At 34.5% G+C, this 144,179-nt stretch overlaps 2 protein-coding genes across 2 annotated transcripts; both read right to left on the bottom strand.

Annotated features, from left to right (window-relative positions):
* Positions 1-73,519: 73,519 nt before the first annotated feature.
* GABRA1 (gamma-aminobutyric acid type A receptor subunit alpha1) lies at positions 73,520-130,559 on the bottom strand. Its single transcript, XM_035284358.3, has 10 exons — positions 130,325-130,559; positions 127,835-127,923; positions 124,375-124,487; positions 109,149-109,216; positions 101,730-101,950; positions 99,443-99,525; positions 92,493-92,636; positions 82,227-82,379; positions 77,726-77,928; positions 73,520-76,359 (listed from the first exon to the last, which is right to left on the bottom strand). The coding sequence occupies exons 2-10, from the start codon at positions 127,906-127,908 to the stop codon at positions 76,048-76,050; spliced, it is 1,371 nt and encodes a 456-aa protein (XP_035140249.1). The 5' UTR covers positions 127,909-127,923; positions 130,325-130,559; the 3' UTR covers positions 73,520-76,047.
* On the bottom strand, positions 130,321-142,803 carry LOC144581638 (uncharacterized). Its single transcript, XM_078365961.1, has 2 exons — positions 142,686-142,803; positions 130,321-130,550 (listed from the first exon to the last, which is right to left on the bottom strand). The coding sequence occupies exons 1-2, from the start codon at positions 142,786-142,788 to the stop codon at positions 130,321-130,323; spliced, it is 333 nt and encodes a 110-aa protein (XP_078222087.1). The 5' UTR covers positions 142,789-142,803.
* Between the last annotated feature and the right edge of the window lie 1,376 nt (positions 142,804-144,179).

Below are 144,179 nucleotides of genomic sequence, written 5' to 3'. Positions count from 1 at the left end.
ATAGAAGTTTAAACCCAGTAAAGTTTATTCTGAAATATTGTAAGAGTTAAATCTTATTTTCCATCAACTTTTTAAAAGAACAGTTGGCTTCTGAAGCCGAGAAATAAAAAGCTGCCCTAAGACCCCTATGAATATTAAAAGGCAAAACTTGATTGTATGAAGTTATTTTTAGCCATGGTTTGAAATATCTTTAGCAATCAAGAAGATAGGAGATTTATGCTTCTACTTTTAGCTCAGATGATACAAAAACCAAAACCTGGCATTAAATTTTTATTATTAATTATAGTTGTAATGTGTATTTGTAAAGTTACTTCTCTAAGAATTATCCATAATGAAAATAATTTCCAGCACCCAATAAAAAAGCAAAGTGAAAAATTATAAAAGAAAAGGATATATAATCTGTTTAGCTTGTTATCATAAATTGACTTTCCTGTTTTAATATCAAAGCAGAGAATTTCTTTAAAAACTTTAGGCAGATTATGGATTCCTTATCTGTGTAATTAAACCAATTTCATAGTCTAAAGTTTGAATGACCAAGCTAGACTCTAGTACAATGCAAAGTGGCCAACATTTTTGTAAGGATAAAGGCCATAGAAAATCTGATTAAAGGAGGTTTTTAAATATTGATTTTAAAAGTTTATAGGGCATGAAGCAAATGCCAAAAGAAAATGAGCCCTGTGAGTGTAAGCCTTGGACGAAAGGATTAGGACTTATATGTCATCTGTATTTTTGATTTGGGTGGATGTTTATGAACATGAAAGAACAATATTATTTCTTTACAGGAATATGCATTACAAAGAGAGTCATGTTCTTTCAAAAGGCCTGGTGAATATTTTCATGAGATGACTAGGCCCCAGATTCATTATCTCCTTTGTAAATATAAGAAAACCTAATTCAAAGCAGGACCAAAAAAACAGGAGGGTGTCGGAGATCCGTGCTGAGAATATGTATGAGAGCAGGTATAGAAATTGTCCAGAGGCAAACAAGAAAAATCAGTGACTCCAACCAGTGGATCGTATGAATCCTGCAGGATTTAAATTATGAAATTTTAGGTGCACATTTATTTTATTTAAAATGGATATTTGAAACCTAATATATTTGAAACAAAGAGAGATAAAGAAATAGATGCAAAACACTTGCTTTATAGATTTAATAGTTAAATTTCCTAATATCACAACATAGTGTAATTAACACATAAACATGTACACAATTTTCAAAACCAAGTCTATTGAATTAGCTAATCAAAACTGCTAGTACTGAGCAATTCATATGCAAAATGCACTGTTTTAAGCAAGCAACATGCATTAAGTTATATAATCATCATCTTCTGAAGTGGGCACTATTATTTCCCCAATTTATAGATGTAGATGCTAAGATTAATTGTACCAAGTATTCAGTTCATAAGTGGCAGGAATGAGCTTTGAATTCAGGCATGTTCCAGAGCCTGTGTTCTTAACAATGATACTTCACTGCTTTGCTCATAAATGGGAAATACTTTTTTAAAAACAATATCTCACAGGATTGCTTCTACCTATCTGGTGTTTGCTAGGAACCAAAATGTCACAGTGACACTTAAATAATTTATATAAATTTAGTATATTTGTAAGATGACTATGAAAAGATCTACCATTGGGATATTTACTTTAAAATCAAAATTGAGGTGAGAAATAACAGACAGAATATAGACATATACTAAAAATTTTCTGAATATATGTACAGACATATATATATATATATTCTATACATGCATATGTTTTTATGTGAACATTTATTTAAAATGGATATTTGAAATCCTAATATATTTGAAACAAAAAAAGATTAAAAAATAGATAAAAAGCACTTGCTTTACAGAATTAATTAATGGTTAAATTCCATGTATATATGGAATAGACATGGATGTATCTCAAAAGCATCATATTAAGTGAAAGAAGCCACATGCAAAAGACTACATGCTATATGACTCCATTTATATGAAGGAATAGAAAACTCAAGGCTATAGTAACAAATATGGTCCATGACTGCCAGGGGACTGACATAGGCGTGAGGACTGACTGAAAATGAACAGGTGGAGAACTTTCAGGGTGATGGCAGTGCTGTCTATGTTGAGTGTGATTCTCTCTCTTTCTGTATGTAATATATATACACACACACACACATACATTCATTGAAATATTTATGGGCCAGGCACACTGGCTCATGCCTGTAATCCTGGCACTCTGGGAGGCCGAGGTGGGCAGATCCACTGAGCCCAGGAATTCATTTTCTGCAACTTTTATATTCTAGTTCCTTTGGATCACTTATTATATTCTATTCCTTTATTTTCTGAAATGTAGAAAATAAAAGAACATTTTGCATGAAAATCACCTTTTATATAATGATGTAGCTTGTCAAATCATTATAAACTAAGAAATAAAAGTGTGTGAGTTTTCTTAAAAAGTAAATTGCAATGCTTTTCCTAGAGCTTCTGGGTACTACTTCAGGTTTGGAGCAATTTTGTAACCCTAATCTGACATTACACTTATTTTGCCTATTCCCTCACTTCACATCAGTTGATCTTAAGGTCACTATGGCATAATTAAGGCTTATAAAATCTTTATCAAAAGGAAGATTATAAACAGCAAATTTCAGAGTACTTTGAGCCAGGTTTTAATGTTAGTTAATAGTATTGTGTATTAGGTTACAGATCTCCTCATTTGTAGTCTAGTCCAGGGAAGCTTTTTATTATCTCCTATAGAGTTATAATTTTCCTGAAACTAAAGTAAGGAAATATTATTAAAACTTTGTCAAGAAGACAGAAAGACCAATTTCTTTGGTAAAAATAATATATTTAGCTAACCAAAAGCTTATACTCACCATAGTTTGAAAGCTTACTCTGATGTATAATTTAATTTCTGCTGTCAATGGCTTTTTGTTAATGCAATGAGCATTTCACTTATTAACACCTAACAATTCATATATTTACAGGGGTTTAGTTCATTTCTATTCTTTTTTATTATTATTATTGTCCTTTAGGTTCTGCGGTACATGTGCTGATCGTGCAGGATTGTTGGATAGGTACATACCTGGCCAGGTGGTTTGTTTCTATGTAACAGTTGGGTGGCCTGGAAAATTAAAGGGTGCCCTAAACCTTAAAAGGTCAAACTTGATGGTCAGAAGTTATTTTTATTAATAAAAACAAAACAAAATGGGGAAAAATTATGTATCTTAACATGAGATAAATTAATATTTAAAATAAAAAATGTAACATATGATAAAGCTAATATAAAAATATTGAGCAGTTTCAAGTGAAACCATGATTCCATTGACTACTAAATGTTCAAGTAATTTTATTAAAATGACCTATTAAAGCATAATTAAAAGACTTAAATTTGTATAGTTATACATTATAGATAGGTATTATATGTATACATATCTTATACATATAATAAATGATTTTATAAACATAATTTAGAATGTTGGGCCATTCAAATTAGAGGTTTTAAATGTCTACATCAATAAAATGGAATATTTTACTGATATTTTTAAGTTTCTAAATAGATGCACTCATTCACCATAAAGTATTACTATGACATGTGGAAGTCACTGAAAGAGTTAAGTGTACCTATCATTTTCATCACCATTGAAATAAGATGTTGGTCATTTATTATTGAGGAAAATTTAGAAGATGTAAATATTGTGGATTTTTCCAGTCATTTTTTTTCTCAGATTTTGTTCCTCCTTTTTAAGACTATATCAATTTTATTTAAGGTAGATAGAGATTTTTTTAAAATTGATATTTAATATAATTGAATGCAAATAATATGCCTTAATTATAAAAGGTTAGATTTTTATTAATGAGTTCATCTAGAAAATCCTATCCAGATCAAAACAAAGACTATTTCTAGCACGATGAAAGCCTTCCTGATGCTCTATCAAAATTAATATACCTCATCCATTGCTCCCAAAAGGCAACGCAATTCTGAATTTTTAAATAAAATATTAACATTTCTTGATGAAAAATTTACATTAATGATATCATATAAATCTTTCCTACCTGGCTAGTAATAGTCAATATTTTATCAATTTCCAAAAAGAAAATCTATTTGCCTAATTATTATGATGTTATTGAATTATATATGAATGTGGTGTATCTCTCCCCTTAGTTTGATTTCTTTAAAGAATAAAATTCAACATTTTAGATTAAATTTATTTATTTCTACATATTTACTGTTTTGATATTACAATAACTAAAGCATTTTAATATTTGCTAATGTATGGAAATATATATTATTATCCAGGTAACTATTTGATATTTACTTAGCTCTAAAAGTTTTTCATTAGATGCCTTAGAACTTTTTTCAGACCCAATATGATCTGTGAATAAATGACAATTTTATTTCTTCTTTTCAAATCCTTTACATAGGTATTTTTTTCTTACATTATTGCTTTGGCTAGGACTTCATCATGTATTCAGTAGGGACTGAGTACCGAACTCAGTAAAAATGTTCTCAACAATGTGCCATTGCCTATGATGTTTACAATAAGCATTTTATAAATATTTTTTATTAGATCATTTTTGTTTCCTTTATTCCTAGTTTTCTGAGTTGTGAGATATTATTTTTTCTATATGGATGGATTCAATTAGCAAATATTTAATTTTGCACTCTTAGGTCGATATTTATAAGAGAGATTAACATGTAATTATCTTTTCTTATAATGCTCTGGCCTCATGAAATAAGAAAACATATATACTTACTGTGTCCATTCTGTGAAATAATTTTTTTAAAGATGGTTTTATTTTTCTCTTAAACATTTGGAACAATTCAACAGTGAAACTATTTGTGCCTGGAGATTCCTTTCTAAAAATACTTTTGATTAAAGGTTTACTTTTGTTAATATTTATGGGACTGACAGAATTTTGTTTCTTCCAACTTTAGTAAATTTTCTTCTTCAAAAAAAAAGTATGCATTTTAGTTAATAGTCAAATTTTGGGGATTTAAGGTGCTCATTATATGCTTTTATTATTTTTGTATTATGGATAAGATTTATAGTGACACCACTCTTTTCATTCTACATATTGGCATTTGTATTTTCTCTCTTTTTTCTTGATGAGCCTTTCTAAATATGTAAAGGTTTAATCTCTTCAAAGAAATTAAGATTGATTTTCTTTAATGTGTTTTTGCTATTTCATTAGTGTTTTTATTCACATGTACACTGTTTATAAATTTCTTTCTAATTCTCTTAAATTGATATTTAAATAATTAATCTTCAGACTTAAATTTGACAGATATAAGGCTATATGTTTTCATTAAATATGGTTTTCATTCTATTTTAATATTTTTAATACATTAAATTTACATTACAATTTAGTTTAAAATATTTTGTAATTTATTATGTGACTTCCTTAATGCTTGGCTGACATAATTTGGTTTGTCTATTTCCCAATACTTTAAGGGAATTTTTTGGTTATCTTTGTTGCATATGTTTGCCTACATGTCTATATGGATAGAGAATATACTTTGTACAATTACCAGTCATAATTATTTGGGGATTTTGGGAATTATTTATTGTCTAGCACATTGTATATTTTATCAAGTATTTTATAGGCACTAAAATTGTATTTATTCTGCATTGGGCTGGTATAGTACTCTATATTTGTCATATAAATAAAGTTTTTAAATCGTGTTGTTTAGATAATCTATTCTTGCTGCTTTTATATGCCACTTGATTTTTGTTTGCTTACTTTTTAGTTGCAGAGAGAAGGGAGATGCCATCTCCAACTGTGATTGTACATTGATCTATTATTTTAGTTCTAATAAATTTTACCTTATATATTTTGAAACTACAATGTAAGGTGCATAAACATTTTGCATTTTTACATTTCTCTGTTGAATTATCTCCCTTTTTAGTATGAAAAATTCCTTATGATTTTAATATTAACTTCTCAATCTATTTTTAATAATATTATAATAGATAAGCAACTTTCCAGTTTTCATACATTGAGAATGATATGCCACCATCCTCTGTCCTCTGCCTTCCATCCTTTCAGAGTGCTACCACGGTAGTCCTTTTGAAGGTCGTATGTCCTTTTTTTCCCCACTATCTACTTTAAAAATTGTCTCTCCTTTTATATCTCAAGAATTTTAACATAACATAGCACAGGTGCTTTTTTATTATTCTTTCTTGTTTTGTTTTTTCTTTTCACTTGAGATATTTAGAGACAAATTATATGAGTTATATCTCACCAGTTTTAGAAAATATTTTGCCAGTAACTCTTCAAATATTCTCTGGACTCATACTCTCTTTTCTCACTTTATGGGATTCCAACATAAACCATGAAATCTTATGCAGCCATAAAAAAGAACAAGATCATGTCTTTGACAGGGACATGCATGGAGCTGGAGGCCATAATCCTTAACGACTAACACAAGAACAGAAAACAAAATACCACATATTCTCACTTAGAAGTGGGAGCTAAATGATGAGAACATATTGATATACACAGGGGAACAACATGCACAGGGACCTTACTGAGGGTGGAAGGTGAGAGGAGGGAGAGGATCAGGAAAAAGAATAATGGGTACTAGGCTTAATACCTGGGTGATGAAATAATCTGTACAACAAACCCTGATGCCACAAGTTTACCTATGTAACAAACCTCCACTTGTATTCCTGAACTTAAAATTTAAAAAAAAATTAAAGTATATGGGATCCATAATTATTTCAAAGTTAAAAAGTACGTGAGATATTTTCACCACATTGCAAAACACATTTAATATATTTCCTGTATTTCCCATTTTTATATTTTTCTCTGGGCCTCAGTTTGGATACTTTCTTTTTCTTTTTCTTTTTTATTTGAGACAGAGTTTCCCTCGTGCCATTGGACTCCAGCCTGGGTAACAAGAGGGAAACTCTGTCTCAAATTAAAAAAAAAAAAAAAGTTACCCAGGCTGGAGTGCAATGGCACGATCTTGGCTCACCGCAACCTCCGCCTCTTGGGTTCAGGCAATTCTCCTGCCTCAGCCTCCTGAGTAGCTGGGATTACAGGCACATGCCACCATGCCCAGCTAAGTTTTTGTATTTTTAGTAGAGACAGGGTTTCCACCATGTTGACCAGGATGGTCTCAATCTGTTGACCTCGTGATCCACCCGCCTTGGCCTCCCAAAGTGCTGGGATTACAGGCTTGAGCCACTGTGCCCAACCCAGTTTGGATACTTTCTAGACAAACTTTCTAGTTTAACTTCCAGACAATTTGCTCTCTTCAACCATGTCCAAATAACTGTTTAATTTCATGATAACTATTCTTTCTTTTCAGAATTTTCTTCTAACTCTTTAATAATAGTGGGTATTTATCTATAAATTTAACAGTCTTGGCTTCAAAAGCTGCTCACTCTTATGAAATAAAAAGTAAAAGATGTTTTATTTTATGCTATCAGTTCTAAAAACCTAGTTATTCAGAAAATACTGAATACATTTTCTTCACCTTCTAGCTAGAAATTTACATAATTCTATGTATACATTTTCTTTACATTCTGGCTAGAAATTTACATAATTTTATGTATACATGGATAAAAGTAAGCTTCTCTTACTGAATGAATGTAAGCTCCAGGGGACAGGAATATCTGTTTTGCTTCTTATGGCTGTATTTTCAACACCAAGAACAGAGACTGACACAGACTATGTCTCTTTTATTGAAAGAATTTAATAAATAAATTAGTGAATCAAGGTGGAGTTGAAGAAGCAAGTCATTTTTCTGTATCCTCTCACAACATAATGTCTCACAATATATTAATTTATGGGAGACACTAATCTTATAGAAATAGCAACATCTAAAAAATAGTGTAACATATGATTGGTCTTCATTATGAAGTAATATTAAGAAAATAATGTTTTCAAGATACATTTTATGATAAAGAACATTACTGGAAATTAAAATATCATTTAATAAGATTAAAAGAATCAATTTCTCTAGAAGACATATAAGGTTGGAGATATATTAGAAGACATGAAAAATACATGATTTAAAAACTGAAAAAACTAAAGAAAAATAGAGAATCACAGCTAGAGATTTTAATAGAATTTCTTAGTATTTGATAAAATAAATGTACAAAATTTCAAAAGAATTGAAGCTTTGAAAAGCTTCAATCAGTGACTTGTTCTAGTCCACATTTCAGAACATGGCACCCAACAACTGCTTGATAGTTGTTCTTTTCATAAGCATGGGGTAATATTTATGAATGTAGACTACATAGTGGGCAATAAAAAAGTCTAAATATATTTCAAAGGGTTAAAGTATATTCTTTTCCCAAAATAATATTAAATTAGAAATCAATAACAATTAGACATCTTTCTTCATATATTTAAATAACTTCTGAATAATCTATGGTCATGTGAAAAAATCACAAAGACCGTTAATAATTGTTATTTATTTATTGAAGCTTCAGATGTTACAGAGCCCTAGTACTGAACTGCTATCAGTGTGGAGCTATCTGTGTATGTTTTTATGTTTTTACTATTAAGTAAATACAGCAACCTCATTGGGTACATATTAAAAAAAAAAGAAAAGAAGAAATATAGGAAGAAAGATGTAAAAAAAAAAAAAAAAGAGCATTGCAAAGTTCTTCTTCTTTTTTTTTTTTTTTTTCCAAAGATCCAGGGTGTAACATGAATAAGGGAAGTTGCCGTTTGACTATCACACATCCCAGCCGAAAGGGGTCATGACTACTCAATTCCAGCCAAAGGACGTTTACCTTGTAGAAAACATTTCTTCTTCTTCTTTTTTTTTTTTTTTTTTTGAGATGGAGTCTCTGTCCAGGCTGGAGTGCAGTGGCGCGATCTCAGGCTCATTACAACTCCTTCAACTCCTGGGTTCAAGCGATTCTCCTGCCTTAGCCTCCCGAGTAGCTGGGACTATAGGAATGTGCCAACGTGTCTGGCTAATTTTTGATAGAGATGGGGTTTCAGCATGTTAGCCAGGCTGGTCTTCAAGGAACTCCTGACCTCAGGCAATCCACCTGCCTTGGCCTCACTAAGTGCTGGGATTATGGACGTGAGCCGCTGAGCCCAGCCTTTTTAGGAAACTTTGATACAAACTTTTCAATTGCACACCTTAGACAGAGTACTGTGGAGAGTAAACCATACATACAGGTGGCTTTTCAGACTGTAATCTGTAATAAGCACTTCATCATCATTCATCAACATAAACATGTTCACAAATTGCATTGATATTAAATACCTTTTTTTTTAACTTTAATCTATATTATTGGAAACTTACAAGAGTGCCTTATGGGCTAAAGTTACATGTCACTGAGGTTAATATGTAATTATTTTTAAGATGAATAGTTTTTTCCCCCTTTGACAAAATCAGTGGATTTCACTTCTGTCCCGACTGCTTCATTAACCTGGCCATTGTTTCTGATAGTCCAAGTTTCTTTAAAGTACTACCTTTTTACAAGCCCCTTCCTGATTTCACTGAAAGTATTGGTGGTTTCTTATCATATGTTTAATAAATGCTTTTCTCTCATGTACTTCATTTCACCAATTACTAAATACATGTCTTTGTAACAAACATTAGATGAATTTTCACTTAATCCTCCCAATAATCTACATGATAGGTAGTATTGTAGTATTAGCACTCTCATTCTCTCAAGAAGAAAGAGTGAATCACATAGAGATTAAATTATGTCTGAATTTCCAATGAACGATAAATACCACAGGGAGGATTTCAAACCAGACAGACTTAGTTCAAAGCTGATGTTCTGGCTCACCCTATAAGTAACATCTATTCATCTATAGTTAGAAGAAATATAAAAAGAGTTAGTGTAATTATAAAATACAATGAATACTTCCTCCTATCACACACGCCGATACACACTATCTCCAAATTCTCTGTGTATTTACCATCCAGTCCTCTAAACCTCTAATCTTGTATGTGTAGTTCAAAATACCTTCGTGGCTCACCAAGAGAATCTCTAGCAATATTTCCCTAAATGATGCCCTTGCTTTCAGTCTTGCTCACAGATAATCCACATAGCATCAAGAAAGGATCCTTTAAAATGTAAATTATATTATGTCATTCCAAGTTTAAGAATTTCAATGAGTTTTCCACCACACTTCCTGTAAGAGCTGACCTGGGTTTCCCTTCCAACGTCATTCTATACTGTTTTATCCCTCATTTATTATTGTCTTGGAATACCAGCCTCCTTTCTTTTCCTCAATTTCCAAGATCCACCCCATCCCTTAACTTATTGCTGTTCTTTCCGCCTGAAACATTCTCAAATCCAAACTGACGTACTCCTCTAATTCACAATCATATCCAAACTCACACACAATTTTCTGTCTCAGGTTTCAGATCTCAAATCAAATGTCTCTTCTAAGAAGACGTAATTGTTTTTCCCTATCACACTTCTCTTCTCCTTTCCTCTCTACAACTTTCTTATTTTATAAATTTACGTTTATGTCTGCCTTCTACATTCATCCATACTTTTATTAAAACAAGTATCTGTGTAGTAACATATTGGTAAATGTTTGTAAGTACTGGTAAATGTTTTACAATGGACCTTAAAATAAATTTTTTGTGGTGTGTATTACTTCCTTCTTTCATTGCTGTAAAGACATGCCTGAGACTGGGTAATTTATAAATACAAGAGATTTAATTGATTAAGGGTTCTGTAGGCTGTACAGGAAGCATGATGCTGACATCTGTGCAGCTTCTGGGGAGGCCTTAGGAAACTTAGAATCATGACAGAAGACCATGATGGAGAAGCTATGTGAATGTATTACATGGCAGGAGCTGGAGCAAGGGAGAGATGAGGGGGGTGCCGCATACTTTTAAACAACCAGATCTCACAATAACTCACTAGAACAGTACCAAGGGGACCAAACCATTCATGAAGGTCCACCCCCAAGATCCAGTCACCTCTCACCAGGCTCCATATCCAACACTGGGAATTACAATTGGCCATGTGATTTGGGTAGGGACACAGATCCAAATTATATCATGGTGCTTTCCAATTTACATGCTATTAATACTGTCATCTTGGCTAAAATGAAGCTACTAACATGATGTCAGCTGCCTCACAAAATGTTTGAAAAGGTAGTAATCAATTCTCACAAGCGATATTAGCTGGCTTACCACTTGGCCCATGTCTATTCTATTCACCACAGTATTAGCGGTACTTAGCATGAAGTATATTACCTTATACTTACTTAATGGTGAAAGGCTGAATGCTTCTGTCCTCAGATTGGGAACATTTAGGGATGCTCACTTTCACCACTGCTATTCATCATAGTACTAGAAGTACTAGTCCATGTATTCAGACCATAAAATCAAAAGAAAACAGTCCCTATTTCCCAATGGCATAGAATAACCCCAAGAATCTTAAAACAACAACAGAAAATCCTCTTAAAATTATAAACTCAGTTCAGCAAGGTGGGAGGATGCACAATTACTATAGAAAATGTTGTACTAGCAATGAATATGAGGACATATAGATTATACATATAATACCATTTAAATTACTCAAAATGAAATATTAGGACATGTAAAGGATTACATGTTGAAGACTATGAAATTCTGATCAAAAGATTCACAGAAGATAAAATAAAAAGAAAGATATTTCACGTGCATTATTTCAAAGATACAACATAGGAAAGAAGCAAATACTCCTTAAATTGATATATAGATTTATCACAATTCCTTTCAACATCTCACTAAAATTTGTGTAGATACAGACAAGATTCTTCTAAAACCTATATGAAATAAAAAATGAACTGACATCACTGAAACATTTCCAAAATAAAAGAAAATCAGATGAATCAGTCTATCCCATTTCCAGACTTATTATATAGCTGGAGTAATCAGGACTATGTAATATTGTCAGAGATGAACACATTGAATAAAATAACAAAAAATAGAACTCAGAAGTAGTTTCACACAAGTACAACCAACTGAATGTTTTACAAAATTGCAAAAGCAATTCAGTGAAACAATTTGTTTTCAACAAATGGGGCCAAGCTAACTGTATATCCATAGGCAAGAAAGAGAAAGTGAGGGTTGGGTAAGGTGGCTCACGCCTGTAATCCCAGCTCTTTGGAAGGCCAAGGCAGGTGGATTGCCTAAGGTCAGAAGTTCAAGACCAGCCTGGCCAATATGGCAAAACCCCATCTCTACTAAAAATAGAAAAATTAGCTGGGCCTGATGGTGTATACCTATAATCCCAGCTACTCTGGGGCCTGAGGCAGGAAAATTGCTTGAACCCAGGAGGAGGAGGTTGCAGTGAGCTGAATCCCACCACTGAACTCTAGCCTGGGAGACAAAAGCAAGACTCTATCTCAAAAAAATAAAAATAAAAATTTAAAAGATTGCACTGTAGAAAAACTTTCAGACATAAGGCTTAATTAGGTGTATTTACACATGACACTGAAAACATGATTTCTAAAAGAAGAAATCAATAAGTTGGAATGTATCAAAATTAAAACCTTTTGTTGTGCAAAAAAATTCTGATCACAGGACAGGATAAAAAGACAAATTACAGATTGAGAGAAGATATTTGCAAACCAGATGTCTGGCAAAGGATTAGGAACCAGAGTATATAAAGTACTCTTAAGACTCAATAATTTAAAAAATAAAAAATCCAATTACAAAATGAGCAAAAAGACTTGAAAAGGCATTTGACTGAAGAAGATATATAGATGTCAAAAATGCACATAAGATATTCAACATCAAGAGCCATTAAGATAATACAAATTAAGACTACAAAGAGATATTACTGAAACTTACAGAACAGCAAAAACTAAAGCATAGTGGAAATAGCAAATACTGGATAGGTTACAAAGAAAATAGATATGACATATATTGCTGTGGGAATATAAAATAGTACAGTTACTCTAGAAAATAATTTGGGAGTTTCTTATAAGAATAAACATACTTACCACAAAATCCAGCAATAGCACTCTTGGGCATTTACCCTAGAAAAATTAAAACTAGGATAAATGCCCTAGAAGATACAAATATTAAAAAAAAAAACAACGAAGAAACAAAAACCTACATACACTCAAAATTCTGTAGAAGCCTATCATAGTAGCTTTATTTCTAATAGCAAAAACCTAGAAATAACCAAAATGCCTCTCAATGGGTGAATATTTAAGCAAAGTGATGAATAATAAATTATTTAAAAATTTATAACTTTGAATACTGTTGCACAAGAACAAGAACAAACTTGACTTACACAAGTTGTTGGATCTCAAGGGCATCGTGCTGATGAAAAAAATAACTCTCAAAAGGTGAAATACTGTACAATTTCATTTACATAACATTCTCAGAATAATAAAATCATATAGAGGGAAATTGATGAGCAATTGCCATAGTTCCGGGATGGGACAGGAGGAGGGCTTGAGTGTGTATAAAATGGTAGTGCCAGGGACATCTTTGTGGTAATGAAATATCTTTGTGTCTTGATTGTAGTCGTGGCTACACAAATTAAAAATGATAAAATAATAAAGAACTGTATATACAAATTGTACCAATGTGAACTTCCTTATTTTTATACAATATGAGATGTATCATCCATTGGGTGAAACTGCGTGAAAGGTACGCAAGAATTTTCTGTGCTTCATCCTAATATTTTATGAATCTTAGTTATTTCAAAATAAAACGAGTTTAGAAATAATTTGAGTACATATAGTAAATGAAAAATGCTGAAACATTTAAAATGCAAGAGGATGTGGAGGAATAGGAACACTTTTACACTGCTGGTGGGAGTGTAAATTAGTTTAACCATGGTGGAAGACAGTGTGGCGATTCCTCAAGGACCTAGAAATAGAAATTCCATTTGACCCAGCAATCCCATTACTGGGTATATATCCAAAGAATTATAAATCGTTCTACCATAAGGACACATGTACATGAATTTTGCAGCACTGTTTACAATAGCAAAGACCTGGAATCAACCCAAATGCCCATCAATGATAGACTGGACAGGGAAAATGTGGCACATATACACCATGGAATATTATGCAGCAATCAAAAATGATGAGTTCGTGTCCTTTGTAGGGACATGGATGAACCTGGAGAACATCATTCTCAGCAAACTGACACAAGAACAGAAAATGAAATACCGCATGTTCTCACTCATAGGCGGGTGTTGAACAATGAGAACACATGGACACAGGGAGGGGAGAACTATACACTGGGGTCTGTTGGGGGGAATGGGGGGACAGTGGGGGGTGGGGATTTGGGGAGAGATAGCATAGGGAGAAATGCCAGATATAGGTGAAGGGGAGAAAGCCAGCAAATCACACTGCCACATGTGTACCTATGCAACTATCTTGCATGTTCTTCACATGTACCCCAAAACCTAAAATGCAATAAAAAAAAGAAAATATTTGGAGGTACAGAGTCATAGTATTATGACTAATATGATTTTCATAACTAAGAAATACTATGCTGTGTTTTAGCAAGGACTTTTTACCAAAAGCAAAACTGTGGCCTAAATTTGTCATATATTTTAATCAAACATTTCCTGGGAATTTGAAACATGGGATTCTTTGTATTTGATAGCCATTCATCAATCTTTATACATTACTAATTTAGGACATCATTAATTTATTCAAACAATAGTGTTACTAAAAGAAGCAAACTAGAGTTACTTTTTTCAAAATCATGGTGGTTGCATTATATTTACATGTGTAAGCAGTATTGTTGGGATTTGAATGCCATTTTCTCTGCAAATATACTTCAATTTAATAAATTCAAAAGGCCTACATTTTTGTCCCACATTTGATTTTTTAATGAAACCTAGAGGCTCATGTCCATTGAACCTTTTAAGTCAATGATACAGTAATTCTCTTTCATTCATGGTTTCACCTTCCACAGTTTCATATTCCCACAGTCACCTGTGGTCCAATAATAAGTGAGAATGGGGCAATAAGATCTTTCCAGAGAGAGAAAAAGACCACATTTGTATTACTTTTATCACATTATGTTATAATTGTTCTATTTAGTTGCTATTGTTGTTAATCTCTTGCTGTACCTAATATATAGTTTTAACTTTATCATAGATATGTATGTATAAGACAAAAACATCGTATATATAGAGTTTGACATCATTTGTCCTTTCAGGCACCCACTGGGGGCCTTAGGCTGTATCCTCCATAAATTAGGGGACTATTGTACTTAAAGATCTTCAGTAACACAAACTTGTTTAATTTGAAATTAACACCACAAGATGCGTTTTAAGCTATTGTGCTATGGTTAATAGGTAGCATGAAATTTTGGTGAAAAAAGATGAAAGAAAAAGACAAATTAGGTTATTATCAGACAAGGAAAACAAAACCCAATTAAAGTTAAAATCTATTGTACCAGAAAGTAGTTTAATTAACACTCACTTATCTCCTGTCTTGTTTTTAACTCCAAGTAAATTTCCAACGATATGGAGCAAATTTTTTAATGCACCATTTTTCTAGCTCAGTCATTCTCCCATGTGTGCTTACATTTATCATATACTTTGATCAAACCTTCTCTGGGAATTTGAAACATGGGATTCTTTGTACTTGGTAGTCATTGAAGAATCTTTACACTTTACTAACTTAGTACATTTTTAGTTTTTTAAAACAATATTTAGTTTGCCTACCAGGCGCTGGGGCCAAAATTAGTAAATAAGAAAGATGTGGCTCCTGCACTCAAGGGGCTTACAGTCTAAAGGGGAAAGAGGGAGAGATAAAAAGACAGTTGCGATTCAGGGTGGCAGGATGAGGATGGGAAAATATAGCGTACCACTATAGGATTTCTATAGGATCACATAGAAAGCCACATAAAAGTTGGCAACAGAGAAAGAAATGAAGTGATACTTGGGCCAATATAAAAAGATGAGTACATTTTTCCATCTGGAAACAATTGCAGAAAGTGTTTCATGCTGATAGACCACACATGATAGTCCAGAGTAAAAAGACAATCCATGGCGATTGGTTGTAGTGTTTTAAAGAGAGCAAAGGGTAATTCATTCAGTTCCCAATTTCATAATTGCCTTGATCAGCTATACAGTGATGCGTAGTATCTTTAATAGGCAGTGTTTATTTTAGTAGAGGCTATTAGATATGTTGCTTGATATTCTGATTTTTTTTTCTCTTTTGTTCTGTGGCAACTTTAATTTCTTTTTAATAGAGATGGGGTTTTGCCATGTTGGCCATGCTGGTCTGGAATTCCTGGACTCAAGCAATCCACCGGCCTCAGCCTCCCAAACTCTGTGATTTCCGGTGTTAGCCACTGTGCCCAGCCCTAGGAAACTTTAATTTCTACCATCTGTTTTATTCATTTCCTTTACCTCCTAGTTTCCAAGATATGCCTGGTCCTCCTTCAGAAGTAGTCCTCCTTCAAGACTGTCACTTCTTGTTCTGAATAATTTCAAATCTCTGTCAATTTCCCTGCAGCCAGTGTTCTGAACTCCCAGGTTGTGGACGAGCTATTATGTCTTCACTTAGGTGAGACTTTTTCTTAGAGGTGTTGCTTTCACTTGTGTTCACTGTCGCTGGGTTCCTATTCAGTGTGGGCTTCCGAATGAGTTGGGTATGGCTTGGGCATTTAACTTCATACATAAATGAAGAGCAGTAGCACCCAGTGTTCTTTAATTATCCTGTATGCATGGATTTGTGAGTTTTGTTTGAATGCTCTTCTTATGAAACTGTATGGTTATTAGAAAACAGACTTTAAATGAAGTAGTTGCCATTATTCCAGGAACCTAGAAACCAACATTTATAAATTTTGAAACTTCACTTAAAAAATCTAAAAATCTGCTCATAGCCAACCTGGGATATCAACAAAGGCAGTATCACTGGACAAAATAGAATTAGATATCCCTTAGTACCAAAAATGAAAGCAGTAGAAACTAGGTACTTTTCTCCAATTTCTTCTTTTGTTTTCTTATTTTATTATTAGAGTAGGAAAGAATGACACGGTGTGAGAAGTGGATGTGAATAATAAATATTGCTATTTGATAGAGGACAGATTTCTCCCTTTCCCAGCTTTGTGACCTGGGAAAGTTACTTAACTTTCCGAGTTTTAGATACCTCTCAAATTACTTAGAAATAAGTAAGTTATGGTAAAGTCTTAGAAAAATTCCAGTATATGATGAGTTTAAAATGTGGTATTAATTATGGCATTTTATAAAAGTCAGAACTAAATGTGAAAATGTATTTGCATACGATTATTGTAAGTTGTTCCCTGCTTAGCTTCCTTCATAGATTTCTCCTGCTTCTTTTTAAACTGATTTTCCAACACCATCTCTAAGTGCTCTTGAAAAGTAGACTTAGTTAGTACTTTGTTGATCCGAATGTGCTTGAAGAAGCCCTCTTAGCATGTTTCAGTGGAACCAAAGAAGTGTGTAGCTTCTGAGATACACACACACACACACACACACACACAATTTGCTGTTACGTGGAGAGACAAATGACAGAAAATGCGTGTGTTCTGGGTTTTAAAATTCAGTATGTTTTGCAGCACTGTGAAAATGAATAGCTTCTAATGCTTGCCAAGTTAAACCCAGCTAGGCCAAATATTGTTAGAGCTCCTCCTAATGGAGGTAACTGATGAAGAAGGGACACATTTGCTAGCATATTCTTCCTATCTGAGTAGTATATAGTAGAAATTTACTCTACCTATTTGCAGTTAGTGCAATGGTTCAGAGCAAGATAAACATTTCTTTTGTAACATTGCAGAAAACAGTTCCAGTTCTCATGATGAGGAAAATTGCCCTGTCATTTCTCTGGATGTAAGAACACAAATGCTTTCTGTAGAAAGAGAGCTGACACAATTGAATACCGTGTAAGATAATCATTGACATTTTTCTCAACTGTCTGAATCATCACTTAGCAATTGATGCATAAATTTCGTTTGCAAAGTCAAAAAAGAAAATGAAAATATGCCTGAATTCAAAAAGCATTCAAATCTCATTTACGCCATGTATAACAGTCCTGTTAAATTCAACATGGGGCTTATAATAAAATTTTGGGGTTTCTTGTCCTATTTCATCTCTAATGTAGTGTAGGACATGTATCTCTACTTTTTTCTATAAGACGGGCAAACATAAGCTTAAATTGATGATCTATTTCCTTTCCAGACAAATAACAGAGACATTATTTACAGTGAATGAAATAGCATATCTAGATTTCCATCTTTGTAGATAATGATTATTTAGCCCTCTAATTCATTCAGACACTTTTGAGTTTCTCTTTTTGAAAAGAAGAGCCATCTTGAAATACTTTCTAAAATAAATTTATTTAAGGAAATAAAAAGAAGGGTTAATTACAATTCTCTAAAATATTCCTAAATGGCTACTTCTGTCAAACGAGTGCAAAATGACACTTTAGAAAGGTGACAATCACTTATAAATGATGACAAAAGGAGTATTTTACCCAGCATATCATGTTAACTGCTGTTTTCTTTTTTATATATAAGGGGAAAGTGTCGGCTTCAGTGTAGAAGCCAAAAGAACACTATAGGAGCAAGGACTTTATCTAGAAAATTCTATTGAGTAGTGTGTAATGCTAATGCATGCATTTAGCCATACTTCACCTTGGAAAGGACTTATCTGATAGCTTCTAATTGAGAATAAGGTTTTCTTCTAAAGGGGAAAACAACTACCCACACAAAAGTGGAGACACTCAATTCATTCTCCCATTAGCCAAGAATTATATCATTAACTGGTAATAACTCCTGATTCTGGACATAAGAAAGGTCAAACTACTGATACCAAGTTCTTAAATGTCTATTTCTTAAGCTGAAAGAGGGATAATTTTATTTTTAAAAAGTCAATGGATTTAGCTCTATATTATCTATTTTTTAAAGAAGAATAAATATTGTTTAAAGATTAACTGATAACAACCAATAAAATGTATGACTATTGCTAACTGAATTAAGTACATTAAATATTAGGCAAAATAATCATTTGAATTTTAGATTCATAAAACAGTGGAAATATAGCTGTTCCTTCAGGGCAGGTGCTATATTTTTATTATTCTGTGTATTGCTAGTGTCCAACACACACCTGACACATAATCAATGTTACATAAAGACATTTAGTGGGCGGATATATGGATGAGTAGATTCAAGTTAAATGTGCTCTATTTCTTTTCTTTTTTTTTTTTTTTTCTTTTTTGAGTCATAGTCTCACTCTGTCGCCCAGACTGGGGTGCAGTGGTGTGATCTCAGCTCACTGCAACTTCTGACTCCTGGGTTCAAGCCACCACACCTGGCTAACTTTTGTATTTTTTAGTAGAGATGGGGTTTCATCCTATTGGACAGGCTGGTCTTGAACTCCTGACCTGTAAGAAAGGCTATCATTGTATCTTCTCTCATTATTAAAAACATGTTAACTGTTATTGTACTTCTTGAATTATTTTTATTTCTTGCCAGCAAACTGGGGATACATCTTTTGCCAATTGCGTATGATACTCACATCCACCACCAGGCACTTGGTAAGACAGCATTGACAATATTTCATAAAATTTAGTTACATTTGAAATTTATGTGGCTTGATAGTTCTTAGAGTTTTAAGCAATACATAAAATAATCCATCTAGTTTCTCTGATACTTAATAAACCCCAGGCTTTATCTGCCTTCTAAATTAAACTTTAGGGAAAAAAATAGAGGCAATTAATTCATAAATCTTTGGATACTGATGTAATGTGTGAAAGACAGGTTTATGAGGTTATAATTTATAGAAAATAAATTATAACTGATATAATGTTGATGTAAAATGTAGCGAAGTTTAAGATTTTATTTGTCTGGTAATTTATTTTATTTTTCTCACCGAATTTCAGCTGACTTTTTTGTTGCATTTAATTCATCAAGGAGTCTTAAAATAAGGGACAAAAGAAAAAGTGACAACAAAATCATTTGAGAATATCTTATTGCTGAAATCAGCAAATGGTTCATTCGTCTGACAGATCATATTGTTGCAATTGGAGACTCGTTTCTTCTTGAAAAGCCACATCACTGAAAGCTATAAGCAGCAGAGATAGGGCACCTCTTAAAATTCCCCTTTAGCTAAAACTGAATAGCTAAATGTGAATATCTTAAATCTAAACAACAAAACACAGAAAGAAAAAAATAAAACACATAAATTAATAATTTAATTTTAAAACTTAATATTCCAATTGATCTACAGCCAGTTACATGATCAATTTGCTCATTTAATGTATTCTGGAGTGTTTTTATATTTAAAAAAAAAGATGGTTTTGGCCTGATGTGGTGGCTCATGCCCGTAATTTCAGCACTTTGGGAGGCTGAGGTGGGTGGATCACCTAAGCTTGGGAGTTTGAGACCAGCCTGACTAACATGGATAAACTCCATCTCTACTAAAAACACAAAATTAGCCAGGTGTGGTGACACATGCCTGGAATCCCAGCTACTTGGGAGGCTGAGGCTGGAGAACCACTTGAACCCGGGAGGCAGAGGTGTGGTGAGCCGACATAGCCCCATTGCAATCCAGGCTGGGTAACAAGATCGAGATTCTGTCTCAAAAATAGAATAGATAGATAGATAAATTAAAAAATGGTTTATTTGATCATACGTCAGTGAAAGTGCACATAAACACAATGAATGATTGCAGAGCTTGCTTTTCCTCAGGAAGCAGTGTAAAACAATTTTGTAATAGATACTCTCACTGAGCATTATCAATCATTCTAGGAATTCTTCTAGAGTATTTAAAAATAGTAACTTATTTATGCATAAAACAACCCTACACAGTAAATATTTTTCTATTGGTTTTTTGTAAATGAGGAAACTGATTCTTAGGAAGGCTGAGAAGTTTCACAGGTTAACGCAGTTTGTTAGTAAGTGGTAGAGTTGAGATGTAAACACTGTCAGTCTGGGTTCACAGTGTTCAGGGCTACTTTCTCATAGTTGTAGAACACAGAAGTTGAGGTCCGTTACACTTAATGGACCTATTTATTGTGGGCTTTTAACTGAGTTCCTAAATCTTAGAATGAAGACACTATGTATTTCTTATGGCCTGTATTTCAATGTAGTGTTTGAGAGCATAGATTCTAGAACATGACTGGATTTCAACCCAAGTTCTACCATTTACCATCTGCATCATGTGAATGAGTTAATAGCATCTTTCTATCTTTGTGCCTGGGTTTTGCCATAGTAACACACATACTTTATAGATATTCTGAAGATTAAATGAGTTTGATCTCTCTCTCACAAGATAGAGAGCTAACTGTGTTTTACAAGTTCTTAACTATAATAAAAGTGTAAGAATATAATTAATTTAAATAAAAAATGGCTCTAGTGCCATGTATAAATTAAATAGAAAGTACACATTGTTATCTTCAGCAAATTCAGTAATATCTCTATTCTTACATCTCATCAATCCTATTCTTGGAATCTGTGCTTTATAATAAACTAAGTTACTTAAAATTCCAGTGTATTTCTCAGTGCTTGGTCTCACTACTTGTTACCAATATCTGAATAATCTTTTCTCTTCTGGATCTTTTCCCTCTTTCCTGATTGCTACTGTCATCATAATCATAGTCATTATTATCATCATGACTTAGCTTTTAACTTGGCATTCACTTTATCGGGGAAACCTTCTCTCCATTCTTTAATCAAGTGGTAGTCCTTACTCCGTGCTCTTATAGCACCCTATACTGACACCGACAAGGACTTCACATTATTCCGTATTGCAACTGATTTTCAGTTTTCCTATCTGTTGCTTCTCCTCAGCTAAGCATATCTTTTCAAATTCTCCATCACTTTAGCACCTATCACAATTCCTGACATAGCATTTTTTCAGGATGTGTTTTGAGCAAATGGAATGAGTCTTTTTCAGTCGACTGACAAGAAAGTCTAGATCAGTAATTTCCAAGAGATGGTTTATGGAAATATTTTCTTGAGTCAGTGAAAAATAAATAAATAAATGTGATTAGTTTTCATAAATGTAAATTTGTGTATGATTTTACATTCTGAAATTATTTTCCTACTTTTAATTAAAAAATTCTTTCATTAAATGAAAGCCATCATAATCAGGTTGATTTACTTTTATCCTCTTCACTTAAAAATACAAAGTTGGCAACTTATTATTGAAACATCTATTGTTTTTAAATTTAATTCATGTATGAGATCCAAAATTCTGGTGGAAAGTAAATAAGGCATAAAAATTTGAACATAAGTAGATTATGCAAAAAAAGTAAGTAGGTAAAGAGGCCTTACAAGCTATGTGGTTTAGAATTAGCTTTGCTTAGAATTAGTGAAAATGTTATTATGACAAAATAATGGGTGTTAAGCTATTTATTGTAATCCAAATGTTAATTACAATAACACATTGATTATTATTAGTTACAATAATCTATTTATTTACTGTACCTATCCCCAAGCAGATTTCATAGATTAGAAGCCATACTGCTTCTGTATGTCAAGAAGGCATTTGACAGAGTGCCTAGAAATGTTATTGCACCAGATATAGAAATATTTCCTGGTAGAGATGGATGCAATCACAGCTTACAAGTGTTGGATATATGTTAATGTTAACTTTGGAATATGATGGCTTTTTCCTTGGCTCTCGCACATCAAAAATTTTACTAATGACTCAGATGAGGACACTGATAGCTTGTCTATCTAATTTCAAGGTGATGAATATTGTATATAAATAATGATGATGGAAACAATATCAAATGCAAAAACGTTTTTGAATTGTTAAAACAATTTTCCATTTAATAACATAAAATATCAGGTAATAATACAAAGTCTTATGCTGACTTGACAAAAGGAAACAACAAAAACCAATAAGTTAATTGTACATTTAAATAAAGATAGGGAAGATATAGGAATTTTCGTTCAACACAAGCTAATTGTAGAAAATGCCAAAAAAATCGTTGTGATCTCCTTTTGTATGAATGAATAAAAGGCTAGAGTCAGCACAAATGAGAATAATGCTTTACTACTTAGTAACATATACCAGATTCCAAGATGGTTTGATGAGAGCAACACAAGTGTAAATGAGTTACTTCACTGAAAGGAGAGAAGATTATGATTTTTGTCTATATTTCAAATATTTATGTGTTGACTGTTTTATTTGAGGGAGTGTGTGCGTGTGCATGTGTGTGTAACTGTGTGTGGGTATATTGTCCAAACTTAGAGTTTTTAGAATGATATCCATGAAGGAAAAAATGTTTTTATTTCTTTGTACAAATGTTTCAGATTATGTATTTTCAAAGCAAATGATTGTAGAGACAGTCTATTACAAACAAAGGAATGTAGTCATGAAGTCATTTTTTTCTTGTAGTTTGAGGTCAGAAGAAAACAATATTTTATTTTCTCCCAAGGAACTGTTGAAATGTGCAATTACTGTTCAAACATATTTAAACATTGGGAGCTGCAAAATATATGTCTCCCCTAACAAGCTTGCATTTGATTTTTGCATATAAGCAATGTCATAAGTGAAGGTTTGAATCATAATCAGAGTACAAGAATTCAGACTTGAAGACCTTTTATATATTTCTGCTTTTCAAATGCACTTTATTCATCATAAGTAAGTAAAACAAATAATAGGGAGTTGAGAAAATGTCTTTATAATGCATGTTTGCGTTTTGTTAACGTTGATCAGAAGTTTAGTCTGGAGAGTGAAGGGGGCAGAGTTGGAGTTGCAAATTCATTTGAACTCCAGATGCTTTCTTTAATCCAAATATTGCTCTTACATCTTGCTCCCACTCATTGTATCAGGCCCATGGGATGATACAGGTATACTGGTAAATTTTGAGTTATTGGAAAAGAGGTGTACTCTTTAACTTGAATAAATAAATTTTCCTATTTTCGTTTTCTTTTACTACTTCTCTTTTATTATGAACGCCAAACTACAATGGTCTAGCCTAAGAGTCATGTGTCACCATGATGGATGCTACTCACTTCTATCAGACAATGTAGTTTAGTAAAATGAGGGCTCCGTTATGAGCTGTAGTTCATTTCTGATTTTAATACAGATTGGCTGAGTGACCTTGAATAAATTGGGTTGTCTCAGCATATTGAAGCTTTTTGGCTGCACATCCTTGTCTGTCTCATGTATAATGAATGTACTGCACATGTTAACTTTTCAATATAAATATTCAAAATTATCAATAAGATGGCCCCAATATTGCACTATACCTAGCATTGCTAATTTCCTGTCTTCATCTCAAGACCTAGTTTCTTTAGCAGATTATAGAAATGCTTCTCTTTCTGTCTGTGTATTATTTATCTTTTCTGTTGTTTTGGTAGAAGTTTTTTGAGATGTTCAGTGTAGGAAGTTCTAAATATGATTTCCAAAAATAACTTCTGCTGTTTGGATAGTATAGTTCCCCAAAGGGCTTACATACCAATGTTTTTCTTTTAGCTAGATATTCTTTCTCTAAAAAAATAGCATGTTTACTCTGTGTACAGATAAAAAATTAAAACTTACAAAAGTATAAAAGTAAAAGTTTCCTGCACTCCTGCCACCAACTTCTCTTCTTAGAGAAATACTTTTACCATCTATTAATATCCAATGTCTCTACAAATGTGTATGTATATCCTTTATTAATTTCAATGGTATTTTGCTCTACTGCTGATGTACAGCTTGGTTACTATTTCTTTTTTTTATTGTACTTTAGGTTATGTGGTACATGTACAGAACATGCAGCATTGTTGCATAGATACATACATGACAATGTGGTTTGCTGCCTCCATCCCCCCATTATCTAAATCTGGCATTTCTCCCCACATTATCCCTCCCCACTCTAGACCCCCCGCTGTCCCTCCCCAACCCCCCTTCAACTGACCCCAGTGTGTGATTCTCCCCTCCCTATGTCCACATGTTCTCATTGTTCAACACCCACCTAGGAGTAGGTGAGATTTTGGGCTGAGACGATAGGGTCTTCTAAATATACCATCATGTCATCTCCAAATAGAGACAATTTGGCTACATCCTTTCCTAATTGAATACACTTGATTTCTTCTCTAGCCTGATTGCTCTGGCTAGAACTTCTAATACCATATTGAATAGGAGTGATGAGAGAGGGTATCCTTGTCTAGTGCCAGATTTCAAAGGGAATGCTTCCAGGTTTGCCCATTAAGTATGATATTGGCTGTAGGTTTGTCGTAAATAACTTTTATTATTTTGTGACACGTTCCATCAATACCTAGTTTATTGAGGGTTTTAGCATAAAGGGCTGTTGAATTTTGTCGAAGGCCTTCTCTGCATCTTTTGAGATAATCATGTGGTTTTTGCCTTTTGTTCTGTTTATGTGATGGATTACATTTATAGTCTTGTGTATGTTGAAACAGGCTTGCATCCCTGGGATGAAGTCTACTTGATCATGAAGGGTAAACTTTTTGATGTGCTGTTGCATTCAGTTTGTCAGTATTTTATTGAAGATTTTTGCATCGATGTTCAGCATGGAGATTGGCCTGAAGTTTTCTTTTTTATTTGAGTCTCTGCCAGGTTTTGGTATCAGGATGATGTTGGTCTTATAAAATGAGTTAAGGAGGATTCCCCCTTTTTGTATTGTTTGGAATCCTTTCAGAAGGAATGGTATCAGCTCCTCTTTGTATATCTGGTAGAATTTGGCTGTAAACCCCTCTGGACATGGACTTATTTTTGGTTGGTAGGCTATTAATTGCTGCCTCAACTTCAGCCCTTGTTATTCGTCTGTTCAGGGTTTCAACTGCATCATGGTTTAGTGTTGGGAGAGTGCAAGTGTCTAGGAATTTATTCATTTCTTCCAGATTTACTGGTTTATGTGCATAGAGTTGTTTGTAATAATCTCTGATGGTAGTTTGTAGTTCTGTGGAATCAGTGGTAATATCCCTTTTATCATTTTTTATTGTAACTATTTGATTTTTTTCTCTTTTCTTTTTTATTAATCTGGCTAGTGGTCAGTATATTTTGTTGATCTTTTCAAAAAACCAGGTCCTGGATTTATTGATTATTTGAAGGGTTTTTTGTGTCTCTATCTCCTTCAGTTCTGCTCTGATCTTAGTTATTTCTTGTCTTCTGCTAGCTTTTGAAATTTTTTTGATCTTGCTCCTCTAGCTCTTTTAATTTTGATGATAGGGTGTCAATTTTATATCTTTCCTTGTTTCACGTGTGGGCATTTATTGCTAAAAATTTCCCTCTAGACACTGCTTTAAATGTGTTCCAGAGATTCTGGTACATTATGTCTTCATTCTCATTGGTTTCAAAATTCCTAGAAAGTGGGATTCTTCAATCAATATGTTCTCTGTCCATATTAATATTCTAGAGCAATATTATATTATAAAAAATATTGCAAATTGTTTTCCAAAGAGATAAATAAATTTGTCTCCTATCAACACCTTTGAAAAATGCCTATTTCTCTTATTCTCACTAACAGATATTAAAGATGCAAATTCAAAACATATGATTTTTCAAAAAATCTTACTGAGCAATTTTCTCTTCATTTTACTGTAAAAAATTTTATTTGAAAAGCAGATAATATCAAGAACTGTAGAAATTCTTTATAACTTTGTTTTAATTATTTTACATAATATCAAAATAATGAAAAGAGAATAAGGAAATAAATATTGCATTAGGGTCTTTAGCATTTAATGCTGAATACCCTGCATCAAAAGGAAATTTTAACAGGAATAGTGGTTACTTCAGTATTTTGCAAAGCGAAGCAACCACTATTCTGATGTTGTGATTCTAAATGTAGCTACAGAATAATTAACTAAAATAATTCACTTTTAGATTTTCAAGACCCTCATTGCATTTAGAGAAAAATGTGCAGGGAGAAAAGGTGTTTTATCTGAGTCTAGCTACCTTGGAGGAAAACGATAAATGATACTTCGGGGGGGTTTATGTAGTCGGGTGATAATCTCTTGCCTTTGAGCAGTTGGTAGCACTGCCATTATGCCCTGTTGAAGATTAGAAAAGGGGAAATGTATATTGCCCCGTTCATGTCATCACCAATCTCTTATTTATTTATTTATTTATTCTTTTTTTCTTTCTAATTGTTTGCTTCTTTCTCATTTTGTATCAACATCCAGGACTAATGCCACCAAGTATATTTTTGAAGTCGCCTCTAAATATATTTCAGAAATACTGAATTAAAAAATTTGTATATGTGCATGCAAAAATGATTGAGAGTTAGGCAATTATAGTTTAAATTTAATATCAGACTCTGACCTCTTATGTAATCTTTACAAAATCATTTAACCCTCAGAATCTCTACCTTCTCTTTTATAAAAATTGATAGGAGAAACAAATGTGTTAACAAACATAAAGTAATCAGTATATTCCGACTAATCACTGACCCATTTTATGAATGAAGTGAAGTCCTGGAGATATAAAATCAAACTCATTGATGGTAGGGAAGATAGTTTAACTAACATTGACAGGGAAATCTGGTTATAAAATGGAAGAAAATGACTGGAAATAATATCTGAAAGTAATGGGAAAAATAATTTTAACATTGGGTTTTTTTCTAAAATAATTGTGTCTATTTTGTTTTAATTTTTTGGTATCTATTTTGTTGCCTAAAAGGAACTTAGATTCAGGTTTACTGACTCCAGATTTCATGTTTTTTTTTTTCATTATCCTGCCTACTATATATTCTGGAAAACAATCATAAATCAATTGCCATTCAAAAAGTAGGCTAAGGATATGAACAGACACTTTTCAGAAGAGGACATATATGAGGCCAACGAACATTTGAAAAAATGCTCATCATCACTGGTCATTAGAGAAATGCCATTCAAAAAGTAGGCTAAGGATATGAACAGACACTTTTCAGAAGAGGACATATATGAGGCCAACGAACATTTAAAAAAATGCTCATCATCACTGGTCATTAGAGAAATGCAAATCCAAACCACATTGAGATACCATCTCATGCCAGTTAGAATGGTGATCATTAAAAAATCTGGAGACAACAGATGCTGGAGAGGATGTGGAGAAATAGGAACACTTTTACACTGCTGGTGGGAGTGTAACTTAGTTCAACCATTGTGGAAGACAGTGTACAAGTTTGCTTTGGTGAAACAACATTCTGAGATCTATGTATAGTTTTTTCATAATGCATATTTTCCACAAACTTTAAGAATTATCCTCAAGCTTGTACACATTTTATTTCCCACAGGGTCTACATGCATTACTTTTACTTACAAGATGCCTAGAAAATACTGGTTGACTAATATTAATTTCTCAAAATTTAAAAAAATACAAAAATGGCCAGCGAGTTTGGTTTCACTGTTATCTTTTGTGTTCTCAAAATTCTTAATATTTTTATGCGAGAGACTATGTTCTGATATTAAAGCTAATTTGATTAGAAGAAATGAGAAAGTGTCTTTAGAAATGCCAAATGTGATGTCTACAGAGATAGAGAGAAAATCCTCTGAGCAAATGCATAGGTTCACCTGCCAAATATCACAAGAAAATACTCTTCAAAACGTATCTGGGGGCAGCGAGAAAACTTAGGGGCAGAAACCCTCTTTTGAATAGTGCTACAATAGTGAATACAAAAGCAACTATATTACATTTATCTTTAATACTTTAATACTTTGAATCATTAAGTGATTTTTAGACTGAGACTTTCAGAATCAATAAACCTGCAAAAGGAAGGACTACAGAATGCGGTGTCAACATTTGTTTCAAACAATATATGTGTTGAGATTCTGTGAAAATCAAGTTAATAATAAAAATATCATCAATTCTAAAGATAGGCTTAAATGTGCTATGACTACCAGCTATTTTCAATGATAGTAGCTAGGAAAAAAGTATTTTACTATCTGTTACTTTTATTTCCCACATCTTTTTTACCTTCCACCAAGTAAGAGACAAGCATCAATCAGTAAGGTTGATTATAGCTGTACCTTGATGTTAAGAATGTTTTGATGAGATATATGCATATCGCTGATGTCTTCAGCAACTGCACAATTTTAGAGGTTGCATCTGAAGATAACCCTGAACATTCATCATGATTTCTAAGTGTTACTCTGCTGTTTTTTATATGTGATCAATATTAAAAACAAAGAGATTGAAAATTAAACACTGTTTTCTATGATGTCAAATTTTTTAATAAAAAGTATGTGTATTTTAACATAAATTCCTGATAAAATACATTTTAACATTATATATTCCCAAGTCTAATTACTTCAGAAAATAATAGTATTCTTGCTGCATTTATTTAACTCTATTTGGGTTCTAACACTGCTTTTCACTTGATTTTGAGCAGTTTGTTTTAGATTATATAACAGTAATTCCTGAATGTTTTAAATTTTCTGCATTTGGAAACCTTGAAAATGTAATTTTTCAATGTTTCTAATTCAGTCTCAAAAATACAGTGATACTTTTTTGATTAAGTTTATTTTTAATGTGAATCTGAGTAAACATAGCCCTGGTTAAGTACAATTAGACTTAGTTATCTTGGAAAACCAGAAAATGACACACAAGAGTAAAGAGATCACTTTAAATAGAATGGGTATTCTGCTCATACATCTTTATAATATGTCATCTATTTTTGCACATTGGTCATAATACCAACACAGAAAAATAAATCATTTATCATCTACTGTCTTGTATTAGTATAAAGACAATGCTGATATTGGAGGTTATTTGATAACTATTTCTTCTTGAAAACTACTTGTTTTTTTCTAAGCTGCCCTAAATTGAGTTAATTACTTACACCTTTGGAGAATGTTTCAAAATATATCCAAATAGCATTTAATCATTATACAAATACTTTAGCATTTGCATGGCAATTTTATGCTCCTTTTACGTAAGTGTGACTTTTAAATTGTTTTATATTTACTCCCAGTGCTTCAGCTGTTTGGTTCTTAACTTCCTAGCTGAAAGCCACCACAAGGGAAGGGCCTTGTATAGGTTTAGGCATTAATCTTAATTTTATTAAAAATAATGACAATAATAATAACTCAAAACTTCTTACACATGTAGCAGGTTTTAAATTCTAAACTGGTGCTGAGTAGTTTAAGGACTATCTCTTGGGTCCACACAGCACCACAAAAGATATGGTGATGTCACTCCCTAAATTTTACATTGAGGAAACGACGAGATATTAGAATTAAGTAACTTAAAAAAGAGTTTACAACTAAAAAATGGCAGAACCAGGCTTGAGTTCAGGTCTGTCTGGATTCTTGAATGCCTGTAAATTGAAGAAGTATATCAGAAGTATGGTGTATGTTTGGTTTATAACAAGTTATGAGAATTGATCAGAGAAGGGAACATAGAGTTTCAACAGGATTAGTTGTGGTTTCTTCCTTAAACTATAACTTATTTTTTAAGATGTAAAATATGTCAAAATTTTACCTAAAAACTTTCAGTCTAGAATAAATATAATTAGTAGTACAATATATCAGCTGTGTAATTATATGTAACAACATTTAGCTATTTATAATTTTTAAATAAAGAAAAGAAAATTGGAGACCAAATGGATTACATGCATTTGCAACATATGGATTACCAAATGATACTTTCAATTCAATGTGAGGGGGAAATAGTTTCTGTATAAAATTCTGACCCTACTATTTAGTTTCTGATTTTTTGAACCAGAACATTTTAACTTCTGCTTTATTGGTGAAGATTTTAACTGAATTATGGCAATATTGATGAATTTCCCTCAAAAGGTATTTTCCTATACTAACCCAATGAAGCAAATGTAGTAGTTCTTTGATCATTATTATAATTAAGACAGTTTAAGCATTGTCAGCAGGAAGAGTTATTTTCTGACACATTTAACAATAAAGATTTGCTCAATCGACCACATTTATTAATTTATTTATTTTCAGTTTTGCTGATTGTACTTTCTGTTATTTTTCTTTCAACTCAATTGTGTCATAAATTTCAAAAGTAAAATTGATGACAATAGTCTCATAAACCATAGAAAATAACTTTTGAAATATGATTCATCAATAAGAATATATTTTTGTTTCAGTTTTAGTCCATACATTTTTACAAATTTTTCTAGTTTCAGATACTCTGTTGATTATTTCCACAATCTATTTTACTGTTTCAATTAATGTAATGGTGAAATGGTATTGAGATTAGTTTTCTCACTTACTGTTTTCAGTGATAGCTACTCTCTATTTTATTTTAGGGTAATGCTCTTAACTAGTGATATGTTCTACATATTTTATAAAATATTTATAGCTGGGCATGGTGGGTCATGCCTGTAATCCCAGCACTTTGGGAGGACAAGGCAGGCGGATCACAATGTTCAAAGTTTGAGACCAGCCTGGCCAATATGGTGAAACCCTGTCTTTACTAAAAACAGACAAATTAGCTAGGTATGGTGGCACATGCCTGTAATCCCAGCTACCTGGGAGGCTGAGGCAGGAGAATTGCTTGAACCTGGAAGGTGGAGGTTGTAGTGAGCCGAGATCCTGTCATTGCACTCCAGCTCTGTATGACTGAGCAAGGCTTAGCCTCAGGAAAAAAATAAAATAAAATAAACACACACACGCACACACACACACACACACACATAATTTGTATTTTATTTCCTAGAAAATTTATAGTGTTTTAAAGCAAATTACCTCACAGATTGCGGCATTGAATTGTGACTGAAGAAGGGTATATGATTTCACTAATCTAGTTTTTCTATATATTTCTGAACATTAAGAATTCTATACTTGAAACTTCCATGCTATCTTCAAAACAAAAAGCAAATTAATAATGAGAGCAATATGTCTTCATGACAAATAGACCCTTTTGACCAAATCAGTGTAGGTAGCAGAAAAGCAAATTCAGAACTTGACTTTACTGGAAAAAAATGCTTGCCAAATTGTTTAAAGTGATTCACCTCCATCTGAGGGGTGTTAGTATAGGTAATTTTATTTTCTTCTTTTTGGGCACCCATCTTTCTAGATTTTTCTGTAATTAACACATATTACTTTTGAAATAAGCAAAAGAAGCAAGCAAGCAGAGACAAATGAAAAATGGACTCTAGAAAGGCCCTCTGGGTGATTTGCAAATGGTAGTCAATATCTGACAGTTGCAGACACAGATTCAGGTTTTGAATGAATCAATAGCTACAGTATACAAAGTCTTCAGAAATGGGAATTCTAGTGGCAGAAAGCCTAGGTAAGGAAGCTATCATAACGTTGTAAGCAAGGAATGATGACTGCCTGTACTAAGCAGGGTTTGGGGATGGGGAAAAGGTAGCAAGCCAACCAACACCTACAACAGGAGAAAGACTTCAACCAGACTAAGAAATGGCACCACATGTTTAAAACGAAGGGCTCTCAATGTCAAGAAACAAATAAATAACACCAAAAACAAACAAAAAAATGAGAAATAAATATCCACGTTTAAAGAATGTTATAAAATGGTGTCGCTAGAGTTTTCACTGAAGTCATTGAATTTCTCTAAAATAAAGTTTCCAATCCACTATCTTGGGTGTCCTGGAAGTAGGAGTTTAGGGTGATACTCCATGCTGGATGCCAACCTGGTGAGAAATGAACTGCAGAAAGAGGCTAAGGGTGTCTTGTGGTTCAGTACATTTCCTTCTACACAATCTGCCTTATTGTTGGGTGGATTTCCCCGGAAAGGAGCATTGTATGACTTCCCACCCCACTGCTAACTAATGAATGAATAAATCAAATAGAACTGGGTATGTTCAGCTCCACTCCTTCTTGCCATCCTTTTAGGAACCAGCAAGATCACATGCAACCTAAGGTTCTCTGTGCCATACTTTACCAGAGGAGAAGTCTACAGAGGAAGCCTAAAGTTTCAGTTCTGACTAGGGGAGTAGGTAAGTCAATGTAATTCTTTGGAGAATTAGAAAGCCTATTTGTGTTTCAAATCTAAAGGTACATCTTATGAATTACAGTTGACCCTTGAACAAGATGGGTTAAAACTCATCAGGCTCACTTATATATGGATATTTTATCAATAAATCTATATATGTATATTTTCAGCTTTTAAAGAAAAGATTCATTTATTTATTTTTAAACAGTAAAATGTTATGGAGTCAAGAATATACCTGCATATCTTAGGTATTTAAAGAAATGATCAATTTCATTGTAAGGTAACTGGCTTCCAACTTTTGAAAATCTAAACTAAACTAAAAACAGGAGAAATGGAGAATTAGGGGGGAAAGGAATAAGGGCCAAATAAATGCCTTTCCTTCTTCTGTTTATATAATAAATGCACTTACTGTTGCCATGGCTAAAGAGCTAGGCTATTTTTTCCATTCCTCTGTATCTATCCATTATTATATACAACACCAGAAAATGTCATATTTTCCCATTGTCATTCTTGTGTCATTATGTTTTTTTTAATTGTACTTTAGGTTCTGGGGTACATGTGCAGCAGATCATGCAGGATTGTTTAAACATTTTAGAGACTTGAGAAAAACTTTTATATGAACCCAGTACCCTAAAAACATTGAAAGAATTAAGGAAAAAAATAGTAATGTCACAAATGCAAAAAATATATGCAGATACTAGCTAGTTTACCATTTACTACTATAAAATATATACATCTATTATAAACAGTTAAAATGTATCAGAACTTACACAAACACAGACCATATATGGCACCATTCACACTCAAGAGAAAGATAAACAAACATAAGATGCAATGTTAAATTATAACTGCATATTTATTGTAGTTTATAATGTACTATTGTAATAATTTTATAGCTACCTACTGTTGTTATTGCAATGAGCATAAGTGTTACAAGTGTCCACTTAAAATGATGTAGATTGCTAATCATCTCTGTGTGAACAGTTCACTTCTCCAGTAAATTGCATATGACAACAGGAAGTGATCTGTTGTGGTGTGTATTTTGCATCATATTTTGTGCAATATCATAAACCTTGAATAACACCATGGTACACATGTGAAGTGCCACTAGTGTTACTAGGAGTGTTCCCAAGATGCAGAGAAAAGTCATGATATTACAAGAAAAATGTTGAATTGCTTCCTATGTTTCTTAGATTGAGATCTGCAGCTGTGATTGTTCACCATTTCAGATAGGATTCATTTTGTAAACAGATGACATAAACTTATGGTATTGATCAATACAGTACAGTACTGTTAATGTGTTTTGTTTTCCTTACAATTTCCTTAATGGTATTTTCTTTTCCTAGCGTACTTTATTGTAACATAAGTTATATATATATATATATCATACAAAATATATTTTAGTTGACTGTATATTGTCATCAAGCCCTCAAGACATCAATAGGTTATTAATCGTTAAGTTTTCAGGGAGTAAAAGGTTACACATGAATTTACAACTGTGTGGAGGGTCACCCCAACTATTAGGTTGTTCAAGGATCACCTGCATCTATACTCATTTATGCTCATGATAAAGCTTGCATTTTAATTTCCATTTGTCTGTATCACAGATGGTTCTAAAACCAGATATGGAAGTTGTTTTTTATTAGGACTTCTCATAGCCCGAAAACACTGTTGTTGGAATGTAGCCACACCTCTTCCTTGGTGCCCTATCCTGAAGCTTATCAGGTTCAGTTTATCCAGAGAATAAAATTGCTATATTCCATTTGGAGAGCTGACTTCCAACTTTCCAACTGCATATGTATGTATGTATGAGAATATGTCTTATTAATTAGATTTTCAAGAATTTCTAATTTTCATGCTTCTTCCCCAAGTCCTACTTTCGTAAGTGTATGTATCTCCAATTCATGGAACTTTTGTTCCTTGTGCATACTTGATTGCTTCTTGTAAGAAGTCATAGCATACAGACTCAGCTTTCTCTGCTCCATTGTGTTAGTTATTATCTGTCCTCTATCTTCCAAACTTCTGTTGGCATGGGTAATCAATAGTTGTCTTCTCTCCCATTCATTTGTCATTGTGAATATGTGCCTATATTATTTGCTGATTGACATTTTGGTGAGAGTGTGGAGAGGGTGTAGTGTGGCTAAACCAGTGTTGACTCAGCCATATTTTCCGGGCAGTCCCAAAGTGTCATCACCAAGTGTTTAGCTAACTAGAAATTCTTCTATAAATTATTAATAATAAATAATACCAATCAATTGAAGCATTTTATATTTATACAATCGATGCTCATATGAATTATTGGTTCTTATTTACTGCTCTAAAAAACATTCTTAGAAGGGCGTTGTGATCTATGACACATTAAAAAAGGAATCTAAAGACAAATAAGAGAAGTTCTGTGGAAAGAATGCTAATCCTGGGATAAGAATATTAGATTCCATCCTTTCTTATTCACTGACATTTGTGTAGCTGTGAAATGTTGGACCATAACTGTGTTGTAATTATAAAATGAAGGTAGTGATGTGGTGAAAATAAACTGTTTACACGTTTTCAGTTTTACATTTTTTAGTTTCCCTCCCCTTTTAACATTTTAGTAAATGTGCTTAAATAAAACTTCTGAATGCAAGTTACATGCTTATCAATGAAAAATCTGAATAAAATAAACTAATACTTACTTAGAAATTATTAACTTTGTATTAGGTTACTATGCTTATTGCATTGGTTAATTTATTAGTTCTTATATCAAACTCATGGGGGTAAATAAATTTTTTTTTAAATCTCCCATTATAAAATAAAGAAATTGAGGAACAGAAAGGTATAGTAATTTGCATTAATCACTTAGCTAGCACAGTTGGTACCCAGAAATGCAAATTATAAAACCAATATTCTTAACCACTGCCTTGTACCATTGTGATTTAATATATTTGGTTCAATCATTTTCATTTTTGCCAATTTGATTATGGTACACTGAATACTTTGCGTTAAATCTGTATGTTTCACATGAAAGTTGCCAATGATGTATTCTTTATAGAATATAGAACAACTCTTACTATTTTCTTCCCTTCAACAACAGGCAAGTTTTAGGAGCGAGAAAGATCCTAGCTGTTGAGTACATTATAAAAATAGAATCTAATCTTGGTTCTCAACTTTGTGTTCTTTTAAGGTATTAAATTCATTTTTAACAATGAAATTTTCCAAGAATAATATATGCTATTGTTAAATCCAAAACTCAAAAATTATTAACCTCACCTATAATGCTACCATGTAGAAAATTAAAATGCTATATATATGGGTGAAAAAAGTACTTTAAAGAAAATATCTTGTGATAGCTTAACAGCATTCCACCTGAGTTTAAGATGTAGGAAAGGTGGTAGACGTATTTTCTTTTTTTTTCTTTTATTTATTTATTTATTTGTTTTTAATGCATTTTAGGTCTTGGGGTACATGTGCAGAACATGCAAAATAGTTGCATAGGTACACACATGACAGTGTGTTTTGCTGCCTTCCTCCCCTTCACCCACATTTGGCATTTCTCCCCAGGCTATCACTCCCCAGCTCCCACCCACGCTGTCCCTCCTCTATTCCCCCCAATAGACCCCAGTGTGTAGTACTCCCTTCCCTGTGTCCATGTGTTCTCATTTTTCATCACCTGCCTATGAGTGAGAATATGCAGTATTTCATTTTCTGTTCCTGTGTCAGTTTCCTGAGAAATGTTCGCCAGATTCATCCATGTCCCTACAAAGGACACGAACTCATGATTTTTGATTGCAGCATAATATTCCATGGTGTATATGTGCCATATTTTCCCAGTCCAGTCTATCATCGATGGGCATTTGGGTTGGTTCCAGGTCTTTGCTATTATGAACAGTGCTGCAATGAACATTTGTGTGCATGTGTCCTTATAGTAGAACGATTTATAGTCCTTTGGATATATACCCAGTAATGGGATTGCTGGGTCAAATGGAATTTCTATTTCTAGGTCCTTGAGGGATCGCCACACTGTCTTCCACAATGGTTGAACTAATTTACACTCCCACCAACAGTGTAAAAGTGTTCCTTTTTCTCCACATCCTCTCCAGCATCTGTTGTCTCCAGATTTTTTAATGATCACCATTCTAACTGGCCTGAGATGGTATCTCAATGTGGTTTTGATTTGCATCTCTCTAATGACCAGTGATGATGAGCATTTTTTCTTATGTTTGTTAGCCTCATGTATGTCTTCTTTTGTAAAGTGTCTGTTCATATCCTTTGCCCGTTTTTGAATGGGCTTGTTTGCTTTTTTCCTGTAAATCTGTTTGAGTTCTTTGTAAATTCTGGGTATCAGCCCTTTGTCAGATGGGTAAACTGCAAAAATTTTTTCCCATTCCATTGGTTGCCGATTCACTCTAGTGACTGTTTCTTTTGCCATGCAGAAGCTGTGGAGTTTCATTAGGTCCCATTTGTCAATTTTGGCTTTTGTTGCCAATGCTTTTGGTGTTTTGGTCATGAAGTCCTTGCCTACTCCTATGTCCTGAATGGTTTTGCCTAGATTTTCTTCTAGGGTTTTTATGGTGCCAGGTCTTATGTTTAAGTCTTTAATCCATCTGGAGTTAATTTTAGTGTAGGGTGTCAGGAAGGGGTCCAGTTTCTGCTTTCTGCACCTGGCTAGCCAGTTTTCCCAATACCATTTATTAAACAGGGAATCCTTTCCCCATTGCCTGCTTTTGTCAGGTTCATCAAAGATTGTATGTAAAAATGTTGTGTTGCCTCCGATGTCTCTGTTCTGTTCCATTGGTCTATATCTCTGTTTTGGTACCAGTACCGTGCTGTTTTGATTACTGTAGCCTTGTAGTATAGTTTGAAGTCTGTTAGTGTGATGCCTCCTGCTGTGTTCTTTTTGCTTAGAATTGACTTGGCTATGCGGGCTCTCTTTTGGTTCCATATGAAGTTCATGGTGTTTTTTTCCAGTTCTGTGAAGAAAGTCAATGGTAGCTTGATGGGGATAGCATGGATTCTGTAGATTAGTTTAAGCAGTATAGCCATTTTCATGATATTGATTCTTCCTAACCATGAACTTTTAAATCTGCTCAGTAACTATTTGTTCTTATTTCCTGCTGCCTCCATTCTCATCCCCCTAATAGATTTAAATGCTCTATAGCTCAACTACATTAAAGAATTTACACTAGAAAAATCTCTCTCTTTTTTGGTCAACTAATATTTTATTAGTTCCAATCTATTCTCTTTCTCTCTCTCTCATGACAACTTTCAGTTTTGAATTCCCACATCATTTAGTCTGACAACTCAATTTAACTTTAAGAAAAAATGTTGAAATTACATGATTTTGTCCATTGATTTTTGGAAAATGTTTCAGAAATGATTTATGATATAACAATAAAATGCTTTTTCAAAACATTATAACAATTGATGGAATCCGAGACACAACAATAAGAAGGAAAGTATATGGAAATTTGATGAGAATATTAATAATGAGCATAATCAATATTTAAACTCTTAGAAAAGAAGCAACTTATTTCCAGATGCTTGAGCCTGGGTTATTCGTTATTAAACCTGTTTAAAATACGGGGTAATTAAGCAAAATAAATATGTCTACAAAAAATAAAGAAGGCAAACCACTAGTAAAATAAATTAATGCTAGATACTATCAAAGAAGTAAACATTTTTTATTAACATTTAAGTAATGTGAATTCGATTTTAATATCCACAGCTGATAAAATAGGAATAAGATATACACATGTATGTAATCTAAGTCTGTTCTTATGAAATATGCTTTAAACCTCTGCTGAAAATGTTTTATATTTTTAGAGGTCGAATAATAAATATAAGTAATACCAGGGTCAGAATATAAAACAAGTAAACAAATTAGGACCAGTATAGAAAAACGCACAGTTTATATATTAAACCATTCAAATAGAATAATGAGCACTTGTGATGCAACACATGCTGGATAAAATTTAACATGATCCTGTTTAATTCAGATATTGTTAAAAGAAACAAAACAAAAATAAATGTTTTATAAAAAGAGGAATCTCCTGTGTAACCTTCCCTCATTAAACCAGGCATTGTTCTAAACACTTTACACATATTACATGTATTAGCTAACCTAATGCCCATAACATTGTTATGTAGTAGCTTTAATGATTATCCTCGGATTGCAAATAAAGAAATTGGTCAAGCGCTTATATTAAGTAAATGAGCAGGGTTTGAACCCAGGCAGTTTGACTGCATGTGACTTTGTGCATGTGGCTTGTCCAAATCCTACCATCTATTCCTCCTTGCTGTTGAACCAATTAACTTCCCCACGAGGCACGTATGTGAGTTTATTCTTCTTCACATTCATGTGCACAATTGCTATTTTCAGACATTTTCATTTCTGCCAATTTGATTATGGTACACTATTGTGTTTCCCTAAATACTAGTAATAGAGTGTGGATATTTGTCCTCTCCATATCCCATATTGAAAAATGATTACAGTGTTGAAGATGGAGCCCAGTGGGAGGAGTTTAGGTCATGGGCTGAATCCCTCATGAATGGCTTGGTGCCCGCTCTGCAGTAGTGAGTTCACAGGAGACCTGGTTGTTTAAAAGACTGGGACCTCTCTCCTCTCTCTTAGCTCCCTCTCATCATATGCCTGGTTAGCTACTATTCCCTTCCTCCATGACTAAAAGTTTCCTGAGGACTTTTCACAGGCAGATGCTGGTGCCATTCTTCTTGTATAGTCTGCAGAACCAAAAACCAAAACAAACTTTATTTCCTTATATTACCCACTCTCTGATATTTCTTTACAGCAATGCAAAACAGACTAACACACCTAGTAAAGTGGAGTATCTTTTCATATGCCTAATATCCATGTAATGTTTCTTTCGATTTTTCATTATTACATTTTGTAATAACATTTTTACATTTCATTATTATATTATTACATTTTGTGGTTTTGTAATAACATTATTACATTTCATTATTACATTATTACATTTTGTGGTTGTAAATTATACCATGATATAGTTAAACTATACCACAAAATGCCCAAAATTTGAGTATATGGTTTCAATGAATTGTGAGAGATTACTCTCTCACAATTCATGTATAGTTAAACTATACATGTATAGTTAACATGTATAGTTAAACTATACCACAAAATGCTCAAAATTTGAGTATGTGGTTTCAATGAATTGTGAGAGATTACTCTCTTGTATAACCTCATTAAAGCACCTTTTCTATCAATCCCTTGATTGCACAAACCCAGGCAAACATTGCTCTTTTTTCTGGTTCTAGTAGTTAGAATCTCATACAAACGAATTCATACAGTAGGTGGTCTATTTTGTCTGTCTTCTTTCACTTAGGGTGTTTTTAAGTTTCATTCATGATTTTACATATATATTAAGAGTAAACTTTATCAATAGGTAAAGAATAGATTTCTCTTACATTGAGGGAATAAAACTTAAAAGACATTATCAGACAGCTAGCTTTGAAATAAGATTCATCTAATTCAAACTCTATCTGTGTTATCTGTGACCTGTGAGACCTTAGTTAAGTAACGTAAACTCTGTATGGCTTTTTCCTCCCAGCTGAAAATTAAGGATGCTATTAACATCTTCCAGAAATCATGTGGACTTAGGTGCTGAATGCAAAGTTCTTATTGCAAGCAGACACATAGAAACAAATTCATTAATATTCTCTAATTGTCATTTTTAATATTTATATAACTGCACTTTCTACTCTTAATCGGAGCTTGAGAAATGATGATGAAAGTCAATAAGGGTTGGCTAAGTCAGAATATTTCCCCTTTTATTAAAAGAAACTCTGAACTGTAGGAGAAATTATGGAATTTAATTTAGGCCATCCAAACTGCTTCCTTTATTTAGATTTCCCTTAAAATGAGTAATTATTGTCTGTCAAAATTTGTAGATTCCTGGATTTTACAGGGCTTCAAAGTCATCACTCCCATGTTACAACAAGAAAAAAATCTGAACACATTGAAAAGGAACAATTATTCTTAGATTCATCAGAGAATGGTAGTGTCAGTGCAAACTGGGAACCTGAAAAATTGAAAAGAAGCAGAAATAGAGAATCACAGCTTACCAGGAGCGGAAGCCCCATGGCAGAACCAATACAAGCATGAATACTTAAACCCCAATTGATGAGTTCTGGAGGCTCACTATGAGCTAACTTGAGAGTTAAAAACTATGGAGGGTACAGTTTTAGGTAATTCTCATAGTACATGAGTTTTACTATCAGGAGCCCCATCAGGTTCTCACTGTAAGTGTCTGAGAAAAATCTGATCACACTTTTTGTAAGAAGATGGGAAAATGTAACCATTGTAATATATGCAAAGAAGAAAATTCATCATTTTAAAATACATCCAAAACATCTGTTCTTTGTACGTTTTTTCTTTCTTTTTTTAAATAAAGACCAACTCTCAAAGAAACGCTTTTAGAATGCCACATTTAACCTGGAAAATATTAGTGAACTTTTATCTCTTCTGTTTTACACAGGAGAGAAAAATACAAAAAACTAAGAAATTATTTTGAAAGTCACAGCACAAGAACTGTGACTCACCAGCAGTAAATAAATAGCATAGCTCATAGAATGTTTTCCTTGCCTGGTACCTTACCACCAAATCAACACGGCTTCATATACTGCATAACAGTAAATTACAACTTACAGAGCTGCTAGACACCCACTCCATTTAAGAAGTTTCTAGGAAAGCCCAGAATCAATTAAAAAAAAGAAAATTGACATATATCAACAAAGCATATCAATATAGGCCCCGTATCACTTGTCCTTAGGAAACTACAATTTAAAGCAACAGTGAGATACCACCACCCACCTATCAGAATGATTAAAATCCAAACCACTGACCACACCCATGGCTGGAAAGGATGTGGAGTAACAGAAACTCTCATTTCTTGCTGGCGGGAATGCAAAATAGCACAGCCGTTTTTCTATTTGACATAACACAGATGAACCTGGAGGACACTGTGCTAAGTGAAATAACTCAGACACAAAAAGAAAAATATTTTATGATCTCATGTATATTTGGAATAAAAAATAGCAAATATACTGAGATACAGAACAAAACAATGATTACCAGGGTTGGGAGCAGAAAATAGTGAGATATAGAGGCCACAAAATGGCAGATACATAGGATAAACAAGGTTCAAGTGGTGCTCCTGCCTCAGCCTCCCAAGTAGCTGGGATTATAGCCATGCGCCACCGTGCCTGGTTAATTTTGTATTTTTCATAGAGATGGGGTTTCTCCATGTTTGTCAGGCTGGTCTTGAACTCCTGACCTTAGGTGATGTGCCCACCTGATCTCAAACTCCCGACCTCAGGTGATCCGCCCACCGTGGCCTCCCAATGTGCTGGAATTACAGGCAGTGGTAACACATGTAACTGGCATGTGACACTGTTTGATAGTATTTTACCCACAATTGAGCATCTTTCAAAATGGGAGTCTATTCTCTCAAACTCCTGCTACTGTTTTATCAACTAAGTTTATGCAATTCTAATACTTATTGGTGCCATTTCAACAATGTTTACAACATCTTCAGCAGGAGTAGATTCCACCTCAAGAAATCTCTTTATTTTTTAATCCCTAAGAAGCAACTCCTCATTCATGCAAGTGTTATCATGACATTGCAGCAATTCAGTTATATGTTCACGCTCCACTTCTAATTCTAGTTTTCTTGCTATTTTCACCACATATGTAATGACTTTCTCCACTGAAGTCTTGCACCCCTCTAAGTCATACATTAGGGTTGAAATCAACTTTTTGCAACCTCCTGTCAATATTGCTGTCATGACCTCCTCCTAGGAATCACAAATGATCTTAATGGCCTCTAAAATGATGGATCCTTTCCAGAAAGTTTTCATTTTACTTTTCCCAGATCCATCAGACAATTTACTATCTATGGCAGCTGTAGACTTATGAAATGTCTTCCTTGAATAATAAGACTTGAAAGTCAAAATTACTCCTTGATCTATGGGCTGTAGAATGGATAGTGTGTTAGTAGATATGTAAACATTAATCTCCTTTTCCATCTCCATCAGAGTTCTTGGGTGACCAGGTGCATTGTCAATGAGCAGTAATTTTTTAAAGGATTCTTGCTTTTCTGAGCAGTAGTTCTCAACAGTGGACTTAAAGTACTCCTGTAAACAGATGTGCTTTCATTCAAGCTTTGTCACTGAATTTGTACCACACAGGCAGAGTAGATTCAGCATAAATCTTTAGGGCTGTACGACTTTCAGAATGGTAAATAAGCATTGGATTTAATTTAAAGTTACCAGGTGCACTAGCCCCTAATGAAATTGAGTCATTCTGTCCTTTGAAGCTTGTCAGGAATTAAAGTTTCTCTAGCTTCAAAAGTCCTCATGGCATCTTCTTCCAATGGAAGGCGCTTGTGTCTATTGAATCTGCATCATATTGTAATCACTTTCATCTATTAATTTACCTAGATCTTTAGATAACTTGTTGCACTTTTCCATCAACACTTGCTGCTCCACCTTGCACTTTTATGTTACGGAGATGGCTTATTTCTGTAAACCACATGGAGAAACCTCTGCTACCTTTAAGTTTTTCTTCTGCAACTCCCTTCTCTCAGCCTTCATAGAATTCAAGAAAGTTAGGGTCTTGATCTGGATTAGGCTTTGCCTTATGGGAAGGTGGTGGTTGGTTTGACCTATCCAGACCATTGCAAGTTTCTCCATATCAGCAGCAAAGCTGTTTCACTTTCTTACCATTTGTGCTTTCACTGGAGTAACACTTTTAATTTTCTTTAAGAACTATTTTTTTTTAACATTCACAACCTAATAACTGCTTGGTGCATAAGGCCCAACTTTTGGTCTATCTTAGCTTTCAACGTGCCTTCTTCACTAAGCTTAATCATTACTAGTTTATATTTAAAGTGAAAAATATTCAACTGTCTTTCACTTGAACACTTGGAGGCCATCATAGAATTACGAATTGCCTTAATGTCAGTATATTTATGTCTCAGGGAATATGGAAGCCCAAGGGGGAAGAGAGAGCGACTAGTTAGTGGAGCAATCAGGACACATACCACATTTATTAATTTTGTCATTTTATGTGGGTGTGTTTGGTGGTGTTTCAAAACAATTAAAATAGTAACATCAGAGATCATAGATCACTATAACAGATATAATAATAAAGAAAAAGTCTGAGATATTCTGAGAATTACCCTAACGTGTCACAGAGATATGATGTGAGTTCATGTTGTTGGATAAATGATGCCAAAAGACTTGCTGGATATAGGGTTGCCACAGTCCTTCAATTTATATACAACACAGTAACTGCAGAGCACAATAAAGCAAAGCACAAAAAACAGGGTATGTCTGTATATACATGAATAAGTTATATGTGTGTATTTTATTTATTATGTAGATTCTTTCAAATAACTTAAATATTTATGTACTAACAACAGGTAAACTTGGGCACTGAACAAGTTCTCAAATTTTGTAGTTAGATTGGACATTCCTACTCTCATTTTCTGTTCCACATAGATTTTGCATAGTATCTACTTTTATCACAGTCACTACTGAAAACCAAGCTTTGCAAAGAAATGACATCATTGAAGGAATGTAGCAACCTAATATTGAAAGTATGTTCTTCATCAGGCTGATAGTTCGCACACTAACAGTTGTCCAAAATTGTATCATATCTGTGTCTACCTAAAAATTGTATAATAACCCACAGCACCCATGTAAATTTTCTGTGACACCCCAGTGTGCTTCAGCATGCTGTTCGGGAATAGAAGGAGTAAACTTGTCATATATTAAATACTATGAAATATTTTATGGAAATGTTGTGTAACAAAAATTGCATACTATGCTATTGTTCAGTTCAAAGGATAAAAGTAAAATGAATTCCTGTGTGCTCACTACACAGCATAATAATGGGAAATTACTTGTACTTTGAAGTCCTCTATATGGTTCTTTCTGAATATATTCTCCCTTCTCTTTCTCACAGAAGAAACTTGTCTAGTATGCTGCAGGAACAAACACCACAATCACAGGCAGCGAATGTTTAAATTAGACATGCAAAAGATTAGGATGCATAAGAGTCTCCAGAGTTTCACAATCCCAGGGAAATGTAACTGGATGCATATGTTTTGTTGGCAGGAAGGATTTTTCTTCTAGATATGGAACCCTCTTTGGGCAGGTACATATGTGGCAATGCGATCAGCTTGTTGCTACATATTTGCATCTGTTCCCATAGTTAGTCAACACATATGGTCATTTCTTAAACAATACATATCTGGGTAGTCCAGGAGACTGTACACCCATCTGAGCTTTTAACAATAAATCCCATTTATATAAATGTAGGTACAGCATCTTCTGTGGCTGTGCTGTACTTCAGCCTATTTTGATGAGTGGTCAATACAGCAGGTTGTCAGTAACTGTCAGTCAGTATGATGATGGCAGTAGTACCTCACTAGATTTATCTATCTTAAAGTCAGACAATTCCATGCCTTCTCAAGGCCATTAAAACAGGAGATTCATTATATAGGACCTGCAGAAGCTTTATATCTGACATATAAGAATGATTGTTTTTACCATTTATTTTTTTGAGATGGAGTCTTGCTCTATCACCAGGCTGGAGTGCAGTGGGACCATCCCGGCTCATGGCAACTTCCGTTTTTCAGTTTCAAGCAATTCTCCTGCCTCAGCCTCCCAAGTAGCTGGGACTACAGGCATGCACCACCACGCCTGGCTAATTTTTTTGTATTTTTGGTAGAGACAGGGTTTCACCATATTGGCCAGGATGGTCTCGATCTCTTGACCTCGTGATCCAGCCATCTCGGCCTCCCAAAGTGTTGGGGATTACAGGCATGAGCCATTGTTCCTGGCCTTATTTTTACCATTTTAGTGGGTGGTAACACTTCAACTGCAGGCTGTTGGGCTGTTAGCAGGCTTTAGGAATGCAGGTAGCTTGCATCAATGTACTTGAACCCACCAATGTGGAGAACACTTCCAGGGATGAGAGTGAATGAGGTCAGCCAACCATAGGCATTTTGGTGTTTGAGAAAAATAAACGAAAATATTTGGACTGATTAGGAGTCTGAATAATTACTAGCAATTACAGTTTAGCCTTAGAAGTCAAAACCTGAGTGTATTGGCCATCAGTGACCATGCTCTATTAGAACCCAAGTTACAGTCCACGAGGGAGAAACTCTCAAGACAAATGGAGGTTTGTGTTCACTTACCTCTCCCACGAACTGATTTCCAAGCCTTTCCTGATAACTCAGTTAATACATGTAAAACAAAATTCCATATTTTTATGTTATCTGTAAAAGGGCTGTTTCTCCAGACAATGAGGATGTTACATTTCTGACAAAGAAGTCTTCAAATCAATAAAATCATGTTCAAATGAATGAATGACCTATGTATGCTACATACTGAATGGAAATATTTTATATCACAGACATATCAAGAATATGAGAAATATAAAAAACTTGCTGAAAAAGGCCAATGAATACTAATAATCATATTTATTTTTATTTTAATAAAAAAAGTAAGAGCAATGCCTTTAATGATGGTACTTTACCTCACCAATGCAATATTGTACTTGTTTAAATGTTGCTACTAATTAGTACATGTCCTAATCTAACTGCCTATATACTAGTAGAAAATGGTTATTGTATTAGTCAGGGTTCTCTTAGAGGGACAGAACTAATAGGAGGATATATATGGGAAGTTTATTTAGTATTAACTTACATGATCACAAGGTCCCACAGTAGGCTGTCTGTAAGCTGAGGAGCATGGAGAGCCAGTCCGAGTCCCAAAACTGAAGAACTTGGAGTCCAGTGTTCGAAGGCAAGAAGCATCCAGCATGGGAGAATGATGCAGGCTGTGAGGCTAGGCCTGTCTCTCTCCTTTTCAGGTTTTTCTGCCTGCTTTATATTTGCTGAAAGCTGATTAGATTGTGCCAACCAGATTATGAGTGGATCTGCCTTCCTCAACCCACTGACTCATCTCTTTTGGCAACACCCACACAAACACCCAGGATTAATATTTCCTGTCCCTCAATCCAATCAATTTGACACTCAGTATTAAAAATCACAGTTATATATTAAAATATTTTTTTCACTCTCTTATTAAGCATAATGTATTTTGGTTTGTTTTTAGCTAGAATATTTATAAAGTAGTTGTATAAGATGTATGCAATTATTTACTATATTATAAATACAAATATAAATTATTTATTATTGACTCATGTATTTTTGAATATAATATATTATAATACTAAATTTAGTCCTCTTGCTGCACATTGCATCTCCAGATAGATTCATCCTACATAATTGCAATTTGTACCTCTTGACCTACACCTTCTCATTTTCTCCTCCTCCCACTGATAACTACTTTTCTACTCTCTCCACTTCTATGTATTTGTCATTTTTTAGATTCCACATGTAAATGAAGTCATACAGTATTTTTCTTTCTGTGTTTGGCTTCTTTCACTTTGCTTAATGTTCACCAGGTTCATTTATATTGTCATAAATGGAACTATCCTCTTATTTTTTAAGTCTGAATAATATTCCTTTGCACCACAATTTCTTTTCTTCTTCTACTTTTTTTTTGTGTGTGTGATGGAATTTTGCTCTGTTGCCCAGGCTGGAATGCAATGGCATGATCTTGGCTCACTACAACCTCCACCTCCCTGGTTCAAGTGATTCTCCTGTATCAGCCTCGCAAGTAGCTGGGATTACAGGCACCCACCACCACACCCCACTAATTTTTGTATTTTTAATAGAGACAAGGTTTCACCATGTTGGTCAGGCTGGCATTGAATGCCTGACCTCAGGTGATCCATCTGCCTTGGCCTCCCAAAGTGCTGGGATTACAGGCGTGAGTCACCCTTCCCGGTCTGCAATTTCTTTTTCATTGTATATATCTAGCATGTATGTGACTATACACACACACACACACACACACACACACACAAATGTATATATATATATATATATATATATATATATATATATATATATATGTATAAAATAAGTTTTAGGAACCTCAAACTTCTCTGGGAGAGTGGAAGGAATCATTATTCTCTAGTGTTTGATGCTCACCAGTTGTTAACTCCATGTATACCCAAGTCACGTGAGTCCGTGTTAAAATCTCTTTAGGTGTTGTAATTGGAGAAGAGTGATTTTTTTTTTTGGCCAGAATAATTGCAATTGTACTTTGGAGCATAGGACATGATTACATACACTGTTCTTAAAATCATCACGGGAAAACTTGCTTTCAATCAATTGTGAATGATTTCTTTTTTAATATTTTATTTTCCAAATTTAAATTTTGCATCTTATATTTCCAGTGTTTTTACAAGGGGATTAGGAGAGGAAGAAAAAAAAGGAGAAGATTGATCAAGGATATTCTTTAAAACTTGAACAGTTCATTTGAATTGCAACACTGTGCCAACTATGCCCTTAAAATCACATTTCTTTACTCAAGAGTCAGCTTCAATTGTGAAAACAGATCATATTATTTTCCCTTTTGAGGTCAGCTTGTTACAGATGGAACAGCCGGTTGCTATGTTTATGCTGAAATGGGTTTTTGAACTCTGCAGGTGCCTAGGTGATAATACACTGCATGATTACATTTAATTTATATTTCAATTCTAACTCTCCTGAGCCCTGACTCTACTTTCTCATTTTCTTCTTTTGTGACAGCGGTGCATAGAAAAATGAGTATAGATTTTCATTGTAACTCCCGAATCTCTACGCAGGTCGGTGTGCTAAAGCAACCTTTTTTTCTACAATGTTTTCCTTTTGGTTTTGTTTTACACATTTTGGTGATCATTTCTTTCCTTGCTCATCTTACCTTGTTCCAGAAACATAGAGTTATCTAAAATTTGGGTCTCAATTACACAAGCCTAACAATAAAATGATTTAATTCACATAAATCAGATTATATCAAATCTTATTAACATCCATATCTTCCAGTAAATTACTGTGAAATTACATTTTATTTTCACAAAATGGGTGAAAAATACTTCTGCATTTGTCACAGTTTTAGAAGAGAGAAAAGCTGAAATCTGAGCTGTGTAAAGGCTATTATCATTAACAAACCTAAACTTTTAGAAGATTTATTAGACTTACCCTTACATGTCCACCTACCAAGGTTTTCTATCTTCTTGCATTTTAAGCAACATGTGCATTTTTGAAACAATTTCTTCCAAATGTTTAATTATCTTCTCAGATATATATTCTACTTCAAATGAAATAATTGCATTTTCCCTAAAAATGCATGTGTACTTACTTTTAATTAGGCAATACAACTATAAAGATTGTGGGATTAAAGAAATTATTACAGATGATGTAAAGAAAATGAAGAGCAACTTGAAAAAATTCACATGTTGTAATGCAATGGATGTCTATAAATGCCAAAATTTACAAAGCACCTTCTAAGCCATAGGGTTCTTTGTTTATGCCATATCAATAGATGTTTGCTGAGTTATGGCTTTATCCATGAAAATATGCTAGCTGCTCTAATACATGTGGCTTCTCCTTGACCTTTTTCTTCCACAGGTTAATGTCTCTTCAACCAGCTTTCTTCTCTCTGTTCCTCCTACTACTATCTTGCTCATATCTCCATCCACTACCTCTCACATTTATACCCACGGGCCTTCAGGATGATCCACCTGTACATACCTCACTGTGTTTATCTTTAGTGCAGACCTGCTCATGTCATCCTTCTGTATGAAGTCCCCAGTGTCACTCTATTGTCTTCAGTTTAGCATCCACATTTCTCATGATGATGTGGTATGCATGTCTTGAGTCTGTTGCTCTTTGTCCTTTGCAGATCCTTTTGCCTACATAGCATACTTATGCACATTTGTTTGAAAAGAAATTGCCTCTCCCATTTCATAGTGTTCTGTTAAGACTGTCACCAACAGTGTTGCTCTGGAGAGTGAGGCCATGAAGCAAACTAGACCAATCAATCCTTTCCAAGAACTGAATACATAGTAGAGTGCCAAAAAAGACCAAAGTTGGTCAGAAATGAGTCAATGCAATGCAATGGCTATGCCCTAATGAAGATGCCATGAATCTCTGCTACTCAGATCTCTGGGAACTTCTTTGTTCCCACATTTCTTGTGAACTGACTACACAGCTTCTATTTCAATTATGTGGTTTATCCTGTGTATTAGTCTGTTCCCATGTTGCTAATAAAGATGTGCCTGAAATTGGGTAATTTATAAAGAAAGGAGGTTTAATTGACTCACATTTCCACCTGGCTTGAGAGGCCACACAATCATGGCAGAGGTTGAAGAGGAAGCAAGAAAAGTCTTACATGTCAGCAGGCAATAGAACATGTGCAGGAGAACTCCCCTTTATAAAACCATCAGATCTCATGAGACTTATTCACCACTGCAAGAACAGCATGGGAAAGACCCACTCCATGATTCAATTACCTCCCACTGGATCCCTCCCACAACACATGGGAATTATGGGAGCTACAATTCAAGAGGAGACTTGGATGGGGACGCTGCCAAACCATATGATTCCAACCCTGGCCCCTTTCAAATTTCATGTTCTCAAATTTGAAAACCAATTATGCCTTCCCAACAGTCCTCCAAAGTCTTAACTCACTCATTTCAGCATTAACTTAAGAGTCCACAGTCCAAAGTCTCATCGAGACAAGGCAGGTCTCTTCTCCCTATGTGCCAGTAAAACCAAAAGCAAGTTAGTTACTTTCTGGTTAAAATTGATGTACTGGCAGCGGGTAAATATACTCATTCCAAATGGAAGAAATTGGCCAAAACAGAGAAGCTGCATGCCCCATGAAAGTCCAAAATCCAGCAGGGCAGTCAAATCTTAAAGCTCCAAAATGATCTCATTTAACTCCATGTCTCACATCCAGGTCACACCGATGCAAGATGTGGGTTCCCATGGTCTTCAGCAGCTCTGTCCATGTAGCTTTACAGGGTACAGCCTCTCTCCTGGCTCCTTTCACAGGCTGGTGTTGAGTGTCTGTGGCTTTTCCAGGTGCATGGTGCAAGCTGTCAGTGAATCAATACTATTCTAGGGTCTAGAGGATGGTGGCCCTCTTCTCATGGCTCTACTAGGGGGTGCCCCAGTAGGGACTCTATGTGGGGACTCAACTCCGCATTTTCCTTCTGCACTGTCCTAACAGAGGTTCTCCCTGAGGCCCTGCCCCTGCAGAAAACTTCTGCCTGGACATGCAGGCATTTCCCTACCTCCTCTGAAATCCAGGTGGAGGTTCCCAAACTTCAATTCTTGACTCCTATGCACCCGTAGGCTCAACGCCATGTGGAAGATGTCATGGATTGGGGCTTGCACCCTCTGAAGCCATGGCCTGTGCTGTACCTTGGCCCCTTTTAGCCACTGCTAGAGCAGCTGGAATGCAGGGCACCAAGTCCCTAGACTGCACACAACAACGGGGCCCTGGGTCCAGCCCAATGCCACACCATATCAACCAGTTTAAATTATTTTTTATTTTTAAAAAGTTATACATGGTTGAATTTGCTTGTTTCCAAGAACATTTATTAATAGATCCCCTTATCGTCCTTCAACTTTATCTCTTACCATTTTTCACCTTGCACCTATGAATTACTGAATTCTCCCTCCTTCACTAATTTATCATCCTTTCATTTGGCTCTAGACATTTGTTTCTCGTGTCCTCTTACCACAGACACCTCATTGCTTTGATCTGTATTTCTCTAATTCCTACTCATCCTCTAGAACCCAACTTTATTTTTTCCAGGAAGACTTCCTTCATGCCTTGGATACTCCTACTCTGTGTTCCTACAACCCATTAATCACATTTTACAGTTTTTGCCTTTCTGCTGTGAAAAAAGGAAATTGAGTTGTAGAGTCCATGTCTATCTTTTCATATTTTATTTATACTGCCTAGATCACTGCCTCATCTATAAAAACACATTATCTAGTACTTCTTGAATAAGGAATGAATAAATGTAAGACAGACTAATTTAACTCTATAAGACATTATATAATCATGCTCCAAACTGAATATAATCAAGGCCTAGGAAGCCAGTTCTCTGACTACTAAACAAAATGAGAGGGATTCGTGTTGGGTTAGATTACTGAAAAAGCTGTAGGAAGGAGGACGTGGTGCTTGATTTTGTCCATGACAGGTAGAATTGAAGGCATTGAAAAGAAAAAAAAAAAGAGGATATTTTGGTCCCAGCATGGCAAACTTTGTATTCAAAATGGTTCTTATGAAATCTAGAGCTTTTCTGTAAAGCTAGTATTTTATCACTATGCAGACATCTTGACAAATAAGTTTTATCTCATCAGTCATATCTGATTTCAGTGCGATAACGAGGCCTCATCCAGTCTTGGCATGAATGAGTGTGGTGATTGATTTGCAATGTCTGCCTGGGAAAAGAAGTAAGGAAGTGTGAATAAGAATGATAGGAGTTTTTCATTCTATGATGGGATAATGCATTAACTTCTAGTGGCTTGTTGAATTAAATTGTTTCAGAAATTTCCCAGGAATATGTTAAAAAGACCAGCGTGACTGATAAATCTATAGAAAGCTAATGTAAAATTATAGAAACATAAAATTTTTAGGATGCCTCAAATATATGTATTCACTTTACAGATTCAGAAATCAAGAGCTGTAGAGGGTAAAAGAGCTTGCCCAGGATTGCCACCAATCTATCAACACTAAAATGTACATTTTTTTTTTCTATTTTCTAGGCTAGAGTTTTCAGCTTACATAATCCAATTTAAACTTTCCTTAAAAATCAAAGACTGAGTCAATAAAAGACTTATTATCTATGATGACTTGCTAATTTACTTTATTCCGTCTCTTTTTTTAAATTTGTAAAGTATGTAGATAAATGGATGCCATAGTAACTATACACCTGACACCTAGTGAGAAACTAATAAGTGTTATCTAATATTTTCATTGTGACATCTTAGTTTAAGCATAACATTTAAGTAACTCAACTTTCAAATTACTTGAAAGAATTTTGCGTCAGTTTTGAGGCCTTGGTAAAATCAGTTATGTTGATGGGAATAGGGCTGCATATTATAAAGGGCTACCCCTTTCATTATGGCTTCTCCAACATAGCCTTTTTCATGAATAAAATAATCAATGGTAAGTGGGGCTGGCAAATATAGAATCTGTGTTCTAGGCAAGGCTGATATTGGCCTAGAACACAGATTCTAGGCCAATTGTTTTGTTAATATTGCCTTATTTAATTACTATTGTAAATCCGTGAAAAAAAAAGTCTCCATTTTATGGATAAGGAAGTTGAGGTTTGCACCAGTTAACTTACTTGAAGCTATGAAGGTAACAACCATGTTTAAAAATGCAAAGCCTCCCTGTCTCCACAGCTAATGCCTTTAATCATTATAACAGTCTGTATGAAGTCACTCACTTTCCTTCTTTTTTTCTTGTGATTTTCACACAGAAGGTAAAAACCTCCACCGTCACCACTTGAATCAGTCTTGAATAAATGTCTGGTCCTTGGGAAACTCTCCATCCCCATCTCCTGTACGGGTGGGTGTGCTCCAGGTGCATGATTTGGCTAAGTCACTTTGAACTGTTTGTGAGAACTTTGTACTTTCTCTTCCTTCTGCTTGAAAGATCCATTCTGTTTTGTCAACTCTTGTTATGGAAAACTGATCTGACCTTCTAGTCCTGAATCAGGTATTGCTCCTCAGCATGGCAACCCTTTGGCCTCAGGTGTTACTCCACTGAGTCAGGGTGAGGCCTTCTGTTTTTACCTTCACCATATTACGTATGATGTGGTATTAAAAACTATTGGTTAACTTCTCTCTTTCTTCACAGATGATGAGATGAGTCCAGGAACTCAGTGTTATTCATCCTTCTAGTTCTTGTGTCAAGCACAGCAAATATGACCAAATAGATGATTCAAAAATATCAAATGACTGAATAATGATATAATTATTGAATAATTCTCTGTGCAAGACATTTTATTTATTTTTACATGCATTACCTATTCAATTTTGTCTAGAAACTAAATAATAATAGTCCTACTCTAAAAAGTAGGAAAAAAAAGGCATCGAGAGGATAGAGGATTTAACCTTTTTCACACAGATAGCTAATGCCAGTGGACATTTTAAATTTGGTCTCTTTAAAGTAGAATTCATACTCCTAAGCACTGCATATTAGTAGATCTTTCTACTAACGGGAATAATACATACATTAAGGTGTGATTTTAGAACATACTCTTAGCTTCCACAACTGCTCTCCTGTTAGAAGCAAAATGGCTTGAATAGACCATTTCCTCATTGTTCTCACAATGAGCTCCAGCAGATTCTAAACTGACACCTTTGTCTTTTTCTTCTCCATCCCAGGATACTCACTACTTCTGGTATGCTTAATTAAACTTTACCTGTCCAATTGGTTTAGATGGAGGAGTACTTTTCCTTGATTTTCAAGCTCATGAGGGTGAATTCACCTCTGAATTTACCAGTGCATTCTCTCTCTTCCATTTATTCCTTTGCTTGTGGTTTTAGTAAAACTTTTTTTGCTATTATGAGTACAGTTCCTGGAGTCGATCAGAGCTAGGTTTGTAAGTGACTCAACACCACATTAACTTTGCCTCTAACACGATGTTAATTTTATGTTTGATACATGTCTCTGTGGTGAAGCACTTAACCAGTGAGAGTCTTGAGACCCAGTGACAGATGTAGGGAGGAGCAGATGGGACCTGAGACTGTGGGTACCAGGCAAGGCAAGTGAAGGCCTGGTTGCCAGTGAAGAGAATAATGGGAACAAGGAAAGATAAACCTTCAATTTAATGGAGGTACTAAGAAAGAAATCAACCTAAAATGGGAATTCTAGAGTTTGCAGGAGACATTGGGGTGAATGAAGTTTACCCCTAAGGCAGACATTTAGAGGGAGCCCAGTCTTAGTCCAGGGACTTGACCTAGTCCTTGCAGGAGACAATCATCTGAAGTACAATAAGAGGTTAAAATCAGGCCAGGCACAGTAGCTCATGCCTGTAATTCCAGCACTTTAGGAAGCTGAGACGGGTGAATCACAAGGTCAGGAGATCGAGACCATTCTGGCCAACAAGGTGAAACCATGTCTCTACTGAAAAAGTATAAAAATTAGCTGGGCATGGTGGCACATGCCTGTAGTTCCAGCTACTCAGGAGGCTGAGGCAGGAGAATGGCTTGAACCCAGGAGGTGGATGTAGAGGCTGCAGTGAGCCGAGACTGTGCCACTGCACTCCAGCCTGGGTGACAGAGCAAGACTCTGTCTCAAAAAAATAAAAATAAAAAGTAAAAACAGGTTAAAATCATACATTCTCTTTGAGATGCCTTTAGAAATCTTTGTCCTTGTGGCTATTTCTGCTCTTTTCTGTGTCTGATAATCAGGTTCTTTTTGTGTTGTTGTTTTGTTTTTCTTTGCTTTGCTTTTCTTAGATTTGTAATTATTTTATATTCTTTTAGATCAACAGAGGATTTTGACCTCTCCTTAAAATCAGGTCCACTTTGCCCCCAAGGACATTTGTATTGAGTGAAGTAGAGCCAAATGGAACAGTTGGGAAGAGAATATTCACTTGTTTTTTCTGCATTATTCTAAGGTGCCCGAACTCCATGCCACCTGGATCATTTAGCAGTCCTGATTAAAGAGCACAGGGCCTAGCAGTCTGTGGAAGTTTGCTCCCTGGTGTTGCCTGGACTGCCTTGGGCTGCTGGCAGCCTTACGGTCTCCAGACAATCTGTCATTTCTGCTGTGTCCCAATAACCTTTGGCAACAAAAGCAAACAGGTACCTGAAAGCTGAGAGATTCCAAGATAGAGAAATTGTCCTTTATTTTAAAGAATTGTAAGTGTCATTGCTACAATAAGAAGTTATTGAGAAGTTTCATTTAGAATTAAGATCACCTATAGGCTAGTTATTTTTCCAAACCAAAAAATGTGTGCTTGCTCTCTTTGTTATGCTTTATCTCTGTCTTCGCCAGGTTCTGAGAGTAGAAGTGAATATTTAAATATTTAAGGAGATAACTACATAAGTTCATGTGAATGTATGTATCCTTTTCTCACTCTTTCCAGCTGTATATATTGAAAGGAAAAGACAGAGAGAAATACACGTACATATATATATACATACATACATACACACGTGTAGTTATTTCCTCAAGTATAAGAAAGATAGAGTCAAATATCCAGATATATGAAGAAGGCACTACATAAGAATTCCTAATTGTTTAGTTTCCACTGAGATCTGCCCAATGTCATAGACTCAGGGCCTCCAAATGCCTGCAAGATTCAGAAAGATTATATCAATGAATGAAGCCAGACCTGGGTGCTGGGTGTTGGGGCCCTTGAGGGGTGTTGGGAAAAACCCATGAAGAGAAGAGACATTCATGTCCAATCTGGAAGTGGAAGTAGCCACGATTTTCTTGTAGAATGTAGGTCTAATGTTGCCAGCTTTTCTTTTGATTCCAAAGAAGCCCACAAACCAGAGTGTATACAAGTTCTCCTGAGTTAGAAATAGTGATTCTATTTTGTTTTTAACAAAAACACAGCAGAAGGCTGAAGCTTGCCAGTGGGTCTTATTATAGCCTATGGCTTCATGGCCAAATTATTCAAATGACTCTAACTCTTTTCCATATCTCTTCTACAGTAGGTATCTCTAAAATTTTAAAACAATAGTTATTTTTAATATGTCTTCAGTTATTACTTTAGTATAGAGATAGATTAAAACAAGCATGACATTAAAGATATGGGTGTTTATATATTTTCACTCAATTTGAGTCAATACATTTAGAAAATATATTTTAGAGTGACCATTACTCTCTGTGCTAAAATAACATTTTTATTCATTTCTCTTTTAAGTGTATATAATAGTGTTCATGTATTCATCAACTGTGAATCTGGGTTTTCTCCCATAATTCCAAAACCTATTTATTGATGTTTAACTATCTTCTTCATCTGTTATAAACAAAATTTTCCCTTTTTTTGGGATTCAGCTAAAGCTCCTCGGTAGAAAAAATTGGTATGCCAACTCTGAAATTCCCTTTACAAAGCTCATTTCATCTTTTATCCAATCTCTGTTTTAGGACATTGGAATTTATAGTTTTCAGCCTATTTTGGGGAGTGGGAGAATCCTGATACTATTTCTTTAAACTTAAAAAAAAAGTTGTCTAATTTTCCCAGCCCAACATCAGCTTTATCTATTTCTCATTCAATTGGCCCTTTCTAATATTCTGGTTGTAGTTTCTCTTTATATATCTGTTTCAAGTTTACAACCAATTCCAAATTTGTATTTGCAATTTTCCAAATCTCCATTTCTCCCCAGTATTAGTCAATCAATAGGAAATGAATAAAACTCACGTGAATGCATACCTTAATAGAAGATACACTGTTTTGTTTCCCAGAAATGAGAGTTTACTTGTTTGAGTCACTAAGCTCATTGTAGGGTTTTCCAACTTCTCCTACCATTTCAGGAAATAGGTTTGATTTTTTCTTCTTCTCAAAACTTTCTTGAATGTACAAATATTTTTTCTTACAAAGCAATTCTTATGTACTTTAAAAAAAGTCTATTTTTTTTCTGGCTCTCTTTTGAAACATTTATGATGTTATAGTTATTGGCAGAGTTGAAAGAACATGAATTTTTAATTCATGTAAAAAAAAAACAGAAGGGCAGCCTGGTCACTAGCATTTTATTAACTCTAAGAGCTTCTATTAACACTTAGCATTAAATCCAGTCTTTCAACTATGGTCTCAAACACCCTCCAGGATATAGCCCCTGCATACCTAGCCGGCATCTCCTGCAACTATCTATCTCAGCCACAACATGTCAGCTATGCGTACTTTATTTCTCTTGTAGGATTTTAACAAATGTATCCCAGTCACAGGTCCTTTGCTTTCACTTTTCTCTCTGGCTCACATAAGTTATCAGTTGCTGGCTTCATCTTGTCTTATCACAGAACTTTGTGTTGATTTCCCACAGAGATCATCCTTGACCATCACAGATGCTATTTATATATAGGTTTATACGTTTCGTCGTACTTATCTTAATGTTTTAACTACATTTCTATCATTTGTTTCAACAACTGGAATGTAAAGTCTATGAGATCAGGAACCTGTATTGCCTTGTTCACTTTGACATTTCCAGTGCTTACGACAGTGTCTGGCACTTAGAGAAAAATATTATCTTTCTCTCTCTCTCTCTCATTTAAGATATATGAAGACTGACAAAATAATTCTACCTGAGTTTCTTTTTCAAAAAATTCCTAACAAGCATAAAATAATACTAAATTCATGACGTTTTAAGAGTTAGTGAAGTCATGCAGGTGAAGTACTTACCAGAGTGTCTGGCAGTGCATTAGGTAAATAAGTAATAGCTGCTGTTGTTATTTTCAAAATCCTGCCAAAGACATGAATAAAAGATCTCCAGAAAATTTCTGGTCAATGTCCTTAAAAGCTATAGGAACATGCAGCAAACTCTAAGGTAAAAAAAAAAAAAAATACAGTTTCTCTTTCTCAGATTTTGAAGATAGTATTCAGCATTTTTATTTTTCAGCTTTTTCTAAGTCCTTTTAGAATTTTGTTTTAGATTCAACGAGGTATATGTGTTTGTTTGTTACATGGGCATTACATGCATAATTGTTGGAGTTGAGCTTCTAGTGTATCCATCACTCAAATATTAGATGTTATACCCAGTGGGTAATTTTTCAATTCTCACCCCCTTTCCACCCTTCCCCTTCAGGGGTCCCTATAGTCTATTTTTACATTGGGTATGGCTCTAATGTAACATATAATCGAAGTAACTGGTATCTGTTGCCTTATACCACTAGTTTCCAAATATTTTATTTTCATGACCCTTTTGTACTATAATGAAGTATTGAGGACTCCAAAGATCTTTGTATATATTTTTTGTGCCTATCAGTATTTGCTGTTTGAAAAATTAGAAGATAAATTTGAGAGGCCAAGGTGGGCAGATCATCTGAGGTCAGGAGTTGGGGAGATCAGCCTGGCCAATATGGTGAAACCCCATTTCTGCTAAAAATACAAAAATTAGCCAGGCAGGATGGCTCATGCCTTTAATCCCAGCTACGTAGGAAACAGAGGCGGGAGAATGACTTGAACTTGGACAGCAGAAGTTGCAGTGAGCTGAGATCACACTATTGCACTTCATCCAGCCGGGGCAACAGAGTGAGACTCCGTCACAAAAAATAAATAAATTTAAAAATAAAAGCAAATTAAAAGATAAACATTTATTTTATTTGGACATAAACTCTTTAAATACAAAAATAAATAACATCATGAAAATTAATAATTACAAAAACTAGTAAGAAGACTGACATTGATTTATATTTTTGCAAATTTTCTTAATGTCTAGCTCAATAGAAGACAGATCGATTTTTATATCTAATTCTTATTCATTCTGCGGCACTGCATTGTTTTGGTTTGAATATATTAAGAAAAGCTGGTCTCAAATAAATGTGGAGTTGAAAGCAGAGAAATATTTAAATATTCTTTTAAGATAATCATGAATATTATCTGATATTACACAAAAATTTGACAAAAGATTGTTTCTTAAAGGATAATGTTAATATAGAAGCTGAAATTCTATTTATAAAATTTTTTTACCGTGTTATAATAAAATTCAATAAGTCCATCTGGGACATGAATGGGTATTTTACCCATACACATTTTGAAAAATTACTCATTAGTTTATTTAGAAAATGTTGGTTCTGTCACTGAGTTATACAAATCTTTACTTGAAAACTCAAATCCTATTACTGGCAAAAATTATTATTCATTGTTTTTCTCAAAGTAATAAGATGACTTCATTCATTTTGAGAAAATGTCTGGCCAATGTCCACATTTGATTAGTGCCAATAGTTTTTAAGTAAGGATGATATTCCATGAAACAAAGCTTCAAAGAGGTGAAGGATATGAACAGACACTTTACAAAAGAAGACATACATGAGGCAAAAAAACATATGAAAAAATGCTCATCGTCATTGGTTATTAGAGAAATGCAAATCAAAACTATATTGAGATACCATCTCACATCAGTTAGAATGGCGATCATTTAAAAATCTGGAGACAACAGATGCTGGAGAGGATGTGGAGAAACAGGAACACTTTTACACTGTTGGTGGTAGTGTAAATTAGTTCAACCATTGTGGAAGACAGTGTGGCGATTCCTCAAGGACCTAGGAATAGAAATTCCATTTGACCCCACGATCCCATTACTGGGTATATACCCAAAGGATTATAAATTGTTCTATTATAAGGATGCATGCACACGTATGTTCATTGTAACAGTGTTTTCAATAGCAAAGACTTGGAACCAACCCAAATGCCCATCAATAATAGACTGGACGGGAAAAATGTGGCACATAAACACCAGGAATACTACGCAGCCATAAAAAATGATGAGTTAGTGTCCTTTGTAGGGACATGGATGAATCTGGAAGGCATCATTCTCAGCAAACTGACACAAGGAGAGAAAAACAAACACTGCATGTTCTCACTCACAGGCAGGTGTGGAACAATGAGAACATATGGACACAGAGAGGGGGGCATCACACACTGGGGTCTGTGGGGGGCAACTAGGGGAGGGACAGTAGGAGGTGGGGTTTGGGGAGGGATAACATGGGGAGAAATGCCAGATATAGGTGATGGGGAGGAAGGCAGCAAACCACATTGCCATGTATGTACCTATGCAACAATCTTGCATGTTTTTCACATGTACCCCAAAACCTAAAATGCAATAATATATATATATATATATATGTGTTTAAAGAATTAATGCAATCAGTTAAGAATGTTTTCTTAAGATATCCTAACAATTCAGCATTCAGCAAAGGTGTTTTATCAATACTTTCCAATTCATCACACAGAATATCAAGGAGTTGTAGACTTAGTGGTTGCGATTTAATAAAATCAATAGTTTTACTTCTTTATTGAGACACTGTTAAGTGAAACTGGCTGTGGTTTTGTTTGTTTGTTTGTTTTTTCATGTGATGACTGACTGGTAAACAACAAAATGACTACTATAATTTTGGGTTTGACTGTCTTGATTTATTCTGAAGTTCAAGAAGGCTTACCCACAATGCTACTGTCCCATCAATCCAAATGTCAGTTGAGTGAAACAAAACAAAAGGTTTTAGTATCATTAGGAAAAAATAGTCTTGACCACATGGATCCTCTAAAAAGATCACAAGGATACAAGAGCTCTACATAGCACATTATATTATTTCCAAACGTTTTAATGCATATCCAGACAGACAGCTTAATCCTCAGTTCATTTATACTCTTTCAAACAAAGCTCGATTTTCCACTGGAATAGATAAAACTACAATATAAAAGAAGCAAGAATAATCATATACTAATTCAGCTTACCTTTCTAATAAAATGTCACTTTGTTAATTCAGTTGGGCCACATTGAAAAAAGTGAACCAAGCAGTTCTTAAACACTATCTACCATATTAACTACCTAAACTTTTGAGGTAATAAAGTGTCTTGATTCTGGAATGCTGGCTATGAATGTTTAATATTTTATGGGTAAACCTACACTTACAGCTATTCTAAGAGGTATTCATGCCACCCATCTCTGCAAAAGGGAACATTACCTTCTCCATAATTCACATAAAAAACAATGTTCTTGAAACAATTTTTAATCATGTTATAAAACTTCATAATAGTTTCTTGTCTCTATTTCTCATCTTACAATCAAACTAGTGACACAAGACCCTTTAGATAAAGGTAAATGTGAGTCAAGGTTGAGTCATTGAATTCATATAAGCTACAAAAGAAATCTAGGTCACTTGCTCATTGCAGAAATGTGTGTAAGTTACAAATATAAGTTCTACTGTATGTCAAGATAAATATTCACATATATAAAAATTATTTAAAAATGATGGAGGTATATATTAATTGGAAAAAACAGTTTGACACAAAAAAGCAGAGTGCTTGATTTTGAGAATCTAAACTACTTAGACAATAAACTGTCTCCTGAATATTGCTATGCAAGTAGCACTACTAGGCGACATTCTCTCATTGGCTGATTGGATTGGAAGAACTTGCTTCTGCATGAATTTTTTTTTGCAGGAGTCATTTACATTTAATACTTTTTATGTCTGTATTTTCAGCTATAAACACACTCTGCCCTGATCAAACAAAAGCAAATAATCTTCAATGAACGACTCTAAATTAATGTAAAATCATGAGGGAGACTTGAAGGCTAGAGAATGAGAGACACCTGGAATAGCTTAGGCATAAGAAAAGGGAGTTAAAAGCATTCATCTATGTTAGGCAAGGTTGCCTTTCTGCCTGATTGCCCCAATAATCTGCTTCTAGACATCTTTTAGAATGCTTTTGGCTTAAACACAAAACTTCTGTATCAAAATGGCTTAAATAATAAGGGCATATGTTATCTCACACAACAAGAAACCCAGAAGTAGCAGAGCTATGAAGTTTAATTCAGCAGATCTTCTATGTTATTAAGTTCTTAGGGTTCTTTCCATCACACCCTTTTTTCCATCTGCATTGTCAGTTTTCTCCTGAAGTTAGTTTCTTATCAGGATCCCAAGATAGCTGCTGAAATTCAAGAAAACACAGTATTACCCAACCATATCCAGAGAGAAAAGAGCCTGCCTTTTTCTCTGTGCCTCTTCAAAGGAATAAGAAATCATTTTCCATAGCCCAGTAGCAAATTTCACCTTCACCTCATGTTCAAAATTATGTCACAAGCTCATGTCTAATGACTCACTGGCAAAGATAATGGGAGAAGAAAATAAGGTAGCTATTAATTACATGAGACTTAACTATTTGCACAGTCTGTTTCAAATTATTACCAGAAATCATCCTTTTACCCAAAAGAATAAAAAAGGCATTTATTCTGTTTTAGTTTTATTAAAGTACAATTGATACACAAAAACTGTACACATTTGGCCAGGCACGGTGGCTCAGGCCTGTAATCGCAGCACTTTTGGAGGCTGAAGCAGGCAGATCACTTGAGGTCAGGAGTTTGAGACCAGCCTGGCAAACATGGTGAAACCCCATCTCTACTAAAAATAGAAAAATACATGGTGGGTGCCTATAATCCCAGCTACTCGGGAGGCTGAGGCAGGAGAATTGCTTGAACGGGAAGGCAAAGGTTGCAGTAAGCCAAGATTGAGTCATTGCACTCCAGCCTGGGAAACAAGAGCAAAACTCCATTCCCCAACTCTCTCCCACACCAAAATTGTACACATTTAACATGCACATCTTGATGAATTTGGTCATTTGCATATAATAGTGATACCATCACCACTACCAAGATACTAAATATATTTATCACCTCCAATGTAAGAATACTTAACATGAGATCTATCCTTTTAAGACACATTACAATATTGTGTACAATATTGTGTTGTTATCTACAGGTACTATGTTGTACAGTAGGTCTTTAAAATGAATGCATCTTGCAAAACAGAGGCTTTATACCCATTGAAGAGCAATCCTCCATTTTCATCTGCCCTCATCCCAAGACTTGGGCAACCATCATTCTATTCTCTGCTTCTATGAGTTTGACTGTTTTCAATACCACACATAAGTGGAATAAGAAACAGCAATTTATTTGTCTTAATTGTGTCTGTCTACCCTAACATCTGCTCTAGTAAATTGACCCTACATGATGAAAATAGCCAAATTGTGTCTATGGATGAATATAATATTTATATTCTAACAAGTGTAGTTTAAGTGTATTTTGGTTAATTGTTAAGGTTATTGTTAGAATTGCAACTTTCACTTTTGTCAGAGTGCATAAAAGAGTTATAAACCTCTGTTTGACTTGAAAAGGCTGTTTGGTTTAAATAAATAATCTTAGAAAATAGTGCTTTTATTTCTGTTGCATCCTTGTTAAATGTTTAAATTTGTGATAAAAAATGCTTGCTTATGTTTTCAAACTTATGAGAATTAATTATTTTGTTCCAAATGTGGAAAAGGTGTTGAATACCATTAAATAGATTATTAAACCATTATATATTATAGTGGCAAAATCTTACAATATACCGTGTTTTATAGTCACAGACTAGTACTCCAAGACTAGAGCTTATTTAATAAATAATTAATTAATTTCTTAAATTCAAAGTGGTTTTATTTTATTTTACTTTTATTTATTTATTTATTATATTTTTGAGATAGAATCTCACTCTGCTGCCCAGGCTGGAGTGCAGTGGCATGATCCCAGCTCACTGCAATCTCCACCTCCCAGGTTCAAGCGATACTCATGCCTCAACCTCCCAAGTAGCTGGGATTACAGGTGCCTGCCACAACACCTGGCTAATTTTTGTATTTTAGTAGAGATGGGGTTTTACCCTGTTGGCCAGGCTGGTCTCTAACTCCTGACCTCAAGTGATTCACCCTCCTTGGCCTCCCAAAGGGCTGGGATTACAGGTGTGAGCCACCAAGTCCAACCCAAAGTTAAAACTTAATTGATTATTTTAGGAAACTTCCTTGATACAGACATTTAACAAAAGTATCTGTTGCTATTTCGATCACTGCCACATTAGGGGAAGCTTAATGGCAAATCTATCTTAAAAATTGTTGCTTAGAACACCTCTTCTTCCAGTGCTAGGAAAATCCATATATGTTCCTATATTTGTTTCTTAGGATGATTGTACCAAATTGTCACAACTCCCTGGCTTAAAACAACAGTAATTTATTTTCTCAAATTTCCAGGGGTCAGTGGTCAAAAGTTAAGGTGTTGGCGGGGCCACCCACCTCTGAAGGCTTCAGCAGGAGGACGCTTTCTTGTCTCTTCCATCTTCTAGTAGCATCAGGAGTCTCCTGTGGCTGCATCACTCCACTCTTCAGGGCCTTCTCCTCTGTGCATGTTGTCTCCTGTCTGTGTCATATCTCTATTCCTTCTTATAATGACTTTTAAAGGTTGGCATTTAATTTAGGGCCTGATAATCCAGGATGATTTCATCTCAAAATCCTTAATTACATCTGCAAACAGCCTTATTTCAAATAAGGTCACATTCACAGGTTATGGGATTAGAACATGGACATATATTTTGAGGGTCTACCATTCAACCCACTGTGGTTCTGTTCATATGTATCCCAAAGAACCTTCTTTAGCCTATTATGCTACCCGTGTTTTCTTAAAGAGAAAGGTATTCTGAGAGACAGAGGCCAAATTATAATCATATTTGTATTCCTAGTGTCTAGAACGTTTTCTGACACATAAGCAATTCATAACACATATGTACTCAATGAATTAATTTCTTATAGTACCCATAGCCTGAAAGTTACAGCTTGCCTGGATTAAACCTCCTTTTGGTATCACTTGGGTTTAATATCGCTCCCCTTCTCTCTTTTTCCCTCTCTCTCTGTAAAGTGTGATAGTTAAGAGTTAAGACATCAGAGTGAAAATGTAATATAAAAGAACCAGTTCATATTTTTATTTCTTGTTAGAATTTGAGAAATGTGTATTATAATTCTGAATCTACCTTTAGCTGGGGGCTTATCCATTGTGGTTCCTTTAACCTTTTATTTATAAAATAAAGGAATTAATTTAGATAACCTTTTCAATCCATTTAAGCTCATAAAAAAAGTGATCTAGTTTCAATTTTGTTTTAAGCCTGGTTTGGCACTTTATATCTACATTACAATGGGCAATTTTTATGACTTTTTAAGCCTCAGTTTTCTCATCCATAAAATGAAGGATGTCGTCCCTACTTCATAAGGATGTTAGAATTAACTAATATATATAAAATATATAGCATACTTCCTGACACTGAGAAAGCAACACATTATTGTGAGCTTCTAATAGTGATTGTTATCACTGTTATACAATAGCTTATTTTGCGATAGAAAGTTATATTTAGGATCCATGGAGTTCAGAGATATGATTATACATCAATATTAAACTTCTTTCCGGTCATTAGCTAAAATTTGTTAAGCAGATAGAGTCCCCTTTTTGGGCCATGTATTGAAGTTTTATTTAAATTAATTTTGAAATATTTAATTGACAAAATAAAGATTGTATAGGTTTAAGGTATGTAGTGTGATGACTTAATATACTTTGAGTAATTATGCATATCAAATTAATTACCACATCACTGCCAGTGCTGTTCATTAGATCCCCTGAACTTGTTCATGTTATGCTTAAAGATTGTACTCTTTGACCAACACCTCCCCATTTTCCTCACCCCAAATTTTACCCTTTGATTAGTGCCTCTTCAAGAAAGGAGTTTTTGAATCAAAGCATGTTTCTGATTCTTTAATGAGTATTATTTAAGGTTTGATAAAATAAAAACTTCAGCTGAATTAAATTTAAAGGGGTTTAAATGAGGAATCAATGATTTGTGAATCAAGCAGCCCCAGAATCATAGCAAGATTCACAGAAACTCCACCACAGCCACGTGATGGAAGATTTATAGACAAAAAGAAACGAAGACAGAAATCAGCAGAGAGGTACAAAAACAGCTGGATTGGCTACAGATTGGGGTTTACCTTATTTAAACACAGTTTGAACACCTAAGCGTCTATGAATGGTTGAAGCATGGCTGCTGGATTGCCCACAACTCAGCTATTGTTACAGGTATTTCAATCTTGTCTATTATGCTAGGTTTCAGTACATCCGTAAGGATTCAAATATAGAACAGAATACTTCTTAGACCATATTTAGCTTGCTTTAACAGTTTGAATTGGAAAACAGTTCTGGTATATTATGTTTCATTATTTCTATTTTTGCAGGGGCCATAAAGGGAATAGACTGAATTGGTGAGGACAACTGGCCTCCAAATATGTTCATTCAGTTTCCATATGTCAATTTATCAACTCTCACTGGTAGTCTGTGAAGAGATGGCTACTGGAAAACAAAAAATCACCGGTATTAATAAAAGCAATTTTAAGTGTTTACCTTTTAGTACTTGAATAGCTTTGCTAAAGAGATGTACTCAAGAATACTATGGAGAGATTCTTATTGTACTCCTTACCTGGAGATAATTATGATGCCGGAAATTCAAAGTTATATTCAACAATATGGTTTTTCAACCTTCAATATTACAAACATCTAGGCAGTGTTTATTGTATGCACATTTGCCATTCTCTAAAATGAGATCATTCTAAGCATAAATTATACTCCATCATTCAAGATTATAAAAATTTTAATAATCATAATATTCATGAACATTTCCCTGCTCTCAAATCAGTTGAGAACTAGAGCTAACAGGCGAAGTAGATACAGCTACAAACAGCGGGAGCAAATGTTTCTGGCTGACCTACAAATAGCTGTGCTATAACTTAGGGAAATATAGTCTCACTTACGGTGTCTGAAATTGAGTTTCCTCTTTAAAGGACAAAATAATTTTCAAAAATATCTGAGTATTATTCTGTGTAAAAAAAGGTCTCTGTTTCAACTGGCTGGTTGAATTGTATTTCTTTATTGTGCTTGTATTCACTTTTCCATTTGTGGGTGGAATTTATTATATTTACCAGTTTTATACTGAATGAGACAAAAATCTAATAGATTTGTTTTAATAAAATAAATTTAATAAAACTTTAAATTCCCCATCATTAATAATCAAATCTATTATTTAAATCCTGTTTTCCTTCTTTCCTCACCCACGTGGATTGTTAATTTAAATTCTGAAATGAAGCCAGTTAATCCATAAACATGGACTGTGGGTAATGTTGATATTATGTGTAAATTTCTTAATGTGTGTTTCATGGACCCAGCAGCATCAGCATTAGCTAGGGACTTGCAAGGTGGTGTGTACCTGTAGTCCCAGCTACTTGGGAGGCTGAGGAAGGAGAATCACTTGAACATGTGAGGTAGAAGTTGTAGTGAGCCAAGATGGTGCCACTGCACTCCAGCTTGAGCAACAGAGTGAGAATCCATCTAAAAACAAATTGCAAATTTAAGGGAACCATCCCAGACCTATTGAAACAAAAAGTCTGTAGGTACAGTTTAGCAATCTGTCTTTCAACAAGCCCTTCAGGGCAACTGTAAGGGACACCAAGTTTGAGAGCCTGGTCTGTTGCATGCCAGGATACTCAGGTGCTGTATTATCTTATTCCACACAGGGAATATATTTGTTCAAGTGTGGAAATATGCCCGAGGTGTTTAAGGAGGTAGGTTGCATCTTTCTGCAAATGTTTTAAGTAAGTTACCTACCTCATATATGTGAACTAGATTATTTAGATATATGAATCCATACTGACCCTTAATCCTATCTCCGATTTACAGATAAGAAATCCCTACCCTATTTTACTATGTGTGTGTTTGGCCCATTGGTAATTTTTCTCTCTCCTTAGACTCAATTTTAACTATTTGTTGCAATCTAAACATAGTGGCCTTTTCTTAATAGATAATTTAATTTTGCAAGATATACTATAGGATGAGAAGTATGCCTGATTCTTTTACAACAATTTGTTATCAGTGATGCCTCAAAACAGTTCTTCGCATAAACTATCATTATTCTTGTAGCTTTAATGCATTATAACTTACAAAGTATAAAAGCCACCTACTTAAAATGTACAACTCAAAACTTTTCAGTAAATTAATAAAGTTGTGAAGCCATGACCACAGTGCAATTTTAACACATTTCTATTGTGCCAAAAAGATCCCTCATGCTCATTTCCAACCAGTTCCCACTCCCACCCCCAGTATCAGACACCACAATCTGCTGTCTCTACATTTTAGGACATTTAGTGTAAATACAATTATATAATATGTGGTCTTTGTGCCTGGGTCCTTTCACTTACTATGTTTTTGAAGTTTATCCATGTACCTTATATCAAGTTTTGTTCCTTCTATTTTTGTTGAATAACATTTTGTTGATCCGTTAATGTATGGACATTTGGGATATTTCAAATTTTAGGTTCTTATGAATAATGTGTCTATGGATATTTACATACAATTCTGTAAGGATACATAATTTTTCATTTTTTTAAATACTAGAACTGTGGAGATACATGGTAAGTTTATGTTTAACTTTATAGGAAACTGCCAAACCATTTTCCAAATTGACTGTACATTCTCACCAGCAATGTATATGTTTCAATTTCTTCACACAGTCTCCAACACTTTTTATAGTCTATCATTTGATTACAGCCTTTCCTTGGGCATAAAGTTATCATGGTGTCTTTAATTTCCATTTTCCTAGTGACTATTGGTAAGAAACATTTCATAGGCTCATTGGTCATTTGTGTATACCTACTTAAATATATCACCATTTTTAGAACAAGTTGTTATCATATTGTATAATTCTACAAGTTATTTATATGTTGTGGATAAATGTTCAGTATCAGATATAATTTTTACAAAGATTTTTCTCAAATCGTGTTATTTTTAATTTTCCATTGTGGCTTTTAAAAGCACAAAAGTTTCTAATTTTGATGAAGTCGAATTTACCACGACCATTCCTATATAGATTTTGATTTTAGTGTGTCCAAAAACTGTTGGCTAACCCCAAATCATAAAGATTTCCCCTCATGTTTTCTTCTGGAAAGTTTATAGTTTGGGTGCTTACGTTTGGACTTAATGATTTAATTTGACTAATTTTTGTATATGCTGTGAGGTGACAGTCTACTTGCTTTCTGTGTGTCTAATTTTTTTGTATTCTTCAAGTCTTGTTTTATTATTTCTTTTGGGTTAAGTAGAATTTTTCTAGTGTACTACTTTAATTCCTTTGATGTTTTCTTTGTTTTGTGTAGTGTTTCATATTTTAAGTTATATTCTTTCAAAAAATTATTTTAACAAAAATTAAACTGTGCATACTTATCATGTATGGTATGTCATTTTTTGAAATACATATATATTGTGAATATGTATACAATGGCTAAATTGAGCTAATTAACATATGTGTTACCTCACATGTCATTTTTGTGGTAAGAACACTTAAAACTCCTCTCAGCAGTTTTTCAAGAATACAATATATTGCTGTTAACTGTTGTCACCACATTGTATAATAAATCTCTTGAACTTATTTTTTCTATCTAATTGAAATTTTATATTAACTTGGCAACATCCCCCCAACCACACCCACTCTCCACCTCCTGGTAACCATCATTCACCTAGTACTTCGATGAGTTCAAACTTGGTATGTTCCAAATATAAGTGAGATCATGTGGTGTCTGCCTTTCTACACCTGGCTTATTTTATGGAATGCAGTGTTCTCCAGGATCATTGATGTTTTCATAAAGGAAACAATTGGCCTTTAAAAAAAGTAAAATACTATTCTATTTTTGTATTTATGTCACATTTTCTCTATTGATTAATCCTTTGGTGTACACCTAGGTTGATTAACATTATTTTTGAATAAAATATCTATTCCTTATTACCAGCTGCTGTCTCCATCACCAAAGTGTACGATAAATGTGTAATCATTTTTCAAAACCTAACTTGAAGCATGGTAAGGCGGACTTTATTCGGCACTATCACAACAGCTGTAGGGATCATTGCCGTGGGGTCTTGCAGTGAAGGAGAGAGGCTGGTTCAACTCTAAACATAGCATGAGTCAACTGGGGTTTGCAAGCCAAGGAGTTGGTTGGGGTCAGAGGATGGAAATCACTAAGAAGAAGTATCAGGGAAAAGGGAAAGTCTTGCTAAAACATCGGGACTGGATTCTTGCTGAAGACCGGCCAGGGTGATCAGAACTGGGAGATGGTGGAGGATGAGAAACCTAGTCAGATATGTCAAGGGTTGAGGTTCTTTAAACTGACTTAGCAGTGCTCTTTGTTAAACCTAGTTCTTACAAGGCGGTGTACTAATGGGTCTATGAGAAGGCTTACGAACCTGACCACAATTTAGTCCATCAAAGAATCTTTGTCAGCCCTCATCCTTGCTCAAGGAAAGAAAATACATTCTTGTTTACTTTGAAAAACATATGCCTATGTTCCTGTTGGGTTGTCTTTTGTTTATAAAGAACCAGTTGTGTTATCTGTCGGAACTTGGTAGTAGAGGATACTTTGATGGAAAAAAATAAAATTTAAATTAAAAAAATTGAAAACTTCATGCTGAAGGAAACAGGACACATCAGTGACAAACATCATAAAGTATTACCGAAAATAAGACTGATTTTGGGAAAATTAAGCAAAGTGTTCCAGTTTTTAAAACCTGGACCTGAAATCTATGTTGAAAATTCTGTTTCTGGATCTAGTTTGAGGCACCATGAAGGATGACATCAATTGTGCTAAAACTGAAGCAAAAACAAACATCAAATTTTTGGTGAAGCTTGCATGGAAGTATGGTGAAATTGCTGATACTTTACAAAAATTTTACCATGTCCAAAAAAATCAGTAGCACTTTAAATGGGATAACTATTTTTAAGAATGGCCAAGGTAATGCCAAAGATGAAGAACACAAGAGCAGACCATCTACATCAATATGTAAATATAAAATTATTAATCTTGTTTTTGTTCTAACTGAAGATGCAATTAACAGCAGAAAACAGCCAACACCATAGATATTTCAACTGGTTCAGCTTACACAATTTTACCAAAAACTAAAGTTGAGCAAATTTCACTCAATAGGTGTCAAAACTGCTATGCCTAGATCAGTTGCAGATGAGAGCAAACCTTCCAGTAGAAATTTAAATAAATGTAACCAAGATACTGAAGCATTTCTTCTAAGAATTATAATGGGAGATGGAATGTGGCTCTACCAGTACAATACTGAAGGTAAGGCTACCAAGTTATCAAAGTGGTCCAGTTAAAGAAAAAGTGGACTGGTCAAAAGCAAAGGCCACAATAGTTTCTTGGGATACTCAAAGCACTTTGCTTGTTGATCTGGAAGGCCAAAGAATGGTAACATCTGCTTTTATGGGAGTCTTTGGAAAAAGCCAAAGCTTTAGCAGAAAAATGCCCAAGAAGGCTTCACCAGAGAGTCTTTCTTTACCCCAACAATGCAGCTCATGCCTCTCATCAAACTAGAGCAGTTTTGCAAGAGTTTTGATTAAAGATCATTAGGCATCCATCTTACAGTCTTGATTTAGCTCTTTCTGACATTTTTTGTTTCCTGATCTTAACAATTTTTAAAGAACACTCATTTTCTCTTCACTTTATGTAAAAAAAATATTGCATTTACATGGTTATATTCCCAGGACCCTCAGTTCTGCAGGGATGGAGCGAATGGCTGGTATCATTGTTTACAGAAGTGTCTTGAATTGATGGAACTAGTATTGAGAAATAAAGCTTATATTTCTAAAACAAAACAAAACAGAACCTAGCTTGGCTAATGCTTTCATTTAAAGACTTCCCTCATACCACTCTCTGGGTAAGTCTCCTATACCTGCACATTTTTTCAGTAATTATACTTATTACAGGAAGTATTCTAATTTTAGATTCATTCTGAATCTCTATGAACTTATGAGCTTTCCAAGATTATATTGCCATCTTCATCTCTGCAATCTCCATATCTACCCCAGGAGCTAAAGGGTCTTAGAGGTTACAAATGTTTCGTTTCTAGTTTAATGGCTAAAAACTCACAAAACTGGAATTAGATCTGAAGTCCATTCATTCATAGTCCAGGTCTAGGATAGTTTCAATTCCTCTTATACCTCAAGTTTCAATCTGAACCAGTTTGCGAACCTTATGAAGAGTACAAGGCCCTTCTTTTAAGCACAGGTTAGCATCTTCTACTTTATCATAATAGTTATTTTATTATATTTGTCTTGATTGTTTTCCTTCCCCAGCATAATCATTATTTTTGTAAGAAAAATGGCCATATTTACCTCTACATCCCAATCATCAAGTACAGTGTTTAGTACAGGGAAAAGACTCAGCAAATGTTAGTAGAATTTAGTTTAATTAAATCAAATCAACATTTTAAGTTAAACTATTTTGCTGAATTGTGGGTATAATATACTCAAGTTAGATGTTTATTATTGTTGGTCATAAGAGCTGGATAGATTTCAGAAAACTCCAACAGAAGGTTATAACTAACTGGTACAATGAATTTCAAACAGATGGTCAGCAACGATGCCAAGCCCTTTCTTATTGTGATTTCTTTGATAATTATGTGTTGAGCCTTGACATGAATTTGGTTTGATAGCCAAAATAGTCATCATTCACTGCATTCTTTTTTATGAGAACCCAGAAATCAACAAATGTGATGGTTCAGCTAGTTTATATTGGCAGTTTTATTTAAATAAATCATTTTATTGGAGAATTTTTAATTGTGTGTTTTTAATCAGTTGTCAGTCATTATTAGGGAATATGTAGGTTTTATTTGTTAAGATATAATTTACGTTGTTCTGGCAAGACCATCATCTAAAACAGAAATTTTGTCTCAAGTGGTCTGGTGTGTAGAAGCCAATTATGGTTTTATGCCTATCATTGAAATGATTTTCATGTGATTATAATTTTTTTACCTTGATCTGACTGTTTGGTTATAGAAACATTAAGGAATTTAAGTTAAAATGAAAAGTACTAATAATGCAACAACGTTGGCTACATAGTGAAAGTTACCAGGATAGCTTATAAAACTACAGTGGTCAGATGCCGCCTCAAAACAATTAAATCAGAATCTCATGATAGAAAAGAAAATAAATTTCCTATACTGTCAATAAATATAAACAAATTCCACTACCATTATTTCAGCATGTTCATTCTGTATGTTTATATTTCATAAATTTCAAAGTACTACCAGTAATACAGAAAACCAGGTGTTTAATGCATGCTTATATTATAAATAATTTTTTGAAATCATAGTTTAGGATCATACTATTGACATATTTTTAAATATCTCTCTAGTGGCCTAGATTCCTGCTAGCACTTGGTACTTTTTGGTGCTTCTAATGTAAAAATGCATTAAAACAGGGCAATGAAAAGTCCTTTTGAGACATGAAAGGAGAGTCAAGTATTCCATTTTATTATTGAATAATGTTAGCTTTATTATTGTAGTAGAATACAGTATGACATAAAATTAAGAGCTTTTGCTAAACTCTGTAAAGCAACACATGCATCTGCCATAAACAACCTTGATTCATGTTAGGTTTTATTGCCACTTCACTGCACTAAAGTGCAATAAACATTCAGTGTCATCTTTTTAAAAAATTTCCTGGGAGTAAACAGGAACTATCCCCTATAAGAGTGTATCTTTATTTTCAGGGAAGACTTAACTAGTATTACATGGTTTAGCAAAGCACTGTAGAAAAGCTACATAGAATAATTTGTTTTTGATAAACTTTGCAATCATTTATACAGTAAAGTACTATCCACATATACTAACAAACTAAGAAATGATAGAAATGCAGTCATTGCATAGCAGAAAGCAGACTAAGAAGAAATATTCACATCTAATGAGCAAAATACAGACCAAAAGTTAGCCATGAGAAGTCTGGAAGGTAAAATGCTCTCAATAAACACATTAGAATAACGCCGAAAAATAACAAGATAAACAGCAACACAGAAGTTAGAGCCATAATTTATTTTATTTTCTATACATAATATCTACACATGATATTGGTGGATGAAATGTCCTTGATTCAGCCTTCATTGGCCTAGCTTGTGAAATTTAGGCAGGACCAAATCAAACAATGAAGCACATTTAAAAAGAAAAGTGTGTTTAGGAAAACACAACGTATTTTCCTACATCATTGGATAGCAGCTTTTTGAGAAAAACATTGCTCAAAACTTGGGTTTGGATCCCAACTGTCTTATTTGGCAATTATGCTAACAGGTTTATGCTGTAGTATTCTAAGTGTGTTTAGACCGTGACTTGTGGATTCTGAACACTAAATTTAAATATCTGTTAAACTCTATCAGACAAAAGGAGACTTCAAAAATACCTTCTGCATAAATATTTATCTCTAAAACATCTGGGCAGTAATGAAACAGACTAGAATTTTTATCAGGAAGTATTAATGGAACTTTTTTATTTAAAGCCCTTACATAGTATGCCTACAAATATATTGCTACAGTATAAATGAAATGTAATAATATTACTCAATAAAAGCTATTTTCTGTACATTCTTTTATGTATTTTATATTTAATGCTACATATGGTACAACACTTATTGAAATAGTTGGTATTAGCAAATATAGCAATAATATATATAGTTCATTTTCTAGATCCAACTAATGCTTTCCATTTTCTTTCTATAATACAATAGCCTAAAATAGGGAAATGTGTGGCATGACTTGAACAGATAGCAACTGATCACTGAATACTAGACAACAGTTTGGAAATTATAAGTTTTGTCTACATAAGTGGACTTCATACCCATATGTTTTAAGTTCCATGTGGTTCCTACTTGCTGTTCTGTTCTTAAATGCGGGCTCTAAATGTATTTCCAAAGCATTTAACAACATTCTAACAGCTAAGAGCAGTGATTCTTACACAATATTTTAAGAACAAAATTTTAAAAAAGTAAAAAATGTACAATCTCATGCTGGTATATTTACATATATCGTTTATATATTCTATTTTTGTTTGCTAGTCATAAATTTCAATCTAAAGCTTTTAATGTAGTTATATAAAAGAATACATTCAACAATTCCAGAGCTTGCAAAATATTTTTGCCCTTCTAAAAACATCTTCATAATGAGAACTGAGTGAGTATTGGGCTCATGTGCTATCTGAAAATAGGGTGAAAAGGGAATATTTTTAAATTATTTTAGTTTAGTTTCTATTGAGTATACCTATTGGTTAAAATTATTCTTGAATCTAGTGGTAAAAGCTCAGATCAAAGTGAAGTAGCCTATTTAAAGCATTTGTCTTCATTGGACTGAATGTGCTCTACAATGAGCAACTGCACCTTTGCCTATGAAAGTTCCATGAATTTTAAAATAGCATTTTATGACAAAATAATGCATTAGGCTTTTTTTTTTTCAAAGAGAAAGAATAGGGATCTTCAGCTTTGGAAACAAAATGTTAAAGCTATACATCAGTTTAAAAAGTAAAACAAAAACATAAGCACACCATAGTTTGTGTAATAAAGACACAGATTATTAAATTTTTCTTCATGAAACATTTATAATTTATCCTTTTAAACACCTTCACAGAAAAATATTTTTGACATATACAGTATCTTTTTAGAATATTTGGAAATTATATCTACAAATGACTTAGGGGTTATAGTTAAGTGTTACTTTTTTTTCTACTTTTCCTTGTATCTTTGAACAATCTTCCCCCCTTTTCGCTCTCATTCTGTCTCCTTCTGACATGACTTTGCTCTTTTACTTGCTCTCTCAGAATCCTGTCTCCAAGCTGCATAGTCTGCTTTGCTCCAGATTGCCAGACAGGGGTCTCTTGTTCTTAAATGAATTAGGAAAATAAAGAAACTTTCAAATTCTTTACGACAGAGGCAATAAAGCAGATGGGAATTACTGCGTTGAGAACATAAAGAAATTCCCAGTGCAGAAGACTGAACAACAGAATATAAGTAAAAGATCTATTGATGTGGTGTAGGGGCTTTAAGCTGAGGCTCTCTGTTTAAATACGTAGCCCAGTAGACTAAGTTAAAGATTCCAAATAGCAGCGGGAAGGCTATTCTTGACAGTCGATCAATTTTGCTGACACTGTTAAAGGTTTTCTTGGGTTCTGGTGGTTTTGTTTCGGGCTTGACCTCTTTGGGTTCTATGGTTGCACTTTTAGCAATGGTGGCTAAGCCTGGGTCACCCCTGGCCAAATTAGGGGTGTAGCTGGTTGCTGTTGGAGCATAAGTGTTGTTTTTCTTAATAAGAGGATCCTTTACTTTCTTTGGCTGCAGAAAGAAAGAGTAAAGCATTTTGTTTAGTAAACGGTCAGAAGCAAAATTATAACTTGCTGAGCAAGGTAGTCCTTATTTTGGAAGCTAAATCTGTGCTTTATTTAAAATTTTAAAACATAATTTATGCTTGTTTTATCACAATACATTTTAAATGCAGACAGTATTTAATAGCCTGTTGCCATCAAGAAGCAGAGCACCTTAGATTTTATTAAATATGGCAGATGTTACCACTACAGAGGATTTTTTAATCTAATGCATTCATGTTAATTACGGGCTAAACACAGTTAAACCAATTTCTTTACTATAGAACTTCTAAGCTTCTTTACTATACTGTGACCAGGAAATACAGTATGCAGCAATATTCAAGTGGGCTTTACCATCGAACTAAATTTTCAGGGAGTATCTTGAAACACTAGTATTCTGTAGAATAAAGTTTCAGAAAAGCTGCTGTCAAGTGAGTCCTTCTAGATTATTTCTAAACATCTTAAAATCTGTCTGTCTCTGCTCTTCATGACAGCGTTCCAAAGTTCACTTGCATTTTGACATGCATTTTCTTCAAACCCCGTAAATAGAGCTTTCCTCCCAAGCTGTAATATAAAACCCACACTCTGTAATAGGTTTTAATTGAGAGAAGCAGTTATTAACGTAACTTGAACATTTTCTACCATGAGGCATTTCTTGGTAATTTCTGTGTGTTATGATCCCTAAAGCGTATGTTTATTTTGGAAAGAAAAAAATGTGCTTGCCCTTGACTTCGCTGAAAACTGGGGATGGTTCATGTGGCAAACTCAATTTAATTGAGGCAGTATGGTTATACATTTATGACCAAATACTTAGACTCAGAAAACAACCAAAAGAATATGATTTTCAAGTTACAAAATTACAATGCACTTGGTAAATAATTTGAGCAATTTTATTTGCTCCTAATATCAGCTTTGTTAAAACTGTTATCAAATTAATAGAAACCATAGGAAAGTATATTTGACCAGAAGTGTTCATCTTCCTCTCTCTCCTTTATCTCCTCCACTGTGTACATCTATTCACCTAAATGACCTCTCCCTTTATCGATAACAATTTATCATGACACTTAATTGTTTATGACATAAAAAAAGAATCCTCAGCTACTCAGGAGGCTGAGGCAGGAGAATTGCCTGAACCCAGGAGACGGAGGTTGCGGTGAGCCGAGATCAAGCCATTGCACTCCAGCCTGGGTAACAAGAGCGAAACTCCGTCTCAAAAAAAAAAAGAAAAGAAAAAAAGAAAGAATCCTTATTATTCTGCGTACTTCATCCAATACCACAGGTCCAAACATCTCATTTTGTAGGTTTAAAGAGACTTAATAGTGATGTACTGCATTTACCTTTTCGGGAACCACACTTTTGCCATCCCATGCATAACCTCTCTTGGTGAAATAGTTTACTGTGGCAAACTCGATCAGAGCTGAGAACACAAAGGCATAGCATACGGCAATAAACCAATCCATAGCTGTTGCATAAGCCACCTTAGGGAGGGAGTTTCTGGCGCTGATACTCAACGTTGTCATGGTGAGCACAGTTGTTACTCCTGTAAAGAAAAAAAAAAGTGATATCAGTTTATACTACGAAATTTCATCACGAGAGGACAGCCTACTTGAACAAGAGGAAGTCAACGGTATCGTGACAGGATGTGGTTTCTAAATCATCCTATTTTGGTTTGGAATTGATGAGTCTTAATTTAACTTCAGGGTAGTCTGTGATTCATGGAATGGCAGTATTGAGGAGGATATCTTATTGTAATAAATTACTCTGCTCTTGAGGAGCTGTTAAGGAGATAGTAAGCTCCTTTAAATGGACAGTTTGAACACAGTGCCCTGGGTAAGACAGTAAACAACATTCTTTACTGTACCTAGTTCTTGATATAGACATCACAGATCTTCACCACCTGTAATCTACAAGAAACTTCTAGATGCTCAGCTCTGTTTAATATTCTATGCATCCCAAATATATAAACCAGGAAACCAATGACATTTTGATAATTCGTAGATAATTGAACAATCTGGGGATAATTGCCACATTATTGGCTCATGCGTTTACACTACTTTTTCTGATTCAAAAATAGCTACTTTTAAAAAATTCCTAAAACTGACAGAGACATATATATGTGTGTGTATATATACACACACACATACACATATAGAGACACACACACTCACACACACACACACACACATATATATATATCTACATTTTATGTTACTTGCTAGAGATCACACAGCTAAGAAGTAGCAGTACCAAAACATTTGAAGACCAGTTTTTCTGATTCAAATGTTAAGTCTTTTTTTCTTTCTGATAAGGCTGCTTCATCTTTTTTGCTCTGCAAATTCATCCCTAGTGATTAAAATGCCCTCTATTCAAGGAAGTTTTCAAGTTGGCCCATTTTAGCTTACTTGTATGATTATATAAGCTAGTATGGGAGAGACGATATCCTCTAATGTTCATTTACCAAATACTGTCAACCTACTATATGTAATGCACTGTACTCAGTACAAAAGTATAATACTGTCAGATTCCCTTTAAACTATTTGAAAATGTTGAAAAAAACAGTTCACAGTAACCCATTCGGGGTGCATCAGGCTACCTATTGTAGAAACAATTTTTACCTCTTCCAATGACTAGTCTCAGCCCTACCACTTATTAGCTCTATGACCTCTGCTAACTGATTTAACTTGTAGGGACCTCTGTCCCCATATCTGTAAAAGAGATGACTTGTCTTTCATTCTCTCCACTGTCTACACTATTGTTGAAATTCTATAAGAAGGACTTTTTGCCCAGTCACTCACAAGACCATCATGAGGATTAAATGCCCAGTCATTCACAAGACTATCATGAGGATATATTTGTTAGCAAAATCCAGTCTCTTGAATTTACATGTCAATATTAACTTGAGCAAATACTAGGTTAATTAAAAGTCCAGGGCAACCCAGTTTCAAATTCCTATTCTATAACTGCTGGATGACCTTGAGAAAATTACCTTAAAATCCTGAGCTTCTGGGGTTTATGATTTTTTTTTCTTGTAAGTTGATTTAATAAGTTTAACTTAAAGGGTTATTTTGAATATTAAATAAGGTAATGCAATGAAGTGTTTAGCACTTAGCTTGATAATAAGGGCAAAACTAATTACACTTGACAACTTTAGTCCTTTTTGATAAATCCCTAATACAATACATTCCATTTTTTTTCAAATTTTGGTTTATGTAGGCAAAAGTAATTTGGGAATGAGTATTCTTAAACCAAATGTGTCCGTAAATTAAGAGCAGTTAAGAAGAATAACACAAAGATACAATCTGTGCCATAGGAAAACACGATTCCTGCTATAGGAAAGAGAAAAGAGCACAGATTTGTTGAACAACTTTGAAGTTCCGAGTACCGAACCTGACAATGTATGTGTTTTATTTTATTTGTCTCACTTTTTAAAAAACAGCATTACTTTCCTTTCCTTGTACTCTTATTTTATAGACAACTGAAGCTTCATAAGAGGAAGTAAATTTGCCAATGCCATCCAGCTGGTAGGTGGTAAGACTGAATCTCAAACTTGGGTGTATTTGGCAGCAAATTGAAGAGACCACATTGCCTCCAAATGAGACACAATATGGAAAACCAAGAATATGTTTTTTTAAGGCCTAACATCAACTTTGACTTTGCTTCATTCTGGATATCTTTTAATAAATGGCTATGAAGCACGACTTTTGTTTATTTGTTTTGTTCTTTTGTTTTTTTTTTTTTTTAAATCTCCATGATCCTCTTAGACATCTCACAGAGCTCAGAAAAATATGCGGAGTACAAACTAAAAGGCATAGAAACATGTGTACAGCACAAATGTTAAAAGGGTAAAAGTTCAGAAAATTATATTTGTGATTCTAGTGAACTTAAAACATTGGCAACATATGATAACTTGAAACACAAAAATGCTTGTCACAACTAAGTTTATTGAATTTACAGACATATAGTTCTGTTCACCAAAGGCCATGAGTCAGTTGAGATATAAAATTGCTGAAAATGTTAATAGCAATGTTTTTTGACTTATATACCATTTAAAATGCTGTAAAGAATTTTCAAATCAAAAGGGTAGAATTTGTTGGAGTGAGAAGGGGAAAATTACCTTTGAAAGAACCTTTTTCAATATAGGGTACTCATATTACAAAAATAAAATGAAACAAAACATAAATATGCCCTGTGTTTAATTTTTTTTTAATTTCCTAGTGAGAAAAGGCATACTCATACAGAGATAAGCATCTTAACAAGAGTTAGACTTCAGTGACTGCATTGCTAGTTAATACTGACAGGTAGTAATGGGAAAGAATGAGTAGGTAATGAACTGCTCTTCTGGTCTGTAGCTGCAATTATTTTGAATATTAATTTAACTATATGTTTAGGTTATTATCAGAGCAATGACTAGGTGTTTGCCAATCTAGAAGCATATTGCCAAGCTGGGAAGAAAATACATGTATCTGGTACTTGTAGCAGAGTCTTTCTTTTTTTCTAAGATAACTGAATTTTCATACCATACATATTATTGAAAGATGATATCATAGGAATATCCTAACATGAATAATCCTCAGTTTAGACTGTAAGCTTCTTAAGGCTTTTATCCTTTAGCACAGCCTCTTAAAAGCAGCAGGTACCTAGTTGATATTTGTGGAATGAAACTTGATAATTGTACCTTTCACCAGTAAATATGTATTTGTTATTTACAAATGATGTTGACCACAATACTCCTATTTCATTTGTTGTCATTGCAGCAGGATAGCTCAGAGATGATGATATGACATTGCCATTAGGTGAACAGACTCCAGAGCTAAATGCCAGGGTCTTAGTCCTGACTCCATCTAATAGCTTCTAACTATGGGAAGATTACTTAATCTCTTGTTCCTTTGCTTTCACTTTTATAAAATGGAAATAATAATAGATAGAATTTGTTTTATGGTTAAATAATATAGGCTAATTGTATAAAATAGTGCCTAGTATAAAAGCATTTGATGAGTATTATCTATGATTTTATGATTACTCAATTTTAAGCTTCAGAATGCAATTTTCAAAAGGAGAGTGGTGGTCTATGTTCAGTTCACTACTGTATTTTGTGTCTAGAAGGTATTGTAGTGAAATCTTTCATTTTTATCACCCTGAAAAATACAGTTGAGATAATATACTGGGATATAGGCAGGAAATACCTTTTTATATGCACACTCTAAAATAATACATTAGGAAAGAAGTTTTCCTATTAGTAAAAGGTTGTTTACCCTTTAAACAATACTCCATTAGATTTCTTAACTTGAAGCATGTAAATCATTACAAATATCATAACAGAAAAAAAATGAGTGCATGTAACTTTACAGAAGTGCACACATCAGACAAAGCGAAGTATTCCTATACTGATATGATGATCATTAATTAGGTTTCCCTACTTAAAGAAACCCTGCTTTTTATGAATGTAAATAAATAGTTCTGCTCATATTTTCTAAGCTTCTCAAGCAATGCAGTGATTCAAGTTATGTATTCTAAATATATTATTTAAGTATTCAGTTTTATTCATGTGCTTTTAATATGTTGCATTTTGTACCTGTGTCCCTGATTTTTAATCTAAAATATCAAATCAAATGTTCATTAATATCATCTATTAATATATACTAAAACAGCATGCTATTTAAATAAAGTTTTTAAAAAATATATACCATAACAAGAGTGTCAATTCCTTGAACTTTTCTGTGGTATGAACTTCATATTTGAGTGTATAATCATTTTTTTATTACTCTTTGCAATGCCACAGATATGATATCACTTGTCCTCTACAGCCTTTCTTGTGTGTGTATCTTGACTGGCACTTACCAAAGACAGTTCTTGCTGGTACAGACTCTCTGTTCAGCCAGAATGAGACTTGTGAGAGAATCACTGTCATTATGCATGGCAGGTATGTTTGAATAACAAAGTAGCCAATCTTTCTCTTCAGGTGAAAATGAGTGGTCATAACGACATATTCTCCTGAGAAGTAAAATAGACAAGAAAGTTGAGCAATTTGAAATTGGAAAAAAGTTATCTCTGAGATTTACTATGAGTACCAAAGACCTGAGAGTTAGACACATCCTTTCTTCATGTGACATCCAGTTCTTGGAGAAAAAGGTTTTATCCAGAAAATAAAATAAACATTCTTAACACACAGTAAAATGACTCTGAGGATGAGACTGAGGTGCCAGAGTCTTTAAACGTATTCTCATCTCTTAATTCAAATATATCACATATTGAAGGAGCTAATATGAGCTTATATTTAAGGATTTGCTTTTCAATCCTTAAATTGACCGAGAAGGTAATATGCTAAACCCTGTGACAGACACCAATGGGTCAGAAACAGATCAGATCTCCAGTGTGTTCATTACAGAGCAGATCCACAATATCTACTGAAGAAGCTTTAGTGTGTATGTCAGGACAGTTTAATTTTAGCTACAGCACTGCATCAAGTATCTCTTTAACCTCAGATGAGTAATTTAGTGTGGCCTGATCTACAAAACAAGGAGAGTGGGCTAGAATCTATTGCTTCTCAAAATTTATTTTCCAGGATCCTCTAGGAAACTTTTGAAGAATACATTTCTTCAAATCCCACCTAGATTCACAAACCTCTCTTTGAATTGCCAGGAAAATCTGTATTTATAACCAGCTTTTGAGTTTGTCCCAATTCCTAGATTGGTCTGGGAAACAGTGTGCTAGTTTGGTGCTCTCCATGGTTCTTAAATACTCCAAATTCTGACTTCAGTTAGAGGTATGAAGCAGTAGACACACAATCCAAATTGCAGGGGGGTCTTATTTTTTCTTTTTTCTTTATACTTACTCAGTTAAAAATTTTAGAATTGTTTATCCTTATTCACTCATAATATAGGGTTAACTATCTGTGGGTGGATAGGAAAGAAACAGATGTGTTATGGCTAAAAAAGCATCATTCTCTTTAGAACACACCTTTCTCCTTCTTTTCTTCTCCAAACTTCTCCCTACTTGACCTAACATTTTTATCTCAGTCTACATACCTCGGACCTCAGCCCCTATAATGTGACTACCACTCTTCAGAACCTCTTAATCTTGATAACCAAAAACCCTTTTCTCAGTCTTGGAGCTGGAGCTGACTAAACACCTTCTTCACCGTTTTAAGTAATGCCTGTCCCTACCTTATTTATAGCAAACTTTTGATTTCTATTTTCATTTTTTATCTCATTTTTAATTTATTTTGCTCACATATTATTTCAATAAATTATTAAATTATATTTTCACACCACTCTTCATTTTTCTTCAAAGTAAACACAGGATTCCTAAAGAAAAGGAAGTATAATTCTTCCCTCAGCTCTCTTTCTTACTTTCTCTTGTCTCTAACAAGGAGTTCTTCATCTCACCCCTGCTTGTAGTGTCATCTTTATCTAGATGTCCAGATGGCTGAAAAATTTACATCGGTATGTAACCACATCTTCAAAATAACTGTTATGGTGTATTCCCAAATCTATACTAGACAAATATCACATCCCACAGATACTGGTTTTTCACTGATGCCACCAATTATATTTGTTCAAAACTCTCACAGCTAACTTTTTCCACAAAATAATGACCAGCACACAGCAATGCCGCCTCTTCACTGGGATCCTTTCTTAATAAATGGCACTATCATCTGTCTGTTCACTTAAGCTAAAAACCCAGAATTAATCCTTATTTGTTAGATAGTGCTGTGGAAAGAGAGAGGAAGGAGTCAGTTGATCATCACAATTTCAGTTTCACTTGGGCATCATTGCTGCTTCTGTCTCTTCATATCTCATGGTCACTGTGTGCATTTCCTTTGTAGATTGTGTCGTGTTTGCCTCCAGTCCTTTGTGCCTTATTTGTTTCTTGTTTGGCTCTAGTTACATCCTAACACCAATTTTTCCTTAATTTTGATGCAGCATGATTTTTCACTTGTGTAATTCTGCCACCATTTTTTTAACTTAAAACACATCAATGGAGTCCAATTAATAACATCAGGCTTTCTCAGCCTCAGCACTATTGACGGTTTTGACCAGATAATCATTTTTTGAAGGTGGCTGTCCTACACATTGTAGAATGTTTAGCAGCATTCCTGCAGTCTACTTATTAGATGCCAGTAGCAAACCGTTGCCCCTCCCTTGTGTGACAGTGTAGACTGACTCCAGTTCCACAAAATAACAAGCAAACTTTCTAATCTGTGTGTAAGACTACATATAGCATAGCTCTAATAGGCACTGAATTCTCTTTTCTCTCCAAACACTTCAACATCTCAGTATTTTGGCCCACAAAACTCTACTTAACATCTTCTGCAGCTGAATATTTTCCTCATCTATAGGTTGGTTCCAGCCCAAGTATCAAGTCTCCAGTGGAACAGAAATAATTGTCCTATAGAATAATGTATTAGCTTTGGAAGAAAATGTATTTGACTTCGAAACCCAGATCTCCTATTTTCTTGCTGTGTAGACCTTGGCAACTCACTTAAACTCTCTTATCCTTAGTTTTCTTATCTACAAAATAGTCAGAAGTACAATATAGAAACAATAACAAATAATGCCTCTAATTTAGATGATACTATTTAACCGTGTTAAAATGTTAAATTTTAGTTTGTTTCTCCATTTCTTCACACTTCTCCTCAGTAAGAATTCATAAAAATGTTAGTAGAATAACACATCCTGCTTTCTTTAGCAAAAAATTATCTATGCACTTATGCCTGCTTTTGTTATTAATTGCTATTCATAATAGTACCTGCCCTTTACTGAACACTTACTGTGTTCAACTTTATAGCTCTTGCTTATATTTATGATAAAGTCTCATACTCTGCATTTGAGTTATGTAACTACACATATCACTCCCACCAAACTGAAAACTAACTAAAGAGAAGAATCGTTATTTGGTTATGTAGCATGACTGGCCATATCCTCAGTATTTAATACTTTCCTATAATGAAAATGGATGCATGAGGCTTGTGGTCACTCAATCAAAACAAAGTTCACAAGCATCTTTCTTTTAAAGGACAAATGAAATGCTAACAGATTAATTTCTTATTATTTTCTGTGTATCCCTCTAGTGATATATTTAAGGTCATTGGAAAAGAAAGAAGTGATACAAATTTGAGAAAAATGTAGAAAAACAATATTCTCAAACCCTGCTAAAATACAGTCTTGTGTGGACATACCCATACTACACTTCACCATCTCTGGGACATGGATTATTATTCCTAACAATTCATTGCATTGCAGCCTGCAAAATGTCACCAGCTCAAAGAAAAACAATCCAGCTTTATATAATGTCAGAAAAATGAGTGTCTGTTTACATTCCATTATCTTTTGTTGTTCTCAACATGACATTTTTGCAAAGATCCTGAAAAGAATATAATTTTGGGCAATCTGAAGAGCTATTATTTGACATTATATTTGTTTTACAAACAACTTTTTCCCTAATAGAATACGGAAGAAATAGAAGGAATTCCAATGTTTTGAAACGTTTTCCTAAATGAAATACAATTTTAAGAGTGTTGGCACAAAACTTTTAAATAAGGAAGAAAAGGGCAACAATATCAAAATCGCGTTGCAATAGCTTTAAAATGAAAGAAAAACACAACAAAAACAAAAAACTCAGTCACCTAAATTAGATTGAAATAATATGTCTAGACATCAAGTGCTTATGCACTAAGCATGTCAAATTATTTTCCTCTAATTCAACAGTCAAGGAGAATTGTAATTCAAATATTCTTGCACTTTAACCCTGAAGAAGCTTGTAAATTAGATGTGACAATATTTCTGATATATTGCAATACAAAAGTAAGGAGAGTGGAAGAAAAGAAAGTAATATAATTTTCCAAAACAGTGCTAAAGATTTGTTTAGATCTGGCTTTCAACCTTTGCTTTCTCAAATATTAGTTACTTCAAGGTAAATAACTTGCTTGGGTTCATTTGGCTTCAGTTTCATGATTTGTCCAATTAATATAATAGTATTTAACTTAAGTGTCTCCTAGGATGATGTGAGGATACAATTAATATTCATGAAAGCACTTTTTAAAAATTCAAGTTCTATGGAGATTTACAGTGTAAAGATTAGAATCATAGCTCTCTCTAGCTCATAGAATCAACCACTTGGTCATTCAACTAAATTGTATTGAACACTGATTGCTTGTGAAACTGTCGTTTTCCTTCCAAGTATTCTAAACTTGGTATTTTCTACAGATACTAATATTGCAAAAGGAATTTTCTATCAAAAAATGTTATTGAGAAAGTGGTAGTTACGTCTTTTAATTGCTTCAGAGATTCTAAATAGAGATAAAGGAGAACTGATTATAGTTTTAGATCATTTAGCCTCTCTGGGGTTATGTCCTCATTTGAAATATAAATGGATTGACCAAATGACCACAAAGTCTTTTTCCCCCACCCCCAGAGCTTATGTTCTATAGTTATAATGATTTCTCTGGAGACCATGTACTAAGCTTTATAAATGGGAACACCTAGGCTCTTTGAATGAATGTTGATCACCATTGTTACTCCATAGTCAAAGAAGACAGCTGCTTTTCTTATTATCTTCACCCTTCAAGGTCATCAGTACATCAACTCATGCAGACAGGTCTCTAAATCTAAAAAAGAGAATGCTACGATGTTTCTTAGTCATCTCCTTTAAGGATTAGCAATAGTTGGCTGGGTGTGGTGACCCATGTCAGTAATCCCAGCACTTTGGAAGACCAAGGTGGGTGGATCACAACTTCAGGAGTTCAAGACCAGCCTGGCCAAGATGGTGGAACCCCATCATGGCTAAATATACAAAAAAATTAGCCAGGCGTGATGGTGGGTGCCTGTAATCCCAGCTACTGCAGAGGCTAAGGCAAAAAATTGCTTGAACCCAGAAGGTGGAGGTTGCAGTGAGCCGAGATCTCACCACTGCACCCAGCCTGGGCAACAGAGAGAGAGTCCGTCTCAAAAAGAAAAAAAAAAAAAAAAGAGGGTCAACAATAGTCATTCAGAAGAAACTTCCTTATTCACCAAACTTTTATTTAGCCAAATTTTCTTAAGATCAAATTTAGGTAAATATAGAGAACTTTCAGTCATCAGTATGTGTTTTTAAAACATTGCATGGTATTACATTATTATTGTTTTCTGGACACTGATATTATTATTATGCCTAATGACCAATTTAGTTTTTTTATTTTATATATATATATATATATATATATATTTTTTTTTTTTTTTTTCCGAGACAGAGTTTCGCTTTTGTTACCCAGGCTGGAGTGCAATGGCGCGATCTCGGCTCACTGCAACCTCCGCCTCCTGAGTTCAGGCAATTCTCCTGCCTCAGCCTCCCGAGTAGCTGGGATTACAGGCACGTGCCACCATGCCCAGCTAATTTTTTGTATTTTTAGTAGAGACAGTGTTTCACCATGTTGACCAGGATTGTCTTGATCTCTTGACCTCGTGATCCACCTGCTTCGGCCTCCCAAAGTGCTGGGATTACAGGTGTGAGCCACTATAAGTTATATTTTATGCCCTTAAATCACTGTAGTAACTTTTGCATGGGCTCTCCTTAAATAATCACTTAGAAAGTATAATGTGGTGAGGGTGAGAAGAGACAAGGGGTTATGCCATCCCTGACACATCAAGTAGAAATGACCTCTTCCTGCTTTATGCATCATGTGGCTCCCTTACACTAGCTTTACTATTATTATTATTATTATGAGGCAGGGTCTCACTCTGTCACCCAGGTTGGAGTGCAGTGGTGTAATCTCAGCTCAATGAAGCTTCTACTTTTCTGGGTTCAGGTGATCCTTCCACCTTAACCTCCCAAGTGGCTGGGACTACAGACATGTATCACCATGTACAGCTACTTTTTATGGTTTTTTTTGTAGAGATGGGGTTTTTCCATGTTGCCCAGGCTGGTCTCCAGGTGACTGCCTGTCTCTGACTCCCAAAGTGCTGAGATGATAGGCGTGAGTCAATGCACCAGCTTACTCTTATTATTAATGGTAATATTGGACACTTATTGCATACATTTTACAAACCAGTTACTCTTCTAGATAGTTGACATGCATTTTCTTATTTCCATCTCACAATAGCTCATGAAAAAGATAGATACCAAAACAAAAAAACAAAAAAAAAAAACCCACAAAATTTAAAACTTGTCAAAAGTCACACAGTAAATAATTTGCAAAATCAACATTTAAACCCTTGTGGTATAACCTCAGCATTCATACTCTTAACAACTGTGCTTTCACACCTTACATGTCTCTGTTGCCTGTTATTGGTATGACATGTAGGTAAGAGTACATACCCTGCAGGTCGGCAACCCAGGTTCAAATCCCAGCTCTGCCACTTCTCGGCTATGTGACCTTGGAATAATGTTTAAACTTCTCGGGGCCCCCTATATCCCATCTGTAAAATGGGGATAGTAACATTACCTAAATCCTAGGTTTTTTGTGAGTATCAGATGTGAAGAATAGAACAGTGCCAGTGTATGTTAGCTATTTATCTCATTCAACTAAGAGCTTCTGAAGGGCAGGTGTCATGTGTCTTTCATCTCTGTTCTTCAAACCCAATCACAGTGTCAGATGCAGTAAATGAACAAGCAATTTAAGGAATACATGGATAAATTAATGAATAATAAAGATTTATATTGGATTTGAAAACCAAATGGATCATCCTTCCCATCTGCCTATTTCTCTGCCACATACTCTGCAAATAGTATTTTTCTGTCAAGTGAATAAATGTACTTAAAAGTAAGACTCTAACTAAATATTCTTTCCCTAAATTTAATGGCAGACTCCATGGAAGGAATTGTACCTCTAATGTATTTGTACTGAACTAGAAATTCAAATATTGTGTTAGGATTTCAATCTTTTCCCCTCTTACATTAATGAAGTGATTTAGAAAATATTTTTACCTGAAAGAGGTCAGTATGATTCTGTGTTTATGTTTTCATATGTGTGTTGGTGGCAGGCAAGTAGGACAGCACTTTCTAAACTTCAAGGAGATTTGAATAATTATCTCCCCAAGGAGAATTTTAAAATAGAAGAAGCTGCCCTTTATCTCATCCTTCTCAATGTGTGTGTTCTCTCTCACCATCATTCTCTAGTCTATTGGCAGAAACAGGGAGGTAATGGTACTCAAGGTCATTTATCTTAATGTTTTCAGGGCTCCACAAAGAGATGTAAAATACAGCATTGCAGACCTTACACAAAGGTCTCTGTTTCTTTCTGCTGAAATCTATCAATTTGGATTCTTGGTGAGCTAAAGTGGACCCAGAGGAAGTATAATTCAGTGTGTTATTGTGGAGTTGAAACATACATCAAACTGAGCTCCCATTTGAGAATTTGCTCATTATTCTTCGTGCCCCCCAGTATTCACTTTGTGGTGACAGGAAAAAGCTTTTATTTTATGTAGGTGAACTTACTGCTCTGGCACAGAATGATTACTTCTAATGGACCCAACCCATGAGGTCTACCCTCATAGGTGGCAATGGGTTGGGCCACCACTGTCTCTCATTTTATTAAATGCTTGCTTTTTTTTTTTTTTTTTTTTTTTTTTTGAGTATCCAGAATGTAGGTAGGTTGAAACCTTTGGAAGCCAAAGGTGAAGAAGGCCTCCATTATGACTAAGCCTCTAATTTTGAACATATGGGATCCTGGGCATAAAGAGGGTTATAGTGACATGATTAAGGTTAGAAAAGATAAAACCAGAGTAGGACCATCCTCTTCTCTAAGCAACCTTTGAGGCTTCATATACATTTGCACTGTGGCCTGCATACTACAGCATTTGAATTGTTTCCTTAATATTCTCCAACTTCCTTTCTAACAAAAAGAGTTGGAGACTTCCTTGAGGAAAAATTATGTGTGCAGTATTTGGTAAGCCTGGAGCCTAGAACAGTGATTATTTATCCCCCAATATATTCAGACTAATAAAATGAAAAGTCAACCTCTGCAACAATCCCTCCTACATCATCTTAGGCTGGATTTATTTTTTTATTCATTAATTCAAAATATTTGTTCAATGCCTCCTATGTCTCAGCTACTACAGAAAATAATAGGGGTACAGAAGACAGACGTGGTCTCTGCCATCACAAAAATGTTAACCACAGCACTTACTACTGATTTTTATAATTATAATTTATGTGTTCAATTTCTCTTAGACTTCAAATTCCATGACAGCAAAATCTGAGCTTGTCTATCATTTAATCTTCAGTCTCTGCCATTATACCCAGCTTATAACGGCATTCAAGTTTTTTTTTAAAGTAAACAAAGCTTATTTTAATATCTTTTCCAACATATTACGCTGTAAGAAGGAAAAATCTGGAGAATTTTTTATGTTTTGGAATATTTCAGGACCACAGTAATAGGTATTACTTAACATTTTGAGTATCTACTATATAATACGCTGCAATATTTTATATTATTTCATCTTTAATACAAAAATACAGGATTATTGTTCCTTAGGCAAGACTAGAGTTTCCAAATAAACAAAAGACTTGCCCAAAGTCACAAGACTTCTAAGCGACAGGAGCAGGACTTGCATTCACATCTTCCTCAGTAAAAAGCCTATGACCTTTCCAGTATGCCACTTGGATTTGAAATAAGAGAAAAACAGGAACACAGTCCATATTTTTTTAAAAATAAAACACATAAACATAGCAAGCAAGAGACAGAGCCTATTAATCAGAACTTATCCAATAATCATAATAAGAGAGGTTGACCTATTATCTGAGTGTGTTATGCCTATGAGGTTCCCATTATAAAGCCAAAAATCTGAGGAAGAAATTTGTTCTGAGAAAATTAGCACCACTCTTCTTGTTTATTGCTAAATCATGTTTCCTTAGAAATAACAAATAACAGTGAATAAGATCAACCGAAATTTTGAAAGACATTCATAAAAATAATTTTTGATCCTTGTTAAAGCTTTCAGTGATTGAACCTTAGCTAAAGAATATTGGGGTTTGTGGGGCATATCTTTTCTAATTGTTGCAGTCCAACTTTTATTTATAATTATCTAGTCTGAAGATTACATTTCAGGTAGTACAAAATGGATACTTGAATAATAAAACTTTTATCTTATTGTTTGAAACAACTTTAAAGATATAGGTCCAGCTTTTTCAGAGTATCTGATCTAGCGCTGCGTATAGGATTAGTAAATCAGTCAGTATACTAAAATGGATGGCATGCTACCTACTTTTAATTCCAACATGGAGTGATCAATAATATGGTTATGTCTCTCTCAGCTTTAGCTGTGGAAAATGCTTGGCTAGAGACAGAAATAGATTTGTAGAAGGAATTGGTTTTTTGATGTCCCACATATAATAATCACTACTACAAATTCAGCAAAATTCATTAACTTATGGTAATAAATGGAGCCTAGAGTATATAAATAGTTATTTATGAAAAGCTTTTAATGTGTCAGGAATCATGATAAGTACTCTTTATAAATTTAATGTATATCTTCCAATTACCCTGCAGGGGAACTACAAACAACTGATGAGGTCTGGGAGTAAGGATTTAACTCAGATGTTCATCTCTACGAGTTTACATAGCTACCCTGCTGTGCTACAGTGATCACATAGAACCAGTTTCTCAATTTGCAAACAAAAAATAAACAACAGGGGCCAGGCGCGGTGGCTCAAGCCTGTAATCCCAGCACTTTGGGAGGCCGAGGTGGGTGGATCACAAGGTCAAGAGATCGAGACCATCCTGGTCAACATGGTGAAACCCCGTCTCTACTAAAAATACAAAAAATTAGCTGGGCAGGGTGGCGCGTGCCTGTAATCCCAGCTACTCGGGAGGCTGAGGCAGAAGAATTGCCTGAACCCAGGAGGCGGAGGTTGCAGTGAGCCGAGATCGCGCCATTGCACTCCAGCCTGGGTAACAAGAGCGAAAACTCCATCTCAAAAAAAAAAAAAAAAAACAGAGGCCAAGACGCATTAAATGACATGTCCAAGGTCACAGGTCTACCTAGTTCACATTAGTTCCCAGCTCAACTGATGCCCAGTTTAGTGAAATGTTCTCTTTCTTAAACTTGTATTACTGAAGGACTCTTGTAGTTTTCAAAAAATGTTTTTCTGTTTCTTCCTCCATGTTTGAAGTAACAAAATGGCACTTACCTGTGCTTGACTGGACAATTCCAGAGTCTACTGTTTGTCCAAGAAGATCATACTGGTTTAGACGTGATCCATCTTCTGCTACAACTACTGAGCGTGCTGGCTCTCTGGTCCATTCATAAACAACTTCTGCTCTTGTATAAGCATCTAAAAGGAAACAGTAGAAAATTATCCATATATTTTACCACTTCACTTCCCTTATTTAGTCGATACCTTCTATCAGCTTGATATGTTCTATATCATGGTTCCAGAGGGCAGGCTGAGAAAGCGGAGTATACATCCCTTAATTTAGGAATTTAGGAAAATTAAAACACATTTTCTCTTTTTTAAGTCATTTATTCACTCTTCCAGCAAATGTTTAGAAGCACCTACAAAGGACAAAATACTGTGCCGGGGATATTAGCAAGTCTGAGTTTACTCTCCTCTGTTATTGATTATCCTTCTTGTGGATATTTTCCATGATGATGAGCTAAATTCTATAGCTCTTCGTCTCAATCATTTTCATTTGCCATGTCACTTTGAACTTGGCCATCTCCTAATGAGAGATTAAATCATAATTCTTATAGAGAGATAATTTACACAGGTTGGAGGAGAATGTATAGAGTGAGAGAGAAAGAGGAGAAGGAATTCCATCGCTTTTATGATTTATAGTGCTATAACACCCACTTCACATAGGTTGAAATAACAGTACGTACTCTCCTCTGTTTAGAGGCAGAATGAGGTTAAAAATTTAAGAAAATATCATAATAGAAAAGGCAAGCTGTTTTCAGTGTTTTTGAGGGGAAAGCATCATAGCAAAAGTTGGCCTATGATAAGAGTTTGACTCATTGGCCAACAGCCAACTTCTCCATTAGGCACATTTGTTGCAGGGCCAAAGCCCCTCAATGCTTTTAGGATGCCACAAAAATACTGTAAGTTTTTTTGAAATCAAAAGATAAAGTGAATATAATCTCATCTGGATTATATTCATTTTTGTAGTAGCAACATAGTCTTAAAATAATTTTAATTTTCTTCTTGAAGGAATGGCCTCCAAAGACAAAAGTGTTTAAGGACCATAAAAGTCATAATGCATCTATGTTTGACCCAATCCTCACTCAAATGACCAGGAGTTTGTGTTGTGTCCAATACACATTTGCCCCAGATAAAATATTATGAGTTGTAAAACTATGATTGCTTTTTTACGTGAAAATGAGGCTGCCTGAAAAAAGATGTGAGCCATGATTCTCAGTCTCTAAAACAAAGCTTCTAAAGTGATTACTTTTCACGGAGGTGAATGATGCAGAAAAATGGAGCCAATGTTCCCTGATTTTACAATGGTAGCCTGCCAGTTTCAATATTATTTCTGCACCGGTTTATAATCAGATGGTCTTAAAAAACAAAATTTTCCATAAGTTTAAGAGAATAAGCTAAAACTTAATTTAGTGGTTCATGAGACGCAAAAGTAAAAAATTGGCAATTTTGAATTTATCTTTGTTTTTCCTTTTTAATTGTGGTTATCCCTATAATCTTAAAAAATGAAAGCATTTCAGCAATGTGTATATTAGGAGTACTGTGTCTATTAGGAGGGCTGTAAAATGTAATTTAAAAACCTCTTAGAATGGTTGGGTGTGGTGACTCACACCTGTAATACCAGCACTTTGGGTGCTGAGGCTGGCGGATCACGAGGTCAAGAGTTCAAGACCAGCCTGGTAAATATGGTGAAACCCCATCTCTACTAAAAATACAAAAATTAGTCAGGCGTGGTGGTACACACCTGTAGTCCCAGCTACTCAGGAGGTTGAGGTAGGAGAATCGCTTGAACCAGAGAGGTGGAGATTGCAGTGAGCTGAGATCATGCCATTGCACTGCAGCCTGGGCAACAGAGCAAGCAAGACTCTATCTCAAAAAAAAAAACCTCTTAGAAGAAGACAGAACACAATAGTTTGAGAAGGACCCTATCGTTCACAATTTGTAGAGAAGCATATTCAGTAATTTTCAAAAATATGATAAAATATTATTTTTTAATGGAAGTGTCTTACCTAAGAAGACATAATGGGTTTATGGTAACATGGAATGATTGAATGATCAGTTTGCAAATGCCTCAAAAGCCATAGAGTTTAGTTGCATTTTGCAGATGGTAAACTAAGGCAAAAAATAAAATGACTTGTTTAAGGGCACATCACTAATTTCTGGGAAAACCGAGATTAAAAACTTAGGATGCTATTCATTCGACTTTACTGCGGTTTATGAGCATTTTTCTAGGCAAAACTGTAAATTAGATAGATTCTCATAAGCTAAGCAAAAATACTTGGTGGTCATGCAATTAGTGATGAAACTAGGTCTAGATCTTGTGTCATTTCACAACAAACTACAACCCTTGCCTGTATACTGCACTGCTGTTAGCAACAGTGTCTGCACCCTGTCTTTATATCCTTTGTCACGTGTTGTTACTGGACTGCTAATAGAGTTGTAGAGGGGGAAAAATGTGTTACCACTGACTCCATTTTATTAATTTTGGTGTCTCATTTCTTGCAGTTTCATAGATGCACCATTGCATATGAAAATGTGTAGACCATCTACTACAAACATGATATCACTGTGAAGGTGCAGATGACTCATTATCCATGCCTCTCCATGGAAATCTTCCAAAATGAAGGGTAGATTCACATGATGCAAGTTGGAATTTTAAGACGGAGAATACAGATATACTTAAGGTCTTAGCAAAGATGATATATCCTACTGATGCCTTAAATTTTAGTAACCAGAAAGTAGTTCCTATGAAAACATACTTGATTAGAGACATTAGCATAAGAAAAGTGAGGTTAAAAAGATTCTTTAGCTAATTAGCAAAAAATTTTAAGTTATAATTTCAAATAAATTATATTGTCCCAGAAAAGTTTTAAAAGTAAGACAACGAGGTGGCCAGACACGGTGGCTCATTTCTGTAGTCACAGCACTTTGTAAGGCTACCACGGGCAGATTTATAGAGCCCAGGAGTTCAAGATCAGTGTGGAAAAAATGGCCAAACTCTGCCTCTACAAAAATTTATTCAAAAATTAGCCACATGTGGTGGCATGCACCTATAACCCCAGGTACTCAGGAGGCTGAGGTGTGAGGATTACTTGAGCCCAAGAATTCAAGCCAGCCATAAGCCATGATTGTGCCACTGCACTCCAGCCTGGGCAACAGAGCGAGACCATGTCTCAAAAAAATTAATTAATAAAATTTAAAAAGCAAGGTTTTTGGTTGGTGTTAATGAAAAAGCTTTGTGGTGGTAAACACTGGGAACGGATATTATTTAGTATCAGAGAGCTGCTGATTAACACTATCATTTCACTTTTATGAGTCTCTGTGCTTCCATTTGTATGAGCCATGTGAACTAAATGATTTCTAAAGTTGTGTATTGTTCAGAATTCATTCAAATTTTGACCTATTCCTCTCTCTGTGTTTACAAGGCTTTGTTTTTGATAATTAGTCAAGAAACAATCATATATTAAGGCTTTACTAGATTCAGCTTTAGCCTAGGTCTTTATGTCAGAATCCATAACTCAAATCTCCTTTTTTTGGACTCAAAGCCTTATTTGGTGTATTTCTCAAAAGCAATGAAATGATGACAGCTATATTATGCACATTGTCCTCGGGTTAGTTGGCATTATAAAGAGAGCTTTATCCATAACCAGCAAAAAGTTTAAGTTGGCCTTTAAAAGCAGAATCTAATTGAGAATGATAAGGAAAACTGCTTCTCCACTTTAGATTTTATCACCATATGAATCAGGTTGGTTCGGAATATTCATAAACATTTATTACAGACTGTTCCACTAAATTATTGAAAACTCCCCTTGCCTATTCTTTTTTCTGATATTTCGGCAAGATGTTTGCTTCAAAAAATGAGCCAAAATATTTTTAGCCCACTCTGGCCTCAGTTTCTTGACCTTTGAAATATGCTAATCAGACCAGGTCAGAGAAATGACTTGATCACAAATGGGTTGCCCCTGCCGCTTCTCATGCCAGTGCCAGTCAGTGGTTACCAGCCATGCTGTTCTCTTCCACTAAGCATGACCATCAGAGCCTGAAATCCAATGCCTAGTTTGTTCTGTTTTGTTTCCTGAAGGTCTTAAACCCTCTTTTCTGAAGCTTATATAGAGAAGAGTCATTTAAAGCCTGAGTCCTGTAACCTTTATCCATTCAATAAATATTTATTGAGAACCTACATTGTATTAGTCTTTGTGCTAGGAAATGCTGGACAAAATATGTCCTTCTCTCATGAGGTTACAGTCTCCAGACAATAAAAAAGTTAACCAATAAATAAAATGAATCATTATTTCTGTGATAAATGGTATAAAATAAATGTACATCATGATCAACAAGACTGGTGGGACTGTAAGCAAATTTCGATAAGATCATCAAGGAAGGCCTTGGGAGATGATATTTATGCTGACGTGTGCAGAGATAGAAGAAGCCAGCCATGCTAAGAACCAAGGAAAGAGTAATCCAGGCAGAGAAAAGAGCATATGGCTCTGAGGTGGAAAACAGCTTGCTTATTTTTCTTTAGCTTCAATTTTCTTATATGAGACACTGTTTTCTACTCACTATACATTTACCTCTTCTTAAAATACCTCCAGTATTCTTCAGGCTGACAATGTGTCCAATTAAAAATATTTACTTTCAGCCTTCTTTGCAAATATCATTGGCAGTGTGAGACATGTTTGATTAATGAGATGTGGGAGTAGATTTCTATTAGGATTTTAGGGAAAGCTTTTATGTTTGTTATATACTACTCCTTTCTTTTACTATTGCCTTTTATTGTGATTGGAGATGCAGTGGTTGGAGTTACAGCAGCCATCTTGCGATGAGAAAGAATATCTAAAGACATCTTAAGACTTTTTAAGATACTGAACTAATCAGAAATCTATCAACACTTTCACACATCTTATATAAAATGATAAACTTTCCTTTTTTCAGCTATTCTCACTACTGAAAGCATTCCTGACTAATCTTTAAAAATATGTCATTCATTTTTCAAATTAGGACATTTTTAAGATAAAAGCAGGGAGGGGGTATTAGTATTTATACCAGGCCAGGCACTGTAGCTTATGCCTATAATCCCAGCAATTAGGGAGGCCAAGGCGGACAGTTTGCTTGAGACCAGGTGTATGAGACAGAACGGGCAACATAGCTGGACACTGTCTTTACAACAACCATACAAAAAAGTTACAAATCAGCCAGGCATGATGGTACATGTCTGTAGTACTAGGGACTCAGGAGCCTAAAGCAGATGGATTTCTTGAGCCCAGGAGGTCAAGCCTGCAGTGAGCCACAACTGTGCTACTGCACTCCAGCCATAGCAACAGAGCAAGACCTTGTCTCTTAAAAAAAAATTATACAAGGCTGGGCATGATGGCTTACGCCTGTAATACCAGCACTTTGGGAGGCCAAGGCAGGTGTATCACCTGAGGTTAGGAGTTCGAGACCAGCCTGACCAACAGAGAAATCCTGTCTCTGTGAAAAGTACAAAATAAGCCAGGTGTGGCAGCACATGCCTATAATCCCAGCTACTCAGGACATTGAGGCAGGAGAATTACTTGAATCAAGGAGGCAGAGGTTGTGGTGAGCCAAGATCATGCCATTGCACTCCAGCCTGGGCAGCAAGAGGGACACTCTGTCTCAAAAATAATAATAATTATTATTATACCAGTATATTAGGCATAAACCAGTACTGTCCCAGGCAAACTGTGATTTGATGTATAATCTTCCTATCTGTAGGGTTATATTGTGGTTTAGATGAACTTATCGATGTACTGTCTGATGTGCAAGTAACAAATAATGCATATTATCATTATAAAAATGGATCTGTTATTCAGGAGGAAAAATAATAGTTCATGTTAAAGAAGGTATATTAAATTGGGAAAAAAGCAGGGAGAAAGGAGTTATCACCAAATGCCAGCTTAGGCTATAGTTTTTGAAATAGTTTATCTTTGAGTTTCAGTGCAAAATGGGATTTATAAATAAAATTTTCTCTCCAGGACTGATGCTGCTAGGAGCCCGAAGGCCCTTGGCTATTTTCTTTACTTTCTGTCTTCCTACACTACCACTGTTATTCTTCTATGAATCATATCTTCACCAAAATAGTCATTTAGACTGCCTGTCTAGTGAGAACAGAAAATCAGTTAGGTAGTCCAGGAGTTGACTCAGTCCTTGTACATAACTCCCCTGCAGAAAACCAAGAATACATTATTCCCACTCACTCCACGCATGTAAACCAGTCGAAAGCAGAAGGGTAAAGAAATGATCGGAGAACCTGACTCTCATGGCCATTTTCTCTTGGCTCCTCCAAGATGTTTCTGAATATTTTCAAACAACTGAAACCCAGAGAGTTATTATAAAGGGCATTTATCTAGGATACCTTCAAGAGCACTAATGCATGCATACAAGAATGTCATGAGGTATACAGATATATCAGTTAGTTTTTTAAGACTATAATAGGGGTATTTGTGTTTTTTGCAACATCAGGTAGGTGTAGGCTTCATTATTAAAAAACACTTATTGCTCTTTGCCACCTACCAACATTTTAATTTGGTAAACAAACTTAAAATGATTTTTAAAATCAAACAAGTGTCAGTAAAGATATAAAATTGACACAATTATCTCCATTAATTGAGAGGAAAATATAATCATGAAGTAGAAGCATCCATACTTCACTTATTTTTCTACAAACACAACTGCACCATAAATAGAATTATTTCACTAACTAGTTTAATCCATGCTTTCCAGTTCAGTAGATAGAAAATAACCTGTTTCCTGAAGTCACATTAAAAAGTGAAGTCAAGGAACACTACTTATGGAAAGTCCATGTAGTATATTACTCTCTAAATTTTCTTGATTCTCTTATATGTGTTTTTCTCACAGATGTAACTAGTTAGAGATCTCTTGATTAACAATTTACAATGAAGAAAAATTAATATAAATTTACTCACAGCTTCCAAATTTTAGTGGGCAAGCATGGGCATCCATAGGAAAGTCCTCCAAATGCATTGGACATTCAGCTCTTACTGTCAGCCTTAAGGGAATACAAAGAATACAAACAAGAGCCATATAGATTAGATACTTCTTGATAATTACAAGTGGAATATTATTAGCTGAAGCGAATATATTAACAAAGCAGGTATAAATTGCATAGTTATGCTGAGCTGTTAATAATCAAATGATCTAAAAATACATATTTACAATAATGAGTGAATTCTATCCTTTTGTTTGTTTGCTTTAAGAAGATAGGCAACTTCTGATATTGTACAATGGGCAAGCCTTGTTAGTATTTTCCAAAACAACTGTTAACTAATCCACCCAGCTACAGCAAATTGTTTGACAATAAAACTAGATGCAAGCAAATAAACACTTGCATAAATACTAACTTATCCTTGGTTGAAATAAAGACATGGACAACACAGAGGCGAAGATAATTTCTCCTGCTGTAAGTGCATCTCTCTCTGCTTCCTTTCCTAAAATAGCACCGAATGCATAAAAGAAGGAAGGAAAAGGTAAAGGGGAATGTGTCCTCAGGCTTTGAGAAATTAAGAATAATATAACATCTCCATCTAGGATCTCACTACTTGCCAACCAATTGGTTTTAGTTACAAACTCACCATCTAATGAAGCTAGAACTCTGCTGTGCTTCTCTCTAGTCCCCGGGATGTTCTGTGGGTGTGTTTTTTTTTTTTTTTTTTTTTTGATTGCTAAGGAAAAAGTTCACTGAAATATATTTGCTTGCAGTTTGTAGAAATATAAGGAAATTTATATTCATGTCCTTCATATGATTTTTAGCAAGTATATTTACATATTTACCCATATTATTAATAAGCTCAAGAAATGTGGTAAGATTGATTTATAGCTAATAAATCACTAAGTGACTAGAATACCAACTAAAGCAAATATACAAAGTGTAAACTAATGATTAAATTGCACTCTTAAATGATTGAAGAAAGTAAAAACATATTAGGAGATGAAAGATATAGGCTAGACAGTGATGAAGAGCATTGCATACATGAGAAACCATTAATCAATAAACTACTTAGGATATGCAAATCTCTCCTCAGAAAATTGCCTTCTACGAGGGATGAATATCGGATTTAGGCTCAAAGCCAAGTGTATGGTGTTTCATCAGGGGAAAACATTTCAAATCTCAAATACAAATAGGTCCTGTTTAGATAATCTAGAAAGTTCTCAACACATGTGTTCATTGGTTTTCTATTTCTATCTTTTAGATTTTTTTAAGTAAGTCCTATGACATTTTGATTAGCTGCCTCAATATTGAAAGTGTCTTTTGAAGCGTTTTTTCTTTTGGATGTTTGTGTTTGAGACACTAGGCAGGTTTCTTCAAAGGCAAAATATTACTGTGCTTGCATACAATCCACTAAATTGAGGATTTTTGCCTTTATTACCTTTTTGTACTGGAGAAATAAGTGAAAAAAATCTGAATTGCAAAGTGTTGATCAAATGTAAAAAACTTATATCTAACAAGTCATCTGGGAATAAATTACTGCTGCTCTCAAGAATGAGTTTGGAACAATTCTTAATTTCTCATAAATGAGGAATATTTTTAATATCTTTTTTCTTTATAAAATTCAAAAACCTTATTTGATTTATGTTTCTTTCATTCTGTCATAAGGTATTGAGCACCTAATACATGTTAACTCTGTAGCAATCTTAAAGACAGGGAAATATTTATAAAATGGAAATGTATACATAGTCTTTAGTTTGAGCAAAATTAAGAGTATCTATATTCTCATTCTAACCATCAGTGCCATTGTGAATTCAAACACTTCTTCAAATACCTATGTCTACATGAATTTGTGATTTATAAATTTTGTAACTGTCCATATTTTTAATCTTTTATTACTTCATTTTTAGTAGAAACGTTGCAGATATACATCTTGGACAGCTTCTAGAAATTTAATCTAGATCTTACTGGGATGCAGGAATATATGAGTTTTATAGTAGTGAGAGGAGGTTCCTTATATTGAATCCACCTAGCTACAGAAAATAATTTAAGAATAAAACTAGATGTAAGCACATAAAGACTTGCATAAATACTAATTCATCCTTGATTGAGGGAATTGGAATGGGTTGGAGAGATTTTTAAGATTATTAAGGTTGAAAAGCAAGGAAGCAAATGTTCCATCGTGGCTCATCAGCCTGATGACTGCCTACAAGTGGAAGGAAATGAAGTACAGAAACATTCACGAATGGCAGTGCAGCCATCCTTACCTCATGGTGTACAGCAAGGTGCCATCCTCGGTGATCCGCAGGAGTTTATTGGGCATGGTCATGTTGTGGGCCACTGACTTCTTTCCATTGTGAAAAAACGTGTCCGGAGTCCAGATTTTACTTGCCATTAGGTTATTTAACCGGAGGACTGTCATGGGTCCTTTAAATTTTAACCTTTCATCCTTCCAGCTTTGACGGAAAAATACATCTATTGTATATTCCTAGGTAATTTTGGAAAATGACGAAGAGTTCACTGTGCTGTATTTTGCAATGCAAATATCTAACACAGACAGTGCATAATTTTTGCAATTTTGGAAGTATCATGTTAGCTAGGTGATGTTTTTAAAAGTAAACGTGTGATAGCACATACATGTTGATGTCAGGTGAATCACTGGTTGGTGAAATAATTTTTTAAAAAATACCTAAAATGCCTGACATAATTTTTGGTCAGAAAAAAATTTCCAATTATCTGCTCAGATATGTAAAAGGAAAGTAACACCCCACCTCCACCCTATCACAGCAGCGCTAGAAGAAATAGAATATATCACAATTTTAAAACAAACTCATGTTAGAAGGTATTATGCCCAGAAAGAAATGTCTAAATTAGGCAATTCCAGCCACAAAGATAAAGCATAATGTTTTGGGGGCCCTCTCATGGTCTCTGAAAACCTCATGCCCACACCCAAATAAATTATGATTCCAATATAGGTGTAAAAATTCCATCTTCTCTTTTGCTAAATAAACTTTTTTTTCCCCACAGATAATGTATGTAGACTTTCAATTCTCCTACACATTAAATAAGATTATGAACACAAAGACTCTGCTTCTATTGGTAATTTGGATATTTTTTCAAAAAGAAAAAGACCAAAAAAGAATGCAGAGTGTGCTGGTGTGTGTGTGTATGTGTTTGTGATTGTACATGTGTATAAGCCACATGAGAAATGTTTGAAGCTCATCATCATTCACAGCCAAGGAATCTATTTATTTGAATAAACACAGCATTCCTTATGGCAATACCCAGAGACAAACATCTGCTAATCTGAAAACAAGCAATGTGACTTACCAGTTCCTAAAATTGAAAAGGGTAACATCCATCTTTCGTGCAGTACTTGCCACACTGGCACTAAATTTGGAGCTCAATGGTTTGAAGTAGAGATTACCACATTCTCCATTAATCTTAAAATCTTCCAAACCAGAAGGAAGACTAACTTGAAAACATCATGCTACATTTTTCTAATCCTCTAAGCCCTGTTACATCACAAAGCAGCTGTTTTTTAAATCTTATACATATTATCTTTAGGACCTACAAAATAAACAATGTTTGTGTTTGGGAATTTTGAGTGTGAACTTAACTACATGTCTCCTTCTAAGAGTTTAAGCAATAGTGGGTAAAGACTGAATGAAGGTGTGTTCTCTGGCATTTGTTTGGCATTACTGATCCCTTACTGATCAAGTAATTAACAATTATTATTGAATGTATTAGAATGCACCAGATATAGTACTAATTGCTGATTGAGATAGAAACAAGGAAGTGTACTATGATGCCAGACTGTCTTTGTAGACAAGACATGTTACCTTGTTTGTTGGTTAGGATTTGCATCTGGAAGTGTCAGATGAAAGGCACCATGCTAAATACATGAAAGGAATTTACTCACCAACAAACATTTATTAAGGACTTGGTAAATTCAGCAAAGGAGAACTGTTTAGGCTCGGGCACTGTAAGAAAAACTCATGAAAGAGTAGGATGGGCATAGAATAGTATATTCTGTGAGTAGGGAAATGGGAAGGGAGACTGGATTATATCAGCAAGCAATATAATGTGGCAATGCCTATCAGGGAAACTGGGTGGATGGATCCACCCCAGGGTGTGCACATTTCCTCTCTAGATGACAGACAAGCTTGTGAGGTAGGGATATAATACATGATGAATTTTTCTGTTACTCAGGACTTAGTCATATAAGCTCTAGTTTCTATCCAACTGAATGATTTTAGATTGGTCAACAGTAGAGAGAATGAAAGGCACTTGCAAATCAAAGTCCCAAGATGCCTAACATGACCACGTTCCCATCAATCCAGAAAACTTGGTTCATTTGTTTGTTTGCTCCAAGGATGTTTTTTGAAAATAAATGGTAAATATAAACTTAAATTAGATTTATTACTGAATCTCTGACAAACTATATCCCAAAGGCAATGATTTCAAAAAATTATGTCAAAACTTGCCAAAATCCTGTGTATCATGTTTGACACCAGCTGTATTATTTATCTGTGCTAATTACAGACAATGGAATCCCCAAATTCCTTTAGGATATTTTCCTTCAAATATTAGACCAGTCACATGCACACATGCGCGCGCGCACACACACACACACACACACACACACCCAGCAACACTCACTGAGAACTCTTTATTTCCATTTTCTGCACTGCTAGAAGTTGAAATACAAAGTGAAATAAAAGCAGTTGATGAAAATTAGCTTCTGCCTAACCAAGAGTGTAAATATTTGGTCTCCCATTTCTGAACAACCCTCCGTGTATGATTGCTGTGGTAGCAGCAGGTAGTTCCCAGAATCTAGTTCTATAAGATGACTTTGCCCCCGTGGATACAGGTCATTAGACAAAGAATGGGCATCTGGATGAAGATTGACCAAAGCCCCCTCTTTTTTTCTGTTTTCTTTTTTGAAATGGAGTTTCACTCTTTGTTGCCCAAGCTGGAGTGCAATGGCACAATCTCGGTTCACTGTAATCTCCGCTCCCTGGGTTTAAGCGATTCTCCTGCCCCAGCCTCCTGAGCAGCTGAGATTACAGGCATACGCCACCACATCAGGCTAATTTTGTATTTTTAGTAGAGACAGGATTTTACCATGTTGGTCAGGTTGGTCTCAAACTCCTGACCTCAGGTGATTTCCCAAATTGCTGGGATTACAGGCGTGAGCCACCTCCCCCAGCCAAAGCCCGCTCTTAAGGAAGCTGGAATGAGAGGGAGGAGAGCAGCAGAACTATAGCATAATTGTTATGAATGCACGTTCTGAACTTGCCTGCTGAGAGGTCTTAGGTAATTATTTCATCCTTGCTAAGGCCCAGTTTCTTAATCTATAAGGTGGGATAATGCACTCCGTGATTTTGAGAAGTGAGTTGATACTTGTGAGAAAATCTCTTAAGAGTGCCTAGAACATAGGAAGCTCTTAGTAAAAGTTAGAAATTTTCATCTGTCTCCCATTTTATCATTTTATCAACAAAAATTTATATTGGGTTTTTATGTAGCCAGTCATGAAAATGTGCTATCTCTATAGAAGGATCATAGAGAAGAAAATCTGAGAAAAGTAAGGTGGTCAAAAGTTAAGTTACGAAGTTTTTACTTACTAAGTTCAGTTAAAAACAGAATGCAAAAGAGGGGACTTCATGGAAGAGAGACTAGACCAAGAAGAAGCTCCACTAAATAATTTGCTCAAGTTTCCAGGCTCCAGCCCCCAGCACTCAAGTGAAAAATCTGAGTTGCTCTGTTCAATAGAGTAGGCCCCTGGAGAATGTGAGTCTTAGTCTGAAGATCTGGGACAAAACATCCTCTATGTTCCTAAATAAATATTGTATTGAAGTGTTCCTGCCTGTGCCGTTTATTACCATCTGTGTGTACTTTGACTTAATACATTTTAAGCACTATGGAAAACAAGGCTCTATGTTTGTACTGCCTGGATATTTCTGTCAGAACCTAGTGCCCTGGGAATGTTCTGTTTGATTGCCAATTAATGGTTTTTAAAATAAAGTTAGAGAGTTGTCCTAATTTTGTTTTCTATTCCAGATGAAGTCAGATGCCTTGGGAGCTATGGAGTCTCTAGGGCTAAATAGCCTGGGTTCAAGTTGCTACACTTAGCTAAACAGGTCACTTTCCTTCCCTGGGAAATGTAGATAAGAACAACACTTAGCTAAAAGGTTTGGAGTGAGGATTAGATGAAATATTATCTAGAAAGCATATGTTGCCTAATGTGTTGTAAGCATTCAATCTTGTTATGTTACTAGTATAGATTAATTTATTAGTTCTCACTTTAAAAACTACAAAACTTTTCCCATTTTGAAAAATAACTGTCTTTCTGCCTTCTAATTTTGATTGTCTCTAAATCACACTGCTTCTTCTTGTATATAAAGTTTCCCATAATATAATTTAAATAATTAATCTTCCAAAGCAAGGTGCTCATGTACAATTTCTACCAGCTACTAGTAAACCAGTGGCAGACCTATGGCTAATCTGATGTTTCAGCAGAGCAACTGAAACATTGTCTTGTTGAGAGGTCTTAGGCAATAGGGAATATTGTTAGTTGAACACTCTGTTCATTATTCCTATCTGATATTTGATCAAATATAATATATAAAACATAGATCATGATAATCACAGGGATAAAGGTATATCAAAAAGCCTATTCTAAGATTTTAAAAACTCCAGAATTGGATTATGAAATCATAATTAGTCTAAACCAATAACTCAAAGACATGCCACTTATTTTTTTTTAAGAAGAGGAAAAAGCTTTTGTTTGCCTGTGGCTTCATTTGGGCATTGTCCTTTAACAACTCCTATTGGACATTGACTCTGTTAGGCACCATGCCAGGTGCCAGAGACTGAGATAGAATGGCTATTAAAAACTTTACATTATTATAAGTAGTAAAATGAGTACTTCCATCAGTGTGTGATGTCCTGAATGTTTCATGCCCTTTCTGATGCTTTCATCAATGAGAAAAGAACTTTGCTAGTGTAAAACTTCTGCATGCTCCCTATTCCTTCACACTCTTCTACTGGGGAAAAGAAAGGAAAAATGGAATTTGATAGGTGAATTTGGAAAAAGAAATCAATTTTACCTATTTTGTCCTTTTCTCTTGTCTCTTCCATTTGGATGCTGGCTGCCTTTAAGAGTGAAAAAGTCTGCTGTGCTCTTCTATTCTGGAAGTTTTACAAGCATAATCTATACCCCAGCAAAGGAAAGCCAACACTGCCTATGACTGGGTGGGTTATTCTGGTTGATTCTTGTGCCTACTCTCTGTGAACCCATTTGTCTACAGATATATGGGTTACATTCTACAATCATAATTATTAGTAATATATATGATATTCTCATTCCCCATGCCTCATACTCTATTGTTTTATATCTCATAGTTTCAGAACTCAGATAGGAAAGAGAGTATAATTTATTAGGTCCCACAAGAATTCATTTTTAAAAACTATTATAGACTCCTAAACCTATCATCAAGAAAATGCCTATTTAAAATTTACTCAAGTAACGATGAGCTAATACTGTCAGAGATGTGAAACATATCAGTCTTTATATTTTTGGCAACAATTTAAGAAAATAAGATATTTATTTATAAATAAGAGAAATAACTTTACAAAGCAGTACTGTATATGTGGCCAAAAGCTAAAATGTATTTTATAGTCAATACATGTGATTAGAATACAAAATGGAAAGTCAATTTGTTATTGGGCTAATAAAAATAATTTCATCAAGCATTTGGATCTTGATTTGGTCCTCTGAGGAAGTATAGGATTTAGATGGGTAGAGAGAAGAAGAAATTTCCATTAGGTCTGCATGGCACAATAAGGAGCTTAGAGGTAAAAATAATAACAGCTATTATTTATTGAGCACTACTGATAGACACTTGATTTACACATCTCATTTTAAATGTATAAAAATGTTGCAGGAATAGGCAACTATAATAATTTGAGCTTAAGCAATTTGTTCAAGGTCATGTTGCTGCTGATGGTGAGATTTGAATTCAGCCAGTTTGAATCCCTGAGCCAGCCCTGCTAGCCCCACACTGCCTCACAGAAAGCAGAACTAAAACAAATAATATTGGGAACGAGTGACAAAGAGTGGCAAAATCATTTATGGATTGTATGGAATATAGGCAGAAGAGTTTGTATTTGACCTTAAACATGACTGGAACCTAATAAATGTTCTTAATTATGAAGGTACCATGAGAGAATCATGTGGAAGACTGAGTTCCAACATAGGAGAATCACAATGGGTCCTCAGAGAATGGTCAATTTTGTAAAATACATTGCATCACATGATATTTCGATAAAGTGGTCTACAGACTGAATAGAATTACCAAATGATTTGTCAGATGCATAAATTCACAAGCATGATTGACTTTTATATATTTCTTGCATATTAGTAATGGCTAAAATTTGTTGAATGGTATTATTAATCCCACTTTATACATGAAGAAACTGATCCAGAGAGATATTAAGTAACTTCCCCAAGGATATACCCTTCTGTGTGAAGTAGCTGGAATTAGAAACCCAGGCAATCTAGTTTTGAAATCTGCATTCTTAGTTACTACTCTGTTACCTATCATATACTCCACCTATTTTTCTTTGTCCATTTAGTATATTTCAAAGCTTGTCTTAAAATCGAAAATAACTAATTATCCTCTGGGCCAGAATATCCCAATGTTCACTTCACAGAATATTAATTCTACAGAATGTAAACAGGGGTCAAATGACAGAAAAGGCCTTGAACAAATCCAATTGCACAAACACCAGATCAAATATAGCCAAGCAGGGTTTTTTTTCCTTCAGAACTTGTCAGAGCTTTTACTCTGCCATTCATACTGTAAGTTTTATTCTAAATCTCTCTGAGCTATTTTGAAATCAAAATACTTTTACAGTAAGCTGGTGCTAACATGAGGCATTTCAAAAATAGTGCTCAATTAATACATCTTTGAAATATTTATAATGGTATGTCTTCATGGCTACTTTATGATGTTTTGCTTATATAGAATCTTGGCTGTTATTAGTTCAGGAATATTATATAATTTCTGTAGAGCCCTATTAACTCCCATTAGACAGAAGAGAAATTCATGTTAATTTATTTGGACTGGAAAAAGAGCAGGTATATATGCATTATATTTCCATTGTTGGTAATAATTTAATGAATGCTTTTTGCAGTGAAGCAGTGTTTCCTAGTGGTATTTTAACTATTTTTGTCCAATTCTGGTCAACTTTTACACACATTTCCTTTTAATAGAGAAAAATAATTTAGAAATCATAATGTTTACAGCCATTCTATAACAGTTTCGGTTACCTGAAAACTAGCATTCTTGAATCAACATGGCCTACTAACTGAAATGAAAGTTAACTCATACTATATGGCTTGCAGGATATTAATCAAGGCAAAGCAATTATTTTAGATACTGAAAAAAAATCATGTCTGTACTGGTTGAAAAACCATGGAAATAGGTCTGATCTGGGAAGCAAATAAACTTTTTTATTGTATAAATATTATATTACATATTATACATTACATACAGAAAGACACAAAGGTATGGCCAAGACTTTTCAGATTACCTCCTATAAACTTAATTTGTATTTTTCTTTGACAAGTTAAATATTAAAAATTCTCCAAGAAAACCAAAGATACAGTGTCCACTTACCATATCATGGTCTGAAACGGGTCCGAAACTGGTAACGAAGATATCAGTCTTCACTTCAGTTACACGCTCTGATGAAGCAGGAAATTAGGCAGTAAGTGTCTATAACAGTCCTTATTAGATCTCACCACCACATACATACACCCAAATTGGAAATTTATTGGCTTTGATTAGCTATTTCTAAAACTGGTCCACTGTGTAGTCCTGATAATTTACTGCTTACACATAAAAATTCACAGTTAATATTTTCTATGGAGAATGAAGCCTAAATATGCCACTTTGGGAGGCAGACTTTATGAAAAACTCAGCTGCTGCCTAATGAATTCTTCAAGAATGGACATACTTGCCTAAATAATACTAAACTGCTTCACATTGTAATGAAAACACATTAGCATATTTGTATGGCTTAAACTTAAATATTTTTACATGGCAAGATAGGTCCTCCAGGTATTTAAGCTATTCTTAAGTATATAGTGTAGTTTAGCAAGCCTTATTAACTCTTTAAGGACTCAAGAGTATGTTTTATAAATGTTTGCTTTCTTGCACTAAATCATAACTGAGTTATCCAAATTACTCCCTGGGAAAAATATGTCTGTTTCATATTCCATGTGATTTTATTGTTTTGTCCTCTAATGGCACATATATCAACCAATAAAGCATATTTATTATAGTGCTGTGACAACAGTCTTTTTCCAGAGAAATACTGCCATTCCCCAAGAGATAGGATAACAATGCTTTCAGAAAAGAAAACAATTAGTTGAGGGGTGAGAATGAAAAATATGAGTTGATAATTTTCACTTTAGCTCTAAAAAACGCAGTCCGGTATCTTAAGCAGTTCATTTATCAGCATATTGATACCTCTAAAAAGGTGATTCACCTTTTATAAATTCCTTTGAATTTATAAAGTGATAATTTCCTTTAGAAATCAGGAGCTGACCTTTTTCTCTTAACAATTTACTTGTGAAGAGTTAAGACGTTCAGTATAAATTCATCTCAAGAAGGTCATGTTATTCACTACATGTAATGTATAACTCAGTTAAAAAAATAATTTGGAATCAGGGATGTTCCGTTTAATAACCAATACAATGTTTTCTGCAAAAAAAATAATAATAATTGGCTTCAAAATGCTTAAATGAGCCTCTTGATATAGAAATTATCTGTAATTTACCCTTTTAAAAGTTCAAAATGAGAACATAGCTTATGACAATGAAAATAAAGAGTTGTGGTTTTAGAAATCACTTCCAACTGTAGCTTTAGCACACTGCAGCAACACTGTGTAGCATGAGAGGCACAATTGTCAGCGCTGTTTCAGCTGCCTCAACCATACTCCTCTTCTGATGCCCCCATTCTCATTTGTTCTAGCACCATTTCTCTGGTATATGTCCTTCTCTATTACACACATTCTTTCCACATACATTTTCACTAGACTATTTCTTTTTCTTAGTTAAAACATCTGTTATTTCTTAAGACTCCATCAAGAGCTCATTCTTTATTAGAAGTCAGGACTGCCTTTCAAACAAAAACAATAATTAACAAAATTTATGCTATATGTTCACAAAAGCAAGAATTTATCATAGTAAATGAGCTCACATTTTTCTCTGCTTTTTTTTAAAATATTTCCCTTTCCGAATCAAATAAAAATATCATCAGTTGGCTTTTCTTTGCTATAATAAAATAAACCTTTATTATCACAAAGAAAGCACAAAAGACAAGATGACAGACCCTTGAGTATATTTTCACCCTAAATTATTTGTGTACCTTATTGTATTACTTTTATTTCTTATTATTCATAGATAAACTTCTTGCAATTAGGTGTTTTCCAGGCTGAGTGATGGAGAGAATCAAAATCTAAATTGTCGTTATACATAAATCTTGAAATGGTCAGATAGTCCTGTCACACTTTTTTTTTCTAATTTGTTGACTCAATTTCTCTTTGTTTCCAAGGTTCAACTTTGGTTCTGCTTATATAACAAAGTTTAAGAATTACAATGAATATTTTATCAAACTTAGTAATATATGGAATAATTAAAATGTTAATTTTTATTAATATATAATTACTTTTATTTTTGAGATGCATGTTCATTTAGGGAATATCTGTCAATCCTTGTCTGCCCACTTGCACATACTCAGCAGCCAAGGTCAGCTCTCCGGGAGTCCTTTATCACTATTATGTAATTCTTAAGTATGGGAAGAGCATAATATCTACACTTTAAGGTAATTCCATAAGGTCCCTAGCTTTACAAAATTGATTTACCAAAGGTATTAGAAGCCACCAAACTGTAATATTTAGCATAATAAAAAGCCCTGAAGGAGAAAGGTGAGCACTTGGCAAATAATGGGCCTTTCTCTCTGTTATTTTAAGATTGCTAGTAGATTACCATGCTGAATAATAAACTAATTAAAAGGCTTAAAAGTGTGTTTATAAAGATTATTGTACCAATAAAATACAGTACAAGACATAGTTCAATTTACATCCACATATAGCCATGTATAATTGTTACTGTGCCATTTAAAGATAAGGTAAGGGCTGATATCCAGAATTTACAAAGAACTCAAACAGATTTACAAGAAAAAAACAAACAAGCCCATTCAAAAGTGGGCAAAGGATATGAACCGACACTTTACGAAAGAAGACATATATGAGGCCAACAATCATATGAAAAAATGCTCATCGTCACTGGTCATCAGAGAGATGCAAATCAAAATCACATTGAGATAACATCTCATGCCAGTTAGAATGGCGATCATTAAAAAATCTGGAGACAACAGATGCTGGAGAGGATGTGGAGAAAAAGGAACACTTTTACACTGTTGGTGGGAGTGTAAATTAGTCCAACCATTGTGGAAGACGGTGTGGCGATTCCTCAAGGCTTTAGAAATAGAAATTCCATTTGACCCAGCAATCCCATTACTGGGCATATACCCAAAGGACTATAAATCATTCTACTATAAGGACACATGCACACGAATGTTTATTGCAGCACTGTTTACAATAGCAAAGACCTGGAATCAACCCAAATGCCCATTGATGATAGACTGGATTGGGAAAATGTGGCACATATACACCATGGAATATTATGCAGCAATCAGAAATGATGAGTTCGTGTCGTTTGTAGGGACATGGATGAATCTGGAGAACATCATTCTCAGCAAACTGACACAAGAACAGAAAATGAAACACCGCATATTCTCACTCATCGGCGGGTGATGAAAAATGAGAACACATGGACACAGAGAGGGGAGTACTAAACACTGGGGTCTATTGGGGGGAAAAGGGGAGGGCCAGTGGGAGGGGGAGGTGGGGAGGGATAGCCTGGGGAGAAACGCCAAATGTGGGTGAAGGGGTGAAAGCAAACAGAACACACTGCCATGTGTGTACCTATGCAACTGTATTGCATGCTCTGCACATGTACCCCAAAACCTAAAATGCAATAAAAAAATAAGAAAAAAAAAGATAAGGTAAAAAAGGAAATAAATTCACATATATGACTACAACCACATGTTGAGAGTCTATTTCTTTAATATTTCATTTATCATTTCTCCTAAACTTATTTACCATACCAGTTCACCATCTTCAGTTATTTTATCTTATTTTCTACTAGACACTTGCCTCTGAGACTTCCCAATGCTTACCATTCCAACATCACTAGACAAGTGCCCTGACTGGGTGTCCCCACATGAGTCTCTTGGGAGACCTTCTCACCATGAATGCTAACCTTCCGTGTATCCTTCAGGAGTTCCTGATTTTTGCTCTGTATTTTTTTTTTCTCCTCCATGTATACTCTCAATCCCTAGGCCTTATCTTGCAAGATTTGTGGCATTCCTGGGAATTTTCCTTGTTTTCATATCTTTATGATTTTTCTAAACATATTTTGAAGGTTTCTTTTTTTAACAACATAATATATTATATTATTATATACACCTCAAGCATACCTCAATACTGAAATTTGCCTGTGGGAGATTGCAGTGACAAACTACTAAATGGAAGAGGGGAGTGGAGACCTAAGAAGAGGAAGAAGCAGAGAGTAATGATATTCTGCATACTAACTAGAACTTGGGGCATTAGAATAATTTGAAAAGGGGATGAACACAACCAAGGATGAAAACAACCACTTTTCATCCATTTCCTCCTCTAATATGTCTCCTTTGCCACATACCCAAGAAATTCTCTTTAATTTGATTTGTAATCAGTTTATAGCAAGTGTCCAGTGGAAAAAAAAGTTTATGTGGCTGGAAAACTCTGGTAATTATCTAATGCTGTTGAAAACATTAACAACCTAATGTCTCTGAGAAATCACGTCTTAAATAAATGTGGTCGACCTTGTTAACCCTGTTTCCCCAAATTATTTGAGACTTCTGCTCTAAGATATTACAAAAGCTTTAGGGTGTGCTTGAGGCTATATAACAATATAATACATTATGTTCTTAGGAAAAAAAAACCTTCATAATATAAGTTTAGAAAACTCAGAAAGATATGAAAACAAAGGAAATTCCCTGGAATGCCACCATTCACATAAATCCACTGAGATACGGTTTGGACATGTGTCCCACCCAAATCTCATGCTGACCTGTAATCCCAAATTTTGGAGGTGGGGGATGGTGAAAGGTGTTTGGATTTTGGGGGTGGATCCCCATGAATGGCTTTGGCCATCTTCTTGGTGATAAGTGAGCTCTCTCTCTCTGAGTTCACATGAGATCTGGTCATTTTAAAGTGTGTGGCATCCCTTCAACGCACCACCCCCCACCCGCCACAACACACTCTCTCTCTCTCTTACTCCGGCTTTTGCTATGTGATACATCTGTTCCCCTTTCACCTTCTGCCATGATTGGAACTTCCTGAAGCCCACATCAAAAGCCAAGCAGATGCAGTGCCATGCTTGTACAGCCTGCAGAATTGTGAGCCAATAAAATCTCTTTCTTTATAAATTACCCTAGTCTCAGTTATTTCTTCATAGCAATTCAAGAATGACCTAACACATCCACTTTCTATTCAAATATATACTTAATGATTTTCCTCAAACCACATCCTCACTTAGTCCAGTATATTTTCAATGACAAGGGACAGTTTTCCTAAACTAAAACTATATATTTCACGAGAGTTCACCTGGAATTCTCCAAGTGGTTTATGAAGTCATTCTTCTTCAGGATAGAAGGTTTATAATCCCAAGTACAAAGGCTTAAGAAAGGGCCTTGTTGCAAATCAAGTTCAGCCGAATTAAAAATAGAGACATAGTTAACTCTCTTTCTTTGTCCAAGAAAAGGTGGGTTGAAATTATGACCTTTAGCCCCATGACCAGGCTCAAATGGAAAATGTGTGCGTGTGTGTGTGTGTGTGTGTGTGTGTGTGTGTGTGTGTTTTGACTGAGATCTAGGGGAATTCTTCAGGAACCTTCTTTTTCTTCAAGTGCTGAAAAAATTTAATCATCTTAGCCCTTCTTCCCAATGAGATCCCACAGAGTATAATTATTTATGACTCGAGGAACATTAGAATCTAAATCATGTGCTCTAATACCAGAAGTTATTGACTAAGCACCATATTCTAAAATGCTATTAGAAATAGCTGAAAAGTACCTAAGGACTTTCTGCAGATCACATGAAGAAAAGTCAACAAATTTTTTATGCTTCAATTATATTCTAAGAGCATACAACACAAGTCAGAAACTTCTAAGAAAGTCTATCTAAAATTATTATACACCTAGTCAAAGCTAAATATGAGTGAGCTATCAATATAACTAGGAAATTGTCTGAAAATGAAAATCAATTAAAATAACATGGTTGGAAGAATGTTCAAAGAGATAATTAATCAAAGAGTTTTAAGAATATTTTATTCACAATAGTTCTTCCATGTCATACGTAAAAAAGAAAGTCAAAACACTCTGGTTTTTGAAAGAGGGTCTCGTTCTGTTTCCTGGGCTATAGTGCAGTGACTTCTGGCTCACTGCAGCCTCAACCTCCTGGGCTCAAGTGATCCTTTCACCTCATCTTCCTGAGTAGCTGGGACAAAAGGCAGCACCACCATGCCCAGCTATTTTTTAAAAATAGAGGCAAGGCTGGTCTTGAACTCCTGGGCTCAAATTATCTTCCAGGCTCAGCTTCCAAGGGTGCTGGGATTACAGACATAAACCTGTGCACCCAACCCAAAATATTCTTTAAGGAAAAATGTATATACCTGTGCAAGTTTTCTAGGGAAAATCATTGAATGAAGTTATTTAAAAAGAATTATGATGATGATGGTTGTTACTGCAGTTAGAGATATCTCAAAATAATACATTCAACATAAGTGAAGAATTTGGTGATAAATCTATTAAACTCAGTCTTTAAACAAGCACACCCTTCAATGTGTAAGACACATACATTTGTGTTTATACATATGTATATACACACTATACATGTATAAACATATATAAATATATTCCCTAACTCCCAGACAGCAGTTAAACTGTTTTTTCCTGGGAATTTTCTACAATGTTGATATCCTGCTGATAAGTTTTGAAATAACATACATTTTGAATCGGTAATTCAAAAATATGAGATAAGAACTGGAGGCAAAAACGAGAAAACCAGAGTAGTAAAATAAGCAGTAAGCACGTTAGATTAAGCATCTAAACACTCAGATTTAAACTCTGATTTTTCTCGAGAACAAGCTGTGTGATTTTAGGTACAATCCTATAATCTCTCTGAGTCTCTATTCTTACATTTTGAATGAAGAAATAATACCTGCTCAAATGACTACATAGCATTGGAGTGAAGTTCAAATAACACTTTGGTGCCAAAAACACTTTGAGAGGCATTAATTTAGTCAATAAATTAATGTTGGGTACATTAATTTAGTCAATAAATACATTTTCTATGTGCCACTTAGGCACTATTCTAGGTAACAGTAATACAATGATGAGTAAAAGTGAAAATGCCTCTGTTCCTCTGTAGCAAAACTCACACTGATTTTAGGAAAAACATATTTTAGATAGAATAGGAGATAGATAGAGATGTAAGTGCCTATATAATTATGCACAAACACATATATACAAATTTTGCTAATTAAATTCTGATTATAAATGCTCTGAAAAAAATGTCTTTGGAAGAGATAAAACTTGAACCGAGACTTTAAAGATGGGAAAAACTTAATAACATCCAGATCCAGGAAAATACGTTAAGGAGAAGGGGGAAAAAAAAGAAGCAGGCAAAGGATCTGAGGTGAAAATAAACGTGTTATGTTTAAGAAACAGAAAGTCCAGTATAACTGAAGCCTGGTGATGCTGATGATCTTGGTACAAGATGACAATCTAGAGGTGAATGGGACCATATCTGAACAGCCCTGTGCATTTCAGCTAGCAGTTGACCTTTATTTTAATGCAGTAGGAAGCCTTTGGGTAATGAAATGAAATGATATTACTTGCCATCTAAGAAGATAGCTGATGCTGTGTAAATAGTGAATTGCAAAAGTGACTGTAATAAAAAAAAAATGGAGGAGGAAATGAATAATGAAAAATTGTAGGTGGTGTTTTATTAGTAAGGCTATCATAACCATTTATTTAATATGGCATTGGCCATATTTTTCCTGGAAATGCTGTCTACTGAGGAACTCAGAGTAATATTCACTAGACCCAGTTATATGGGTTCACACTGATGAAGGAGGCCTATTACCTTACTTAACCTGTTTTGTGTCTATTGATTCACAGAGGTAGGCACTACGTGGAGACTAAATGGATTAACATTAGTCATTATAATAAAATGTAGCTCAAAACCCTGCTTTAAAATGGTCCTGTTTGGAAATTGAAAAATATCCTGGGCTCCTACATAAACATCAATGTATACTCCTGGATAAGGCAATATTCCAGCTCCCTGCTGACCTGAATGATTTGGGCACCATTTTTGTCCCCTGTCCTTCATCTCCATTCAATTAACACCTCAGAAAAACTGGGAACTTTTTCCCTAGTTGTTATGTAGAGCTACTTAACTGTGGCTGTTTTCAGCTACTGAATCTAGATATAGGGGTAGACACTCAAATTTCAAGGTGTTTGACCAATCCTTGATTCTTTGGTGTTTCGGGATTCCGAGAACCCAAGTGATACAAACGTTTCCTAGAAAGAAAGGTCAGTATTGTTGTAGGACCTATTTATCTTATTTCCACTGATAAATTCCCTCCTTATACTGTAATCTGAGCAGTTTCTATTGAGAGAGAGCTAAACTTTAGAGAATGTGCATTTTGCTGTTGGAGAAATGGGTTTCTCCTGGCCAGTAGAAGTCTTTTTAAAATTTTTATAATTTTTAGTTCTTCTGAGTACATAATAGGTGTATGCATTTGTGGAGTACATGAGATGTTTGGACACAAGCGTGCAATGTATAATCCATATAAGTCTTGATCAAAATTGTACAAACTGCGATAGCTGTCAGTCATCCTATTTCCCACTCTCAGGGTAGCATTTTAGTTATGCCAGAATAATACTATTAACAATCTTACAGACACATGTCATTTCTTAGGGACTTGCTTTCTCTTAAGTTTTCCAAAGATGGCCATAGGTGACATATAGCAAACAAGATTCTCATCTCAGGAACACTATATTAGTTTTCAAATTTAGAATTCTGATTCTGCCAGAAAAAAAAGCAATGATCTATAGACAATATTTTTTAAAATCCCACATTGGTACTAGAATCAACATGGGAAATGGAAACTATAAAAAGGGTCAAGAGTAACTACACAACGAAAATAAACCATTGCTGTTTACCAATGCCCTTTATAATTTGGACATAGTTGCAGTGGTTGACTTTTTAAAAATGTTTTCACTTTTCATATTTGTGGATACATAGTGAGTGTATTTATTTATGTGGTACATGAGATGTTTTGATACAGGCATGCAATGCTGAATAATCACATCCATCCCCTCAAGCATTTATTATTTGTGTTAAAACAATCTAATTATACTCTTTTAGTTATTTTTAAAATGTCCAGTTACGTTATTATTGACCATAGTTACTGTGTTGTGCTATTAAATACTAGGTCTTACTCATTCTTCCTAGTATTTGTACCCATTAACCATCCTCACCTCCCTCCCCCCAGTACCCGGTAGGGTACTACCGGGTCTGATTACCATCCTTTTACTCTCTGTCCCTATGAGTTTAATTGCTTTCATTTTAGATCTCACAAATAAGTGAGAACTTGTAACATGGGTGCAACAGGAAGTGATTGTGCTAAGTGAAATAAGGTAGGCACAAAGACAAACACTGCAGTGGCTTCACTTAATCTCAGGAAAATATTGGCACTGATCGGGTAGATAGTTTACATACAACAGAAAAGATGAGAGTATGAAGTTTTCTAAACATGCTAGAACATTCTTTTGGGTATTTAGGTTAGATTCAACAGACAAGCTGGCTCCATGAGCTGATGGTAGATCTCAGCCAGTAAATGTTAAAAGGTATTCTCTGTACGTTTTAACAGTTCCTCCTGGGATTTTGGTAACTATATTTTCTCTGAAATTTAGCTGAGTTATGAACTGTTAAGATATAGCATTTCTGTGGAAATGAACTTCATTTTGCCAAACTCTGAGCATCTGCTCCACACCTTGCATTAAAAGCAACAGAGAAAATGACAGCAAATTCAAAAGGAAGGATTCCAGAGTAGAATTTCAAAACATAGTACTAAAGGCTATTCTCTGGTAAAGTAAATACAACAGCAAGGGATTGCACAAACTTAACCTTCTTTTATTTATTTATTTTTTTTGGAAATTGTCAGTAATTTAGACTTTTTATTCTACCTAATGCTATCATATTGTGACAGAAATTATTTTGTCCTGTTTTTGAGTTTTTAAATATAAATACAAAATAGGCATTTTAACATTAGTTGAACATGAACAAAATGATTCTCTCTAATCTCAATGTTAGATGGCATATTAACAATATAAAAGATCACATGCATATCAGACATCTTATTATCTTGAGCTAGATTGAAGTTGAATTTTAAAAGAATTAAACTATGCTGCTTTCCCTATCCTTGGGTCTTCTAAACTTTACAAAGTTGTACAAAAAATAATTTGTTCTTTTTAGAGCACTCTTAGTTTGCCACTTTTTCTTATATTTATGTAAAGGAATGGAACCCAAGACTCAAGTCAATTCCCTAAGAAGCCAAAAACATTTTGCCAACTGTAGGGAATTTCTTACCCAGTTGCCTTGCATTAGGAGGTGGGAATTTTTACATCTTAAAGCTGAGATCTTGAAATAATTAGGCTAAAGGTTAGTCTTAAGGTTTCCTACTGGCATATATAATTCAAGATCAGAAAAGATATGATAATAAAAAGAAAGTCTGCTTTGAGGAATAAATGATTCTTTTAAATAATATGTTGGTGTTTAAATACGTTCAAACATAGCTCCAGTTACAAACGCTTTGTTACTTGATACTGTCAAAGAAAATCTAAAAATGAAAACAAAACAAAACCCACGAAACCAAAAAATCCAAACCTACAACACTTACAGAAAAAAAAAGAATATGTTAACTAAATTTCTGTTAAAAGTATAGCAGGAATAAAGATAGTCTATTCTCTAGCTGCAGTTTTACTTCTCTACATCTACCTCTCCACTCTTCTCTCAGGGTTTGTCGTTTTAGGAATACACATCCTTCTCTGTTTCCTTTGCTGTCTTTACCTATGTGGTTTGATGACAAAACCTTTGAGAGGCATTTATCATCCATGATATCATACATGGATATTAAGTTTAAGACTGATGTACATCATTATAACAATGTTTCCAGGAACTACCTAATGGTAGTTAGGGAGAGAGACACTGAAAAGTTCTTTCTTCTGAAATTCTTTCCTTTAAGACCTCATTTCTTCAGCTAGATCATGTTTGTGTTCTAGTTAAAGAAGTATCTGCCCTAATTTGTTTTCCAAGAAGTGAAGTGAATGTGTTCATAGAATAAAATGTCTTTTGTAAGTTAGATGGGTGAAAATGAGTATGTGCACAGGAGAAGGAGAAACCCTTAGCTTGGTTACATGGCCTCTTGGTGATAAACTGTAAGTCAGTGGGGCTCAACTGGGATTTTGGCTTATCATAAATAAAGTGTAGCCTGTATATATGGTGGGGCAAAAGGGAGGAGAAACATATAACTTGAAGAGTATTAAATATCCATAAAAGCCTTATTATCTTCCTTCAAAATTCAGCTTCATATCTCTGTTTATGGATTATTTTTGTTCCACACCCAAAGTGCAGGGGAAGCCAATATGAAAGTGACTGAAATTTCATGCATATGGGTGCAGTTCAGTAGGAGCAGTATTTAATATTTTAGGAAGCTGGAGAACATCCAGGATTCCTTCGTTTATTGTAATACAGGCAAAGAGGAAAAAACTTGGGCAAATGAATTTCCTAGAAAAATTTTGGTTTCATCCTGATTTAAAACTAAAAGAGCCAGATAAATTGATCAAGGGACACTTGAGTCTTCCCAGGCTCATGAGATCAATTCCTCTCCTTTATCATTTCCTCTTTGTTGCTGTCTTTTGCTTCCTCAATTCCTCTCACTCCTCTCTGTTTTCTTTTTATTTTCTATCCTCTTTTGCTTTTCTTTCCTTTTTTTAACTTTTTATTTCTTCTTTTTCCATTTTTCTGACTTTTTTCCTTTTTCCCTTATTTTATTATTCTACACTGACCATGCTTTAGGTAAGAATTATTTCAAAAACATTACTCAGCTTCTAGTTGCAAGAAATAAGCAGCCCCCCACATCTTGCCACCAAAGAGATTATAGACAAGAATGAATTTTGCAATTACTAATAATTTTTATTTGTGTTTTCTGGATATGGATTATTTTAACTCAAGTCTATTTAAATGTTTCTTCACTGACATTGTACATAAATTATGAACATAGCTAACTTACTTTTCTCTTTCCATCCCAAATAGATTATATTACATTTTTAGAATTCCACATATTCTAATCCTCTGTAGCTCTCCTACCTTTAAAAATACCTTCCTAGAGATTTCTCTTTATTAGTCATCTTTTTATTTGCAGTTTCTCATGATTAATCTTATCCCTGAAAAGTCAGCCTTTGAAAATAGTTTTACAATATTTGCAAACTGTTTCCTGTCATCTAGATTAACCAAGTTATAGATTTCATTTCTAGTTATTGAACCCAAGGTATATATCTACTAAGAGCAGTGCTACACCTTCTGATGCAGTGTGTGTTTCTAAAAAAACAGGTCATGATGAATTTGCAAAAGAGTTTCTTGTATTAGCCTCAAGTCTTAGCTTATCACATTTTTCTATTTTCTGATGACATTCAGAAGCAAAATCTCTGCCTTTTGCATAATGTTGTTACTTTCATAAAACAAGATTTTGTTATAAGACAGAAGCCAGTGGCATCTTTATCTTGCAAGAGGAAATTATTTTAGCTATGCTAATAAAATTACTAAAACTTTTACTATCTTATAAGATAATGATAATCTCACATATTTCCTTTACATAGTCTTTTTATCTGAAGGCAAATGGCTCCTGTAAAAAAATAAGTTAAAGGAGAGGGCCTGCTTTGCAATGGAGAGCTACTGGAATGCACATCATACTGAAAGTAGCAAAAATTTATGTAAAGGAATGAAATTAAATACTTTGAATATGCAAAAATTTTAAAAATACACAATAATATCAACTTAATAGCATCCAGCATTCATGGTATTATCGTGTTTCTCTAAGTCTACAGCTGGTTATATTTCTCAAGATATCTTAAAGCTACACTTAGTATTTTAAACTGTAGTTCTCTAATTACAGATACCTTCTCTAAATGCACTTTAAAATATTGATGATTCTGTAGATACACGTTGTAAACACGTGCCATTTTATTCCTTAAGGATTAAAAAAAATCCCAAAAAGAATTTTAAAAATCCGTTTAGTCAGTATCAAAGTTTTTTCATAAATCTCAAATTCATCACATTTAAGTGTACCACATTCCAACAGGATGTTTAGAGTAAAAACAGATAAAATATTTGAGCTACTTTTTTGTTTGCTCTAAGTTCTATCATAATCTCAAAACTTACTGTTACCAGAAATCAGAAATATCAGAAAAAATAATCTTACTAAAGATTAAAGCACATCCACTGTTAATTTTCTCAAGTCCTGAGATTATTATAGCATATTAAGTTCATTTCACTAAAAGGAAGATGGCATGTCTATACTTGGAAAACTACTATTTTTGCTCTTTAAATACATATCTATTTTTTGTTATTTTCTGGGATTAAATAGATGATAAAAGTAGATTCTACAAAAATAGCAATGTGGCAGTATGAATTAGCATAGTTATTCTTGTAAGCAAATCACCAGTATTGAGAATTAGCTTTTCAATATACTCTTAGTCTAATCTATATCTTTTCAGGGTCTATGGCTCTTCAGGGTCTAGGAGTGCATATAAAAATTAGTTAAAGTGATATCTGCTAAAACAATATTTGATGAAAGGGTTATGTGTATATTTATTAAAGAGTTATTATATACAATTAGTTGGAAATGAACACTCACAGCTTGTTACTTGTTCTCTGAATAATAATATATCCACATGGGTAGTATTTTAAAAGTTTGTATGTAAACATTTAATAAATTGAAGACTATGCACAAATCTGTCAGATAATATTCATATTTACAAGTCAAAATATTAAATAGAATTTTCTGAACTAGAATGAAGAGAAAGTATTAAAATATATTGTAAAATTCTGCTGATTTTTTAGGGAATCATATCATAGGGCAGGAAGGAGATTCAGTAAAGTGATCAGATCAATCCAATCAATATTTTCAAAAGTTTTCTACGTAAAATTCATAACACTAGCCTGGCTATTTCTTCTTTTTGTATGTTCTTCATCTAGCTAGTTTTGTAATTTATTGCAAATTTTATAAATCAAGAAAAACTTGTGAAGCCAATTGAGATGTTTAAAGGTACACAAGCAATATTTTGACATATCATGTATACAATTAGGCTCCCCTTTTGTGACCACTCTATTTAGACCTAAATAATTTTTTTCTAAAAACTTAAATGAATACTTACTGAAGTCTAAACCTGAGGAAATTTGTATAGTATGTCCTAAAATGAATGTTTGAAATTGATTAGAAAGGACACCTGGTAAGACATTTGACATATATTTGGGTTGTGTCTTTCACAAGGCAGTTCCCCTTAAACTTCTGAGACACTAATGACACTTGGCAGCTTCAAAATAGACCTATAAGCACATTCATGTCATTACACTATGCAAAATATTTCTTAAAAAGTGGCTGTAAATCCATGCAACCATTTAATCATAAAATCATTGCTTAAATTTGTAAGCTTTTTATTCTTTGCTTATCTGTGCTGTCTAGATGAAGAAGAGGTGGCCTTCTTAATATTGCCATTTGATTACTATTTAAATATTGCTATTAAATAGTTTCTACAAACGCTGTAGGAAAGGTTCAGTGTCAGCTATAGTTGAGAATCATGGATTTTAACCTTGGTTTTCTGTGTGACTTTGAACGATAGTTTATTTCCTTGCTTCAGTTGTTTTACTCGGAGATCAATATTTTGATTTGGCTTTATTAGTCTTTAACAAATAAGATACTTTGATTATCTTATTCAAGTGTTATTCAAATGCGTGCCATTCCTATAACTATTTACTCTTATTGTTATACATATTGTGTTATTAAGTGTTGTGTTCTTCCCAAGCAGAAATGTATCAATATAACCGAGTAATGGATAAACCAAGAAAAATAAAATTGTACTGCAGAAAATTAGGGTATAAGTTCAAATGCACAGTTAAACTACAACACTGCCATCCCCTTCCTCTATTATCCTAGAGGTGGTGGCAATTTAACACATAATAGTGGATCAATATGTAATATTCCCAAATAAATGTTTGAATCAATAGAATCAAAGATACCCCTGTTGGAATTCAATGCAGACATAGCAGTACCAGGTGAGATAGCTGCAGTCTTTGTGCTGGAAGAGAGAATACTATCCCAGTTTTTACCTACATAATAAAATAATTACACAGAAAGTACTGTGCTATCATGTAAATGTAGCATCTCCTTCGTGTCATTATGAGAAGTTCGTGTCTGCCTTTTACTACATATGGATATGAAACTACACAGTAACTTGAATAACATTGAGTGATCAATTAAAAATAGATTCGTCATTAAATTACATGTTACCATCCTTATTATTTGACTATTAGAGGTAAAGTAAGGCTGTAATGGTAAAGATTTCATGCTATTCTCTAAAACAAAAATACAGCAAATGCAACCTACCTCCCAATCCTGGTCTCAGGCGATTGTCATAACCATCTAGGAGTCTGTCCAAAATCCTGGTGAAGACAGTGGTATTGTCTTTAAGTTCATCTTGTAATGACTGCTGGCCATAGCTGAAAAACCATAAAGAGAAGCAATAGCTACATTATACATTACTACTAAACCTCTTTCCAAATGAAACCTTTCTCATTTTTTCTACCTTGCTTTCTACTGAATCCTAACTTGAAAATTATTTTTCACAAAGTAAAAAAAGAATGTTATTTTTAAACTCTGGGCATTTAGTTATATTTGTCTTCATGGTTTATAAGCTATTTTAAATTTTTATTCGTTAAATGTGAATGGAAAATCATAAGAAATGACTTCTATCCGTTTACTTCTTGAATTCTCAACATGTGTATTATGCTGCATGCATGTCTTCTCTGAGCAAGTAAGAATGCTAATGCACGTTTTTTAAAAACCTGGAAAACTTCTTTCCAAATTAAAAAAAGTTACCAAAAGAATTGTGTGTATGTTTTTTAAAATTTAACATGTAACAAAAGCCTAAGTTTTTACCTACCAGCATCCCTTCTTTCATCCCTTGCTTATAGATCTGTGTTTTGGCAGGGTTTGTTTTTTTTTTTTTTCTTTTTTGATGTTCTTGTAAGAGATTTAGATGAGAAACATAGATAAAACTTATTTCTTAGATAATTCTATTTTTACATCAGTGTTCAAATTTCCATTCCTCTTAAGATTCATGACCCAATTATTAAAATTTGTCTATTCACACAACCAACTAATTTTTATTATTTCTAATCTAAGATGTAAAAAGAATCTTTAGAAAGATCAAGTTCAATAATCTTAATTTATGGTTTACTAAGCTGTCTTACAGTTTTAGGGTTTTCTTTAAGAAGGCACACCTATTTGTGAGCAAAACCTTGCATAGAATCTAGCTTTCTTCAAATTTTAGTCTGAAATTTTATTTCTCTTCTTCTATATTGGAGTAATTATTTATATTTAAGTGTTACTAGTTGCAGTTGTAGTTTGTATCCCTTACCATTATTAGTCTTTGCGTTCTAACCACATAGTGATCTCAGTTCAAAAATCGTGTATTTCCTACATCAATCACACTGCTATCTATGCTCCTTGAATCATATTTGATGTGATGATTAGCATGACAACTCCGAAATCCTTTGAGAGAAGTGTTTCCTATCTTAGGATGGGTCACATTTACTGATATATTTCAATCATAGTTCTGACCTTGAGTACAAAAAGAATGAATATAGGGTGTAAACTAAGAAACTGCCACTAATCTATCACTTCCATACTTTCTACTTAATATGCTTTGTGCTGCACTTCTGTGTGCTGATGTTATTGATAAATATAAGAAAAATAGTAACATTTGAAACCAGAATTCACTTACTTGACAACAGCAAGAAATATGATCAAAATATCATTTCAAAAACAAACACTGTTTTGCAGGTAATTAATTTTCTATCGGCAAAATGCAATGGCTATTTTTTTGATGAAGTTTTAATTTGATAAAATTACTAAAACTAAAGGCTATTCATAATATTGGATATATGTAATGTGCCTCTATGAAACAAATTTTCATTCCCCTAATTTCAACATTCATGCCATGCAGATTGAAAGCTTACTCTCTTTTGGCAAAATTAAGCATCTTGCTGGTTTTTAAATCAAATTTCCAACAAGCTAAGTGTCTTCCAGTATGTCTCATTGGCAGATGACAGCAGTAAGGCAATAATAGTTTTATGAATGCAATTATTTATTTAAAAAAAAACCTCATTGTCACAAAATCAATTGTCATGCATGCATCTTTCAAGGATACTGGAAGGTCATCTTGATAAAAATGGAAAAGAAATGTTAGAACACCCTAAGTTATGAGGAGGGCCTTATTGGGAGCTCTAAGGAAGAAGCAATACAATAAGAAGAAGGAAAACATGAGATGGGGTAACTTGACGAAGTAAAATTAAATTGTTGAAACAATCCTTAGAACATGGAGTTTTTATTACCTTTATCTAAACCCTGTAAATTTTTACAGCTTATATAAAACTCAGAAAAATGCTTTTCTCCCTGGTTTTACCTTACAAATGTTTTCACCAATTGTTTGCATTGGAATACAAATGCCCAAAGAGACCACTGCCTTTTCCCCAAAACCAGTTCTGCTTTCCAACTGAAGTGGAAATCTTTCTTTTACGTAATTTTTTAATGATTCTCCATCTTTACTTCTAACTTACTATGTCAAGTTGTAATTGCAAGAGAAAAACCCTAGGAATTAGGTGGTTATTCATTTGATATTAAACACTCCTGCCAATGTAGTGTTTCCTAAACTGAATATATATTTTGAAGAGAAATGGCAGTTTCAGTACCTGATTTTGATTCCATATGAACCGCTATATAATAAAACACTGTGCACTAACTCCATCTACAGGTCATTGCAATAGTAACACTTCATATAATTTTTCAAAAGCAGTAAAGACATTTAACTTCTCACATTAAGGGTATTTGAAAATAATGCATGTCTGTCAGTGTTTGCTATACACAATAACAATAAAACAACAACAGACAACTTCTGAATTAAAATAAATCTTTCTAAATTCATTCTAAAATGTCTTCCTAGACTATTGCATCTCCCTATTTTAACTCTTTAGAGTTCACTTGCCATTTCGAAGAAACTCATGTTTTTATATTATGTCTGACTTTCTTATGGGCCACAGGAATAGGCTACACAAAAAATATAAAATCAGATAAAGAAAAATCTGAAATAATCAGTCATTAAGTAGTTTCTACTATATTAATTTCCCATGCTTGATTGATTCATTAAAAATATTTTGACTATGCTTAAGCTTAATAAACAATTAGTAATTGTTTTCCAAAATTTGTTTTTATAGTAGGTATATTTAAATGGGGAAATTCAATGTTACCCAAGTTCTTAAATATTTGTCTCATGTAGTCCACCTTTACTGGGTATAGAGATAGCGATTTCAAAACATGATAAGCACACACATTTATAGAGACATGATTTTCAAATTGCAGATATTATTTAAAACTTTCCATTTCTATATATACAAAAATTACTCTGTGATCTTTGCAACTGGCTAGAAATTTTCTTGCTGCATAATCAGCTTACATGGTATGCAACCATTAATTGGGTAACTTTTTTATGAATTAGGAAAACACATGTTTAGTTCAGTTCCAGCTGAACAGCGAAAAGTTCAAGGTAAGACTTAAATGTTGAATTAATAAGTGTCTTAACAATGGCTTGTTAGGTGTATTCTAACATGCGAATACAATGTTTTTTTTTTTATACTGTTCCTCTTTATTCTTAGCTGGAAAAAATTGCAGTTAAGTTTTCTGAATTCCCTTAGTCATAAATGCATCTGAGGATAATTTTCTTCCCCCTGATAAAATAAATGAAAGTTACAGAAATTTTCATGCAGATTTAAAAAAAAAATGTCCCCACCTTTTTCCAGTCAATGTGCTCAGAAGGAGGATCCAGGCCCAAAGAGAGTCAGACAGACCTGGACTTTTCCTCATTGCGGGCTGGAGCAGCTGAAAAGTAGAATAAGTAGAGATCAATGTCTCTAGCAAGAAACATCAGGTTATAACCACTGGGGCTGACTGAGGCAGTTTAGATGAATGCTTTGAAGTCAGGAAATGACCTCACTGGGATATGACACCTCATTGGAAGCAATGGAAACCTGGACCATCCATTCTCCACTCTCCCTTCCATTTCTCCATTCAGAAATATATCAGTGTTCTTATTCTCCTGTAAAAGAATACAAGTTGAAATGCTTTCAGGTGACAGCATTGCTCAACATAAAAACTGTGAGTTGTTTATCTCTAGGTTTCATATTTAGAATATAGTTTAGTTTATTCTCTTCTTGATATTTATCATATGAAAATTTGAACCTTTATGATTCAACTTTCCACAGTGAACAGTACATTAAAATTTTTGAGGTGGCGTCTCTAACAGGAAGAATTTATTTAGGGATAGGATGGAAGAGGTTAACATGTTGTGATGGCTGAATTCCTCTTTGAATTCTGCAGGTACCTTGATTTCAGAAGCAACTGTATTTATCTCTATTTAAAAACATAGGAAACACACTGTTGAATGCCGGAGTCGTGCTTGTATTCTGTGCCTGTGACTGCTCTGCTAAATATGCTTCCTAATGTTTCTGTAAGGCTAAAGGACACACTTTATAGTCAAACCATGTGCTGATCTCTCTCACATAGGAACCACACACACAAATCCACACAAACATGCCCACACATGTCTTTCAAGCCCTCTCAAATGCTGCCAGGTTGCTGCTAGAAATGTTTCATCTCAAACAGATGGAAGCTCCAGTGCTTTGCTTTGCATGAATAAGGGGTTCTTTTTTACCTCTCAGGTAAAGTGCAATCAATCACCATCTGATTGTTGAATTTAGACTTGGTAGTGGAATGTTGGAGAACTGGAGGAGTACAGAAAGCTTAGAGAATTAAAATTGTATATAGTCTATGTGTTGAGTCCGTTTTCAAAATTCAATGCACTACCTGGATGAGGAGCAGATATGGTAACATTTTAATGTGCTGTAATTAATTCCAATCATAATATGAGAAAAGTTAAAAGTATTTAATCTATACTCCTTAGTAAGGTAAGTGATTAATAGATTGCAAGGCTTTTAAAGCTTTTTTTTTTTTTTCATTAAACACTCTGTAGTTTAACATGGTATGCTTTTAAATACGTCTATAAAATGCTTTCTACACTCTCGGAATCATTTAAATCACCAAAAACCATTACAAACAGTCATGTAAGCAATGAAGCATAATGTGTTTAGAGCAAAATAGTCTAGAGATAAGAAATGTGAGCCTCATCATAGCTTTTACTCAATTTAGTAATTTAGTGACTGGTTTTGAAACAGATAAGTTGACTATGACAAGAAATCTTGGATAAATATGTTAAAATACTACATCTTAATTGCAAAATTTTAATTTACCCTCTTACTAATATTTAACATTTGTTATGAGGGAAAAACAACTTCTCTTAGTCCTATTAATTTTTGTTGCTCTTTTTTAAAAATACTGAATATCCGAAGGGGTAAACAAAACACAGCAAAACCCTGAGACAAGTCACCATAGCTTTGCCCTCCTCTGACATTTTTAAAAGAGAAAAACAAACCTATGATGGCACTTGAGTTGTTGAGTAAGAAAGTTTCTTGCAAATACAAACATAATAGTTTAAAAGAAAGGCTAAGCTGCAGTCTTATCACTTTCTACTTTCATCCCCCCCACCCCCCCCCACCCGCCCCAGACACACACTGCAATCACCATCCCATGCCACCCGTATCAAAGAATAAGTTGAGTTTTCGTGTTCTGAATGAGAGAGACCCCCTACACCAGAGGGCATTTCACCAGCGGCCACTGGAAAGGAGAAAAGAGATTTTGCAGCCAGGACCAGAGAATGCCTTCCCTAGGATAGAACAGTGAGACAGGTTTTCTGTCTCAGCGTCTTAACTTTAGATGATGGCCCCCAACGCCCCTCCCCAACTCACCCCAGCTCCCCCTTGCAGAAAAAAAAAAATACCAAAACAACATGCCACCACCCACCCTGCGGAATTCAGTCAAATACGCCTAAGAAAGCGGGGAAGAAAAGAAGAAAGACAGCGGGAAAATAATGCTCTTACGTTGCTGCGGTTTCACACTGAAAGAAAAACATTTCGTTGTTTCTACCTGCTGTGGGATCAGGTTCCCGTCCTGCTCGCTCCGTCGCTCGCTTGATCGCTCTCCCTCTTCTCTCTCTCTCTCTCTCTCTCTCTCTCTCTCTCTCTCTCTCTCTCTCTCTCTCTCTCTGTCTCTCTCTACCCCCATCTCCACACCACCACCCCCCCGCAACTATAACATTCCTGTCTCTCCAGCTAGGAAAAGCCACGTTCCAAGCTCTGTCTGTATCGTGGTCCAAAGAGGCACTTACCTCGGGCCCCCTCTGGACACAGGATCTCTCAAGACCGGGGAAAAGTCTGGGAGAGAAAATCGTGGAGAGACTGGAGCCGGCGCGAGTCTGCGAGTCCGGGCGCGCCGGATCCGAGGGGCGTCCTCGCTCAGCCTCTCACTCACTCGGTCTGAGCCATCATGGACTCTGCGTGCTCCTCTGCTGAAGATTTCACACCCAAATTTGCTTCCCAATATCCAATCTGCAGCTATACAACAAAAGATTTCTCTTTACCAAGACAGTAGTAATACGTCCCAGGGCAAACCGGATGTGAAATAGGCGGTGACTTCATGCCAGAGAGATTTTATTTTAGAAAGGAAGGTGGTACCAGCCTCTGGATCTGGAGACCAATCCGCCCATTTTTTATATGCAGCACAATTTAACTTGCACCACTCTGGCCCTAATCCCCTTCTCTCTAGCTGCAGGCTCAAATCCTTCTACAATCTGCTCCAAGCCTTCCCTTCTTGGGGGGAGCGACCATGGGGGAGGGAAGGATAGAAAGGGTGAGAGACACACGGACTGCACTTAGAGTCTTTTCACACTTGCAATTTACGAACACCCGATTTTAAGGTGAGCCCATTAAAAATACAACTGTTCCGTGCAACTATTCTACCTTTGATCAGATATGAAACCGCTGCCTGCATATGAATGAACTCTAGCTCTGAAATAGGGAGATGCAGGGTTACACGTGTGGAGAGAGCACTCGTCTCGCCTCTCTCCCTCACACACACTCCCACACATATGTCTAAGTCCCCGTGTCTTGCAGAGTCACGAATGGTGACGGATGGTAGGAGAGAGTTCTGGCAGGTAGGAAATTGGGACTGGGTTTAGAGAGTCTTTCGCACTTTCTCAGGATGGGAGCGCTTTCCAGCCCACCTTCTTCTGTAGCTTAGAGGACAGCAAGAACACCCTCCGAAACCGGGTTGTTGTTGTTTTTCAATCTTTGGAGACAACTGTTTGTCTATGTTATCATGGAGAAAACGCAGGCGATGTTACCTCTGAATTGTGCGGGGTTCCTGGACGAGGAACATTTAACTAATAAATCACCCTTATCATTTCTAGGTTTGAGAGTCCCATCTCCATTTCGGAATCATTTCTTTGCCTCGATCTCCATGATTCTCAGATTAGGAAAATGGGAGAGGGAGAGAAGGAATTTTTAGAAGTCAGGACACAATCCTTGTCTACTTTTTTTTTTCTCCCCTCTCTGGCCTCTTCTATTGCTCTCCCTGGTAGCTCTCCACCCACAAATAATTATACACTAGGAAAGGGGGGGTGTTTCAACATCAGTCTAACTAAATTTCCAGGGAATCAGCGATGACTGTGGTTTCCTCCTCCGATTTTGTGAATGGCTGTTTGTAGCAGAGAGCGGATGGGTGCTGTCTTTCTGGGAGCGCTTGCTGAGACCTAAATCACTGGGAGCTGTCCCTTCAGCACTTTCGTCCAGTTACAGCAGGAGGTGCTGAAAAGGTGAGGTGTCCCATGCAAGGTTTCTGGTGGATAAGGTCTGAGCTGTGCACTGGTCATTTTCTCCTAGTGAGCTCCTAGCAGAGAAACGTTTCAGATGGGGCGGAGCTTAAGCAAGTGAAGAAAAATCCTGAATAGCCAGTCCATAACCACTTTGGGGTTTCTGATTCTACAAGTGCTTCTTGACCTTGTGCAGCAATGCAATCAGCTTAATGATTAAAACTTAAATAAGGTGATTGCAATAATAGGGAATATAAAATTGAAAACTACATTCGGCGTTGGGTTTTTCTACCTTCTGAATTTTGTGATTAAATGTCAACTGGGAAATGATTTTAGAGATAAACTTTTGGGAGAGATATTTAAAGATTATCTTAAATAATACCTGTGTACCTGGGCAGTAGTTAATTGCCTATTACGTTCAGTTATAATAAATGCCAATGTGTAATTAAAGATATTCGCTGAAAAAACATCACAGCTTCCCTATGTGACATTACCAAATTTGTATTTGCTTATCTATTAATTTATTGAGTGGTTTTGAGAATAAAACTGAATAATGAGATTTATAATTAACAGTGAAATCCTAAGTTAACAATTAGAAAACATTACTATATTACTTCATATACAATGGAATTCCACAGTTTTATCTTGTTTTAATGAAAATCAATAGTCATAAACATCTGATTTTTAGTGTTCTCCTGGCTAAACTGTTGCAGGTCCTTTTATGATCTTCTACAAATTGAAAATAACTTTATATCCTTTATTAATGAAACACAACCAAATCACTCTACTGATTTTGATTTTGCAAACAAAGTCACTGAAGCTTAATCATGTGAACAATAGTCTCAGAGCAATGCCGGTTATATTCTGCTACAAATTAAAATTTTTTATGTGTCTATGAAACAGTATACAATTGCACAGCATTTTCATATATTACAAAATAAACATTAAATAATTTGGGGGCCATAGTGTGTATATGGAAATGGACATACCTATACTATTATTCTCTTTTTAAAATATAATACTCAAAAGGTAAAATACAATAATCACTAGGTAATTTGCTATGAATATCAGCTTGTAATATATATATATGCATGTATGTATACATGCACACATGCATATAATTCACTTTGAGGCATATATGCATATAATTCACTTTGAGGCATATATGTTATTAATTGTATTTAGAAATATTCATATTTTAGTTTTCCAAAACAACTGGCACTCTAATTGTGAGTTTGTTTATTATTTTCCATCAAGATGTCATCAATATATGCACATACTACCATACAATAAAATAAATTAATAACAAGAAAATACGTACTTTATATTGTTTTAATATTAAATATTTTATATACTTTTTGATACTGTGTATTTTACATTAGCCAGAATGAAGCATTTCAAACTATGTGTGCATTTAATGATGTCAGTTTTCTAAATGATAATAACCATGGTGTTTAATATTCTTAGAGTTTTTACTTGGTGCCAATTAATGTGCAAACTAATTTTCACAATAATTCAATTTAGTTCTCAAAATGAGTCCCTTTGAGAGACAGTATTAATATTTCTGTTTTACAGATCATTCTGTAAATTATCGACTAGAGAGATCAAAAGACTTGGCTAAGGTCACACAACTAGTGAGTATTCATACAAAAATGTAAACCCATATGCTTTGACTTCAAAGCCTGTCCTCTTAACCACAATTCTATATTACTTTATTTCCTTACTGTGAGGTTGTAAGCTCATAGTGAAATCTTTTTCATTCACTTTATGTCTATGCTAGACCATCTTTCTATTAGTCACATAAAACTTATCTTTGAATATTTATTATCATTTATTTATGGCAAGACTTTTATTTTGATGGTCCATTGCATCCAACTGCAACATAAAATCAGGCTTACTTTAGTATTTCAGAGATTTAAGCTATTTTTCTTTTGTCTGATGAGGCCGGTGGCCAAGACTCTCCTAATAGTTACAAGTTTTTGGCAGAAAGAATTTGAGGTTAAGTCTAGAACCAGGAATCCTCAGGATGCCCAATAACTCTATCTCCAGAACAGCAGTCTGGTACATTTTGCTTTTCCTGTCAATTTTAAATGGCAGGAAGCTGTGACATAATTGATGAAGTGGTGCTGATTTTATTCAACAGAAAAATGTTTATACTTTCTTCAACTAATTGTAAACCAAATGAGAAAAAAATAGCAAGAGCATTCTCCGTTATTCAGTGTGTCTTTTTGTCATTTACAAAATAATATAGGGTGAAAGAGAATAAATAAGTAAAAATAATAAAATATCAAAGGAAATTTAGTTGAAACTCAGAACAAATCGATCTTTTAAAATGTATTTGAATGGCTCAGATATATTATACACTGAAAGTGTGTTTTAACATTATACAGTGAAACGTGGTTACCAATCTGCAGCAATATATGTACAGGTTGCATTTGAACATGAGTTCACCCACATTTATGTATATATAAATGAATATTTATATGGAATATTTGTTATGCTCATTTAAGTAATCCTACTTTTCTAGTTCATCTGTTCATAATAGAGACCACCATGTCTAATTGACTATACTAGCATATCCAGAGGCATATCTCTTCTTCCATAAATGACATTGAAATCGTAGTTTGACAGCAGAAGAAGAAAAGAAACGTGATTTAAGGAATAGAGTATTTTTTGTACCTTTATCTGGACATATCTGTCATCTGGGTTATTTAGACAAATTATTTTTCTTAGTCTGGAAGGCTAGTTTGGTATCTCGGTATACTGAGAAACATGATGAATATAGCAAAGACAACATTTATGTATATTTGCATCATAAGTGTTTGGTACTCTAATGGAACTTAGAGATTGTTTTCCCCAACCACTTTGACAGATCACAAAACTTACGTAATTTTTTCCATGATCTCTACAGATATAGAACCCAAGTTAGCATGCCACAGTAAATGATTATGCATGAATATATACTTGAAGTCACAGATGTTTCATAGCTGTAAGGTCCTGGTCACATTGCTGAACTTTTCTGAAGTTTTCCAATGAAGTAATGATACCTTATAAGCTGGTGGTGGCATTCATGACATGGGAAAGCAAATGTGAATCAGACAGCCCTCTTGTGTAACACCTAATATACATCTAATGAATGCCCATTTTCCTCTTTTTTTCTCACCATAAAATTATTCTTTTCTTGGCATTTTAGTGCCTTATTTACGGCATGTTCAAATAACTAATAATACATATAATATTGTTCACATTTTTCGTACTATTGAAACAAAATAATCACTTAGACAGGTAGTGGAAAAAGCTAGCCCTTGTGCCATCTGAATCCTAGGCTCATTAAGGTGTTTAGTGAAGGAGATTTTTACTACATGGGCCTTGGGCATAGAGTATTTTACATACATGTTAAACCAGCACATTTGAAGAGACTATGACTCAGAATATAACCAATCACAGCAAATGTTCAAACCACAGCCAGTACAATCAACCATAGGCTCCCCAAAAAACACATTTATATTATTATTTTGTAAGATGCAACAAATACTCCTCAGGAATAAAAACATGTATGTGAGAATCAGAGTCTATTTAACAGTTATGTAAGTAGGGCACTATCCAATTTTCCTCTGTTCACAGTTTTCTGTTTATCAGCAACTCACATGTAACCCAGATTCGCCCATTTTTTTTCAAGGACTTTTCTTTTCACAGACGTCTAACACATCAACCCAAGAAGACATATGCAAGTTTATTCAGAGTTAGGAAAAATTATATGCTGATGATTAGAAACAATTATTTATTTTAAAAGTTCAAATAATATATAAATGATTTTTGAAATTCTTAAAGAATTTTTTGACCCTGCAAATTCAGTTGGTAACTTGAAGACTAATCTAAGTCAGAAAGGAGGTAAGAAAATAAATATTATTTATTAAAATGTTGTCACAACTCTCTAGATTAAATACTTCAGAATGTTGTATCCTACATAACTTGATTGAGGAAATATGCATTTGTAAAAAAATTTATAGCAAAATTCAGGCATTTAAGATGTTTATGTGTTTTCTTTGGTAAAATTAAAATGCATAAATATATGCACACATATAGTCTTTGTGTAAACTCTTTTTAAACCACAAGAATGTATATTTACTTATGTTTTTCTTTGTTAAATAGAATGAATACATATTCAATCAGTAACAATGAATTTCTTGCAGAAAGAAACATAGCTCTAAGTTAGAGAATCAACTTAGAGATATTATATATAAAAAAAAATAAAAAGCATTAGGCATGTTGGTAGCAAGAAACTGCATTCAGCTTATTCAGGACCTGCTGGTATGTTAGGATATGTCTAGTTTAAATATTTGAAGAGTTTAATATGGTCTCAATATCCTGTTGGACTGCTGCATTTTCATATTTGTTTGAAATCATAAAACACAAAACAATGCCATCAACATTAACGCAGCATTTTATAAAATCATTCATCACGCCCTGAGTGGCCCTAGGATTTGTGTAAAGGATATGAAACGGAAGGATTTACTAGAATAAAGATCAAGAATTAAGGCACTAATACACCATCTGTTCAATAGCTCCCAATTCTTGATGTTTACAATAATTGTGTTGTGTGGAATGAAACAAAAACAAATTTGTGGATATAGATGCATTTTTATTATGGCTGTACATAAATATCTCCAAACATAACTAGTGCCCTTGTGTTAAATGTAGAAAATGGATGTAATTATATTTCTACTATAATTTACAACTACACAAAAGAATCTCTCTTAACCTAACCCATTTCCAATTTTGCTCATAATAACATTCACCAAGATTTCTCTGTAACGAAAATTTCATAGCCTATCCCTTCTCTCTCTATGTATACATAGGAAGAGATATAGATACATAAATATGGATATAAATATCTATGTGTTTATAGCTTTAAAAACACTCTACCAGTTATCTATATTTATATCTCTATGTCGATAATATTGATATCTATACCTCTAAATTGATACTGATATTTTTACTTCTCTCCTATCTCTTTCTCTCTCGACCTAAATAAACAGAGAGAGAGAGAGAGAGAGAGAAAGGTTCTCCACTTGGGAAGGGGGAAATCAAGAGTTTAATAGTTGAGTGATATTCACTTTTGAGTAATTATATATCAAACAATGATAAGCTCATACAAATCTCAGAAACATAGACTGACTCATTTGAAAACTTGGTATTTGGCCCAGAAGCATGCTCCAGATGAATACATACCAGCCTGTGCAAGACCAGCCTGGCCAACGTGGTGAAAACCCATCTCTACTAAAAATACAAAAATTAGCCAGGTGTGGTGGCTGGCACCTGTAATCCCAGCTACTCAGGAGGCTGAGGCAGGAGAATCCTGCTTGAATCCAGGAGGTAGAGATTGCAGTGAGCTGAGATCACATCACTTCACTCCAGCCTGGGCAGCAGGACAAGAAAGACTCCATCTCAAAAGAAGAAAAAAAAATTGAGTGGATTTTTACTGCTTCTGACTAATCACATTCAATGTTGGAATTTCAACATAAAGTGGGCCACCCTTAAATTTTATCTAAGGGAAAAAGAATGAACCTCCAAATAACAGTCCCTTCCCCATAAAAAGTTTAGTTATTATTTAGTAGCTGTAATATGCCAGACATGCTTAGCTGTTTGCATTTGTTGTTTGTTTCCCATGTAGCATTTGCAATTGCATTCTTATAAAGGTACTGTTTACAGATTAGGGAACCTGTGTTCCGTAAGATTAATGAACTTTCTTAAAGATACAAGGTTTATAAGTCAGAATCTGCATTTGAATGTAGGAATAGATTCTGTGGCTTCCAAAAATTTCTTATTATACAGCAGTGAAGGTAAATCTCTCCACATAACTTGGGAGTAGAACTGTAATGAGAGACTGGTGATACTATTTCTGATCAGAAAAATTTACAGCAATGAAATGTAATTATTATGAATTTTAAAAAATTAAATATTTAGGCCAGGCATGGTGGCCCACACCTGTAATCCCAACACTTTGGGAGGCTAAGGTTGAGTGGATCACTTGAGGTCAGGATTTTGAGACCAGCCTGGCCAACATGGCGAAATCCCTCCTCTACTAAAAATATAAAAATTAGCTGGGCATGGTGGCACGTGCCGGTAATCTCAGCTACTCAGGAGGCTGAGCCAGGAGAATCACTTAAACCTGGGAGACAGAGGTTGCAGTGAGGCAAGATCATGCCATTGAACTGCAGTGTGGACAACAAGAGTGAAACTCTCTCAAAATAATAATAAAAAAATTTACTTTAGAAAAGTAGTCTAATGTAATTTTTTTTTTTTTTTTTTTTTTGAGACAGAGTCTTGCTCTGTTGCCAGGCGCCAGGCTGGAGTGCAGTGGTGAAATCCTGGCTCACTGCAAACTCCGCCTCCCAGGTTCAAGCAATTCTCCTGCCTTCAGCCTCCCAAGTAGCTGGGATTACAGGCATGTGGCACCACACCCAGGTAATTTTTGTATTTTTTAGTAGATACGGGGTTTCACCATGTTGTCCAGGATGGTCTTGATCTCCTGACCTCATGATCCGCCTACCTCGGCCTCCCAAAGTAATGTAATATTTAAAAAAGAAATTTCGAACCAAAACTGTTCTTCCTTTTTCTAGGTTATTTACAGAAGTTAAGTTGGGCCACTTCCTTGAATTTTAGTATGTTTATTTGTAACAGAGTTTTAATGATTTCATTTTACATGGAATATTCATGAAATAATACCTGTAAAGTAGTTAACAAAATATTCTCCACAGTTGGTATGTATGGTTATTGTTAACACAGGCATTACAGTGTAACAGTCGTGATAACAAGTAACTTTTTCTAGAATAATGCCTCACTTTCTGAATAATGAAATTAAGATTTTTGCACATTGCAACCAATTCATTTGAGGCTTTGCAGTTGAACCACCACACTCAAACTCAGCCAAACTTTATCACATACCAGATTGATCATTTGGGGTGTTTTTTATCATACAGTTGTAGCCTGAAGAAAGGAAGCATTGGCATTTACAAGGAAAGTGAATTCATTATTTTAGAGAAACTCAACTCAGCAGATGGTAAGAGCAAAGACATAAAATGCTTAAGGCACAAGCTATTGTGAAACTCAACCTTAACACCACAACAGGAGGAAACATGTTCTTTCTCTGTCCAACTTGTCCAACTTCCACTGAAGTCTTTTTACTGACAAGACAACAAGGTTTAGAGAAAGAAAAGAAAGAGAAAGAAAGAAAAAGGAAGGGAAGAAGGAAGGAAGGAAGAAGGAAGGAAGGAAGGAAGGAAGGAAGGAAGGAAGGAAGGAAGGAAGGAAGGAAGGAAAGGTTTAAAATTCAAATCAAATAAAATGGAATGCAAAACAAATTTTATGAAAACAGTAAATGAGAAACTAAAGAAAACTAATCTATGCTTGCCGTGTTTTACATGTTTATTAACAACTGGAGTAGATATTGCTGAAGCAAGAAACAATTCACAAAACATCAGAAAGGAATACCAAAAAAGAAGCCATATAGTTTGGATTCAGCAAATTCAGAAATGAAAAAAAAACTTTGACTAGAAAAACAAAAAATCAGGGCATACTATCATAGAGGTTCAGTTTTATATCATAGTTTTTGTTTTATTTATTTTTGTAGAATATTCTAGCAGGCAAGTTCAGTCTTTTATGAATCAAGTGAATCTTATCAATGTTCCTAAATTCAAATTAAACACAAAAATCAACTATGATTGCATTGAAACAAAAACAAATCAAAACAAAACATTTTATTTTGTTTTGTAATTTCTTTATAGACCAATTTGAATTAAAGGTTTGTTTATACTTTTTCTAAACTATCAATGTAGAATAAAGTCAAAACTTAGAAACAGTGACTGAAAACTAAGAACTATACTAATGTTCTCTTCTTATCTTTCATTATTAGCTATGTTAAAAACTGTAGTTACTCTTCTGATGACCTTGGGAGACTTGATACCTCTAGGAAAACTAGCTGTTTCACAGATTGAACTGTGCTAAGTTAGTCTGACAGCCATATGTTTAAATTATGATTTCAGTGCCTGGAGAAATTTTTGTCAGGCTCTCAAACAAGTCAGCAAATTCAGTAGAATTGCCCTGTGGCTTTGCAGGAACCTGGTTGGGGAAGGTTAGTCAAGGTTCAGAAAGCCTTTGTCAAAGTCTTAAAGAGGGCTCAAATACAAGCTCTGTTTCAGATACAAGGGCATCTGCTTCCCGTACATATGCCCATGGAAGTCCCTTTTAATTCCAAAAGCAAACAAACATTTCAAGATGGAGCCACTTCTTATATTCCCTAAAATCAATGTGTAATTTACTCTGAGAAATACATAAAAGCAAAAGAAAATTAAAAACAGGACAGGTGCGGTGGCTCATGCCTGTAATCCCAGCACTTTGGGAGGCAGAGGCGGGTGGATCATGAGGTCCAGAAATCGAGACCACCCTGGCCAACATGGTGAAACCCTGTCTCTACTAAAAACACAAAAAAATTAGCTGGGCACGGTAGTGCGTGCCTGTAATCCCAGCTACTCAGGAGGCTGAGGCAGGAGAATTGCCTGAACCCAGGAGGCGGAGGTTGCGGTGAGCCGAGATCGCTCCATTGCACTGCAGCCTGGGTAACAAGGGCGAAACTCCTTCTCAAAAAAAAAAAAAAAGAAAGAAAGAAAGAAAGAAAATTAAAAAAAAAAAAAAAGATGAACTAATAATCTCCTTTGATAAGAGCTTGTGAAGTACCAGAAAAATGTAGAAAGAAAAGAAAAGAGCATTTTAGGATAAGACTTTTATAAACTTTACTGTAACTCTTCTACTACAACAATGTATGAGTACAGGTAGAGAATGTGTTTGCAAAATTTGAAATTGTAGTCTCAAACATTGTTCTCATTCTTTTGAAATATAGTTGTTACTCTAAAGTTGCTCCTCTATTAAAGCATATCAATGCAGACATTAAAATAAATATAGTTCTCAGAGTTCAGCATGGAAAACTAAAATTTTACATAACAGTTTAATGAACATGACTCCTGGAAACTATAAATATTTATTTCTTAATCACATTTTAATTTGAAGAAGCCTCAGTAACTGACGTTTGTGCTCATCATTATTTTTATCTAGTTTTTAAATCTAAATCCAAATTTGAGATTTCCTCATTTAGTGACACACCATATTGAAAGAAAATGCCTGTTCAGGCCGACTTTCTCCTGCCCATTTGAAGAATTTATACCTATACATGTGTTTACTGCCTTGGAGTTTCCAAAACGTGTTTCATACAACATCTTTAAAAATGCACCAAATAATCTAATCAGATTCCTTTTAGAACTAATTAAATCAATCCAGAAGTCCTCTGAAGGAGTTAATGAGAGCAAAACCATCAAATCAAGGCATAGAGATTCTACCAGATATAAACTATACATGAAGCTATAGCAAATAAAACTCAATAATTCTGACACAGAAAGACTTGTACAACTATAATCACAATGAATCATCCAGAAAAAGACCCATGCATATTCGAGCAATTGTACATGAAAAGGAAGTTTTCCAAAGCAGTGTGATTTATTATTCAATACATGGAACAGGATTACAGACATTACAATAAAATAGAACAAAAACCAAATGAACAAAAATATTTAAATTCACACCCTCAACTAGAAATAAAATGATTTACTGGTGAAAGAAGGAACCTACAAATATCCTGTGCATTAATGAAATTAATTTAAAAAATCAGGCAATGCACATAAAAATGAGAGCACAGGACAAAATAATAAATCAACAAGGAAATTTCACCAGTGGCTAATTAACAAGGGTGGAGATATTCAATTGCATTTGTGATCATACAAACATAAACTGAAACAATTTGATGTCACAGTTATCAGACTAATGAAAACGTTTTTAAAAAATGATACTCTTCACTACTTATTTGAGTTGTTGGTAGCAAAAATGGCAAACTGTTAGTAGCTATCAAATGATAAATATACTGCATGCAAATTTAAAATTAGTATCCTAGTTTTAAAAACCCATTCCACAGATATTCGAATGCTAGTATAGAAGGGTATATGTATATAGAAGTTTGATGGAGGATTAATGTGAATGCCTTTAAAATTAGAGCTATATTAAATATCTGAAAATAGAAAAATAGTTGAATAAATTTTGGGATGTTTACATCATGAGCATTTTAAAAAATGAAGTATATCTTTATCCATTGACACAAAAAGATATTTTCACTGCATGGCTAATTCAAAGAGCAAAGATCGAAATAGCATTATTCCTATTTTACAAAATATATGTAATATACAAGATAAAGTATAGGTTTAAAACGATATGTATTTAATATACATAAAACTATTGACATGGATTATTTCTTTTTAATTTATGCTTTTCGTATGGCGTGATTTTTTTGTGGATATATATCTTTTTGTAAAAATTTTTCATGAAATAACAAAAGAAAAAGAAAATGAGATTTAGATTTTTAGACATAGAAGACATAAATCAGTGCCACCCAGAGTTCTCTTAAAATCCCAAAGTCTGAACCCTAGGTTTACAAAGATAGGTTTGTTGTAATGATCACCCAAGAAGAGTTGGATTCTTAAAATCGCTGCGATTTCATTCACTTCTAGAAGTTGAGAAGGAAGTGGCAGAATAGTGCTAGAAGCTCACTTTCTTTGTCTTTCTAATTATATAGCCATCCAAGGGTAACAATTCCCCTTCAGAAATAAGATAGTTCAGAATCTTAAGCACTTTTCCAAATAACATGCTTAAAAGTCTACTGTAAATTCAACAACAAATGATTGGAAATATAAACTGTCAATCAACTGAAGAGATATGTTTGAGTAAGAAAAACTGTCTAGTGCACATTATAAATACCAAAATCATTTTGCAATGTTACCTGTATGGAGATTTACAGACTCTTCTTCCTCTGCCTCTGCCTCTGCCTCTGCTTCTTCTTTTCCTTCTGCTTCTTCTGCTTCTTTTGTTGTTGTTGCTATCATTTCAAGGAGAAATCATTTTCTGTTTGCTACATACTCTAGGGAACATATGTTTAAGTATGTTAGGAGCATATTTATGGGAAGCAGAGTACTTAGTCTACTTCACCATCTATACACTTTGGAACTCTTCACTGGTGTAATTTTCATAGCCTTATTGTTAAATGAACCCCTCTTATTCCCTGTGTTGAAGGACATTTACATTTGGCTGTATATTTTTGCACAACAGTTATGTAAGTAAACAGCTCCAAAATTCCATTAAGGATGCTCTTTCTCTCATTTGCAAATATTTGGTCCCACATAGCCTCAGCAAGGAGAGTAACTTTTAAAATGGAGAATAAATTTAAATGTCTCAAGTTCCTTTGTGTTCACCCCTACATAACGTACCACATCCATTCAGTGTGTCTGGAGACATAAATGGTTAACTTCATGGTCAAGAAAAAAGTGTCTCTTCTCTACATCGTTCTAAAAAGAAAGACAAAAAATTTTCCATATATGAATATATATTTTGGACATATACAAATATGTTCTGTGAGTTGAGAGCATAAGTTGTCTAACAGATAAAATCAGGTTCAGACATCAATAATATTTCTTTAAGATTTTATTGAAAGACTTCTAAGGTTAGAACTTTGATAATTACGTTTTACTATTGAGTCCTGGTAGACTCAGTATTTATTACAAAAATTAAGCAAGAACACTGTTTCTCTATCTATCAGTTTATACATTCATTATGGATAAAATAAAAAGTTTTTAGTGAATAATTTCAAATACTTGATAGCTCAAGTACTGGTGCTTAGGTATATAGTGAACTAAAAACATTTTTTCTTGAGTTCTGACTCTAGATGTAAACTGTGACTGCTTTCCAAACTAAGAGAAACACATTTCTAGCTCCAAAGTACTGAAGCCATGCTGATTAGAAGCATTTTTTACAAATTCCAGTAATTATTCACATGAGAAGATTTTTCTGACAGCAATCATGCATTAATTTCTCCTGCTGGGTTTAATATTTGTAAATGCTTCAAAGGTTAACCAGTCTTCCAGTTTCATTGGGAAATATGACTTGACTACCTGCTGTCTGCATTACTTAGGAGATTGGTCTGAGAAATAGTGGCAGCACTTAAACTACTTATGAGGCTGTGATCACTAGGATAGGTTGGGGTTGGGAATACATTTTTGGAGATGGGGAATCTGGGTTTTCTTACTTAGTAATACAAGACCATTAGTTCCAGGAGGCCCAGGAGTATTCAGAGAAAACAAATGGTTTTTAAACGTCAAGCTTAAGATTGAATCTTGAAGTGCAAAATAGATTCTGTGCTGAAGTGTCAGAATTAGAGGGACTTATTGACGGACAATTCTCCATGTGTAGCTAGCATTTCTGCACATTCTCTGAACAAAAC

The sequence above is a fragment of the Callithrix jacchus genome, chromosome 2 (assembly GCF_049354715.1).
Source record: "Callithrix jacchus isolate 240 chromosome 2, calJac240_pri, whole genome shotgun sequence".
In the NCBI taxonomy this organism is placed as follows: domain Eukaryota; kingdom Metazoa; phylum Chordata; class Mammalia; order Primates; family Cebidae; genus Callithrix; species Callithrix jacchus.
Note: the sequence above shows the minus strand (reverse complement) of the source record. Positions and strands in the feature narration are given on the sequence as shown.

Excerpts from the sequence above, each read along its gene's own strand:
- LOC144581638 (XM_078365961.1), bottom strand. The coding sequence starts at position 142,788 with ATGATAGCAACAACAACAAAAGAAGCAGAAGAAGCAGAAGGAAAAGAA. Across the intron at positions 130,551-142,685 it reads GTCTGTAAATCTCCATACAG|CTGCAGATTGGATATTGGGA; the intron begins GTAACATTGCAA and ends TTTGTTGTATAG.
- GABRA1 (XM_035284358.3), bottom strand. The coding sequence starts at position 127,908 with ATGAGGAAAAGTCCAGGTCTGTCTGACTCTCTTTGGGCCTGGATCCTC. Across the intron at positions 124,488-127,834 it reads AGCACATTGACTGGAAAAAG|CTATGGCCAGCAGTCATTAC; the intron begins GTGGGGACATTT and ends ATGGTTTTTCAG. Across the intron at positions 92,637-99,442 it reads CCCACTAAAATTTGGAAGCT|ATGCTTATACAAGAGCAGAA; the intron begins GTGAGTAAATTT and ends GTTTCCTTTTAG.